This window comes from Oncorhynchus tshawytscha, linkage group LG20 (genome assembly GCF_018296145.1).
Source record: "Oncorhynchus tshawytscha isolate Ot180627B linkage group LG20, Otsh_v2.0, whole genome shotgun sequence".
Taxonomy (NCBI): Eukaryota; Metazoa; Chordata; class Actinopteri; order Salmoniformes; family Salmonidae; genus Oncorhynchus; species Oncorhynchus tshawytscha.
This window is the reverse complement of record NC_056448.1, coordinates 32,127,502-32,271,680: the sequence shown is the minus strand read 5'-3', so window position 1 is coordinate 32,271,680 and position 144,179 is coordinate 32,127,502. Positions and strand designations below refer to the sequence as shown.

The 144,179-nt window shown below is 41.6% G+C and overlaps 4 protein-coding genes across 8 annotated transcripts in view; 1 reads left to right on the top strand and 3 right to left on the bottom strand.

Moving 5' to 3' along the window:
* Nucleotides 1–42,395: 42,395 nt before the first annotated feature.
* Nucleotides 42,396–49,311, top strand: LOC112220215 (prostaglandin E2 receptor EP4 subtype). Its single transcript, XM_024381937.2, has 2 exons — nt 42,396–43,619; nt 46,737–49,311. The coding sequence occupies exons 1-2, from the start codon at nt 42,837–42,839 to the stop codon at nt 47,367–47,369; spliced, it is 1,416 nt and encodes a 471-aa protein (XP_024237705.1). The 5' UTR covers nt 42,396–42,836; the 3' UTR covers nt 47,370–49,311.
* A 1,056-nt stretch (nt 49,312–50,367) lies between these two features.
* LOC112220216 (tetratricopeptide repeat protein 33) lies at nt 50,368–104,289 on the bottom strand. 4 transcript variants are annotated; one of them, XM_024381938.2, is made up of 5 exons: nt 104,186–104,289; nt 103,527–103,745; nt 59,472–59,553; nt 56,626–56,757; nt 50,368–52,610 (listed from the first exon to the last, which is right to left on the bottom strand). In XM_024381938.2, exons 2-5 carry the CDS (start codon nt 103,742–103,744, stop codon nt 52,236–52,238), a joined length of 807 nt encoding a protein of 268 aa, XP_024237706.1. In that variant the 5' UTR covers nt 103,745; nt 104,186–104,289; the 3' UTR covers nt 50,368–52,235. The 4 variants fall into 4 exon arrangements, with proteins under 4 accessions (XP_024237706.1, XP_024237708.1, XP_024237709.1 ...); XM_024381940.2 differs by lacking the exon at nt 104,186–104,289 and adding an exon at nt 103,827–104,148; XM_024381941.2 differs by lacking the exon at nt 104,186–104,289 and adding an exon at nt 103,843–104,148.
* Nucleotides 104,290–106,220: 1,931 nt separating this feature from the next.
* Nucleotides 106,221–124,247, bottom strand: LOC112220217 (5'-AMP-activated protein kinase catalytic subunit alpha-1). Its single transcript, XM_024381943.2, has 9 exons — nt 123,942–124,247; nt 120,966–121,107; nt 115,793–115,886; nt 113,790–113,934; nt 113,468–113,555; nt 112,215–112,439; nt 111,306–111,825; nt 108,814–108,940; nt 106,221–108,563 (listed from the first exon to the last, which is right to left on the bottom strand). The coding sequence occupies exons 1-9, from the start codon at nt 124,036–124,038 to the stop codon at nt 108,235–108,237; spliced, it is 1,767 nt and encodes a 588-aa protein (XP_024237711.1). The 5' UTR covers nt 124,039–124,247; the 3' UTR covers nt 106,221–108,234.
* Nucleotides 124,248–132,893: 8,646 nt separating this feature from the next.
* LOC112220218 (allograft inflammatory factor 1-like) overlaps nt 132,894–144,179 on the bottom strand; it is a 33,119-nt gene continuing 21,833 nt past the window's right edge. Inside the window, exons 5-6 of one of the 2 annotated variants that reach the window (XM_024381944.2) lie at nt 144,093–144,179; nt 132,894–133,503 (exon numbers count right to left, since the gene is read on the bottom strand). The exon at nt 144,093–144,179 is cut by the window's right edge and continues 76 nt beyond it. In XM_024381944.2, coding sequence (XP_024237712.1) covers nt 133,416–133,503; nt 144,093–144,179 — 175 coding nt within the window. In that variant the 3' untranslated portion in view covers nt 132,894–133,415. The remainder of the gene's footprint in view (nt 133,504–144,092) is intronic. The other variant, XM_024381945.2, reaches the window with a different exon arrangement.

The following is a 144,179-nucleotide window of genomic DNA, read 5'->3' as shown; positions in this document are numbered from 1 at the left end:
ATGAAAACATCACTATGTGTCTGATAAATGTATATGCCCCAGTGGTGACAGTTGAGAGGGTATGTTTTTTAGAGACATTAAGATAGAAATCACCAAGAACCTCATATAGCCTCAAGGACGTTTTTAAAACGCCTTATTGTAACAAATGAACTGTGTGATATTTGGCGGAGTCAACATGGAGGAACAAGGCAGTACACCTGGGCGCATGTGAGAGAGAACATCATCTCTATGGCCAGGTTAGATAGGTTTTATGTTTTTGAGCATCAATCTCAGGTCTGTAAATCAAGTGTGATAACTCCAGTGGGATTTTCTGATCATTGTTTAATAACAGAGGTGGTGTTCATTAACGATGTAAAACCCAAAGCGCATACTAGCATTTTAATATAACTTTATTGAGTGATGCTCACTTCAGGAACTGTTTCAGTTTTTTTTTGGGAGAGGTGGAGGTCTCAAAAGGCCAGTTTTGTATCCCTTCAACAATGGTGGGATATAGGGAAAATCCAGATTCAACAATTTTGTAATCAATACACGAGGAATGTCACCAAGGATATCACCAGATCAATGAAAGCCCTAGAGATTGAAATAGTGGAACTCATGACGTTGGTTGAGACCACAGGAGATCGAGGCCACACTCAGGCCCTCAAGAGGAGAAAAGCTGCATTGGCAGACCTGCTGGGTATCAGAGCACAGGGGGCACTGGTGAGAAGTAAGTTTCAGGGACTATCTGAAATGGATGCCTCATCCAAATTTTTCTTTGGTTTAGAGAAAAAGAATGGACAAAGAAAAATTATTCATTGTCTCAAATCAGCTGTTGGACAAGAGCTCACTAGCCCTAGTGAAATTAGAAAGAGGGCAGTAGAGTTCTATGCTGAGCTCTACAAGTGTGAGTACAAAGAGGACAAAACAGTGACACAGCAGTTCTTTGATGGGCTCCGAAAGGTGGCTGCAGACGCTCAGGTTGAGCTTGAGCAACCATTGTCTTTGCAGGATTTATACACTGCATTAAAAGGCATGGAAAATGGAAGGGCACCAGGCATTGATGGGCTTCCCGTTGACTTTTTTAAGTCTTTTTGTGCTATGTTGGGAGAGGATTGGTTAGAAGTAGCTAATGATAGTTTAACCGGAGGGTTACTACCAATAAGCTGCAGAAGGGCTGTCCTCACCCTACTGCCCAAAAAGGGTGACCCGAGGGAGGTGAAGAACTGGAGGCCGGTGGCTTTATTGTGCACTGATTATAAGATATTGTCAAAGGCTTTGTCCAACAGGCTCAGGGAGGTGATGGGGGAAATCATACATACGGATCAGTCCTACTGTGTTCCTGGCAGGCAGATAGGGGATAACATTTCTCTGATTCGTGATTTTTTGGACGTCTCTAGGGCTATTGGGTTGGATGCTGGTCTAATTTCAATTGATCAGGAAAAGGCATTTGACCGAGTTGAACATCAATATTTATGGCACACGTTTGAGGCGTTTGGGTTCAGCTCTGGTTTTATTGCCATGATAAAGGTGATATATGGTGACATTAAAAGTGTATTGAAAGTTAACGGTGGTTTGAGTGCTCCTTTTAAAGTGTGTAGAGGTATTAGGCAGGGATGTTCTATGTCAGTTCTATGTCAGGGATGTTATATGCCATTGCTATAGAGCCACTACTAAATAGCATTAGAAGTCGCATTGCAGGGGTGTGCCTTTCAGAAGATATTCCTCCTATTCGTCTCTCAGCCTATGCTGATGATGTAGTTGTGCTAGTGAAAAATCAAGCAGAGGTGGATAGCTTGAGTCTAATGGTTGATCATTTTAGGGGAATATCCTCTGCAAAGGTAAATTGGGAAAAGAATTGTGCTTTACAGATTGGAGAATGGTCTCGAGGGATCATGGCTTTGCCAGGGGGGCTAGAATGGTGTAAGGGATCTTGGAGTGTACCTAGGAGATGATGGGACTATGGAAAAAAATTGGAGTGGGGTGGTTGAAATGGTGGAAGGGAGGATGAGGAGATGGCGTTGGTTATTATCTCGTATGTCATATAGGGGGTGCACTATTATAGTTAACAATGTGATTGCCTCTGCACTGTGGCATCGGTTGTCAGTTTTAGAACCACCATCTGGCCTTCTGGCTAAGATACAGGCAATTATTGTGGATTTCTTTTGGGATAAATATCACTGGGTTCCACAAAGTGTTTTGTATTTGTCAAAGGAGGAGGGGGGACAAGGTCTTGTACATCTTGCTAGTAGGGCTGCTGTTTTCCGGTTTCAGTTTATTCAAAGGTTGCTTTATGGACCGGAAAATGTGGTGTGGAGAGGGGTGGCAGGTCTTATATTACAGCGGGTTGGAGGATTAGGTTTAAAGAAGGCTTTATTTCTGGTTGATAGTAGCCAGATTTCTAGGGAGGGAATACCTCCGTTTTACAGAGGCCTTCTCAGAGCGTGGAGCATAATGAAGGTGTCCAGAAGAACTTCAGCGGAGACAGTGCATTGGCTGTTGGAGGAACCTCTGGTGTATGGAGCAAGACTGGATTGTACAACTGCAGCTGTTCCACATTTCTCCAAGATTCTGGTGAAGGCTGAAAATCATCACCTTAAGACAGTTAATGGCCATGGCTGGGCCCGCCTTAATGGATGGAAGACGGGTGGCAGAACATTTGGGGATGAGGTCGGAAAGGATTGTCAGACAAATGCTGGGGAGCTGTAGGAAGGCTCTGTCAGTGGAAGAATGGGGTATGCTTAGTAGCCACAAGAAGAAGGTGCAAGATGAAGACGTCTCATTTCCAAAACTAGGGATTACACCAAATATCCCAGAGTCAGAAAGAAAGGCGTTATTGCTGGATTTGAGAGGGTTGGAGGAGGTGGGTTTGGATGAGGTGAATGAGAAGGACTTGTATAGGGGGTGTGTCAAGGTGTTGAATAAAGATAAATTGAAAAATAGAAAAGACACTCCATGGAGGGTAAAATTGGGCATTGATGACAAGGTAAAGCCAGCATGGAGAGCACTGTACAAGCCACCGTTACAAAAGGGTACTGGTGATATGCAATGGAGGGTTTTACATGGCATCATTGCAGTTAATGCTTTTGTATCTGTTATTAACTCAGATGTTAGAGATGGATGTCCTTTTTGTAATATAAGAGAAACCATTTTTCACTGTTTTATGGAGTGTGAGAGGATAAAACCTCTATTGGAAAAGCTGGAATCTTTGTTTAAAGCTGTAGGGGAGTTTTTCAATAACACTGTGTTTATTTTGGGGTTTCAATATAGTAAACAACAGAAAAGAAAATGTCAAATGTTACATTTTATTTTGGGACAAGCTAAGATGTCAATTTTTCTGAGTAGGAAACATAAGATAGAAACGGGATATGGGCAGGATGTAAGATGTGTTTTTAAAGGATTAGTGAAAGCAAGAATAAAAGTAGATTTTGAGTTCTTTTCAGCTGTAAAAGATCTATTATTTGAGGAGAAGTGGGCCTACGAAGGAGCGCTTTGTTTTGTAGAGGAGGGGAAATTATTTTTTGCTGATGAAATAAGTTGAATGTATATGTTATGTATTTATTTTTGTTTAGGAATTACATTTGTTGTTTCATTTCTGAAAAGGCAGTGTGTCATTATTTATGTTAACACTTGAGTAAAAAATAAAGGTTTTATAAAAACTCAAACTCTCTCTCTGTCTCCCTCTCTCTCTCTCTCTCTCGCGCTCTCTCTCTGTCCATGTGTACTCTCTCTCTATGTCTTTCTCTCTCTCCCTCTCTCTCTCACACACACACACACACACACACACCATGAATACCTGAGTGTGAAGTGTTACCCCACCTCAATGTGAGATTATTACTTCATAATGCGGAGGACACCCTCTGATGGTGATGTCTCGCCTGGGTTTGCCCCAGGGCGGAATGTGTTCCTCTCAGAGTAACAGTGACTCAATGTACAAGTCAACTCAACCAAATTGGTGTATGAGTCATTAGGGAAAGAAATTGAAGCAATACACCGCTACAACACTGTACTGTGTGTTTAAATGTTGGACCTGATGTGTTATGACAGGGGGATGGGGGTAAACAGAGATATACAGAGTATGTGTATAACATATGGAACTGATATCGGAACAGGAGAAAACAGTACATGTCAGTGGCAAAGAGACAGAATTACATGGAACCCAAAATAGTTCTACTTGGAACCAAAAGGGTCCTTCAAAGGGTTCTCCTATGGGGACAGCTGAATAACCCTTTTAGGTTCTAGATTGCACCTTTTTTTATAAGAGTGTACAAGAGTGTGGAGAAATACTAATTGTGTTTGGCCCCATATGAGAGTTTAGTTTGCTATTACAGTTTTTTATAATCACTTTGGCACTAATTTCGGAACCTTGATGTCATTTTACAAAACTCTAACAATGTTTCCAATTGCTTGGATACAATACACATAAAGCTAAGATCATTTGTTCGTTGAACTAACATCACCTGTTCAAAATGACATAACTTAACATCAAAGTATTACCATTTCAAAATGCAATTCACACATTACATCTGAAATGACTGTCTATTCATTTCATTACAATGATCTAACTATCAATTGATACAACTGCTCAAAATGATAAGTAAGTGTTGCATTACCCTTAATGCATAGTTTTATGGAAACTGCCGAAAAATATTCCATGTTAAGATCATGAAGGTTTTACGATAACGAGATCCATTGACATCAATTACCGTGGAACATGAACCAATTGAAAAACATTATCTATGGATGTAATATTTCATCATCATTCTTTATCAGACACTGTTCCTTTGGTCCCATGTACCACTTTTCCAGACCATGTTTTCAGATTTGACATTACTGTACTCTCACCGGCCACTTTATTAGGTACACCTATCTAGTACTGGGTAGGACCCCCTTTTGCCTCCACAACAGACTGAATTATTCACGGTGTTGTACGTTAAGAGATGCCCTTCTGCACACTACTGTTTTAAACCGCTGTTTTTGAACATTTGTGGCCTTTCTGTTAGCTTGAATGAGTCTGGACATTCTCCTCTGAACTCTTTCATTTACAAGGTGTTTTTGCCCACAGAACTGCCGCTCACTGAATGTGTTTTGTTTATCGCACCATTCTCTGTAAACTCTAGAGACTGTAGTGCATAAAAATCCCAGGAAGGCAGCTGTTTCTGAGATGCTGGAATCACCATGTGTGGCATCAACAATCATACCAGGGTCAAAGTTGCTTAGATTACACACCTTGCCCGTTCTATTGTTAGGTCGAACAACAACTGAAACTAAACAACTCTCTACTCTATATACTCTATATATTGAGTTGCAGGCAGCCACATGATTCACTGTTCGAATGTAACCTTCCTTGATGGGCTAAGTCAGGTCTGTAGAGCTGATGTCATGACCTATGTCATTGTGTGGGATAATGTCAGGTTCACCATGCTCAAATGGTGCAAGCATGGTTTCAGGCCCAACCACAATTTACTACCCTGTACTTACCCCCGTACTCTCCTTTCTTAAAACCCGATTGAGGAATATTTCTCCACATGGAGGTGGAAGGTATATGATAGGCGCCCTCACGAACAAGCCACCCTTCTCCAGGCCATGGATGACGCATGCAATGACATCACAGCAGACCAGTGTCAGGGCTGGATTCGCCATGCCCGACGATTCTTCCCAAGATGTTTGGCTAATGAAAACATCCATTGTGATGTGGATGAGAACCTGTGGCCAAATCCACAAGACAGGGTTGAGGGAAATATAGAAGTACAGTATTTTTTATATTTTTTTATAGCTGATTATTTTTGCTTTGATTCAAAGAAACCTATGAGTGATTTTATTGTATTTCATCAATACATTTCAGATTTTGTTCAATGATTCCACCTTATCTGTAGTATTCTCTTTACTAGTGTCACGACATCCACCAATGGCGGCTCCTCTCCCTGTTCGGGTGGCGCTCGGCGGTCGTCGTCGCCGGTCTACTAGCTGCCACCGATCCCTTTTCTTTTTCGTTTGGTTTTGTCTGTCTTGTGTTCACCTGTGTTTCGTTTAGCTAATCAGTGGGGTATTTAATCTCGCCCTACCCGCTAGGTTTTGTGTGGGATTGTTTGTGTTACTGTATTTGGTTTGGGTTGCGTTTTTTTACTGTTAAGCAGGTTTATTTTCGGGACTGTGTTTACTGCAGGTTAGTTTAGTAGAGGAGTGTGTTTCCTCTGTTTTCGACCAGACTACGTTCCTGTTTTCTTGTGGCTGCTTTTGTCGTCCTGTACCTGTTGTGTTGGTGGACGAGTAATAAAACGCCCTTCTTGGAATTCTTGCTCTCCTGCGCCTGACTCCACAGCCACCTCTCCTAGGGAGATTCTGACAACGTGTCCTTTTACAGTGAACTATTTACGTGTAGTACCATAATTAAACATGTATCACATATTTTGTACTACAATATTTAATGATTGTACGAACAACTACACAGTGAAACTATTGGTATCTTGTGTGTGGGTGATCTAAATGAATGTTCCTATGGTATTTCATGATTAATGAGTTATTTGAACCAATGATTCTGCAAGTGCAAGGTTTCTTTAAAGATATGAATGCACAATGCTATGTTTTGAACATTGGACAGCCTGTGTTACAAGTGATGACCGTTTTGAGTTTTGCGTCTAGAGTTTTGAAGAATGACCACAAGGTTCTGAAATTAGTGCCAAAGGGGTTGTAAAGAACTGTAATAGATGTAACCTATCTCCATTGTGGTTTGGCAATAGCTACATTTGTTTTACAACCAAGCACTCTGGAAAATGAAAATGTTGTTAAAGGTATGATAAACTATCAGGGTCTCAAACCTGGCCATTTATGTGAATGAGCTACTGAAAAAGCTACCACGTAGCAAGATAAAGAACCAGGATTTGTTGCGCAATTTTTTTTATCTGGTGGTGTTACAATGCAATTTGCTAGCCAATAAGTTCTGCTGTAATATTACAAGGAGCTGGGAGTCTCATCTTAAAAGACACCAACGTTAAATGTATCATCTAATCTGGAGGGGTGCACCTCTCCTGTTGGCTGCTGGATGATAAACACATGCCACGAATGCAAATCCAGTTCATATGAAATCCAGTTCATATGAATACATGCTGCTAAATATCAGAACACAATATCTGATAAGGGTCAACTTCAAACGTAATGCTAAAAATGTAATTTATGTAATACATCCACATGAGGAAGATTCTGCATTGCTTAAATTGTGATGGTATTAACTGTCACTTTTTATAACAATAATACTAGATGGTTGTTAAACTGTGTCAATCTCAATTTCCTGTTGAACAATTTGCTCTATGGTCAATATACATCCAACTAGATCTCACAACAAAGAGAATTGTCACGCATCTGGTGCGATAACAGTGTGATACATACAACCCAAATGGTTGCGATGATAGTTAGCTAATATATTTGTTGTTTTTACTAAGTACCTGACTCATCGATGTATATGTTTATCGTCCATTCAGAAGTAAATAGTTTCCACAGCACACACTTGTTAATAAACAAGGATATTATGACAACAGGAACACAGAGGAACAATGGCCTCTGTCACTGGGTGGTCCTTGCCAGTGTTTATTTACAACACGTCAATAGAAGATCAGAGACCAGAAAGAAATACTTTTTGCCAAGGGAAACTGTCACGTTCAACCTCCTACAGGCCTGAGGATTGTGGATCAGTACTCTAACCTTAGACTCCAACATTCCTACATTCTGATTCCAACATTCTGACAGCGAACCCTGCTACTGTGAGCTTGATTCGAGCACCACTGAGTTACAGACAGAGTTGCGTGTACCCCCACAATGCCACCTCCCCAAAACATACAGACAGCGTGGGAGTGCTAGAGAAAGGAAAGAATAGAGAGCGAGATAAAGAGAGAGATACGCTGAGCTGAGGCAGCTACTGTCCTCCTCACATTCACCTTGATTACCCCTGACCTATAACCTCTGACCTCTAACACATGAATCAGACCAGGGTCTGCATTCCCTCACACAGCATGTGTGTGTGTATGTGTTTGTCCGTGTGTGTTTGTCAGTGTGTGTGTGTGTGTTTGCCCGTGTGTGTGTGTGTTTGTCCGTGTGTGTTTGTCCGTGTGTGTGTGTTTGTCCGTGTGTGTGTGTGTGTGTGTGTTTGTCCGTGTGTGTGTGTGTGTTTGTGCAGACACACGCACAGATAGAGTTCTAACAGGGGCTTTTTTCACTTTGAGCTCTCCAAAGGTCTGTGCATGGCCCTGTGTGTGTGTTTCTCTGTGTGTGTGTGTGTGTGTGTGTGTGTGTGTGTGTGTGTGTGTGTGTGTGTGTGTGTGTGTGTGTGTGTGTGTGTGTGTGTGTGTGTGTGTGTGTGTGTGTGTGTGTGTGTGTGTGTGTGCGTGCGTGCGTGCGTGCGTGTGTGTGTTGGCATGTTTAAGTGATTAGGTGGGTGAAAATAAAATAACATTGTTCCTGCATTGATGTCAGGTACTTCCTAGACCTAAAACACATAAGCTTTACGATCATACTATTCTGGTAAGGTTAGATAATATACTGTACGTGCAAAGCTTTACTGAAGGGGAACTAAGGCCTACACTCTCAGACTGGTCAAGTAGAGATGTAGGGATGTTTTTCAGGGGATCAACCAAGCTGCTTTGGATATGAGATTTATAAGGAGGAATCATCTTTTACTGAACATAACTCTATGGTTCCATCTTATTCAGGAATAACATCCATTTCTTTCATGTTATTAGTGATTGCATTATCAACTGAATACAGCATACAGAATCTTGTACAAGAGCACCAGAAGAGCATAAATGAAAAATAATCAACTTACTGTGAGTGATTGTTGAGATTGTTGAAGCCATTCCAATTCTCTCTCACTCTTGGAGATGGACCATGAAAGACCATGGCTCTGTAGCCAGGGCTGGACACACATAGATGCCTAGCTAGCGGTAATACACAACGCGCTAAGCAGCAGCTATGACAGCACCACAATATCCCATTTGTTTTGATTAATGAAACGCTTGTTTTCTTTAGCCTCACTTTCATTGATTTTAACGAAGATGGGTGGCATTCTTCTTGACCTCTGACCTTTGACCCTGGCTTTACAGTGACCCAATAGAGCGGTTAGCTTTCCTGTCAGCTTAGAGTTCACCCTGGACCAGAGCCACTTTGGTCTGACACAGGAAACTGGCAGTGCATGTGGCTCTAGTCAAACAGGAAGTGCTTTGTTTCTCTCTGCAAATATTTCATCACTCTGCAGCAGGTCCTAATAGCCCCTTGTATAGCTAAAACGCTCACACACTCATTCAGCAGGCCAGGGGATTATGCATCTCCTTGCATGATGTAACATAACCAAACAAACAAAAGCCTGCATGGTTGAATGTTCATTAGATGTCATTAGAAACAGTAATCTAATGGGATAAAAAATCTGAAGGAATAATGTTTCATAACTTCACTGTTCTTCACAGTGGGCTGTTTTTGGATCTGTTACAGTCATTTCATTGATAATGAGTACCAGGATTATAGGGACAGAGAATCGCTACTGGCCCTTTAAGGTTCCCGACTGCAGTTCCAATGGCGTGTGGTATATCAACACAGAGGGCTGCTTGAGCAATGTTTCTTTTTGCTCCAAATTAAATGATTTCTGTTTGGCTTTTCTTGCAAAGCCCAGTAAAAGTCTGACAGATGTGAGCAGAAAGATTTTTCTCTTGGCCTTCTCTCTTTGTGTCTGTCTGTCTGTCTGTCTGTCTGTCTGTCTGTCTGTCTGTCTGTCTGTCTGTCTGTCTGTCTGTCTGTCTGTCTGTCTGTCTGTCTGTCTGTCTGTCTGTCTGTCTGTTTCTCTCTCTCTGTATCGTTTATCACCAGAGAGTGGTCTGTGTTTCTATTGCTATTCATGACAAACCAATAAAGTTTTACGCTATTCCAATTCTAGTTTCCCTACTTTTAGTAGGAGGTGAAAGATGAATATTGTGTTTTGCAAGGATGTGGATCGTAGCATTACCCGAAGGGACAGGAAGCTCACCTGTTTCCACAGGAAATGAGGTCAGTGTATGATGGAGGAAGTGGGGCAGAACATACCCCTTCTGTCCAGAGCAAACACAGCGTCAAAGATCAAACAAAGAGAAGAGACAGACATTCTCTCCGACACACAAGCATACGCATGCACACACATGCACATAACTGCACACTCTCACTCACACACACCCTTTTCCCAGTGAATCCAGTCATAGTCCACATGTGCAATAGATAATTAGCAACATTTGTTTCATGTTTTTCTGTTTATATTTAGGGTTGTCTTTGAGTAAGAAATCCTCTGAGTTGATGTGGTGTATTTGAAGGGCCAGTTCTAGCATTTTGGGGGCGCTAAGCAAGGTTTGGTTGCAGATTTAAAGCAGGTTTTCTGCATTTCTACATATTTTGCCAGTAGGTGGAGAATTTTTTTTGCTATTATATAACAAATGTCATGCAATTTTACAAATTTTGCCATGTGGAAGAGACATTTTTAATTAGTTAATTTCCTGCAATTCTACCCATTTTGCTATTGGTCGGAGAGAAAATGTGGCAATTTTATGACACATTTCATTAAATTCTACTAATTTTGCCATGGGGCAGATCATATTTTGTCGTTTTAAAGCACATTTCCTGTAATTCCACACAGTTTTCCATGACTTATGCCATGTTAATGTTATCTGAGTGAGAATGACTAACAAAATCAGTTGGGGCCCCACTGGAGGTCAGGGCCCCTGGGCACGTCGGTATTTGACTATGATTACTACACATTTAGATAACTGGCTACACTAACTTACCAATCAAAAAATTGTTAGCTGACATGGCTAATTGAGTGACTGACAAAATAAGAGAAAAACTGCCGATACACATCCACATTTTGAACTTGTACCTTGTGTATTCTACTATTCTAACTCTCAACAGTAAGTTTGGACCCCAACTTAGTTTTTGGTCGGGAACCCCTTTAGCGGCCGGGGACCCTAAGCGACCGCTTATGTTGCTTATGCCTGGAGTCGGCCCTGTGTATATTTCATAGATAATTGCTACCTCATGATTATTAAAAGGCAATTTCTTGGATGAGTTACACTGGAAATATTTCAAATTGCATTCTGAGCCTTCTGCTGTATGTAAATCGATCGTGACGAGTATATGTAATCTGTTTAATCTATAGTGGAATGGCTTTTTAATGGTTTTCAGTTAATCTAATTGAATTGTACGTTACAAAAAGGCTGATACATTTTTTATTTTACCTTTATTTAACTAAGCAAGTCAGTTAAGACAAAAATCTTATTTTCAATTGACGGCCTAGGAACGGTGGGTTAACTGCCTTGTTTAGGGGTAGAACGACAGATTTCTACCTTGTCAGCTCGGGGATTCGATCTTTCAATCTTTCAGTTAGTAGTCCAACGCTCTAACCACTAGGCTACCATGAAATGCAATGACAGCCATAGGGCTGGCTAGCCTGTAGTAATATGATTATAGGAGAACAACATTACTGATCAGCAAGATGCAGACATGGGTCTAAATTCATTATAAATGCACCTACTCTCTAAATATGATATTCCTTATAGAGCAGAAGCATTCTACATAGAATCAATTATTAATCATCTTTATTCATTATTAATAATAATAATAATGATTGTTTAATAAAAACATATATGATATAGGACTGCTTCTTAATTTAGTTCCTGTTTCCTGGTAGGCTACAATGTTTGGTGCTGTTTAATGTTTGTATTATGTTGAACAGTTCTCTGTTATATTCTTGTTACTTACAATCTAAAGCCTATACTGAAAATCTGTCACAATACAGTGGCTTGCGAAAGTATTCACACCCCTTGGCATTTTTCCTATTTTGTTGCCTTACAACCTGGAATTAAAATAGATTTTTGGGGGTTTGTATCATTAGATTTACACAACATGCCTACCACTTTGAAGATGCAATTTTTTTTATTGTGAAGCCCCCCCAGAACACTTGAGCTTGCATAACTAGTCACCCTACAAAGTCAATGCTTTGTAGAGCCACCTTTTGCAGAAATTACAGCTGCAAGTCTCTTGGGGTATGTCTCTATAGGCTTGGCACATCTAGCCACTGAGATTTTTGACCATTCTTCAAGGCATAACTGCTCCAGTTCCTTCAAGTTGGATGGGTTCCACTGCTGTACAGTAATCTTTCAGGAATACCACAGATTCTCAATTGGATTGAGGTCTGGGATTTGACTAGGCCATTCCAAGACATTTAAATGTTTCCCATTAAACAACTCGAGAGTTGCTTTAGCAGTATGCTTAGGGTCATTGTCCTGCTGGAAGGTGAACCTCCGTCCCAGTCTCAAATCTCAGGAAGACTGAAAAAGGTTTCCCTCAATAATTTCCCTGTATTTAGCGGCATCCATCATTCCATCAATTCTGGCCAGTTTCCCAGTCCCTGCCGATGAAACACATCCCCACAGCATGATGCTGCCACCACCATGCTTCACTGTTCTCGGGGTGATGAGAGGTGTTAGGTTTGCGCCAGACGTAGCGTTTTCCTTGATGGCCAAAAAGCTCAATTTTAGCCTAATCTGACCAGAGTACCTTCTTCCATATGTTTGGGGAGTCTCCCACATGTCTTTTGGCGAACACCAAACGTGTTTGCATATTGTTTTCTTTAAGCAATGGCTTTTTCCTGGCCACTCTTCCGTAAAGCCCAGCTCTGTGGAGTGTATGGCTTAAAGTGGTCCTATGAAGTTAGTTTGTTGTTTTCATCTTTATCTCCAAAAAGCTAGAGCCGGCCCTAGAAATTGGTTCCACCGAACACTGATGATTGATCAGTACAGCTGAGACATACTGTACAGTACACAACTCTCCTCTTTCTACACAGCCACACATCCTCTGCTCTTCCTCTTACGTAATAGATCAAATCAGATAGAAACAGATAAAAAGAGATACAAACATAGATCTATTGAGCCAAGGGCCGGGATTCAATCTATAGCACTTTGTCGATAGCGCCATTTAAAGGTAATTTCCGATTGAGCCAAATTATGCAGCATTTACCATAAATGTGGTCTCCGCAAACGCAGGCACATTGCCTTTTAAAAGATGCATTGTCGACAAAGTGCACTGTCATTGAATCCCATCTGAGGTATTTTTTCATTATGCTATTAGACACTTTGGAAAAGCGATGTTTTACCACATACAAGATCCCCAGCTTTCATTTATATTTTTGCTGGATAATGAATGTGTGTACCAGATGAGTGCCTGAAGCAATCAGAAAGAGAGGCAAAAAGAAAGATAAAATTGCAACTATTATTTTTGACACTTGGCATCCCGTTTATTTGAACAATGTTTTAACAGTGTCCTTGTAGGTAGCTGTTTGTTCTTTTGTTTTGATTTATTCGAGTGTTGAATGGCCGTGGGTGGAAATGACAGCCAAAATGGAAGCATCAGAGAAGACGAAAGACAGGTGACTGAAAGAAGAACGAGAGAGAGAGAGAGAGAGGGGGGGAGAGAGAGAGAGAGAGATGGGGGAGAGAGAGATGGGGGAGCGAGATATGAACAGAGAGAGAAGTAGAAGAAGTTGTTACCAGAAGAAGAAGATTAAGAAAGACAGAGCGCGAGAGAGAGATGAGAGAGAGAGCAAGAGAGAGAAAGAGGAGAAGAAGAAGAAGATTAAGAAGAGGGAGAGAAAGAGGGAGAGAGCGATATGTGGGCGAGATGGAGATAGAGAGAGATGGGGAGAGATGGAGATAGAGAGAGTTGGAGGAGGTGTTTTGGATGTTCTGTGCCAAGTTTGTGGTACAGAAAGATAGTTAGTTCATTTTTTATTTCAATTTTTATCTCCTTTTCTTTCTACAGATTGATAACAGGATACATAGATATGGTCCATTGAATGCACAGGGAGGTGATAGCTTCAGTTCAGTGCAGGTAGTTTAAACACACATGAACGCAAGCACAAACACTCATACACACACTGTATAGCAAAGAAAACACTCAAATTCTGTATTGTGAAACACATATCTATTAAACCAGTCTGATGTTTAATAGCTCTACAATTGTGGCCAAAAGTTTTGAGAATGACACAAATATTAATTTTCACAAAGTTTGCTGCTTAAGTGACTTCAGATATTTTTGTCAGATGTTACTATGGAATACTGAAGTATAATTACAAGCATTTCATAAATGTCAAAGGCTTTTATTGACAATTACATGAAGTTGAGGCAAAGAGTCAATATTTGCAGTGTTGACCCTTCTTTTTCAAGACCTCTGCAATCTGCCCTGGCATGCAGTCAATTAACTTCTGGGCCACATCCTGACTGATGGCAGCCCATTCTTGCATAATCAATGCTTGGAGTTTGTCAGCATTTGTGGGTGTTTGTTTGTCCACCCGCCTCTGGAGGATTGACCAAAAGTTCTCAATGGGATTAAGGTCTGGGGAGTTTCCTGGCCACGGACCCAAAATATCGATGTTTTGTTCCCCGAACCACTTAGTTATCACTTTTGCCTTATGGCAAGGTGCTCCATCATGCTGGAAAAGGCTTTGTTTTTCACCAAACTGTTCCTGATTGGTTGGGAGCAGTTGCTCTCGGAGGATGTGTTGGTACCATTCTTTATTCATGGCTGTGTTCTTAGGCAAAATTGTGAATGAGCCCACTCCCTTGGCTGAGAAGCAACTTCACACATGAATGGTCTCAGGATGCTTTACTGTTGGCATGACACAGGACTGATGGTAGCGCTCACCTTGCCTTCTCAGGACAAGCTTTTTTCCGGATGCCCCAAACAATTGGTAAGGGGATTCGTCAGAGAAAATGACTTTACCCCAGTCCTCAGCAGTCCAATCCCTGTACTTTTTGCAGAATATCAGTCTGTCCCTGATGTTTTTCCTGGAGAGAAGTGGCTTCTTTGCTGCCCTTCTAGACACCAGGCCATGCTCCAAAAGTCTTTGCCTCACTGTGCGTGCAGATGCACTCACACCTGCCTGCTACCATTCCTGAGCAAGCTCTGTACTGGTGGTGCCACGATCCGGCAGCTGAATCAACTTTAGGAGACGGTCCTGGAGCTTGATGAACTTTCTTGGGCACTCTGAAGCCTTCTTCACAACAATTGAACCGCTCTCCTTGAAGTTCTTGATGATCCGATAAATGGTTGATTTAGGTGCAATCTGACTGGCAGCAATATCCTTGTCTGTGAAGCCCTTTTTGTGCAAAGCAATTATGATTATGACGTTTCCTTGCAGGTAACCATGGATGACAGAGGAAGAACAATGATTCCAAGCACCACCCTCCTTTTGAAGCTTCCAGTCTGTTATTCGAACTCAATCAGCATGACAGAGTGACCTCCGGCCTTGTCCTCGTCAACACTCACACCTGTGTTAACGAGATAATCACTGACATGATGTCAGCTGGTCCTTTTGTGGCAGGGCTGAAATGCAGTGGAAATGTTTTTTGGGGATTCAGTCCATTTGCATGGCAAAGAGGGACTTTGCAATTAATTGCAATTCGTCTGATCACTCTTCATAACATTCTGGAGTATATGCAAATTGCCATCATACAAACTGAGGCAGCAGACTTTGTTAAAATTAATATTTGTATCCTTCTCAAACCTTTTGGCTATGACTGTACATGTTTGACTTTGATTAATTGTGCCATGTGGTAGCAGAGAGAACAGTCTATGACTTGGGTGACTGGAGTCTTTGACATGATTTGGGGTCTTCCTCTGACACCGCCTGGTATAGAGGTCACGATTGGAAGGAAGCTTGGCCCTAGTGATGTACTGGGTAGAACGCACTACCCTCTGTAGCGCCTTGCGGTTCAATTGTTGTGAAGAAGGCTTCAGGATGCAGAACAGTTGCCATACCAGGATGTGATGCAACCGGCCAAGATGCTCTCGATGGTGCAGCTGTAGAACTTTTTGAGTATCTGGGGACCCCTGACAAATCTTTTCAGTCTCCTGAGGGGGAAAAGGCATTGTCGTGCCGTCTTCACAACTGTCTTGGACCATGATAGTATGTTAGCGATGTGGACACCAAGGAACTTGAAACTCTCGACCCGCTCCACTACAGCCCTGTCGATGTGAATTGGGGCGTGTTCGGCCCTCTTATTCCTGTAGTCCACGATCAGCTCCTTTGTCTTGATCAAGTTGTGTGAGAGGTTGTTGTCCTGCCACCACACTGCCAGGTCTCTGACCTTCTCCCTATAGGATGGCTCCTCGTTGTCGGTGATCAGGCCTACCACCGTTGTGTCGTCTGCAAACTTAATGATGGTGTTGGATTTGTGCTTGGCCATGCAATCGTGGGTGAACAGGGAGTACAGGAGGGGTCTGAGCACGCACCACTGAGGGGCTCCAGTGTTGAGGATCAGCGTGGCAGACGTGTTGTTGCCTATCCTTACCACATGGGGGCGGCCCGTCAGGAATTCCAGGATCCAGTTGCAGAGGGGGGTGTTTAGTCCCAGGGTCCTTAGCTTTGTGATGAGCTTTGTGGGCGCTATGGTGTTTTCCCGCTGAAAGAATGCAATTGATGCTTTGGTAGATTTAGACTGTGTCTTGTGTATCAGGTTTTCTGAATCCCTGACAATCAAGGGAACTGTACATATATTTACTGAGTAATGCTGTTCTCTTTTACACTGTCAGCATGCAAAGTAAAATCCCAACCTGATGTCCCAAAAGGTTTCAACAACCAAATGTAAATATGAACCTGTTGTCAGCCAGAGTCAGTACTGAAACAGAGCAAATAGTTGGGCTCATACATACAGTAATTGTAGTCACTGAGCCATGTAGCTAGAACAGCCTGGAGAAGGGCCAACAAGGCATGGTTTAGATTGGTGATGAACCTTACAATGTACACACATGCACCGTGTAGACCACACACGCATGCACTCACACCCCCGCACACACACACTCTCGCTCTCTCACTGAAGGAAGGCAGAGGGATGTAAAACTCATAATGTGTTCTCTGAGCTGCCGGAGGGGAATACTTTAACATTGTTGAGACTTGTTCCTCTAAAGCTTATGTTAAAACCGCACATCAAAGCATAAAGATGATTATGAGCATCATTTCAGCCATAAATGTCTCTGCCTCTTTATGACTGTTCCCAAAGGGTTGTCCTAGATTAAACTTCATGTCCTAAACAATATGGCACCTCAAATGAAAGAGCTCTCATGCACATACACCCACACACATGAGCATGCATGCACATACACCCACACACATGAGCATGCATGCACATACACCCACACACATGAGCATGCATGCACATACACCCACACACATGAGCATGCATGCACATACACCCACACACATGAGCATGCATGCACATACACCCACACACATGAGCATGCATGCACATACACCCACACACATGAGCATGCATGCACATACACCCACACACATGAGCATGCATGCACATACACCCACACACATGAGCATGCATGCACAGAAACATGTGAGAAGACAAAGAAAGAGGAAAGACAACTGCAGTCTAACCTTTCTGTAACTTGTGTAATATTGAGTTATCTCAATTGCTATAGAATCTCAAGCACTCGTCCATTCCAAACGTGTAGTGACTCCTATAGGGAGCCTGATGAACATGTGTACAAACAGTAAACGCCTCTTCGGCCTCTTCTGACTCAGAAACAGGAAATGTCGTCTTCTCTTGGACGAGCGAAAGGGTCGAATGCCTGAGGCGTCCGAGAAATGCCTGTGCATCTTATCTCTGAAACATACACACATGTACGCACAGGCACACACTCACACACACACACACACACACACACATACACAAGCACACACACACAAGCATGAACACACTCACACACACACGTATACAGTCACACACGTGCGCATTGTTTTTCCCTCATTTCCCCACAAAAATTGATTAGATAAATGATGCCTGTCCTAGTTTTTAAAGCACATGCTGTTGGGGAGATTCCACAGTACTCACAGTTTACACACAGTATATTAGGCAATTCCTAGGCTATTTACACAGATTCGTAAAGCATTACGTGACGTTCCATACCTTACTGTCTGAGGTCTGAAGATAATTGTTTGATTGATCGTTTCACATGTTTGATGTTTAAAATTTGCGCGATTATGATTTTCTGTCCAAATTCAAACATGTTTCTGTTTCTGTAACTTCTATATCAGAGCTGTAACTAGGGTGTTGGTAATCAATAGTGTCTGACTTACTAAACAATGCAAGGTCTCTGAGAGATCTATCACTGTTCTTTTATAACATGTCGTAACAAGCTATATAGCTTGGGTCTCAGCGGTAATAACATCCATATGTCAGGTCATTCGACTAAAATAGAACAGCTTTTTTTGTGCCTTTTTAGATGTTACATGACTTGACCGAAGAGCATGGTACCCTCAGATAGAGCTTTCAAAATAGCAATCGCTGCAGTTCACATGTACTTTTTTGTTGATATTGATGTTAGAATGTTTATCTTTTTCTCAGTGATCCCATTGCTGATATGAATCTTATGGAATTTTTATAGGGTCTGAAAGCGGAATCACCTCCCACCCCAGTGTTCCCGGAACACTGACACAGTTCTAGAACTCCATCTGGACATGACCTCAAGAGGAATCACTCCCAGATCAGACAACATGGGAAATATTTGTCTGTGGGAGTCTGTGGGTAGACACAAAAACACACGCATGCACACACACACACACACAAACACGCACAAGCATGCATGCACGTATACGCACACACGCACATGCACGCACATGCACACACACACACACACACACACACACACACACACACACACACACACACACACACACACACACACACATACACACACACACACACACACACACACACAGGCCTGCTGTGGTCACACTCCCTGGTGTGCTCAGAGACCCCTAGACACCTGTTCCAGAGGTTGTAATGACAGTTGTCCCCTTAGGGAACAGAGAAGGAAGTGGCTCTGGCCCAGGGACCAGTCTGTTCTCTTTAAACTGAAACATTTTGCCTGGTTTCCGATTCTCCTCCTCTCCAAAGTGTACACTCTTTCACCACCCAAGGATTTAGAGAAATTGGATTGGTGTACTCTATGCTCGATACTCAGTCTAGACCTCTATAGCTCAATTGGTAGAGCATGGTGCTTGCAACACCAGGAGAGTAGGTTTGATTCCAGGGACCACCCATTTGCAAAACATGCATGCACACATGACTGTAAGTTGCTTTGTTTAAAAATGTCTGCTTAATGGGATATATTATTAGAACAATCAAATGCTTTTTAAATACATGAGCGGAATGAAAGAGAGCGCACTTTGGGGAGAATGAGGGAGGGTCTGAATTGGCCTTCTGTGCCTCATCATCCTTTCAACCTTCAATTGTGTTTACTTATCATTGAGAAGAAACCTGAATATACACATCCTCTGTCGTCACTTCATTGAAAAAGTTCACCATTATCGGTAAATACTCAACTATAAAATCTCAACGGTTGGTAGCGGAAATTCCTCGATACGAATCAGAGAGCTTAGCTCAAATGATGATTTGCACATGTTGAATTTGCACAATCACCAGACGAGATGGTGAGATGGCGCTGCAGTGTATAGCAGTTACCCGTTATTTTGTGTGTTTTTTTACAGTGTTTTGTACATAATGTCTCCGCCATAATTTCCTATGATATACATCTTGCTGGTTTTTCCATGCATCATCAAGCCTGGACTGCAGCCTTGGGTAGGAGAGGTGTGTCTCTTTGTTAACAACAGCTGGTCAGTGACCTCTAATGTTAAGAAATTATCAAGTTTTGCTCGCCTAATATTTACCAAGAGAGTATTCATCTATATTTTTCATAGCTGTCAATTTACCATCACAATCCGATGCTGGCACTAAGACCGCACTTAACGAGATGTATAAGGCCATAAGCAAACAAGAAAATGCACATCCAGAGGCGGCGCTTCTTGTGGCCGGTGATTTTAATGCTGGGAAACTGAAATCCATTTTACCTCAGTTTTTACCAGCATGTCACCTGTGCCACTATAAGTAACAAAACTCTAGGGCACCTTCACTCCACATACAGAGACGCATACAAAACTCTAGGGCACCTTCACTCCACATACAGAGACGCATACAAAACTCTAGGGCACCTTCACTCCACACACAGAGACGCATACAAAACTCTAGGGCAGCTTCACTCCACACACAGAGACGCATACAAAACTCTAGGGCACCTTCACTCCACACACGGAGATGCATACAAAACTCTAGGGCACCTTCACTCCACACACAGAGACGCATACAAAACTCTAGGGCACCTTCACTCCACACACAGAGATGCATACAAAACTCTAGGGCAGCTTCACTCCACACACAGAGACGCATACAAAACTCTAGGGCACCTTCACTCCACACACAGAGATGCATACAAAACTCTAGGGCAGCTTCACTCCACACACAGAGACGCATACAAAACTCTAGGGCACCTTCACTCCACACACGGAGATGCATACAAAACTCTAGGGCAGCTTCACTCCACACACGGAGATGCATACAAAACTCTAGGGCAGCTTCACTCCACACACAGAGACGCATACAAAACTCTAGGGCAGCTTCACTCCACACACGGAGATGCATACAAAACTCTAGGGCACCTTCACTCCACACACAGAGACGCATACAAAACTCTAGGGCAGCTTCACTCCACACACGGAGATGCATACAAAACTCTAGGGCAGCTTCACTCCACACACGGAGATGCATACAAAACTCTAGGGCACCTTCACTCCACACACAGAGACGCATACAAAACTCTAGGGCAGCTTCACTCCACACACGGAGATGCATACAAAACTCTAGGGCAGCTTCACTCCACACACGGAGATGCATACAAAACTCTAGGGCACCTTCACTCCACACACAGAGACGCATACAAAACTCTAGGGCACCTTCACTCCACACACGGAGATGCATACAAAACTCTAGGGCACCTTCACCCACACGGAGATGCATACAAAACTCTAGGGCACCTTCACTCCACACACGGAGATGCATACAAAACTCTAGGGCACCTTCACTCCACACACGGAGATGCATACAAAACTCTAGGGCACCTTCACTCCACACACGGAGATGCATACAAAACTCTAGGGCAGCTTCACTCCACACACAGAGACGCATACAAAACTCTAGGGCAGCTTCACTCCACACACGGAGATGCATACAAAACTCTAGGGCAGCTTCACTCCACACACGGAGATGCATACAAAACTCTAGGGCACCTTCACTCCACACACAGAGATGCATACAAAACTCTAGGGCAGCTTCACTCCACACACGGAGATGCATACAAAACTCTAGGGCAGCTTCACTCCACACACGGAGATGCATACAAAACTCTAGGTCTCCTTCACTCCACCAGTGACGAGCTCAATACGGAACTGGTCCGATAAAGCGGATACTAAGCTACAGGACTGTTTTGCTAGCACAGACTGGAATATGTTCCGGGATTCATCCGATGGCATTGAGGAGTTGACCACATCAGTCACCGGCTTCATTAATAAGTGCATTGACGACGTCGTCCCCATACTGATAGTACGTACATATCCCAACTAGGAGCCATGGATTACAAGCAACATCCACATTGAGCTAAAGGCTATAGCCATGGGCAGATTGTCCATTTGGCTATTCTGGCAAATGCCAGAAGGACCATCTTTTATTGGGGTGAGCTGGTCAAAATAGACAAAAAAAGTTATTTTTCATCATTGTTTTAAAATAAATCAAAAACTAACATGGACAGCTTTTACTTAATCTCTGTTGTCATAATAATCTATATTGAGTTTTTGGCTGATCAATGGGCAACGGCAGGCCCCCTTACCAAGAGGCGCCGGCCCAGTTTTCTGAGCTGAGGTGGCGCAAATTCACATTCGAAGTCAAACGCGCACCATCGAAGAGAGTGAGAACCTCTCTGACTCTCTGTCAGTCACTCAGTCAGAACGGAAGATCATGAATTTTTTTTTAAATAAGGTGGTGCCCGAAAAAGTTAGTGAGACCAAAAAAAAAGGGCACAAAAAAATTATTGGGGGTGTGATATTTATGTATCTGTAATTTCTCAGTTATCATTAGTCATGATTCATTCAGAACTATGCGTAATCATGGTAGCATCTACATTAATGTAGAGGTGTGTAGAAATATATTTACAAAAAGTGACTCCAAAATGACGTTACAGTTGAAGTCGGAAGTTTACATACACCTCAGCCAAATACATTTAAACTCAGTTTAACACAATTTCTGACATTTAATCTTAGTAAAAATTCCCTGTTTTAGGTCAGTTAGGATCACCACTTTATTTTAAGAATGTGAAATGTCAGAGTAATAGTAGAGAGAATAATTTATTTCAGCCTTTATTTCTTTCATCACATTCCAAGTGGGTCAGAAGTTTACATACATTCGATTAGTATTTGGTAGCATTGCCTTTAAATTGTTTAACTTGGTTCAAACGTTTCGGGTAGTCCTCCACAAGCTTGCCACAATAAGTTGGGTGAATTTTGGCCCATTCCTCCTGACAGAGCTGGTGTAACTGAGTCAGGTTTGTAGGCCTCCTTGCTCGCACACACTTTTTCAGTTCTGACCGCACATTTTCTATAGGATTGAGGTCAGGGCTTTGTGATGGCCTCTCCAATACCTTGACTTTGTTGTCCTTAAGCCATTTTGCCACAACTTTGGAAGTATGCTTGGGGTCATTGTCCATTTGGAAGACCCATTTGCGACCAAGCTTTAACATCCTGACTGATGTCTTGAGATGTTGCTTCAATATATCCACATAATCACGAAAAAACAACACCCACCCGTAGCATGTGCTCGAGCAGGAAAATCTCACTGGTCATCCCCAAAGTAAACACCTACTTTGGCCACCTTCCCTTCAAGTTCTCTGCTGCCAATGACTGGAACGAATTGCAAAAATCACTGAAGCTGGAGACTTATATTTCCCTCACTAAGTTTAAAACATCAGCTATCTGAGCAGCTAACCGATTGCTGCAGCTGTACATAGCCCATCTGTAAATAGCCCACCCAATCTACCTACCTTATTTACTTTTCTGCTCTTTTGAACACCAGTATTTCTACTTGCACATCACCATCTGCTCATCTATCACTCCAGTGTTAATTTGCTAAATTGTTATTACTTCACTACTATGGCCTATTTATTGCTTTACCTCCTCACGCCATTTGCACACACTGTATATAGACTTTCTTTTTTTCTATTGTGTTATTGACTGTATGCTTGTTTATTCCACGTGTAACTCTGTGTTGTTGTATGTGTCGCACTGCTTTTCTTTATCTTGGCAAGGTCGCAGTTGTACATGAGAACTTGTTCTCAACTGGTTTACCTGATTAAATAAAGGTGAAATAAAATAATAACAATAATCATTTTTTCTCCTCATGATGCTATCTATTTTGTGAAGTACACCAGTCCCTCCTGCAGCAAAGCACCCCCACAACATGATGCTGCCACCCCCGTGCTTAACGGTTGGGATGATGTTCTTCGGCTTGCAAGCCTCCCCCTTTTTCCTCCAAACATAATGATGGTCATTATGGCCAAACAGTTCTATTTTTGTTTCATCAGACCAGAGGACATTTCTCCAAAAAGTACGATCTTTGTCCCCCAGGTGCAGTTGCAAACCATAGTCTGGCTTTTTTTATGGCGGTTTTGGAGCAGTGGCTTCTTCCTTGCTGAGCAGCCTTTCAGGTTATGTCAATATAGGACTCGTTTTACTGTGGATATAGAAACTTTTGTGCCTGTTTCCTCCAGCATCTTTACAAGGTCCTTCGCTGTTGTTCTGGGATTGATTTGCACCTTTCACACCAAAGTACATTAATCTCTAGGAAACAGAACGCATCACCTTCCTGAGCGGTATGATGGCTGCGTGGTCCCATGTTGTTTATACTAGCATACTATTGTTTGTACAGATGAACGTGGTACCTTCAGGCATTTGGAAATTGCTCCCAAGGATGAACCAGACTTGTGGAGGTCTACAATTATTTTTCTGAGGTCTTAGCTGATTTCTTTGATTTTCCCATGATGTCAAGCAAAGAGGCACTGAGTTTGAAGGTAGTCCTTGAAATACATCCACAGGTACATCGCCAATTGACTCAAATTATGTCAATTAGCCTATCAGAAGCTTCTAAAGCCATGACAACATCTTCTGGAATTTTCCAAGCTGTTTAAAGGCACAGTCAACTTAGTGTATGTAAACTTCTGACCCACTGGAATTGTGATACAGTGAATTATAAGTGAAATAATCTTTCTGTAAACAATTGTTGGAAAAATGACTTGTGTCATGCACAAAGTATATGTCCTAACCGACTTGCCAAAACTATAGTTTGTTGAACAAGAAATGTGTGGAGTGGTTGAAAAACGAGTTTTAATGACTCCAACCTAATTGTATGTAAACTTTCGACTTCAACTGTATGTTATTTACTATTCATGTCTATTTGGCACAAAATAATCTGAAAGAAAACCAAAACAAACTTAAAAGGCATCAAACAAGTTTGTATAGTCACAAGCTTGATGTAATCATTGCATGCTATGAATATGGGACCAAATACAAGAGAATTTGTAACAATACCTTTGGTCCCCTAAAATCGGAGGACTAAAATACAAAAAGTGCTGTTATTTCTAAACGGTTTACCTGATATGGATGAAAATACCCTCAAATTATAGAGGACTCTGCACTTTAACCTCATAGTCATTGTTTCAATTCAAATCCAAAGTGTCACTGTACCATTACTTTTGGAGATCATTGTATTCCTGCTACCGTTCCTACTTCTTTTAAAGATATGTTTCTATTACATGGCTGTATCTTTTTTTTATATACAGTACCAGTCCAAGTTTTGGACACACCTACTCATTCCAAGACTTTTCTTTACTATTTTCTACATTGTAGAATAATAATGAAGACAAAACCTATGAACTAAAAAAAACTATGACTTAAACTATGAAATAACACATATGGAATCATGTAGTAACCCAAAAAGTGTTAACAAATTCTTCAAAATAGCCACCCTTTGCACACGCTTGGCATTGTCTCAAGCAGCTTGATGAGGTAGTTACCTGTAATGCACTTCAATTAACAGGTGCCTTGTTAAAAGTTCATTTGTGGAATTTCTTTCCTTCTTAATGCATTTGATCCAATCAGTTTTGTCGTGACAAGGTAGGGTTGGTATACAAAAGATAGTCCTATTTGGCAAAAGACCAAGTCCATATTATGGAAGGACAGATCAAATAAGCAAAGACATGAAGGTCAGTCGATGTAGAACGTTACAAGAACTTTGAAAGTTTCTTCAAGTGCAGTCGCACAAACCATCAAGCGCAATGATGAAATTTCCTCTCATGAGGACTGCCACAGGAAAGGAAGACCCAGAGTTACCTCTGCTGCAGAGGATAAGTTCATTAGAGTTAACTGCACTTCGGATTGCACCACAAATAAGTGCTTCACAGAGTTCCAGTAACAGACATCTCAACATCAACTGTTCAGAGGAGACTGTGTGAATCAGGCCTTCATGGTTGCCTTGCTGCAAAGAAAATACTACTAAAGGACACCAATAAGAAGAAGAGACTTGCTTGGGCCAAGAAACAAGAGCAATGGACATTACACCGGTAAAAATCTGTCCTTTGGTCTGATGAGTCCAAATTCGCCGGGAAGAACTATTGGATCTAAGAGCGACGTCAACTTACCAACATTACGACCAGGAATACAACTTTCCCGAAGCGGATCCTTTGTTTGGACCACCACCACATTGGATCTAATCCCAGAGACCGACCCAAAACAACGTCGCCGAAGAAGAGGTAGACAGAGTGGCCTCCTTGTCAGACTTCGAAGGCGTGCACACCATCCACCGCTTTCGAGTATATTACTCGTCAATGTCCAGTCTCTAGACAACAAGGCGGACAAAATTAGGGTAAGGGTTACCTTCCAGAGAGACATCAGAGATTGTCTCACGGTTTCACGGAAACATGGCTCTCTCGGGATATGTTGTCAGAGTCGGTACAGCCACCGGGTTTCTTCATGCGTTGCGCTGACAGAAATAAACATCTCTCTGTGAAGAATAAGGGCGGGGGTGTATGCTTCATGATTAACGACTCGCGGAAGCTAGAGTAGCCGTGGTCCAGTGTATTGCCAGTGCGAGTGCTGCAATAGATATGTTGATAGAATTTAGGTGGCCTTGTTCTCACATTTGCTTGGCTAAAATCCCCAGCTACAATAAATGCAGCCTCAGGATATTTGGTTTCCGGGTTTACATAGAGCCCAGTGATGTTCCTTGAGGGCCGTCGTGGAATCTGCTTGAGGGGGGAGATAATATGGTTGGAATTTGATTGTAAGAAATTCTAAGTCAGGTGAACAGAAGGACTTGAGTTCCTGTATGTTGTTATGAATACACCATGAGTCTGCCTGAGCAGAGATGAGATGGTGACTTTTAGGATTTAAAAATGATTAAGTCATAAAATAAAAGCTAAGTAATATACACAACTGAAATATTGTTTTTTTCTATAGTAATTTCCTATTTTTCTATTGATGTCTACCCAATGTAGGCCTGACAAAGACAATGGAATATTTTTACACGACTGTGGTAGGCCTGATCACAGATGACGATGAGACAGTTTATAGGGAGAAAGTCAGTGGCCTGGCAGTGTGGTGACAGGACAACAACCTCTCCTTCAACATCAGCAAGACAATGTAGCTGATCGTGGACTACAGGAAACAGAGGGCCGATCATGCCCCCATTCACATCGACAGGGCTTTAGTGGAGCGGGTCGAGAGCTTCAAGTTCCTCGCTGTTCACATCACTAAGGATCTATCATGGTCCACACACACAATCGTGAAGAAGGTGTGACAAAGCCTTTCCCCGCCAGGAGACTGAAATAATTTATCATGGGCCCTCAGATCCTCAAAAAGTTCTACAGCTGCACCATTGAGTGCATCTTGACTGGCTGCATCATCACTTGGTATGGCAACTGCTTGGCTTCTGACCGCAAGGCGCTACAGAGTGTAGTGTGAATTGCCCAGTCCATCACTTGGACCGAGCTCCCTGCCAATCAGGACTACAATACCAGGCGGTGTCAGGGGAAGGCCCTAAAATGTTTCTAAGACTCCAGCTACCCGAGGAATAGACTGTTCTCGCTGCTACCACACGACAAGCAGTACCGATGCAGTCTGTACTGCATCGGTACCAGAAGTATGGAAGCAACAGGACTCTAAACAGCTTCTACCCCCAAGCCATGAGACTGCTAAATAGTTAACCAAATAGCTGTCTGCATTGACCCTTTTTGCACTAACTCTTTTTACTCATCACATACGCAGCTGTTACTGTTTTATTATCTATCCTGTTAACAGTCACTTTACCCCTACCTATATGTACATATCTACCTCAATTACCTTGTACCCTGCACATGGACTTGGTACTGGTACCCTGTGTATATAGCCAAGTTATCCTTACACACTGTGTATTTATTCCTTGCGTTATTATTTTTCTCTCTGTATTGTTGAGAAGGGAATGTCAGTAAGCATTTCACTGTTAGTCTACACCTGTTGTTTACGAAGCATGTGACACATAACACTTGATTTGAATTCCAAACAATTCAAGTGTTGAATTGATGGAAGAAATGGGTGACAAGACACTTTTTACAAATGTGTTTTCACAAAATAAAAAGGAATGATCACTACTTCATCAGAGTAGTTATTACTATAAATTAAGAAGAGAGAATCAACTTACATCAATAATCAAAAGTCTTTCAAGGACTTTACTTTCCCCTTTCCCCCTGAAAGGTGATTAACAGGAACTTAAGAATGAAAATTGCTTCAAAATGTGTTATTAATGTTATAGAATTTTGTCCTATTCAGGCTTACCCACTATTTTATCCTATTCAGGCTTACCCACTATTTTATCCTATTCAGGCTTACCCACTATTTTGTCTTATTCAGACTATTTTATCCTATTCAGGCTTACCCACTATTTGATCCTATTCAGGCTTACCCACTATTTTGTCCTATTCAGACTATTTTATCCTATTCAGGCTTACCCACTATTTTGTCCTATTCAGACTATTTTATCCTATTCAGGCTTACCCACTATTTTATCCTATTCAGGCTTACCCACTATTTTATCCTATTCAGGCTTACCCACTATTTTGTCCTATTCAGACTATTTTATCCTATTCAGGCTTACCCACTATTTTGTCCTAGTCAGACTATTTTGTCCTATTCAGACTATTTTATCCTATTCAGACTATTTTATCCTATTCAGGCTTACCCACTATTTTATCCTATTCAGGCTTACCCACTATTTTATCCTATTCAGGCTTACCCACTATTTTATCCTATTCAGGCGTATCTGACATCGCACTCTCACATTTGTTACAGTTTCATCAACTTGCTGTGAACACTGAGCTGTGTTTTATGGATTCATTAATTTCAGTGATTGGAGGAATGCAGAAATTTAAAAGTAAATAGTGTACAAATCTGTTCTTCTCTGACTACTCCCTTCCATCTTTGAAGAGACTGAGAACAAGAGGGTCTTTATGGTTTTACATCCACTTCAAAGACTTGGCAGGGAAGATAGCCCCACTCAAACTGTCACAATAAAACATGCACACTCACAAACCTTAAACACATCCAAACAAAAACAGAAATACACACTTATACAGCTAAAAACCACATAGAGATTCATTCACACACAATACGCAAAAACATACACATCAACGTACCCACAGGCATGCACACACACATGCACAAGCATGCACACGCACACATACACACACACGCACACACACACACACTCACACACACAAACACAAGCCTGTACACATTTACAGACGCACACATACACAAATGGAAAATTGAGTATAGACAGGCATTTTTTAACTTTGTGTTAGTGGCCCTTGTGGTTCCCCTAATACAAGTAATCTATCTACCAGGGAAGGGACAAATCTGAACAGTCTGAGGACAGTCATTACAGGAAAGGTGTGTGTCCTTCAACAACCAATAAGATTCTATCTGGAGGCAGGTCAGACCAGCTCAGAGAAACTGAGGTCAGCGCCTTTGTCACATGACCTGGGTGACACCAACGGGACCAACCGGTGTGGAGAACCGAGAGGGGGATTACTGTGGAAAGCTCCCTGGGGATTTAAACAATTTCTCAGACTTTCCCAGGCTCGGATTGGGGCGTTCTGAAGCATTTTCTTATTTTATAGTCTAACAGCATTTCTTCACTAATTCAATCTTCCATGTTCGATCACTCAAGTCACGTTTGTCTTGGATCTGCATAATGTGTGCCCTGGAAACCTAATCAGGGGAACTTCATACATGTCACATGTCACATTCCATTCCATGGTTTTTATGTTGTGCTGTGATGATATAGGTATTGTAACACAACTCTTTCACTTCTAACAACTATATACAAATTGAAAACACCAATAAATAGAATATCACTTTTAAACCATGAGGAAATGTTGGACATAACAGCTCCCAAATGCTTTGGATCGCTCCCTAACTAAATGGACACAGTTCAAACTAACTCACAGCATGTTTAAGAACTCTTGTGACATCCTTAAAACATCCCTAATTATTGGATTATCTTCTAATTCTGCATCAGGGAATACACAAACATCCTTTGAGCGGAAGAATGCTGCAACAGTCAAGTAGGATGCCATGCTTTGTGAGTGATTGGGAGTGTGGTTGGGTTGGTTCTACACCACTGTGTTGTGATGACTCATGTGGCCTTAGCTTGGACCATTCCATCCCTCTCAAGCTGGTAAGATTCTTTAAAACCCATTTCAAAGTTTAATGGAGAGTTAGTGTCTGCTAGTCATCAGGAATAGAATAGCCCCCAAAGTATTTCAACTGTAACTGTAGATTACGATACATTATGGTTGATTTTTATATCGAAAGCTTCTGTCACTGATGAGAATATTATAATAAGACCTTGGCTATACACGAGTTTGATGAGTAAGAAGCCTCTAATTACATTGGCTGGTCATTCATAAATTAGTAATTGCCATTTTACTGTAGCTTGTTCATAAATAGTAACACTGAGAAGATGTTGTGTTGTAATGGATGTACACTATTTGACATTATAATATACCATTTAGCAGACACTTTTCTTCAAAGTGACTTAGGCATGCAATTTTCTTTATGTATGGGTGGTCCCGGGAATTGAACCTACTATTTATTTATTATTTGTTATTTAACCTTTATTTAACTAGGCAAGTCAGAGAGGAGAGGTTAAGAACAAATTCTTATTTACAATGACGGCCTAGGAACGGCCTAGTGGGTTAACAGTCTTGTTCTGGGGCCGAATGACAGATTTTATCCTTGTCAAGCTCAGGGATTCGATCGGTTACTGGCCCAACACTCTAACCACTAGGCTACCTGCCGCCCCACTATGTTGGTGTTGCAAGTGCCATGCTCTACCAACTGAGCTACAGAGGACCACCATCAATCACTTAGCTAACACTTGACACTGTTCATTGATTTCATCTCTAGCCATTAACTTCAGTGACAGGATGTCTTACATGAGAAAAAGAGGAAGAGGACAGGTCACTGAGCGTGTTGGAGAGGAAGTTGTTATAATGTACTGCATTTTCCTTCACATATTGTAATAATTCTCATTACTTACTCATTGCCTTCTCTGCGTGTGATAGTTTTGGTTACATCTCTATCTATGCCAATTTACCTTCACATCCACCCTAAAATACCAATAATCTTAAATAAATAAACTTGCCCGAATAGGATATTAGTATGTTTGTTTTATTTGTTCCTTACCAACGCACTGTCAACATCCTGACCAAGGCTGAAACAAACATCTAAATATTGTCCCTCTTGCAGCTGTTTTTTGTTAAAAACAAAATGGAACTTTATTTGATTCAAACAGAGTGTACCATACTTGCACAGTGACTAACATCCTTTCAGCATAAAGTTCACACAGTGTTTTAGGCCTACAGATTGAAACGGAGAGTGAAGACAATGAAACAGATGATTATTTCCAATAACCTGGTTCCCATTAGATATCAGCTATATGTTATATTGAGGAAAACAACGTTCCATTAAATTCAAACGCACCACAGAGAATTGCGTTTTACAAATCACACCCTTGTTTCCACTCAGAAAGACAGATGTTTTTGTAAGAGAGAAGGTGCTTTGTCAGTAGGTGTCACGGTCGTCATATGGAGGAGACCAAGGCCCAGCGTGATAAACGTACATACTTCTTTAATAAAGAAAGAACACTGAACAAACTATACAAAACAACAAAACGAACCGTGAAGCTAATATGGCTAGTGCAGACAGGCAACTAAACATAGAATAAGAACCCACAAACTACCCAAGGAATATGGCTACCTAAATATGGTCCCCAATCAGAGACAACGATAAACAGCTGCCTCTGATTGAGAACCAATCTAGGCAACCATAAACATATAAACACCTAGACTTACAAAAACCCCTAGACATACGAAAACCCCTAGACAATACAAAACTAAACAAACCACCCTCGTCACACCCTGACCTAACCAAAAATAATAAAGGTCAGGGCGTGACAGTAGGCCTATAACTATGGTGTTCTTCTGTTTGCAGTAAAACACCATGCAAAGCATCAAACACCTGTTATGTGTATAAATAAACAAAGAAATACAGTACACATTCAGTAGTGACATACAGGAAATCATGTAGAAACAGTGTCATACAGTACAGGAAAGGTTTCAACACTCTATAAAAGTATTTGTGCTTTATGTGGTAAAACCCAGCTTATGGGTAGCATCCCAACTAACACCCTATTCACTATGGGCCCTGGTGAAAAGTAATATAAAGGGAATAGGGTGGCATTTGGGACACAAGTCGAGATGTTTACCACCCCAGTGAACTTCCCGTTGACACTGAGTGCTGCTGCGGTTCGCTCTTTGACATTATAGATATATAGCATCCAGAAACACACGTCTATATTTTGTATTTTATCACAGTATGATATAGCTTCTATTTTGACAGACGCTATGCTAATTGTGCTTAAAATAAAAAGTTGCTAATAAAAAATGGCAGTTAGATTTTCAGACAAATAGTGCTTCAGACGGGGATGTCCCATCTATCTATTGTATATCTACAATTGAGACTGAGACTGAACCAGAGTGCTGCTGGAAACTGTGTAGCCCCTGTCTTCAGTTTCAACCACACAGGTTTCGATTCCGTTTCGGGAAGTACATTCAGTGGTTCATCTAGAACATTTTTTCAGGTTTTTCAATAGTGTAATACATTAAATGGCTTGTTTTATTCACCTCAACTACGTAGTCATATGTCAATCAAAAAAAATCTTATTTACAATGACGTTACAATGATGTTTTACCACAGATACCAAAACTGGACATATTTGTCGATGATAATGGTTGCTTACCATTCACACTGTAAATAGGTTTATGTATGCTCTTTGAGACAACACAAATAATTAACTGAACTGTGACTAATTCCTCGAAACTTAAAGATGATATTTAGCATTATGTTCATTGTTTGATTCATTGCCTACCAATGGACAGATGATCTTAGTGCTAGTGCACTTTAAATTCTTTTGGGAAACTCTCATATGACACTTTTACATCAGATGACATATCCTGTCAAGTCAGATGAGGTAGGGTCAGATTGACTAATAATTGGGTGCAAAGTTTGCACTTGTTTTTTCCAGAAGAAATTAAACAGATTACTAAAGGCTCACAAAAAAGGATAAGAGGAGGATTATGTAAGGTAAGGTTTGAATGAAAACAGTGTAATGTTCAAGGTTTATTTTTGGTTATTTTATCCCCACTGGGAAACAACTATGCAATCTTTGAAACTTAAATCTGGCCCTCAATGTGTGTTCAACAGTCACTAGTTAAATATACAGACTCAGGTCTTATGATTTTGTTTTTCTTGCTTTGTCATGATATTGAGAAATTTGCACTCAACATTCCCCACTAATCCTTAGAAAAACCATTCCATTGTTGCCACACATAGAGTAAACACAATGTTTTGTGAAACATATCTAGACTGTGCTCTTTCCGTAATCTTTATACAGCATCCTATACCACAATATGAGCTTGAACATCATACCAAGTATACATTTTATGAACAGTTGTCTTAGATGTTCCTCAATGATCAAAATCTACAGTGCTGAACTAAGGTTGACATTGTGACTCAGAAAAGGCAAACGACAACCATTATAATGAAACCTCTATACACTAACCCTTGGATGGAAATGGTTTGAATATGGGAATTTATAAATAATTTCTAATGGCACCCTTACTCATTGCTCATAATAGTGAATCATGTAAGAGGTATCTAATGTTGCTGAATAGGCATGCTGTGTAGAATGAGGAAAAGAGCTGCTATCTGTACGGTACATTTACTATGTAGCTAAAGAGACGATGGTGCTGCAGGACAGTTAAGGTTAATGCCACTCACAATAATAACTCTAATGGGAATTCTACACCTATTGTGTGTGTGTGTGGATCCCAAGTTCAGTCCACTAATTCAAATCAAATCAAATTGTATTGGTCACATACACATTAACAGATGTTATTGCGGGTGTAGCTAAATGCTTGTGCTTCTAGCTCCGACAGTGCAGTAATATCTAACAAATTGCACAACATATACCCAATACACATAAATCTATGTTGGAATGAAATAAGACTATATACATATAGATGAGCGAACGGACTCAGAATGGAACGGACTAAGATACAGTAGAATAGTATAGAAAACAGTATATCCATATGAGATGAGAAATGCAAGATATGTAAACATTAAGTGGCTAAGATACAGAAGAATAGTATAGAATACAGCATATACATATGAGATTTGTAATGCAAGATATGTAAACATTATTAAATGAATGAGATTCCGTAGAATAGTATAGAAAAAATATATACATATGAGATGAGTAATGCCAGATACGTAAACATTATTAAGTGATTAAGATACCGTAGAATGGCATAGAATACAGTATATACAGTGGGGCAAAAAAGTATTTAGTCAGCCACCAATTGTGCAAGTTCTCCCACTTAAAAAGATGCGACAGACCAAATGAGAAAATGAAATCCAGAAAATCACATTGTAGGATTTTAATGAATTTATTTGCAAATTATGGTGGAAAATATGTATTCGGTCATTAACAAAAGTTTATCTCAATACTTTGTTATATACCCTTTGTTGGCAATGACAGAGGTCAAACGTTTTCTGTAAGTCTTCACAAGGTTTTCACACACTGTTGCTGGTATTTTGGCCCATTCCTCCATGCAGATCTCCTCTAGAGCAGTGATGTTTTGGGGCTGTTGCTGGCTAACATAGACTTTCAACTCCCTCCAAAGATTTTCTATGGGGTTGAGATCTGGAGACTGGCTAGGCCACTCCTTCGCTGCCCAGGCGGTGTGTTTGGGATCATTGTCATGCTGAAAGACCCAGCCACGTTTCATCTTCAATGACCTCGCTGATGGAAGGAGGTTTTCACTCAAAATCTCACGATACATGGCCCCATTCATTCTTTCCTTTACACGGATCAGTCGTCCTGGTCCCTTTGCAGAAAAACAGCCCCAAAGCATGATGTTTCCACCACCATGCTTCACAGTAGGTATGGTGTGCTTTGGATGCAACTCAGCATTCTTTGTCCTCCAAACACGACGAGTTGAGTTTTTACCAAAAAGTTATATTTTGGTTTCATCTGACCATATGACATTCTCCCAATCTTCTTCTGGATCATCCAAATGCTCTCTAGCAAACTTAAGACGTGCCTGGACATGTACTGGCTTAATATGGCAAGGCGTACCCCGAGGGGAACCCCCCCCATTCAGCTGAAAAGGTGGCGCAGGGAATTTAAAAATATTCTTTAGAAATATTTAACATTCACACATTAACAAGTACAATTCCTCAAATGAAAGATAAACAATTTGTTCATCTACCCATCATGTCCGATTTTTTAAATGTTTTACAGTGAAAACACAACATATATTTATGTTAGACCACCACCAAATCAAAGGATAAACGCAGCCATTTTTTCCCAGCCAAAGATTCACAAAAGCAGGATTAGAGATAAAAATGAATCACTAACCTTTTGAAAATCTTAATCAGATGACACTCATATGACATGTTACACAATACATTTATGTTTGTTCGATTTATATCCACAAATCTCGGTTTACATTGACGCCATGTTCAGAAATGCCTCCAAAATATCCGGAGGAATTATAGAAAGCTACGCCAGATAACAGAAATACTCATCATAAACGTTGACTAAAGATACATGTTCTACATATAATTAAAGATACACTGGTTCTTAATGCAACCGCTGTGTCAGAATTTTTTTAAACGTTACGGAAAAAGCCTACCATGCAATAATCTGAGACAGCGCTCAGACGTAAAATTATTTCTCCGCCATGTTGGAGTCACCAGAAATAAGAAATTACATCATAAATATTCCCTTACCTTTGATGATCTTTCATCAGAATGCAGTGCAAGGAGTCCTAGTTCCACAATAAATCTTTGTTTTGTTCCATAATGTCCAATACTAGTGTCCAATTAGCTGCATTTGCTACCACTTTCAGCTCACGTGCCCAAAAGCTGAAGCTGGTCCAGGACAACTCGCACGAAATCTTCAAAAAGATATATTCCAGGTCGAATAAACTGGTCAAACTAAGTAGAGAATCAATCTTCAGGATGTTATTATCATATATATCCAATAACATTCCAACCGGATCATACGTTTTCAGCTGCAGCCAAACGGAACGACGGTGGCACCCACAGAAAAATGCGCCACAGGAAAATGGCATTCTGTCGGGACAGTGACTATTTCCCCTCCCATTCGGTCAAAGTTCACACCAAAAGCTGCATTCCACGTTCTACTGAATGCAGCTTCCATCTAGTGGAAGGCGTAGGAAGTGCTACCAGATCCATATCTTGTTGGGAAAGGAAGAGGCGATGACGTCAAAGTTGACCCACATTCAGAATTTCACTTCTTGTTTGGAAGATTGCCTGCCCTATGGGTTCTGTTATACTCACAGACATAATTAAAACAGTTTTAGAAACTTCAGAGTGTTTTCTATCCAATAGTAATAATAATATGCATATATTAGCAATCTAGGACAGAGTAGGATGCAGTTCACTATGGGCACGCAATTCATCCAAAGTGAAAATACTGCCCCCTATCCTCAACAAGTTTTAAGCAGGGGGACACGTCTGGCACTGCAGGATTTGAGTCCCTGGCGGCGTAGTGTGTTACTGATGGTAGGCTTTGTTACTTTGGTCCCAGCTTTCTGCAGGTCATTCACTTGGTCCCCCTGTGTGGTTCTGGGATTTTTGCTCACGTTCTTGTGATCATTTTGACCCCACGGGGTGAGATCTTGCGTGGAGCCCCAGATCGAGGGAGAATATCAGTGGTCTTGTATGTCTTCCATTTACTAATATTTGCTCCCACAGTTGATTTCTTCAAACCAAGCTGCTTACCTATTGCAGATTCAGTCTTCCCAGCCTGGTGCAGGTCTACACATTTGTTTCTGGTGTCCTTTGACAGCTCTTTGGTCTTGGCCATAGTAGAGTTTGGAGTGTGACTGTTTGAGGTTGTGGACAGGTCTTTTATACTGATAAAAAGTTCAAACAGGTGCCATTAATACAGGTAACGAGTGGTGGACAGAGGAGCCTCTTAAAGAAGAAGTTACAGGTCTGTGAGAGCCAGAAATCTTGCTTGTTTGTAGGTGACCAAATACTTATTTTCCACCATAATTTGCAAATAAATTCATTAAAAATCCTACAATGTGATTTTCTGGATTTCTTTTCTCATTTTGTCTGTCATAGTTGAAGTGTACCTATGATGAAAATTACAGGCCTCTCTCATCTTTTTAAGTGGGAGAACTTGCACAATTGGTGTCTGACAATTTTTTTTTGCCCCACTGTATCTAGGAAAACCAAAGTTCTAAAGGCTAGACAATATAGTGTATTAGAGGTCCTACAAGAGGTTTTGTAGTGATTGGCTATGTAAAGAATATTTGAGGTCTGTGGTGTGTAATGAGGAGCAACCAGACGCTGCGCTTGACACATTTATGAAATTGTTTAATCCAGTTACTAATAAACATGCACCCGTTAAGAAAATGACTGTAAAAACTGTTGAATCCCCATGGATTGATAAGGAATTGAAAAATGTTGAAGTTGAGAGGGATGAGGAAAAAAGGAATGGCAAATAAGTTTGACTGCACAACCAATTGGCAAATTGAGAAACCATGTGACTAAACAGAACAAAAAGAAGAAGAAACTATACATATGAAACAAAGATAAATGATAAAAAGAATGATAGTAAAAACCTTTGGAGCACCTTAAATAGCATTTTGGGCAAAAAGGTCAACTCAGCTGCATCATTCATTGAATCAGATAGCTCATTCATCACAAAACCCACGGATATTGCGAACTACTTTTAAAACCTGTTGCGACTCTAGGGGCAGTATTTTCATTTTTGGAAAAAAAACTTTCCTGTTTTAAATGGGATATTTTGTCGGGACAAGATGCTAGAATATGCATATAATTGACAGTTTTGGATAGAAAACACTCTAACGTTTCCAAAACTGTAAAGATATTGTCTGTGAGTATAACAGAACTGATGTGGCAGGCGAAAGCCTAAGAAAAATCCAATCCGGAAGTGCCCCATATTTTGAAAGCGCTGTGTTCCAATGAGTCCCTATTGAGCTGTGAATGTGCCATCAACCAGCTTACGCTTTCTACCTATTCCCCAAGGTGTCTACAAAATTGTGACATAGTTTTACGCACTAATGTTGAAGAATACTCGTAGGGGGCTACATTGCGCAAGTGGTCACATGATGCTCCCGGAGAAAATCTCCGTAAAGTACAGAGGTAGCCATTATTCCAATCGCTTCTACTGAGAAACCAATTGTCCCGGTTGATATATTATCAAATAGATATTTGAAAAACACCTTGAGGATTGATTCTAAACAACGTTTGTCATGTTTCTGTCGATATTATGGAGCTAATTTGGAATCTTTTTTGGCGTTGTGACCGCAATTTCCGGTCGATTTCTCAGCCAAACGTGAAGAACAAACGGAGCTATTTCGCCTACAAAAATAATATTTTGGGAAAAAATGAACTTTGGCTATCTACCTGGGAGTCCCGTGAGTGAAAACATCCGAAGTTCATCAAAGGTAAATGACTTAATTTGATTGCTTTTCTGATTTTCGTGACAAGGTTGCCTGCTGCTAGCAGGGCATAATGCTATGCTAGGCTATCGATAAACTTACACAAATGCTTGTCTAGCTTGGGCTGTAAAGCATATTTTGAAAATCTGAGATGACAGGGTGATTAACAAAAGGCTAAGCTGTGTTCCAATATATTTCACTCGTGATTTTCATGAATAGGAAGATTTTCTAGGAAGATTTATGTCCGTTGCGTTATGCTAATTAGTGTCAGATGATGACAACGGTCCCATTCACGGGATGGGGTGTCACTAGAGGTTAATGATTTTTTTAAATTGACAAGATTAGCAAACTTAGGCATGACATGCCAGCAACAAACACCGAACCTACACATAGAAGTATAACTGACCAAATTATGAAAGACAAGCATTGTAATTTTGAATTCCGTAGTGAGTGTGGAAGAGGTGAAAAAAGTATTGTTGTCTATCAACAATGACAAGCCACCTGGTTCTGACAACTTGGATGGGAAATACTGAGGATGATAGCGGACGATATTGCCACTTCTTTTTGCCATCTCTTCAATCTAAGTTTAAAAAAAGTGTGTGCCCTCAGGTCTGGAGGGAAGCAAAAGTCTCTACCCAAGAATAGTAAAGCACCCTTTTCTTGCTCAAATAGCCAACCAATCAGCCTGTTACCAACCCTTAGTAAACTTTTGAAAAAAAAATGTTAAGGGAATTTTTATCAATAATGACTAATTATGTATACATTTCAATCAGGACTGACTAATCAGAATACTATTATGTTACTGTATATGTACTAATCAGATTACTATTATGTTACTGTATATGTATGAATTTTCTTTCTTAATCCTAGTACTGAATATAATGTGTGTAAATATAATCAAGAATTATAACAATGACTGTCTGTTCCTTGGTAGAAATGAATGAACTATATCTTCAGACCGGCTAGAATGCTTATCTACACAGGAAGACCTTGACTCAGTCATAAATTATATTAAATTGGTAGGGAGACGATGTGGGAAGGCTTGAGATACTGCCTTTGTACCAGGGTGGGAGAAGAGACGGGACAGTTTGAAAACTAATGACGTCATTTTCAGTTTATAACCTGTGGTAAACTGTATCGTGTTCAGTACCCTCGTGAATAAAATCTGCTGTTTGACTTTAAGACTGGGCTCTGTCCATTACTATAAAATAAGGGTCTTACAAATCCTTATGAATTGACAGAGTGTTTAATTTTAATTGGGTGTTAAAACATAGAGTTATTTAATTCCTGTAACAACCAGATACAATGCTATTTTACAGGAAATACATTAACAACAGACGTTCAACATGCTCTGCACTTACACAAATGAATGTTGATTGGCAGAGAGAAAATGATAATAAAAAGATTGTGGGAGTGGTTTTGTTAGACTTTTGATTATCATTTTTTTTATCATTATCTTTTGATCATTGCATGCTGCTGGAAAATAGTATAGCTTTACACTGCCTGCTATGTTGTGGATTGAGAGTCTAACATAACACAGAGGGTGTTTCTTAATGGTAGCCTCTCCAACATAATCCAGGTAGAATCAGGCATTCCCCAGGGCAGCTGTCTAGGCCCCTTTCTTTTTAAAATCTTTACTAATGACCTGCCACTGGTTCTGAGTAAAGCCTGTGTGTCTATGTATGCTGATGACTTAACACTATACACGTCAGCTATTACAGCGAGTGAAATAAATGCAACACTGGTTCTCCCAGGTTCAAACCCAGGCTGTGTCACAACCGGTCGTGACCTGGAGACCCATAGGGTGGAGCACAATTGGGCTAGCGTTGTCCGGGTTAGGGGAGGATTTGGCCAGGGGACTTTACTTGGCTCATCGCACTCTAGAACTTCCTTGTGGCAGGCCGGGCGCCTGCAGCCTGACTTCGGTTGTCAGTTGAACAGTGTTTCCTCCAACACATTGGTGCAGGCGGGTGTTGCGGTCTGGCGGGTCATGTTTTGGGAGGACGCATGACTTGACCTTCGCCTCTCCCGAGCCCATTGGAGAGTTGCAGCAATGAGACAAACTCGCAATTGGATATCACAAAATTGGGGAGAAAATGAGGGTAAAAATTACATTTAAAAATAACTGCAACACTTAACAAAGAGCTGCAGTCCGTTTCAGAATGGTTAGCAAGAAATAAGTTAGTCCTAAATATTTCGAAAACTAAAAGCATTGTGTTTGGGACAAATTATTCACTAAACCCTAAACCTCAACTAAATCTTGTAATAAATAATGTGGAAATAGAGCAAGTTGAGGAGTTTGGAGTAACCCTGGATTGTAAAACTGTTATGGTCAAAACATAACGATGCAACAGTAGCTAAGATGGGTAGAACTCTGTCCATAATAATGTGTTACTCTGCCTTCTTAACAACAATATCAACAAGGCAGGTCCTACAGGCCCTAGTTTTGTCGCACCTGGACTACGGCCCAGTCATGTGGACAGGTGCCACAAAGAGGGACGGCTGGCCCTTAAATGTACACATAGAGCTAACATTATATGCATGTCGATCTCTCATGGCTCAAAGTAGAGAAGTATGGACATGTTGAATGCACTAAGCTGTCTGTTTAAACTACTAGCACACAGCTCGGACTCCTATGCACACCCCCCAAGACATGTCACCAGAGGTCTCTTCACAGTCTCTAAGTCCAGAACAGAGTATGGGAGGCGCACAGTACTACATAGAGCCATGGCTACATGGAACTCTATTCCACATCAAGTAACTCACGCAGGCAATAAATCAGATTTTTTTTTAATGATAAAAATACGCCTTATGGAACAGGGAGGACTGTGAAGAGTCACACACACAGGTACAAGCACACACATACAAACACACATAACATACAAACTATACACATGTACACCTGCATTTTGTGTAGTAGTAGAGTAGTGGCTGGAGGGCACACACTTAATGTATTATGAAATCTGTTGTGAAATCTATTTTAATGTTTAAAAATGTTATTATAATGTGTATTACTGACTTACTTTTTTTGCTGCACCCCAGGAAGAGTTCCTGCTGCTTTGGCAGCAGCTAATGGCGATCCATAATAAATCAAAATACAAATATTCCCTCTGCTTTTGGACACTTGTACAAATGGCGGAGGCGCTCGTGAACGCGCAAATGGAGGGGCGAAGCGAAGGGGGTGATTTGGGATTAAGCTCCTCTCTCCCTCTCCCCCTTCACTCCCCTTTAACCTGTCAGACAGAAACGTCTTAACAAAATCAACAGAGCAAGTATCTGAACGTTTACAGGATTATAGAATTCCCGTTACAGTCTGTGTTGCAAATAATTAGCCGGATAAAAAATTGTGTACATTTGAAGCAGATTTCCGGGTGTTCTGCTCTCTGGTGCTGATAGAGCAGGTGATGAGTGCAACGGATGTGAAACGCTAGCTTAGTTAGCGGTGGTGCGCTAATTTGCTCTGCAAGGGCCGCGGCTTTTGTGGAGCGATGGGTAACGATGCTTCGTGGGTGACTGTTGTTGATGTGTGCATACCCTGGTTCGCGCCCGGGAATGGGCGAGGGGACGGTCTAAAGTTATACTGTTACATGAGCAGGTGATAGAACGGAGCGGTTACAGGTTATACACACACTATTACCCGCACCTTTAACCATCCATCATAAAAACTGAGGTTCCTCGGGCCGTGATGGACGATCGAAATCATGAACCTCAATTAAACACCGTGTTTTTCGTCATGGGACAATTATGGCGCATTAACTCTTCCACTCTTGTTTTCAGACATAACTTTCAACATTAAGTACCAAGTCAGAGTCAGTTCATCACCTTATAGTTGATGTTATATATTAAAAATAATAGCTAATAAACAGGTAGATGTGTAACCAGATAGTGAAGACTAAGATCCCATTGGAGGACTTTTGGTTTTATCTGACCCGCTTTATGCATTCACATTCTTACTCCTTTTACAGTTCAGGAGTGGCATGTCAAGGGTAATTTAAAACACTTTTAGTTTTTTACTCTATAGCCTACCTCTAAAACTCACATGGAAACTGCAAACGTTGCAGGCATTTATAACATGATTTATTATAGGTGTGCGCAATGCAAATAAGAGGAACGAGAACAATTTTATAAAACTGCTCCATTGTATAAGACTGGGCTCCTGTGTAATGTCAGAAAATAACCCCTAAATGAAATAGTGCTAACAGTTAGTCATTATGCCTATTTTAAGTCACCTGTAGACGGGGAAAAATACGCATGGTGTGGTTTCCTGGTTTCAAATACATTTCTGACGTCGAGACTTCTGCTGCATTGCATAGGGTGCTAGGCTACACCACAGTGTTAAGCTTCTAATTCAAACGCACAGCGAGGGCAGCGAAGACGAAGGAGGAGTTGAACACAAGCTCCGAGCAAAAACTTCCCTTGTCAATGTCTATGTGGGCCTCGCGGTGTGCAGGACGTCTGGGACAGAAACACTTCGGATTGTAAAAATAAACTAAAGTTTATGACTAACTAAAGAGAGGAGCATGTACATTCAAACACGGAGACATTCGTTTGAGCTGTTATTCAAGTGTGTAACGGTTAGTTAAAATAATGGAAATTGGGGAAGTATGGTTTTGCGTGTTATTGAACGACTTGGAGAGCGCGCACCTACGGAAAGGGTAACGACATGAAAACGGATTGGGAGAGGAGGACACTGGTGAAGAAGTGACTATTTAATTCCACAAAGAAATTGTGAGAGAATTGTGACAGGTATGAATAACGGCACGATAAAAGATGGGCCCCGAGAGCCTACTATTCCGGTGATTATGTTTATTTTAGGAGTGGTGGGGAATGTAATCGCCATCGTGGTGCTCCGAAAGTCTCGGAAAGAACAGAAGGAGACCACCTTCTACACGCTGGTGTGCGGGCTTGCAGTGACCGACCTTTTGGGCACGCTGCTGGCCAGCCCCGTCACCATCGCCACCCGTGTGCAAGGGAAGTGGCCGGGAGGAGAGTCACTGTGTCAGTACTCCGGCTTCATCCTTCTCTTCTTCTTTCTGGTCGGCCTCAGCATTATCTGTGCCATGTCCATAGAGAGATACTTGGCCATAAATCATGCATATTTCTACAACCATTACGTGGACCAAAGACTTGCTGCGTTGACGCTTGCGGGAATCTACATCTCCAACGTGCTGTTCTGCGCGCTGCCTGCCATGGGACTCGGTAAGGTGAAAAAGCAGTTCCCAGAGACCTGGTGCTTCATCGACTGGCGGACTAACGACTCCACGCACGCCGCCTTCTCCTATATGTATGCCGGGGTGAGCTCTTTCCTCATCCTCACCACGGTCATATGCAACGTGCTGGTGTGCGGAGCGCTGATTATGATGCACAAGCGGTTCATCCGCAGGACATCGCTGGGTACGGAACAGGGAGGTCGCATAGCTGTCCTCAGGCGCAGACGGAGCTTCCAACGCATGGCCGGCGCAGAGATCCAGATGGTCATTCTGCTCATCGCTACCTCTGTGGTGGTTCTCATCTGCTCCATACCTTTAGTGGTAAGTGATTTGACGCCTTGTAGAATAACTATTGCAATATTTTGATTGATTTGAAGTTGCGCAAACATTTTGGTCTCACTTTTGTATCTCTCGTTGTGTGTGCGAACTGTGCAGGAATGGATAACCTGGTACCGTGCAATTAAAAGACACGACAGTAGTTTGGGTTGTCTAATAAATGCAAACGTTAATGCAAAGCACAGTGCGTTCTGGTTTGTGTGACGTCATTATTTGTTGTAACACCTTTACGCATCAGCATACGCGTTGATAATTGGAGGGAATATGCCCAAAATGAGATCCTAAATGCCCTCCCAATCGAATAAAGGAATTGAATAGGCTTAATTATTGTGTTATTAAAGTGTTATTGCTGTTATTGTTCAGCCGGTTGTCTGCTGAGGTGTTGTTAGGCCTATTCAGAATATTAACTCTGTCAATTTCTGGCACACTTGCGTTTTAAATATTTCCTTACTTTGAGAAAAATAAGAACAAATAAATATAATTTATCTATTCATCTACCTTCTCCATTTCAATTTTAGTCATTTAGCAGACACTCTTATCCAGAGTGACTTACAGTTAGTGCATTCGGATAGCTAGGTGAGACAACCACATATCACAATAGTACATTTTCTCTCAATAAAGAAGTTATCCGCAAAGTCAGCGCTTTTTTTTTTTAGATTGGCAGGGACTCTGCCTCGGGGGGAAGCTCATTCCACCATTAGATGTTTTGTTGTTGTTGCTTTTCTCTTTAGAAGCCAGTCACCAAAAAGATAAGGACTGACTATAAGAAAGAGAAGCCCTTGGGTTAATAAGATCTAATATTAGAGAATATATAACAGGTAGGCTATGCAAATACTTCAGCCCGCTATGGGCTGATTTAGCACAAATATAGGAAAGACGGGCTAATACATGCTTTTTGTGCGTGTACGTGAGTGAGTGCAACCGCGTGTGCGTACGTGCATAACCACACCTCTAACCACCTTGAGAAATGCAAATGGACCTAAGAAGTATACAGTTGCACCACCTAGGCGTAAGCCCTTCTATGTGGGAAGTGCGTAAGGTAGTGGTGATATTCCACATTTTAACTAGGGACCCCATTTTTGGGGGGCCAGAATTTCTGGGGACACCATTTTTTTTCTCTAGAATTTCTAGCGAACCCACCCAAAATGAAATGACACAACCCACTGGGCATATGGTTGAATCAACATGGTTTCCACAAATGACGTTGAACCAATGTGGAATAGACCTTGAATTGATGTCTGTGAAAAGTGGGAACCTTAAAATTGGTTAAATGACATTCAATTCATAACATTTGAATAGCTCTTATCAAAATTAAGACAACCAATAAATACATTTGCTAAATAAAATGTTCTTTTTTTTCCAATTACCATTCTTAAAAACGTTTGTATATTGTCCCATACAATCATCTGTTCTCTTAATTCTTGGTTCCAAAAAAATGTGGCAGTGCAGTTCCCCGACTTTGAATACCACTGTAGGGTGTTAAATTGGGACTATTTTCATCATGATAGAAAATAGTAGTAGATAGAGATTTAGTAAAAACAAAAATCTGATGTATTTATCCAGATGAGTCCCCATGTTGGTCTCAAAGCTGCGCGATCGCACTGTCCTAATGAAAATGGTGCTAAAATGATCATCTAGTTGACCACACACACCTATATTGCTTTACATTTATTATAATGGTTGGATGACTTGCAACAGGTGTAAATTGTGATCACAAAGTCAGACGTAGCTACGACCAACCTTAAGATAGAAAAATACCAACAAGCTTTCGACATCAATCTTAAACGATATCCCTGATTGTCACGTCCAACTGGTTCAACTGGCCCCAGATGTCATCAGTGGATTATTCTGTCTGTGTATACTTGTTATACAGGGAAACAGATATGGAGTTTATTAGTTAAAAGCTCTCCCATGGAGACAAGATCAACTGGACATACGGATATTTCCACTGAGCTCAAACATTTCCACTGAGCTCGGTCCTCTGTACAGAGTCCTATAAGCCATCCTGTTCCCATGCACTGCATGGTAGTTACAAGAGGATACTGTAAGGACAGTGACTAGAGACAGTACATCCTGCAAGCTCAAAAACACTCCACAGAGAAAATGAACAAATTAACAGCAAGGCACTGAAAATGATCAATGATATATAGTGTTCTATAAACAGTCTCCATGCCACATTTGAGAGTTAGTTACATGTAAAGATATACCCACTGGAGACAGTACATTTCATCCGGCAAGCTTCAAAAACACTGAAAAGATGAACTGAGGGCTTAAGGTCTGAAGAAGAACCTTTAGTCTATAATGAGATATTGAGTTCTAAATGTCGTCCCCATGCTTTGACTGAGAGCTAAGGACAGAGTCACTAGACAGTTCATCCTGCAAGCTTCAAAAACATGAACTGAAAGGCAGACATTTATATTTGAAGAAGACTGCTGTTCTATAATCAGTGTACCAGAGTTCTCTCTCCCACTGTATTTTCCAGGAACAACCCCCAGGGAGTCACCCATATAATCTTATCTTATCATATAGTCATAACTAACCATGTGCCTGACAGTTATTTCACTTCACTTACTTTGACGTTGTCTGAGATAGGTTGTTGATTGGACCTTGGTGATAGCCAATAGCCAGAGACATTCATATGATTGATGATTAACCTGGGGGTTGGGTTGTGTTTTCATTAGCTCTCTGCCCAGGCTTCTGTGCCACTGTCTGCCGGGCAGATACTAGTGCTGCTAGCTACAGTACGCTCTACTGCCCATGCCATGCTCATCTTATGACAACACGCACAACGCCATAGTCAAATAGCTTTGCTTTCATAGCAACCCTGATAGTTTGTCATGTATTTATGTAGGTTTTTCTTGCGCAACAATAATTATAACAAATAACTGCTATGTAGGTTTAGGCTAATGATATTCACGTGTGCAGATATAAGCAGGTTGGAAAGCTACTTCAATAGGATTCAATTAGGATAGTACAACAGGATTCAATATGGGAATCCTATTGAACACACCTATTGAAGCTTTAAAGGTACACATCCTCAAAAATACACTGAATAACCAATAACCCTCCAACCCTGTCCCTATCCCTTCTTTCCTCCCTCAGCTGCGGGTGTTTGTGAACCAGCTGTCTATGGTTGCGTTCGATGCCCATTCAACTCCCCTGGAGAAGAACCCAGATCTCCACGCCATCCGCATTGCCTCCATCAACCCTATCCTGGATCCCTGGATCTACATCCTGCTGAGGAAGACTGTCCTGCTGAAGCTGGTGGAGAAGATCAAGTGTCTGTTCTGCCGTATGGGCTGCCGGGGGCGGGGCTCAGGGGTCAGGGGTCAATTTCGCTGCGGAGGTGAAGGTCATCCGAATTCGTCCATCGTATCCCGGGATTCGCCGTCGCTTGTGTCCCGCGAGCTGAGGGAGGTCATCAGTACTTCACAGACGTTTCTTTATTTGCCGGAGGGGACCGGGGGGGGATCTAGAGGGACAGGGACAGAGGTAGAGGGAAGACCCAGCCCCCCGGCTGTGGAGTGCTCCCTGCTACAGGACCAACAGACACCAGGGGGAAAGGGGATGCAAAATGATTCCAAAAAGGGCACTTTAGGCCCCAGTATATCAATGAGGACAGATGGGACAGTTGATCCTTCACCTCTGAACAGGGTGCCATCGGTCAGAAAAGACAAGACTCTACATGTGACGTTTACAGACGAGACACTGAACTTACAGGAGAAATGCATCTGACGGACACAAACACAAACTTAGCTAGAGTGGCGGATAACACAGAAAAGTCACAGAGGGGAAAAAGGACATCTAACAGCCTTAAAGGTTGGGACTTCTGAAGGGTTAAACTCATAAGGAAAATGTTTCCCTGTGTCATGTTTGTACTATTATAAAAACAACCACATGAAGCAAATAAGCTCCTAGCTGAAGCATGATGTCCTGTTTAGGGTTCGGTCAAAATATCACATGGTGCCAATGTGGATTGTATGAGATTGGATCTATTTACATAGATCATATATTGGATCTATTATATATGTCACATTCTTATTACAAGAATACCAATATAATATACATATACCAGCACACACATCAGTAATGAACATAAAATGTAATTTCACCTTTATAAAGACAATAAGGAGATTTCATTGAACTTTTCAAAAACTCAAACCCACTGAAAGGCACTAAATGCTGCCATGCTATCATAGTGCTATCTGAGATCCTTGGGACGTCCCCACCCCCTAAACCCTAACTAAACCAGAACATTTACCCAATCATGACCGTAACATTTTAAACATTGTAAACAACAAAAGGGTAGGGACATCCCAACAATCCCAGATAGCGAGGACCACTACTTACCACTGGCCTCCACCAATACAATTGTTGTGATACACTGTATAATCCTGAGGCTACAATGTGAATTGTGTCCCATAACATCAATTTATTTCAGAAAGAAAAAATACATGTTTCTTCTCTGTGAGAAGGTCTAGCTAGTTTGTATCCATGTCAAATTGCTACAAAATGGATTGAAATTGTATGTTATATTTCAACATTTGCAAACAATTGTATCATATTGGTTGACTTGGCAGTTTCAAAACAATGCCTGAAGTATAAAAATACAGCAAAACTATTGAGCATATAATCCCATGCAAAAGACTCAAAACAACAAAAACAAACAAAAGACCCATTTCAGTCCATAAGATCCATTCTAGTCCATAAGATCCATTCTAGTCCATAAGATCCATTCTAGCCCATAAATCCTTAGAGACAGATCATAGTCCCCATGCTTTGACCAACTGATCCTGTGATGAAGAGGGTGTGTCCCCTGACCCCGCCTCCACAGTTACCTCCCTAGAATTCCCCTCAGCGTCGACAACCACGACTGTCCTCTTCAGTTCCTCATAGCGTCTCTGTCTCTCGGCTACGGCAGCGCAGGCCACCACCTCGTTTGACTCAAAGTTGTTGTCCTGCTGGAGCTCTGGAGGGTTCAGGACATCCCGTTGGGCCTCCTCCTCCCGCTGGGTCTGGTTCTGGGCCGTCAGTCTCTGCTGCAGCAGCTGCCGCGCCCACACCAGGTCCTCCGACCGGAGGGGGCGCTCTGACGGACACAGGTGGACCGCTACCTGGAAGGACCTCACCGCCTGTTGACAAGACGAAGACCTTTGTGCTATTTTCCTTTCTGTTAACATCTTTTTATTGATTTAAGATTAACACAAATGACTGGTAATGAAGGACAATAATTGTTGTGGGGAAGATGAAGTATAAAAATCCAGCAAGACTATTGAGCATATAATTCCATGCATTTCACTCTGTTACTTGTACTGAGCTTGTACAGATAGGATTCATTTGACCTGTATTGTCGCAGCAAAATAATCCTGCAGCAACAGGACTTGGACGTTTAGTCCATAATGTTGCCTAATCGATGGTTAGTTGGTCAAAATGAGGCTACATGAAAAGTGGAATATTATTAATATAACCATGTGTTAGTGTGCGTGTTCAGTGAATTGACGTAAATCACAAAGATTCTATTTCCTGCGGTGCAAAAGAGTGATCAAATTAAGATCCTACAGCTTGTATGGTTGAAATAACAAAGGGGATTTACATTGCTATTGTCTTTTGTTCAAATGACACTTTATAGGTGCATGGCATTACTTTCCCCCAATTAAATGATATCAGTGAACTGAAATGTGCTTTTGGATGCATTGCTTTTAATGTGGCTAAAGAAAAGAGATACAGTATGTTTCTAAGTTTAAAATATTAATTTAAGGATTTCAAAGTTTAAAATGAACCAGCTCACACAAGTCTATCTGTTCAGACACCGAGCAACATTACGATATTGCACTCCTATGATTGCACCCCCTCACGACAAATTTGACTGACATCTCATTACTACTAGGCTAACCAAACATTGCATCAAGCTACTATATGGCCATGAGAAGTACGCTAGATTGAAACTCTGGCTGCCCCTCGACACCTCCATGTTTCAAGTCCTGTCCACACTCCTTCTGAAGTAGAGAAACTCCCTCAGGGAAGGATGGTGAAGGAGGGTCATATTGGACTGTGCAAAATACAATCAACCCGAACCAGCCTTTTACTGATGACCTAAACTCACAACAACTTTGACTGACATTATTATCAATAAGCAGTATTTGCATAAGCAGAGCTCGATGAGGAAGGTCGTAAGCAGGCCACAGGAAAACACATGCAGCCAACCTGACCCAGTCTTTACGACTGACCTGGTAACCTGACTACCTGATCAAAGCCTCTAAACAAATAAGTTATCAATCAGTCCAGCCCACTGATGGCACTAAAAATAAACATAAATACTGATTACAAGATTATTCTGACAGTGGCTACAGATCATTGATTAATAGCAGTCACCATCCTTCATCCTAATGTGGTTCATCAGGTCAGTCGTAAAGACTGGTTTAGGTTGGCTGCATATGCTTTGCTGCATTTTATTCAGAAGGAAGCAGCATTTTCAGATGTTTTACAGTTAATATGCCTCTAATCAATAATAAAGAAATGTAATTTCTCAACTACAGCACCTTTATGACAAAACATGTGAGGGTTGCAAATTATTTACACTTTAAATGATGTATAACATAGGCTTTTGTACTGTACATCCACTAGTTAATATTTGTAGCATAGCAAGTTTTGTTCAATCTTTTCCATGACTTATGCTGGGGGAGTGAATACAAGTGAAAATATAGCAAATAAAAGGCCAATTCAATTTGCAATGTTACTTGTAACCAATTGATTTATTTTCAATTGACACATTACAGGTAAAACGGATCCATTTTCTCATTATTTACAGAACAAAGTATTACTACATCAGCTGGGTCAGTTATAGAAACATCAATAAAACTCACATTATACATGAGCATTCTCCTGGTCTAAACAGTTGTTCCCTCTCCCACTATTTGTTTACAGCTCCTATCGTCCCCCACATTACCAGTGAATGAACTCAGTCGTATAAAATTAATTATTGTTACAAACACATTCAGGCCCCATTTTGAGACGCTACCACAATCTTATGCTCCAGACTTGTTTTTGAGAATTTTTGTGCCAGGTGTTTAAATGATTTGAATGGCTTTGGCAACATCACCAGATGTTTGCACTGTAAACACAACACGTACCCTCAGTGTGGTTGACTTGTTGAGAGAACCAGGTCTGCTTTTACCCATAGTTGCTGCTTTTTTGCCTACTTCCATCGTAGTGATGATGACCAAAACACATATCCTACCAAATACCAGTTACAATGATATAGGCACCGTTTGTAGTTCTTTACCAATATTACCAATTAATTGTCTAATGATTTCTATTGACAAAATGTTCCTGACGTGTAAGGCCCTATTTAAATCCTAAAGCATCCCCGGACGTTCATGTTCTACAACGAGGCCAGTTCCCTCTGTCAGAAAACTCCTTTTAACACTGTACTACTAGGAAATATATTTGAGAGATACCGATGACGAAATGGTCTTAATATGATTTTAATAAAGACGAGGAGGATACATGAATCCTCTCAAAAACCTGTCTCCTCTTTCACAGCGCCTCTCTTTAATATTGCCAATAATAAACCCCTAAATCTGATAGCCTGTTTTAGTCATACAAAACCCCTTGAGTGTCCCATGAAAACAATCTTGCTATTAGAAGATGCCATTCAAATTCAATGATTCTTCAAGCTTCTAGGCTTTTCAGCATGGCCAGTCCAGGCTGACTGCACAGAGCTTTCAGCGCTATCCAGCTGTTAGATTTCAGGGCCAAGGTGGATATATTGTTTTAGCAGCTCACCTGTCCCCTATGGAGGGTCATATGACACACAAATCCTAACACTCAGCTGGAATTCTGGGAATACTCATGCAATATTATTTCTCTGTGGGGTTTATTTCTCTGAGTTACCGTGGAGACAGAGTTTCCCAACCGATAAGACCAGTCCGTTAGTCATTATGAAATAGCACTTCCAACTGCAACTTTATGTTGCATGAAACTGCAATTTGAAAACTTTTTTAATAACAGCTTGACTGATAGAATCAAGTGACAGGAGTTTTCCAGGGAGATATTTTCCGGTCAAGACGTTCCGAATGTTCTCATAGACATTTCAAAAGAATAAGGGGCAGTTTCCTGGACACAGAGTAAGCCTGGTCCTGAATGGAAAAGCAAGCTCAATAGAGAGTCTCCAGTGAAAAGCTTTTTAGTCCAGGACTAGGTTAAATCTGTGTCTGGGGAAATGAATGTGTCTATGAAATGGGACTGACAGACATATTCCAAAACACAACAGGATCCTCTTTTCAGGAGGAGGATTAATCAACATGAATGACAATTGACCTCGAGTGCCAAATGATGATGATAATTATTTTTGGCTACGCTCAAATTCAGTCTTTTAAAATGGCAGTAATATGAGAGCATTGATAAATAGTGAAAACATAACACACTAAAACAAACATCTATTTGATTAAATGTACCTCTATCAACCACAGTCTTTTGTAGACTAAAGCAGAAAACCATAATGACATGCATAAGACTAAAGACTCAAAACAACAAAAACAAACAAAAAGACCCATTTCAGTCCATAAGATCCATTCTAGCCCATAAGTCCTTAGAGACCGATCATAGTCCCCGTGCTTTGACCAACTGATCCTGTGATGAAGAGGGTATGTCCCCTGACCCCGCCTCCTCCACAGGTACCTCCCTAGAATTCCCCTCAGCATCGACAACCACGACTGTCCTCTTCAGTTCCTCATAGCGTCTCTGTCTCTCGGCTACGGCAGCGCAGGCCACCACCACCTCGTCTGACTCAAAGTCGTAGTCCTGCTGGAGCTCTGGAGGGTTCAGGACATCCCGTTGGGCCTCCTCCTCCCGCTGGGTCTGGTTCTGGGCCGTCCGTCTCTGCTGCAGCAGCTGCCGTGCCCACGCCAGGTCATCCGACCAGAGGGGGCGCTCTGACGGACACAGGTGGACCGCTACCTGGAAGGACCTCACCGCCTGTTGACAAGACGAAGACCTTTGTGCTATTTTCCTTTCTGTTAACATCTTTTTATTGATTTAAGATTAACACAAATGACTGGTATTAAGGACAAATATTTATTGGGGAAGATTTGAAAGGAAAGGTGTATAGATGTTGTGTAGTTCTGTCCTTGAGCTGTTCTTGCATATTGGTGTTCTGTACAATGGCATGTTTTATGTTGAACCCAGGAAGAGGAGCTGCTGCTTTCACAACAGCCTAGTGGGGATCCTAATAAAATACCAAAGCATTGACGTGATATGACCATTGGAGAAGCTTGATGAGTAAAAACAACTGTAGTGTTATGGTTGTCTCCAGGGGTCCTGTTTCTATGTACATTGCTAGTGTATGGTAATCAGACCCTTTCAATGGGAATGGGGTGCAATTGTCTTGAAATAGGAATCATGGAAATGAACAAAGTTAAGGGAAGGTCTCTAATGTACATTTATGTTTTCAAACGGGGTGGTTTGTGCTTTTTTATACTATTATCCGGAAAACATTCAGGGCTTTGTTTTGAAATCAGACACAAATTTATTCAATTCAGTTGATTTAGATCTGCTCTGAGACTAAAAGGAGTAGTGGGTGTTGTTGGTCACAATATGCCTGCTGAGAAGAACCAGGAAACAACTCCAATGCTACAGAGAAAGTCATGTTGACGGTTCGTTCATATTACAATCAAAGATCACTCTACTAGACGGTCTACAGTAATCATGTCAAAAATGTTGTACATCTAAAAGCCAAAGGATGTCAAAGAATCTATAGCACTCTCTTTTCAGTCCCACCATCTGTAAAGCGTGAACAGTTAAAGTCGTAATAGATACGTTTCCTAGGATCCCTATGTTCCGGAAGAAATACGTTCAAAAGGATCCGTATGCAGGTCTGCCGTTTCTGCATAATAATTCCTCTAATTTGATGTGAGGAAGCGTGAGACTAGCAACAATGTGAAGCCGTAGCTCTTGTCTCTCTTCAGAATGTCAGCTACAACAAAACCTCATTCCTGTCACATTAGTTTAATTTATAGAGAGATTCACCGCATCATTACTACAGCCTCCATCCATCATTCACCTGACCAGTCATAAGTACATAGATTTACACATAATTGTCTAACTCTGGAGGAGGGCAAATCATACTTCACATTCTAATGGGCTAATAAATCAAACCATTTCCCTGCCGGTGGAATTATGAATTTAATCTTTAATCTCACACTAAGTACTTTTCATGATAATTGTTGAGTTCGCAAATTACATCTGATTGTGACCGAAATCAGTTGAATACCATTAGAAGCTTCCAGCTATCTCTGTCAGAGCTTAAATTAATAACAAAGTATCTCAGACAGACCAAACTCAAATGACTCAAGCTTTTGTTAGGTGATTCATTCTAAGATGGGGCTGATGCAGGTTCAGTAATGACCAAGAATAACCTCATCCCCCTCATTCTAACCAAAAGGCACTGATCAGCATCAGTGTTTACACATCAGTAGATTAATAAGATACAACTTTATTTATCCCCTTGGGAAATAAGATTGTTAGATAATAAATCTCATAATCTGATAATTGCTCTTATCCCTTTACCCTGCCCGCAACCTTGGGTCGAGCAATAGCCAGCTCCTCCACGTCCGCCCGGACCATGTGCCGCTCCATGGGGGATTGGGCTCCACCCCCCCCTCTGGGACACACACCCGGACCAAGCTCTGCTCCATGGGGGGGATTGAGGCTCGCTCCACCCCCCTCTGGGACGCACGCCCGGACCAAGCTCCGCTCCATGGGGGGGATTGGGCTCCACCCCCTCTGGGACGCACGCCCGGACCACCTGAAGGCACCACAGACTCTGGGCTCCTTTAAAATTGGCCTAAAAAACATCCTCTTTGGGAAGGCCTTCTGTTAGTTAGTTATTGCTGTGTTCCTTGTTGGCCTTGTAGCGTCAGCAGTGTTCTTTGTGTCAATGGGCCGGTCTAGTTGAGTCCTTATTTGTTTATGTCTCTTGTTATTAATTATTTTAACTCACTAACTGTAGCGCTTCAACATTATTTTTCAACGAAAAGCACATTACACATTCAATATATTATTATTTATTACTTATACTATGGGTAGTGCCAGGATCTTTTTCTAGCTACCAGGGAAAACTCCAGGCCCTGATTATTTAGTTGTACACTCCTTATCCCATGGGTGGTGAAGATGCATCCTCTTGCCCGCTCTCAATCGCCATCTCTCCTGCACACTCTTTCTCCTGGTCTCTCCCTCTCCTGCTTTCTCTCTACCTCCTCTTATTCTTCTCAGGGTCCAAATGAGAACACGATATGATTGACAGAATGGTGAAGAGATTTTACTAGCCACCATTACAGGACTCGGCAATCACACCTGGACTATTATGGCCTGTATCTCTATGTTAAAAAGATGGGACTTAGACAACTTTCTGTCTCTCTAATCTCCTCAAATAGCAGTCTTAAGGAGACCTCAGCTCTTATTAGGCCAACATTCCTGAAATGGACTGGTTTGGTGTGCCCAACTGGAACAAGTATGCAAACAAAACTACTATAAAGGCTAAGTCAAGCGAAACTGTCAAGAAAAAAAAAGGTTTTGACAAATGAACTCTGGCAAGTCAAGACTCATAGGATAAATGGTTTGTATTCACACAGTTCTTTCAAAAGCACAGATCTTTCAAAGATGGAATTAGGTCTTCTGTGCTCCTTCTTTCTCTCATTTCAACAACGATCCCCCAACCAAATGACAAAACCGCCCCTTAGATCTGATAGCCTACTTTTGTCATACACTACATATAAAAATGTGATGTTTTATTACAATAGCACATATTCCATTCAGAGTCAATCAGGGCACTAGGTAAATACAGAGAAAGAAAGATACATAGGAGGAAGTACAGAGAGAGGGAGAAACAGAACAAGAGAAAACAGGAGATTGAAAATAGTGAGAAATGGACAGAGAGAACAGTGAACAAGAAAAAAACAAGTGACCAAGAGAGAAATGGACAGAGAGAGAGAGAGAAATGGACAGAGAGAGAGAGAGAGAGAGAGAGAGAAATGGACAGAGAGAGAGAGAGAGAGAGAGAGAGAGAGAGAGAGAGAGAGAGAGAGAGAGAGAGACATGTGTATGTGAAGCCAGAGATCACTGCGCCCGTCTTTGTGCAAACAGGGCGCTACTCAAACATGTCGATGCACACAACGTCCTGAAACGAGACTGAACAAGGCCCTCTAAAAATAGACTGGCATTTTCTCCTCTCCATTATATATGTAAACGTGTATATATTTGGCGGGCTGTAGCTCAGGTAACTTTCAACACTTCCCATTGTTGTTTTGGGTAAACTTCTGACAGTTAAGTTGCCCTGGGACATTAGAGATGTAGAGATGTACACACAGGGCCATTAGCCATAGGGGTTCTCAGTTCAGCTAGGTGTTTTTTCTCTCCTGTCTAAGAGGCAGAGCAGCAGTCCAACTGTGATCCAGCCAGGTTTCATACAGGTTCAGGCGTGCACTGTGGGACACCTTAAGTGATCTTCCATGCCCCAGGCACTTGGGTGTGCTTTAAAAGAAGAGCAACTTTATCCCAGCGAGACAGGGAAAAGTTAAAAATAAGAGCTCAGGGTAATGACTGACATTTTAGTGTCTGTGGGGATGACAGACAAGCTAGGGCCCCTTCCCTACAGTCTCACCTCCATACAGTAACATGTGAGACACGTACGACTCTGCCACCTGCTAACCCTGTAGTGATGTCAGAGGGAGAAGTGCATTATGCACTACAATCTTAGTTTTTCTGTTCATGGATCACAAGTTAGGTTACCTGCTTTTCACACTAGAGAGCCAAACCTCGCAGAGCCAATCCTAGCAGAGCCAACCAAGCTGTACCAAGTTGGCCTGATTACACATCCTCCAAAGTTGCTGGAACTGTGCTCAACAGGACCATGTGAAAAGAAAATATCCGAGACAGCACAGTTTGTTTATGGTTAGCACGACAGTGTGAAAAATGTGTAGGTGGTAAAACTGACCAGGTCCACCTCACCCAGACTGAGCTGGGCACGGCCTAGTGTCTGCCAGCCCTCCCACCACAGGGGGCGGAGCTTCACAGCCATCTCTGCTGCCTGCACTGCTGGGAACACCTCCTGCAGAATGGTCAGCACCTGCAGAGGACAAGGGTCAGAGAGCAAGGGTCAAACAGACTCTGCTGTCATATTTTGCACCATCACGGAAGTAAACTGTATGTGTGTCGTCTCTGGGATTAGGGGAAAAGTCACATTTGCATCCTGAATAAAAATATAATAAAGGACCATTCTATTCAACTTTAGCAACAGATAAATAAACAGATATGGTGACACAGGCAACACAGAGTAACTCACAAAATGGTGAGGATGGTTAACGTCACTTATAAGCTAGTCGCACTCCTCCACCATCCCAGCATCAGTGACAGAGATAACTGAGGCCTGTTTGTCAATTCAGCAGTCAGTAGGAAATTAGATCACAGCACCTGGCACCAGAGGACTGATCACTATGCATGTGAAGCCAGTCATCCTCTGACGGATATTCCTTAGTGGCGTGCCTGTGGAAAATGTGCTGGTCGTGACGTTATAGTGCAGTCTTATTGTCTACGTTATGTATTATAATTAGCAATGCCAGACAAACTAGGGGCAGGATCCTGGTAAATAACCTGCTATTACATTACAATGAGGATAGAGTACTGGAAGGTTCAAGGCCATGATACACAGGGACCTTTAGTGATATGCTGCTAATCATTGGTCTCTGGACTGCAGACCACAGGAGCTACCGCTGTACTGAGGTAGAGAGGACGGAATGAGCATACTGAGACACTGCTTTTGTTTAACCAAGAGAGAAAGGTGACTCAAGAAGTGATTGTTTAAGACATGAGAATAATAAATGTGGTTTATCAGAGATGATATGTTGAAATGTGTGGGGAAATAACAAACCGTGTTCTAGTCTTTGAACCCCCCCCCCCGCTCTCATATTCTGTTTTTGACTGTTATTCTAGGGTAAACATTATATTCAACGGACAATAAGTTAGTCCTCAACATTCATGCCTCATGCAGCTTTACAGAAAGACATCAGTGATGACTGAGCTGCAATGGGATCTCACGCCAATCAAAACGTTCAAAGGAGAAAGTGACGAACACAGAAGGCCTAGGCATTCAAAGGAGAGTGTGATGGACAGACACAAAGAGGCCAGTGCATGTCATAGAGAGGCTAATTGAGTTAAAGGGAGGAAGGTGATAAGAGACTCCTGGAGCTCGTCGTGCAGCATGTGGAGAACGCCCAACTGACAGAGACTGGACTAATGGGGACAGATAGTTTTATTGCACCGGTCAGACAGTGTTAAAACTGTGTAATGAAACACATCAGAATATAGTTAATGAGGGAGGGAAATGTCTCCCCTGCTACAGAACATAGAGTTCTGCGTGTTTGTGACCCCTTTTTATGTGTCCCTTCTAAAACATGACCAATGAAGTTACTTAGCAGCCTGAAATACAGAACTTGGCTAAATGAGGACACGTAATTCAATTCTTCTCAGATTTCATATCATGGTTGATAATGTCAGCCATTAAAAGTGGGGAGGGAAAATGCTGCTTGGAAAGGTTAAGGCTATATATAAGGAGAAAGTTAATTGTGGTACAGATACCATTGGAGAAGTGTGGGGACATGTGGTGTGACTATAGATCACAGTCAGGGATAGCCAACTGCTGTGCTCTATGATCCCCCGCCCCAATCACATCTCTGTTGGCTAGCTAGCCTAATCTCATTGACACCGGAGTGTCAGGGGAGGGAGGGAAGAAGGAAGATAGGGAGAAAGACCCAGCCAAATCATGAGAAAACAAAAAGATAATTACCTGACACATTGGAAAGAATTAACCCAAAAACTGAGCAAACTGGAATGCTGTTTAACCCTAAACAGAGAGTACACAGTGGCAGAATACCTGGCCACTGTGACTGACACAAGGAAAGCTTTGACTAATGTACAGACTCAGTGAGCATGGCCTTGCTATTGAGAGAGGCCTGCCTTCTCAAGAGAAGACAGGCTATGTGCACACTGCCCACAAAATGAGATGGTTCCCACACTGATAGTCCCAGTGGAGCCCAGGTTGGATGGTTTCCACATTGGCAACACCATGCCGACCAAACCATTGTCCTCTGCTCTCACTTTAAAGCATACCAATGTGGCAGCCGGGAGAGGGTTAGGTGAGAACTGAGAACATCCTGATGACATGGGATCATGAACACGTCAACATGCACACTGCACACACAGTGAGACACACACAATCTTTGACCATCTAGAACAAACCATGTCTATCCTCTACTTACTATCCTTGTATGAAGAGATTCACTTTGAAATCTTTGAAAGACACACTATATTTGTACTGTACCAGCACAGAGAACAAGAAAGAGAAAAAAGGGATCATACAAAACAAAATGTTCTGTGTGTAGCAGACACTGTATCTGGCCGTATCTGGCCCCATCTGGCTGTACCTGGCCCCAACTGGCTGTACCTGGCCGTACCCAGTCCCAAGTGGCCGTACCCGGTCCCAAGTGGCCGTACCCGGTCCCAAGTGGCCGTACCCGGTCCCAAGTGGCCGTACCCGGTCCCAAGTGGCCGTACCCGGTCCCAAGTGGACGTACCTGGCCCTAACATGCTGGCTGTGGTCTGAGGACTGGAGAGTTGGAGAGCAGGAAGGAAAGCAGGTTAAGTGTCTGAGACCTGCAGTACTGTAATGTACGTCATGTAATGTACTTCATCTCGTACAGTAGAGGCTTAGAAGGGGCAAGAGGAGGAGGGAGAGCAGCAGGAGGAGGAGGATAAGTGGCTGAGAGCTGTAGTATTGTAATGTACCTGGGACTTCATCTCATACAGTAGAGGGTTGTCTGGAGTCAGCTGGATGGCTTCATCCCACCTCTTAATGGCCTCCCAGTGTCTGAGGAGAACACACATAAAACGGCCTTCCATTATCACCGTCAGGGTTACAAACTGTACTCACACACAAACATGTTGCATACAAGCAATCTGGGAAAATCTCAACTACTGTACTGTGGCTATACTAGGCTTACAGAAGACGAGGGAGTACAGGAAAGAGAACATTACAAAGACCACATAAAGCATAGAATCACTGTTTAGCTTAGTGGTGTTGATCTCTCTACGTGCCTCACCTGTTTGATGCCCCACCAGTGTGAGCAGACGGAGCTACATGGAGCCGTGACAAACAGCAGAACATCAGACTCACTGTTGATTTAAAGTTTTCATAAGAATTATTGTTAAGCGCCTCTGGTTAAGAGTTAAATTACGCAAGGACATAGTCTGACGTCTGTCTGGGAGGCTGAATGACCCACTACTGACAGACGGATGGACAGACAGACGAGGATCAGCCAACAGACTGATGCTGTAACACGACACCAACGCCCACAGATAGCCTTCGGTTTTATTAACCTTCATTGTGGAATGCAAACACACGCACACACTGTATGAACAGCTTATGGTTGATAGAAAATCCAATAAAGTTATGGAATCAGACACTGCCTGTGTGGTTGTCCCTCATCTGGGAATATTACATGTATTATTGAAGGGATTGTTAGCTTATTAAATACCATATGATATCAGTGGTAATCTATGGATCAATATGAGTTACTTCAGCTATATTTATTGTCTGCTGTAGTGTCCATGTGGCTATCAAGTGGGATCCCGAGTGACACAGCGGTCTAAGTCACTACATCTCAGTGCTTGAGGCGTCACTCACTACAGACACCCTGGTTCATATCCATGATGTAGCACAACTGGCCGTGATTGAGAGTCCCATAGGTCGGCGCACAATTGTCCCAGCGTCGTCCGGTTTCGGCCGGTGTAGGCAGTTATTTTTCTTAACTGACTTGCCTAGTTAAATAAAGGTTAAATCAAAAAATACATTCAAATCAACCTGTCTTCTTCGTCACCCGTCAGGTGGGGTGGCAGGTAGCCTAGTGGTTAGAGCATTGGACTAGTAACCAGCAGGTAGCCTCGTGGTTAGAGCATTGGACTAGTAACCAGCAGGTAGCCTAGTGGTTAGAGCATTGGACTAGTAACCAGTAGGTAGCCTCGTGGTTAGAGCATTGGACTAGTAACCAGCAGGTAGCCTAGTGGTTAGAGCATTGGACTAGTAACCAGCAGGTAGCCTCGTGGTTAGAGCATTGGACTAGTAACCAGCAGGTAGCCTAGTGGTTAGAGCATTGGACTAGTAACCAGCAGGTAGCCTCGTGGTTAGAGCATTGGACTAGTAACCAGCAGGTAGCCTAGTGGTTAGAGCATTGGACTAGTAACCAGCAGGTAGCCTCAGTGGTTAGAGCATTGGACTAGTAACCAGCAGGTAGCCTAGTGGTTAGAGCATTGGACTAGTAACCAGCAGGTAGCCTCGTGGTTAGAGCATTGGACTAGTAACAGCAGGTAGCCAGTGGTTAGAGCATTGGACTAGTAACCAGCAGGTAGCCTAGTGGTTAGAGCATTGGACTAGTAACCAGCAGGTAGCCTCGTGGTTAGAGCATTGGACTAGTAACCAGCAGGTAGCCTAGTGGTTAGAGCATTGGACTAGTAACCAGCAGGTAGCCTAGTGGTTAGAGCATTGGACTAGTAACCAGCAGGTAGCCTAGTGGTTAGAGCGTTGGACTAGTAACCAGCAGGTAGCCTCATGGTTAGAGCATTGGACTAGTAACCAGCAGGTAGCCTAGTGGTTAGAGCATTGGACTAGTAACCAGCAGGTAGCCTCGTGGTTAGAGCGTTGGACTAGTAACCGAAAGGTAGCCTAGTGGTTAGAGCATTGGACTAGTAACCAGCAGGTAGCCTAGTGGTTAGAGCATTGGACTAGTAACCAGCAGGTAGCCTCGTGGTTAGAGCGTTGGACTAGTAACCAGCAGGTAGCCTCGTGGTTAGAGCATTGGACTAGTAACCGAAAGGTTGCAAGATCGAATCCCCGAGCTGACATGGTAAAAATCTGTCGTTCTGCCCCTGAATAAGGCAGTTAACTCACTGTTCCTAGGCCGTCGTTGAAAATACAAATTTGTTCTTAACCGACTTGCCTGGTTAAATAAAGATTTTAAAAAATGAACTAGGACTCTGAAAGGAAATGGTTCTAGCAATCGAGATGACTACCATCGGCTGTTTTTCCAAAGTGATTCAAGTTTTTCCACTGTGATTGATACATTTTTCGGGGTTATCTTTTGAACCTGCTTAGAAACACTGGATGTGCCTCTGTATCCAAGCCAGCAGCACATGTCCCAAGTCCCTTCTCTATTCTAGCCACAGAAAACATACCCAGAGGTAGTGTAGTGTACAGGACTGAAATAAGCCTATGACCCCCCTCCCCTCCACAGCAGGTCCAATGGATGTATTTATATCCTGCCTGTTTGGCCCTGTCCGGGGGAATCATCAGATGGGGCCAGTGTCTCCTGACCCCTCCTGTCTCAGCCTCCAGTGTTTGTGTCGGGGGGCTAGGGTCAGTCTGTTATATCTGGAGTACTTCTCCTGTCTTATCCGGTGTCCTGTGAGAATTTAAGTATGCTCTCTCTAATTCTCTCTTTCTTTCTCTCTCTCGGAGGACCTGAGCCCTAGGACCATGCCTCAGGACTACCTGGCATGATGACTCCTTGCTATCCCCAGTCCACCTGGCCGTGCTGCTGCTCCAGTTTCAACTGTTCTGCCTGCGACTATGGAACCATGACCTGTTCACCGGAAGTGCTACCTGTCCCAGACCTGCTGTTTTCAACTCTCTAGAGACAGCAGGAGCGGTAGAGATACTCTTAATGATCGGCTATGAAAAGCCAACTGACATTTACTCCTGAGGTGCTGACTTGCTGCACCCTTGACAACTACTGTGATTATTATTATTTGACCATGCTGGTAATTTATGAACATTTGAACATCTTGGCCATGTTCTGTTATATAATCTCCACCCGGCACAGCCAGAAGAGGACTGGCCACCCCTCATTGCCTGGTTCCTCTCTAGGTTTCTTCCTAGGTTTTGGCCTTTCTAGGTTGTTTTTCCTAGCCACCGTGCTTCTACACCTGCATTGCTTGCTGTTTGGGGTTTTAGGCTGGGTTTCTGTACAGCACTTTGAGATATCAGCTGATGTAAGAAGGGCTTTATAAATACATTTGATTTGGATTTGATGTACACACAGACTGCACAGTCTACCGGGCCTCAGTGGCCTAGGCCTTCCTGAGGAGTGAGGACATCTGTCTGTCTGGACATCTGTACGTCTCTGTGTCCCATCTGAGTAGCAGGAGCAATGTGGTTGCTTACCAGCTTTACTCAAGCATTCTGCAAAAACATAATTATAATTGCCAATTCAAACTTTGCATCTATTACAGTTTGGTAATTGGTATTGGAGTGTATAATAGAAAAGTCAACCTTATGGTTGGGCGGCAGGGTAGCCTAGTGGTTAGAGCGTTGGACTAGTAACCGAAAGGTTGCAAGTTCAAATCCCTGAGCTGACAAGGTACAAATCTGTCGTTCTGCCCCTGAACAGGCAGTTAACCCACTGTTCCTAGGCCGTCATTGAAAATAAGAATTTGTTCTTAACAACTTGCCTAGTTAAATAAAGGTAAAAAAATAAAAATGGTCTCCGAGTTTGTTTGCTGCAGACAAGGTACACACCATAATGTTTTGTAAGGTCAAGCTCTCCCTGTCTCACCCTCTCCCTGTCTATGTTAATAATAATAATAATTTAATAATAATAATAATTTAGTTAACACTTAATTAATTTAGTTAACACTAATTTAGTTAATTTAGTTAACACTAGTGATGGGGTGGAGGGGGCAATAGATAGTGACATATCAATATTATATTTGAAGTATTTGATATTTGAAGTATATAGAAAACTATTATTTTTAAATAGTGAGTTAAAAGGGCTGAAAACATGTTATTTCCCTGACTGATCAAAATGTTTTCCCATGCTCTTGGTCTTCTCACTGCAGCAGACATATAGTGAGCAACATGTTTTCCCATGCTCTTGGTCTTCTCACTGCAGCAGACATATAGTGAGCAACATGTTTTCCCATGCTCTTGGTCTTCTCACTGCAGCAGACATATAGTGAGCAACATGTTTTCCCATGCTCTTGGTCTTCTCTCTGCAGCAGACATATAGTGAGCAACATGTTTTCCCATGTTCTTGGTCTTCTCTCTGCAGCAGACATATAGTGAGCAACATGTTTTCCCATGCTCTTGGTCTTCTCTCTGCAGCAGACATATAGTGAGCAACATGTTTTCCCATGCTCTTGGTCTTCTCTCTGCAGCAGACATATAGTGAGCAACATGTTTGGAATATCAAATTGCAATAAAATCACAGTATCGAATCGCAATACCTAAAAAACAGGGAGAATTGCAATACATATCGTATCTGCACCTAAGTATCGTGATAATATATTGTGAGGTCCCTGGCAATTTCCAGCCCTAGATAATACCATACAGACATATCCAAACAAAAGGATTACATCTAATACCTATAAGCATACCTCTGCCGTGAGTAACTCAGGTTATGGACTAAGATGTCAATCATGATGGGCTAAGATGTAATGATCAAATGGGATCAAACCACACCAACTAGCCTAGCCATATGTACTTCAGGAAGAACGCAATAAGCTGAACAACTAGGCCATTATGTGAAAATGTCATATTCGAATGATGATGTTAATACCTGCTGTGCTTATTATTGCAACACACAAACACGTACCCATGACGTCAGCGAAAAACAAATAGGGCGTTCTTTGTTAAAGTGTAAACTCAGAAGATGATGTACCTGAAAATGTTTTATATTATTGTTTACCCAAAGTCAGTGTGACTGAGTGAGTGATTTAGTCCGAAACAGCAAAAGAGGAAGTTAAGTTCATAGAATTTGTGTGCAGGATTTAAATCAGATCAATTTTCTTCTGGCTGACTCACCCAGATGGCCATACAATCGCACACGAGTGTGTAAACTGCAAAAGGCCTCCGCTCACAAACAAGTAGTTAGCTAATAACAGGGAGATGTCCAATTACATCAGGGGGATCTAACCCTCATTAATGAGAGGCTGACATCAGGGTCAATGTGTTTAGAGGTGGGGGAAAACCCTAAACCATATCCCTTCCCGGCCAGATTCAGGGTCCAGTTCATTAGGCACCAAACCAGAAATTGGACTGAAATGGAGAGGCCTACGTGGACTTACCGTTCCAATGAGTTCATCATTGTAAATAATAATTTGTTCTTAATTGACTTACCTGTATAAATAAAAGGTGGGGAAAAAATCTGTTGCGAAACATTTTAAAACTGATTCCCTGCAAATGGCCACCGGACTATTACATTGACCCCCCCCCCAATTTGTTTTGCACACTGCTGCTACTCTGTTTATTATCTATCACTTTATCACTTCCCCCTACCTACATTTACAAATGACCTCTAACCTGTACCCCCGCACACTGACTCAGTAACGGCACCCCCTGTATATAGCCTCGTTATTGTTATGTTATTGTGTTACTTTTTACTATTTTTTACTTCAGTTTATTTGGTAAATATTTTCTTAACTGTTCTTGAATTGCACTGTTGGTTAAGGGCTTGTAAGTAAGCATTTCACGGTAAGGTCTACCGTCAGCACGTGACAAATAAAGTTTGATTTGCATGCCCTAATGAATGGCACCGCCAAACCCCTGGCCAGCTCCACTGAACCAGAGAAATCAAGAGACATTGTTTCCTAAGCAGAATCCAGTTACTTCTGACTAACCATCTTTCTACACTTGGTCACCCCTGGCAACATGTGTCTGTTAAAGTAAGAGGAGCAATATCAACTAACGTCAGATATATGGGCATTCATTGGCTGAAAGGTAAATTGTTATATACAAAAGGTCACATACTGTACAAGCACGATGGCAAACATATTTCATATCTAGCCTAATATGTGTGATCATGTGAGTCGAATCTAATTCGAAACTCATTTTAAGCCTGATATTTTTTTAAATATTATGTCCAGCTCAAATAAAACTATATTTTTATATATATATATATTTTATATATATATATATCCTTTATTTAACTAGGCAAGTCAGTTAAGAACAAATTCTTATTTACAACGACGACGCTGGGCCAATTGTGCACCGCCTTATGGTACTCCCAATCACGGCCGGATTGTGATACAGCCTGGATTCGAACCAGGGACTGTAATGATGCCTCTTGCACTGAGAATCAACTGATTATTACATTTCAGTGACTAATGACTAACGAGTCAAATTGGATTGTCTTCATCATGTCATTGAAAACTCCTTAAAATGACAAAAATATATATATATATTTTTTATTATTATTTCACCTTTATTTAACCAGGTAGGCTAGTTGAGAACAAGTTCTCATTTACAACTGCGACCTGGCCAAGATAAAGCAAAGCAGTGTGACAAACAACAACAGAGTTACACATGGAATAAACAAACGTACAGTCAACAACACAGTCTATATACAGCGTGTGCAAAAGAAGTAAGATTGAGGTAAGGCAATAAATAGGCCGTAGTGGCAAAATAATTACAATTCCGCAAATAAACACTGGAGTGATAGATGTGCAAAAGATGAATGTGCAAGTAGAGATACTGGGGTGCAAAGGAGCAAAGACATGCAGTTCAAATGGCTGCATGACTACATTACAGGGTAATTCTGTATGCAGTCGGTCTACTTTATAACCACAATGTACACACGATGACAAAAAGCATTGAGGTTGAATATAGCTCAGCATCTGACTTAGCATTGAGTACACCAACTTCTGAATATCTTATTACAATTAAATGATGAAAAACAGTGTTGAGAGCTGCATTTGTTACTATCATCATCCCACTTAAGGACAACTATGGCGCAGAGAACAGAATGATACACTGACATAGCGGTCTAGTAATTACTATGTATATGCGTCCCAAATGGCACTCTATTCACTATATAGTACACTACATTTGACCAGAGCCCTATGGGCCCTCATTAGTAAAAAGGGTGCCATTTCAGACAGCCGTTGACTGTCAGCTCCCTCCAGCTAAACACTTATGCGGTTGAAGACAAAGAACGATTGATCATATTAATTTCTCTGGCATGGATAAAAAGCTTATGAATATCTGATGCTGAAAGTCTGATGAAAGATGAACTCGGGGGAAGAGAGGGAGGGAGGGAGAGATAGGGAGAGAGATAGAAAGAGAGCGAGAAAGAGGGAGAGAACGCGCAAGAAAGAGAGGATGGGTGGGTTGGAGAGTTTGGATATGACAGAGTAGCTGGGTCTTGGAAAGGACTGAATAGTAGATATGATGAGTCGTAGAAATATATACAGTATTTCTATTATCATAAAATAATATTACGGATTAGGCTCCAAACAAGCCTTGAAAAACTCAAACAAGAATGATGCTATGTGTGCATCTTGCTAGCCGTCACTCAAATGGCAAGGGGCTGAAGCTCATTGGCTTGAATTCGAATTGCTAGGGGGCTGGCCCACATGGGGGAAAACGGCACTGAACAGCTTCCAGTAAATAGTCGCTTCGAAACGAGGGATTATGTGGCTAATTGAGGTAAAACAGCAATTCTGATCATAGACTATGCATGTATGAACTACACATTCACAAATCCAGCCCAAAGCATGAGGTTAAAAAAAAAAAACTATTTGCCAAGGTTCCAGAGCACATCTCAAATCAAATCAAATCAAATTTTATTTGTCACATACACATGGTTAGCAGATGTTAATGCGAGTGTAGCGAAATGCTTGTGCTTCTAGTTCCGACAATGCAGTAATAACGAGCAAGTAATCTAACTAACAATTCCAAAAAAACTACTGTCATACACAGTGTAAGGGGATAAGAATATGTACATAAGGATATATGAATGAGTGATGGTACAGAGCAGCATAGGCAAGATACAGTAGATGATATCGAGTACAGTATATACATATGAGATAAGTATGTAAACCAAGTGGCATAGTTAAAGTGGCTAGTGATACATGTATTACATAAGTATGCAGTCGATGATATAGAGTACAGTATCAACGTATGCATATGAGATGAACAATGTAGGGTAAGTAACATTATATAAGGTAGCATTGTTTAAAGTGGCTAGTGATATATTTACATCATTTCCCATCGATTCCCATGATTAAAGTGGCTGGAGTAGAGTCAGTGTCATTGACAGTGTGTTGGCAGTAGCCACTCAATGTTAGTGGTGGCTGTTTAACAGTCTGATGGCCTTGAGATAGAAGCTGTTTTTCAGTCTCTCGGTCCTAGCTTTGATGCACCTGTACTGACCTCGCCTTCTGGATGGCAGCGGGGTGAACAGGCAGTGGCTCGGGTGGTTGATGTCCTTGATGATCTTTATGGCCTTCCTGTAGCATCGGGTGGTGTAGGTGTCCTGGAGGGCAGGTAGTTTGCCCCCGGTGATGCGTTGTGCAGACCTCACTACCCTCTGGAGAGCCTTACGGTTGAGGGCGGTGCAGTTGCCATACCAGGCGGTGATACAGCCCGCCAGGATGCTCTCGATTGTGCATCTGTAGAAGTTTGTGAGTGCTTTTGGTGACAAGCCGAATTTCTTCAGCCTCCTGAGGTTGAAGAGGCGCTGCTGCGCCTTCCTCACGATGCTGTCTGTGTGAGTGGACCAATTCAGTTTGTCTGTGATGTGTATGCCGAGGAACTTAAAACTTGCTACCCTCTCCACTACTGTTCCATCGATGTGGATGGGGGGTGTTCCCTCTGCTGTTTCCTGAAGTCCACAATCATCTCCTTAGTTTTGTTGACGTTGAGTGTGAGGTTATTTTCCTGACACCACACTCCGAGGGCCCTCACCTCCTCCCTGTAGGCCGTCTCGTCGTTGTTGGTAATCAAGCCTACCACTGTTGTGTCGTCCGCAAACTTGATGATTGAGTTGGAGGCGTGCATGGCCACGCAGTCGTGGGTGAACAGGGAGTACAGGAGAGGGCTCAGAACGCACCCTTGTGGGGCCCCAGTGTTGAGGATCAGCGGGGAGGAGATGTTGTTGCCTACCCTCACCACCTGGGGCGGCCCGTCAGGAAGTCCAGTACCCAGTTGCACAGGGCGGGGTCGAGACCCAGGGTCTCGAGCTTGATGACGAGCTTGGAGGGTACTATGGTGTTGAATGCCGAGCTGTAGTCGATGAACAGCATTCTCACATAGGTATTCCTCTTGTCCAGATGGGTTAGGGCAGTGTGCAGTGTGGTTGAGATTGCATCGTCTGTGGACCTATTTGGGCGGTAAGCAAATTGGAGTGGGTCAAGGGTGTCAGGTAGGGTGGAGGTGATATGGTCCTTGACTAGTCTCTCAAAGCACTTCATGATGACGGATGTGAGTGCTACGGGCGGTAGTCGTTTAGCTCAGTTACCTTAGCTTTCTTGGGAACAGGAACAATGGTGAACAATCTTTAACCCATTCACATCCTCTAACTATATTTTGTACAATATCAACATGTGCCATAGAACAAATTCTGTTTGCTGTAAATACATGAAATTTGGTGCAAAAATGTTAACACAAACCACATGGAAATTTTACAATTGTCATTGTGTATCATATTTCCAGTGTCAAGTTTGGGATTTTGAGAAAATGTGAAATAAATCATTCAAATCATTCATCATATATATTTTGAAATAAGCCAAATATATGATTCAAATCATTGTAATTTGTGAACTACAGCCGTTTCTGTACCGCACTTTATTTAGTCTCTGGACTCAACGGGTACATTTCAAGAATCAAGTCATGTTCAAATGATCAGATCAGGGTCCATATCCAAAGAGCATCTCAGAGAAGGTCATAGGAATCCTGTTAAAACCAGTTTTAACACACAAAAAACTCCCAGCTCAGAGTAGGTTTTACGACACTGCCCAGACGAACTCTGAGCCAGGAGTAAAATCAACTAAAATCAAATATGACTCAAAAATGTAATCTCAGCTGGTAATCACGACAGTTTGAGGTACTTCAAAGGAAAGATAGTGATGATACTCATCGCCATTGTTGCAAATGATGGGGAGTTAACAATCGCAATGAGGCATCGCCATCTGTGAATTATATACGTAACACGCTTCAGACAAACACGGTCAATGTGACTGTACATGAAAAATTGCAGTGGTAAATGTTTTGCAACAAAAACCGATCTACCTGAACAAAACGGGGAGAGACCTACCTGCATTTGTCCAATAGAAACTCTCGTTTGCTTTTTCCGTTTGGAGTAAACATTCTTTTGTTGCAAAATTACACCCTAGGCATCAAGTCACAGGCCGATAATTCTGCATACAATTTCGCATTCAAACGTTTGAAAGGCCTATCATTTTTATCGAACACAATCAAAGTTAACATAAGCCCTAGATGTCTTCAATTGCCCAATTTATAGGCATGCCCAATTTAGACATATTTTAACATGTTGCGGCGCTCCAAATTGATAACATGATTTAGGTAATTAAATAATCGAAATAAAAACTTTGTGGTTTTAACGACTATACCGCTTAGCTAAGAAAGACGTTAACAATCAAGTAAATAAACGTTGGTTAGTTTGTTAGCAAGTTCAATGTATGAGTAGCCAACTAACCATACGGTACATACTGCTGTAATGCTATGCAATAGGACAGCGTAGCTAACAAATTGTCAGCCAACATAACGCGTAAAGTAATTTATTATTTGAAAAGTTATAACTTTATTACATTGGCTCAACATTTTCTTAACATTTGTCATAATTAAAATAGTACTTTGAAATAAATAAAATAGTACCTTGAATTTGTATTCTGGTGTGACATTACAATTAATATTATAAAAAAAGGTTGAATGATCCTCAAATAGACAAAACAAATATTTATATTCATATTGTTTAGTTACTTCAGTCCTTAAATCAGTAATCAAATTCTGGAATTTCCAGAAACAAAAAACAAGCTTTTCTTGTGCTTTTCTTTTAGGCTATTTACAGAAAAAGTCGTCCTAGATGCTTTGCTAGCAATAGACAACAAGAAATCCCCAGGGGCCGACCAATTGGATCCTGGTCTGCTTAAGTGTGCAGCGCCCATCATTGTTAGTTCAAAACCCACATTTATTATTTAACTTTATCAGGAAATATTCCAAAAGTATGGAAATCATCTTGTGCTGCCACTTCATAAGGACGGGGACAGTAGAGATCTTCATCATCATCGCCCCATTTCAAGGCTTCCTTTTCTAGCGAAGATTCTCGAATCCTTGGTAAATGTATACATTTGCTCTTTATTTATCTGAGAAATATATTTTGAATGTAAACCAATCTGGGTTTAGGCCTGAGCATAGTACTATTACAGCAACAACTTTAGTTGTTAATGATCCTGTCAATGCTTTAGACACTCAAATTAAATGTGCGGCTTTGTTTGTGGACCTGTTGATCATGCTATTTTATTGAATAAATTGTCCTTGATAAACCTGAGCTCTGACACCTGCTCATGGTTTCACGATTATCTTAGTGACAGAACTCAAGCCATCATGATTGATGAGGTTAAGTCTGAATTTCTTGAAGTAGATAAAGTTGTACAACAGGGGATGATTTCAGGATCGGTTCTCTTCACTATTTATATAAACACTTGTGCTGCCATCCTGTTTGTTAGAAGGTAACAGATTATTTTATTACAATGGTTAAATTGGATTTTCATTGTGTTCAATGGTGTTATTTGCCCCCTAGTGGCGCTTTCTGGTACTTAGAAAGACGACGCAAACCTGAAGTACAGAATTTGTTTTGCACGCATAGAAGCAGCTACAAACAACGCTACGGTGCAGGTCTTTCAATGTAGTTATTTCTTGTCACGCTTCAGCCTTGGAAAAATATTTGTTTGTAAGTTCGATTCAAGCATTTAGCCTTGGGAGTTTTATTGAAGACTTAGTTGTTAGCTATCTGTCTAGTTTTGCATGGGAACGCAACTCGAGGGCAGAATAACACTATTGGTCAATCTGTTAAAAATGGTAAACTTAATTTATATGCAGATGATACTATAATGTATCCTATTGCCCTGACTGTTGTTCTGTGTCAAAATTACAGTAAGATGTAATACCTATACAGGAATCCCTTGCTGATTTTAAACGTGTGCTTAATACAGGCAAAACAAAATACATTTTTATTTTAAACTCTTGTAGTTCATCTGAAACATTCTTACATGTTCACTCATTAGATGATTCTCTAATACAACGTGTTCCTGCATATAAATACTTAGGCATTTGGATTTATGTGGATTTGACGTTTAGAAAACATAGAGATGAGCTGGTTAAGAAGCTAATATTTAAAGTTGTTGTTTTCTAGAGAAACAGATTGTGACTTTCTCTAAACAATGGGAAGCAGATTATTCAATTAACATTTTTATCTGTCCTTGAATACCGTGACATTATTTTTCAAAGTGCAGCTGCAACTACTCTTTGGATGCCATCTACCATTAGTGCCCTTCGTTTTGTTACAGGTGACAGTTTTAATATTCATCACTGCATCCTGTATCAAAAGGTTGGCTGGAATTTTAACATGTCCAAAGCAATTGCATGCGGAGCAGGAACCATGGATTCCCTACATTTTTCAATTATCAAGACACCTGCTGGTAACTCTTAACTGGTTAGGACATCTCATGAGGGGTCTTAAATATCTGTCGACTAGGTGGGACTCTTATGACTAAAGAGGCTTCATGCAAAGCTTTTATTTTTACCCTTAAGAGTAGGAGTAAAATGTCTATACTCTCACCACTTACAACCAATTTTCTACTCTGAGACACTTTGTGGATACGGGCCCAGATCTTAAAAATGTTTGGTATATATATATATATATATATATAAATAAAAGGAATACACACACACAAAGAGTATATATGCATTATAAGCAAATTATATGCATGTCAATGGAGACTGGAGAGCGAGTCATTTCACAGCCTTTTTCCCTTTTCTCATATTAAACATGTTCAGATCTGAATAACTGTTGGTATACACACTGAGTGTACAAAACATTAGGAAAACCTGCTCTTTCCATGACATAGACTGACCAGGTGAATCCTGGTGAAAACTATGATCCCTTATTGATGTAACTTGTTAAATCCACTTCAAATCAGTGTAGATCAAGAGAAGACAGGTTAAAATAAGGATTTTTAAGCCTTAAGACAATTTAGACATGGATTGTGTATGTGTGCTATTCAGAGGGTGAATGGGCAAGACAAAATATTTAAGTGCCTTTGAACGGGGTATGGTATTTGGGTGCCAGTCACACCCATTTGAGTGTGACATGAAACTAACGCTGCTGGGTTTTTCACACTCAACAGTTTCCTGTGTGTATCAAGTATGGTCCACCACCCAAAGGACATCCAGCCAACTTGACAACTGTGGGAAGCACTGGAGTCGACATCGGCCAGCATCCTTGTGTAACGCTTGACACCTTGTAGAGTCCATCCCCCGACGAATTGAGGCGTTCCTAATGTTTTGTACACTGTGTATTATTGCCTTGACTGACATATATAAAAACAATATCTAAAAATCCACACACATCCCTAGAGCACATGCAGTATAAGCTAATTCAATGGAGACTGAGTCATATTACAGTTTTTTCTCTGATCTTAAACATGTTAAGATATTGATCATTGTCTGGACCAATATATATATATATACATCTAAAGAAAACCACTCAAACTCACAATCACACACACTCCTAGAGTGTATTACGCAGTATAATCAATGGAGAGTGAGGCATGCTACAGAATTCTCCCTCTTTCTCTCCCTCTCACAAGCACACGTGTGACATACCACAGACATACAGTACAAACATGCAGGTGAGCATGGATATGTCATAGTAGGGTGGGGTATGCAAAATGGGTCATCTTTGACCCCTTCTACCATGGGCAAACATGCATGGAAGGTTTCGTTCAAATCAAAAAGGGATTAAATTAATCTAGAACCCACACTTACTGATAATATACAGCTGGCTGGGCTTTCTATGCATCAGACAGGACAGAACAGCTACACCTGGTAAGACGAGGGGTGGGGGTGTGTGTCTATTTGTCAATGACAGCTGGTGCGCGATGTCTAATATTAAAGAAGTCTCAAGGTATTGCTTGCTTGAGGTAGAGTACCTTATGATAAGCTGTGAACTACACTATCTACCAAGAGAATTTGTATCTATAGTTTTCATAGCTGTCTATTTAATACCTCAAACCGATGCAGGCACTAAGACCGCACTCAAAGAGCTGTACAAGGCCATAAGCAAACAAGAAAATGCTCATCCAGAAGTGGCGCTCCTAGTGGCCGGGGACTTTAATGCAGGCAAACTTAAATCCTTTTGACCTAATTTCTACCAGCATGTCACATGTGCAACCAGAAGGTAAACAACTCTAGACCACCATTACTCCACACACAGAGACACATACAAAGTTCTCCCTCAACCTCCATTTGGCAAATTTGACCATAGTTCTATCCTCCTGATTCCTGCCTGGGCTCCCGAGTGGTGCAGTGGTCTAAGGCACTGCATTTCAGAGCAAGAGGCATCACTACAGTTCCTGGTTCGGATCCAGGCTGTACCACATAAGGCCGTGATTGGGAGTCCCATAGGGTGTCCGGGTTCGGCTGTTATTGTAAATAAGAATTTGTTCTTAACTGACTTGCCTAGTTAAATAAAAGGTAACATTTAATACATATAAAATATATATATATATATATATACACACACACTGCTCAAAAAAAATAACATCCTAGATCTGAATGAAATATTCTTATTAAATACTTTTTTCTTTACATAGTTGAATGTGCTGACAACAAAATCACACAAAAATGATCAATGGAAATCAAATTTATCAACCCATGTAGGTCTGGATTTGGAGTCACACTCAAAATTAAAGTGGAAAACCACACTACAGGCTGATCCAACTTTGATGTAATGTCCTTAAAACAAGTCAAAATGAGGCTCAGTAGTGTGTGTGGCCTCCACGTGCCTGTATGACCTCCCTACAATGCCTGGGCATGCTCCTGATGAGGTGGCGGATGGTCTCCTGAGGGATCTCCTCCCAGACCTGGACCAAAGCATCCGCCAACTCCTGGACAGTCTGTGGTGCAACGTGGCGTTGGTGGATGGAGCGAGACATAATGTCCCAGATGTGCTCAATTGGATTCAGGTCTGGGGAATGGGCGGGCCAGTCCATAGCATCAATGCCTTCCTCTTGTAGGAACTGCTGACACACTCCAGCCACATGAGGTCTAGCATTGTCTTGCATTAGGAGGAACCCAGGGCCAACTGCACCAGCATATGGTCTCACAAGGGGTCTGAAGATCTCATCTCGGTACCTAATGGCAGTCAGGCTACCTCTGGCGAGCACATGGAGGGCTGTGCGGCCCCCCAAAGAAATGCCACCCCACACCATGACTGACCCACCGCCAAACCGGTCATGCTGGAGGATATTGCAGGCAGCAGAACGTTCTCCACGGCGTCTCCAGACTGTCACGTCTGTCACACGTGCTCAGTGTGAACCTGCTATCACCAGTGGCGAATTTGCCAATCTTGGTGTTCTCTGGCAAATGAAAAACATCCTGCACGGTGTTGGGCTGTAAGCACAACCCCCACCTGTGGACGTCGGGCCCTCATACCACCCTCATGGAGTCTGTTTCTGACCGTTTGAGCAGACACATGCACATTTGTGGCCTGCTGGAGGTCATTTTGCAGGGCTCTGGCAGTGCTCCTCCTTGCACAAAGGCGGAGGTAGCGGTTCTGCTACTGGGTTGTTGCCCTCCTACGGCCTCCTCCACATCTCCTGATGTACTGGCCTGTCTCCTGGTAGCGCCTCCATGCTCTGGACACTACGCTGACAGACACAGCAAACCTTCTTGCCACAGCTCGCATTGATGTGCCATCCTGGATGAGCTGCACTACCTGAGCCACTTGTGTGGGTTGTAGACTCCGTCTCATGCTACCACTAGAGTGAAAGCACCACCAGCATTCAAAACTGACCAAAACATCAGCCAGGAAGCATAAGAACTGAGAAGTGGTCTGTAGTCACCACCTGCAGAACCACTCCTTTATTGGGGGTGTCTTGCTAATTGCCTATAATTTCCACCTGTTGTCTATTCCATTTGCACAACAGCATGTGACATTTGTCAATCAGTGTTGCTTCCTAAGTGGACAGTTTGATTTCACAGAAGTGTGATTGACTTGGAGTTACATTGTGTTGTTTAAGTGTTCCCTTTATTTTTTTGAGCAGTATATATATATATATATATATGGGGGCTACAATCTTCCCAGCTCTGCAGATTTTGCTGTGAGCAGGCAGAGTCATTAGATCATTTATTTTGGTACTGTCCATATGTAGGTAGCTCGTGTTTGGTCACAGGTCCAGGAATGGCTGAAGAACTGCAACATTTGCCTAGAACTAACGCTGCAGACAGCAATAGTGGGTGATTTGAAAAGCCATAGTCAATCTATCAATAATATAATAATTTATTTTATTTACAATGGCAAATAGAAATCCAAAACGGACGGTGTTAAGAGATAGATGGGAGGGGTTGAATGGAGCTGAAGGGTGGGACTAATAACAAGATCACCAATGTAAAACATACGGGGTCTGTAAAACATATATAGGTTCAGAAATTTTGTGAAATAACACAGATAGTTACAAATAGAATGGACATCAGAAATAGAGGAAGGACTAAGAACAAACTAAATATAACTATTGTAACAGATTGTGTCTGTAAAATGTGTATAATATGTATAAACTGAAGGTAGAAGCCTAAGTGTTATTGTTTATTAGTTTACTCCAATTGGGGGAAGGGTGGTAGGGTTTCCAGGGAATAATAAAGGTATATTCTAAAAAAAAGTATGCATATCTATATAGGTAGGTAGGTGTGTGTGTGTGTGTAATATATATATATATATACATACATACATACATACATACAGTGCCTTGCGAAAGTATTCGGCCCCCTTGAACTTTGCGACCTTTTGCCACATTTCAGGCTTCAAACAAAGATATAAAACTGTATTTTTTGTGAAGAATCAACAAGTGGGACACAATCATGAAGTGGAATGACATTTATTGGATATTTCAAACTTTTTTAACAAATCAAAAACTGAAAAATTGGGCGTGCAAAATTATTCAGCCCCTTTACTTTCAGTGCAGCAAACTCTCTCCAGAAGTTCAGTGAGGATCTCTGAATGATCCAATGTTGACCTAAATGACTAATGATGATAAATACAATCCACCTGTGTGTAATCAAGTCTCCATATAAATGCACCTGCACTGTGATAGTCTCAGAGGTCCGTTAAAAGCGCAGAGAGCATCATGAAGAACAAGGAACACACCAGGCAGGTCCGAGATACTGTTGTGAAGAAGTTTAAAGCCGGATTTGGATGCAAAAATATTTCCCAAGCTACAGCCAAGAGGCCCATGATCACTCTGGATGAACTGCAGAGATCTACAGCTGAGGTGGGAGACTCTGTCCATAGGACAACAATCAGTCGTATATTGCACAAATCTGGCCTTTATGGAAGAGTGGCAAGAAGAAAGCCATTTCTTAAAGATATCCATAAAAAGTGTTGTTTAAAGTTTGCCACAAGCCACCTGGGAGACACACCAAACATGTGGAAGAAGGTGCTCTGGTCAGATGAAACCAAAATTGAACTTTTTGGCAACAATGCAAAACGTTATGTTTGGCGTAAAAGCAACACAGCTCATCACCCTGAATACACCATCCCCACTGTCAAACATGGTGGTGGCAGCATCATGGTTTGGGCCTGCTTTTCTTCAGCAGGGACAGGGAAGATGGTTAAAATTGATGGGAAGATGGATGGAGCCAAATACAGGACCATTCTGGAAGAAAACCTGATGGAGTCTGCAAAAGACCTGAGACTGGGATGGAGATTTGTCTTCCAACAAGACAATGATCCAAAACATAAAGCAAAATCTACAATGGAATGGTTCAAAAATAAACATATCCAGGTGTTAGAATGGCCAAGCCAAAGTCCAGACCTGAATCCAATCGAGAATCTGTGGAAAGAACTGAAAACTGCTGTTCACAAATGCTCTCCATCCAACCTCACTGAGCTCGAGCTGTTTTGCAAGGAGGAATGGGAAAAATTTCAGTCTCTCGATGTGCAAAACTGATAGACATACCCCAAGCGACTTACAGCTGTAATCGCAGCAAAAGGTGGCGCTACAAAGTATTAACTTAAGGGGGCTGAATAATTTTGCACGCCCAATTTTTCAGTTTTTGATATGTTAAAAAAGTTTGAAATATCCAATAAATGTCGTTCCACTTCATGATTGTGTCCCACTTGTTGTTGATTCTTCACAAAAAAATACAGTTTTATATCTTTATGTTTGAAGCCTGAAATGTGGCAAAAGGTCGCAAAGTTCAAGGGGGCCGAATACTTTCGCAAGGCACTGTATATATGTATGAATGTTTATGCATGCATATGTATGGGTATATACACGTGTATGTATATGGATATTAATCCCCCAAAATATATGGGGGATTGGAAATGATGCAGACAATTACATTGATGGAAGCAACAATCTTTCCACAATATTAAGCTGATCCACCCCTAAAAAAATTAAATAAAAAAACCTCTCACTCCACGTGAGCAAGACAAAGGAGCTGATCGTGGACTACAGGAGAAGGAGGGCCGAACACGCCCCCATGCACATCGACGGGGCTGGAGTGGAGCTGGTCAAGAGTTAAGTTCCTTGGTTTGCACATCACCAACAAACTATCAAGGTCCAAACATACCAAGAGAGTCGTGAAGAAGCCACAACACCTTTTCCCCCTCAGGAGACTGAAAAGATTTGGCATTGGTCCCCAGATCCTCAAAAAGTCCTACAGGTGCACCATCGAGAGCATCCTGACTGGTTGCATCACCGCCTGGTATGGCAACTGCTCGGCATTCAACCGTAAGGCACTGCAGAGAGTAGTGTGTACGTGTCAGTACATCACTGCGGCCAAGCTTCCTGCCATCCAGAACCTATATACTAGGCATGTCCGAGGAAGGCCCAAAACATTGTCAAAAGAGGTCTGCTCCCAAGCCATAAGACTGCTGAACAATTAATTAAATGTACACCCAGATTATTTACATTAAGCCCTTTGGTTTTTACACTGCTGCTACTCGCCGTTTATTATCTATGCATAGTCACTTTACCCCTTCTTACAAATTACCTTGACTAACCTCTACCCCTGCACATTGACTCGGTACCGGTACCCCCTGTAGATAGCCTCGTTATTATTATTTTGTGTTACTTTGGATTTAAATTTGTTTACTTTAGTTTATTTAGTAAATATTTTCTTAACTCTATTTCTTGAACTGCATTGTTGGTTAAGGCCTTGTGAGTAAGCATTTCACGGTAAGGTCTACACCTGCCGTATTCGGCGCATGTGACAAATAACATTTTATTTATTGCACAGCAAAAAAAGGCAAAACAAAATATTAGAGTTCCCACAAATTAAATATTCAATCACAGAAACCAGTTAGGACATAAACAAGATTAGCTTCAAACTCCTCTAGGCCTATTTGTAAATAAATTCAGAAAGAACAGTTGGGCTTTCCCACCAGGTGTTGCTTGTGTGTGTGTGAGCGAGCGTGTCGGTGTATGTCTGTGGTATGTCACATGTGTGCTTGTGAGAGAGGGAGAGAAAATGCTGTAGCATACCTCACTCTCTATTGACTTGCATTGGATTTGATTATACTGTACAACATAATCTTGGAGTGTGTGTGATTGTGAGCGGATTTCTTTAGATATTGTCTATATATACAGTACCAGTCAAAAGTTTGGACACACTCATTCCAGGGTTTTTCTTATTTTTTAAAAATATTTTCTACATTGTAGAATAATAGCGAATAGATCAAAACTATGAAATAACATATGGAATCATGCAGTAAACAAAGAAGTGCGAAACAAATTCAAATATATTTTAAATTTGAGATTATTATTATTATTTTTTTACTATTTTTTTTATTTATTTCACCAGGTAGGCCAGTCGAGAACAAGTTCTCACTTACAACTGCGATCTGGCCAAGATAAAGCAAAGCAGTGTGACAAAAAACAACAGTTACACATGGGAAAACAATCGTACAGTCAATAACACAATATAAATATCTGTATACAGTGTGTGCAAATGGAGTAAGGATGTAAGGCAATAAATTAGGCCAATAGTGGCAAAGTAACTACAATTTAGCAATTTACACTGGAGTGATATATGTGCAGATAGAAAAACTGGTGTGCAGAAGAGCAGAAAAAAAAAAAAAATATGGGGATGAGGAATGTAGTTGGTTGGTTGGGCTATTTACCGATGGGCTGTGTACAGCTGCAGCGATCAGTAAGCTGCTCTGACAGCCGACGCTTAAAGTTAGCGAGGGATCCCCAAAGCCAACACCTCTTTTGGCCGCCTTTCCTTCCAGTTGTCTGCTGCTAATGACTGGAACGTATTGCAAAAATCACTGATTTTATTTCTGACCAGTGAAATATACCTGCTGGAACGTGTGCTACAGCGAGTGTTGCTATGGTGACCAGTGAGCTGAGATAAGGCGGAGCGTTACCTAGAAGAGACTTGTAGATGACCTGGAACCAGTGGGTTTGGCGACGAGTATGAAGCGAGGACCATCCAACGAGTGCATACAGGTCGCAGTGGTGGGTAGTATATGGGGCTTTGGTGACAAAACGGATGGCACTGTGATAGACTGCATCCAATTTTGCTGAGATTCTTCAAAGTAGCCACCCTTTGCCTTTACAGCTTTGCACTCTCTTGGCATTCTCTCAACAAACTTCATTAGGTATTAACCTGGAATGCATTTCAATTAACAGGTGTGCCTTGTTAAAAGTTAATTTGTGGAATCTTTTCCCTTCTTAATGCATTTGTGACAAGGTAGGGTTGGTATACAGAATATGGTCTTTCACCAAATAGGGCTAAGTCCATATTATGGCAAGAACAGCTAATTTTAATTTTTTTAGAAACGACAGTCCATCGTCCCGTTAAGACATGAAGGTCAGTCAATATTGTCATAACCTGTTCGGGTCAGGTTACCGTGGACCACACTCCTACAAGAGACATCTTTCACACCCGCCAGAGGGGGAGAGATCGAGAGGTATGAGGTGGGGGGTTTTATGACACCTCCCGCCCATTGAACTTCTTAAAGACAGCAGACAAAATCCTTTGTCCTCTCAGTATGGAGGAATGGAATGGATGCTGGGCCTATGTAGAACCTACCTTAAAACAGTAACATGCAATAAATGGACTTTGTGACAATATGTTTCCTCAGCCAAAATGGTAGTAATGACCATAGATGGAATATGAAAATGAATGTCGTTTTTGTTATGTTATTAAAAGTTAAATGGCGACATTACAACAAAAACATTGTAACTTGAAGAGTTTCAAAATATGCACCTGCTGTTTGCATACTGTACGTTGTGTGGAAAATGTCCAGATCAAAAGAGAATGTTTTCGTAAAGGTGAAGTTAGTTGTCTAAAATGGATCTGAGTAAAATCCAGACCTTGCCTCTTAACTAGTTACACCCAGAGAACTTTCCCTAAAGGCCGAAACGGCCATTTCTGACCTGAGGTTATAAAACATGCGAGTTAAGAATTAACATTATGACTAGGGACCCGAGCTGCAGCCAAGGTTCAATTAGTCGTAACCCCAAAACGCAACACAAGGTTGAAGACGACAAAGGAACCTTTTAACAATCTATGCTACGGATGAGTAGCTGTGTCTAAGAGGGTGAATTCAAGCAGGACCACCCAGATATTCTCTCCAAGGAATCGTGTGTCAAATCTGCTTTCATTCCCACGCTGGAACCACCTATATGGCTGATTAGCCGTCCTCTTTCAGAACAAGGGCGAGGAAACAGACCACTAAGAGAAAGGACACTGACACCATGTGGGCAATCAGAGAGTTACACCCGGTAACAACAGAAGAGTCGCCATCAGAGTAGAAGTCGAAACTCGCTCCACGCGGAGACACCCCATCGGAGACCTTCAACACGTAATTACATCATTATATTCTGACCCATAAGACCGGCAGTTCGGGGCAAGGTTAGGGTTAAAATAAGCATAGTTTACAAATGTACCCAGGTGTGCTTTTCTCTTGTGCACTCTCTCTTTTGAAATTCCCATTTTGTGTAACACATTTTGTGTTGGCCCGCTAGGGACCCATTTCAGTGCACTAAGTTCTAATCAATTGCCTGGACTATGTGTATCTTATATTATCATTTTACCTTGTAAGTAAATAAATAATCAACTCAATTGGTATGGTACGGATTTATTTAGTGAGACTCGGGTTTGTGCAGATTCTAGGATTATGCGACGTTCAGAATGAGACTGTAGAGGAAATTAATTAATTAGCGACTGTTGTAAAATCGATATTCTGATATTCGTTGAATTAATTTGGGAAATAGAAACTCAATAAAACCAAACTTTCCTATTGTGCCCCAGATTACTGAGTTAATAATTACCTGATTCATCTAATCATGTAATTATAAACAGTTAATCAGTCGATGAACAGCAGTCGTCACAATCAACACAACGTCACGACAATATGGAACAGTTCAAAAACTTTCAAAGTTTCTTCAAATGCAGTCGCAAAAACCATCAACAGTTATGATGAAAATGGCTCTCATGAGGACCGCCACAGGAAAGGAAGACGCAGAGTTACCTCTGCTGTGGGAGAATAAGTTCATTAGAATTTCCAGCCTCAGAAATTGCAGCCCAAATAAATGCTTCAAAGAGTTCAAGTAACAGACATTTCAACATCAACTGTTCAAGCAGACTGCATGAATCAGGCCTTCATGGTCGAAATGCTGCAAAGAAACCACTACTAAAGGACACTAATAAGATGAAGAGACTTGCTTGGGCCAAGAAACATGAGCAATGGACATTAGACCAGTGGAAATCAGTCCATTGGTCTGATGAGGCCAAATTAGAGATGTTTGGTTCCAACCGCTGTGTCTTTGTGAGATGCAGAGTAGGTGAACGGATGATCTCCGCATATTTAAAAAATATATATATTTCACCTTTATTTAACCAGGTAGGCTAGTTGAGAACAAGTTCTCATTTGCAACAGCAACCTGGCCAAGATAAAGTAAAGCAGTTTGACACATACAATGACACAGAGTTACACATGGAATAAACAAACATACAATCAATAATACAGTAGAAAAATCTATATACAGCATGTGCAAATGAGGTAGGATAAGAGAGGTAAGGTAATAAATAGGCCATGGTGGCGAAGTAATTACAATATAGAAATTAAACACTGGAATGGTAGGATGTGCAGAAGATGAATGTGCAAGTAGAGATACTGGGGTGCAAAGGAGCAAGATAAATAAATAAATACAATATGGGGATGAGGTAGATTGGATGGGCTATTTACAGATGAGCTATGTACAGGTGCAGTGATCTGTGAGCTGCTCTGACAGCTGGTGCTTAAAACTAGTGACGGTGGTAAGAGTCTCCAGCTTCAGAGATGTTTGCAGTTTGTTCCAGTCATTCGCAGCAGAGAACTGGAAGGAGAGGTGGCCAAAGGAAGAATTGGCTTTGGGGCTGACCAGTGAGATATACCTGCTGGAGCGCGTGCTACGGGTGGGTGCTGCTATGGGGACCAGTGAGCTGAGATAAGGCGGGGCTTTACCTAGCAGAGACTTGTAGATGACCTGGAGCCAGTGGGTTTGGCGACGAGTATGAAGCGAGGGCCATCCAACGAGAACATACAGGTCGCATCGGTGGGTAGTATATGGGGCTTTGGTGACAAAACGGATGGCACTGTGATAGACTGAATCGAATTTGTTGAGTAGTGTTGAGACTATTTTGTAAATGACATCGCGAAGTTGAGGATCGGTAGGATGGTCAGTTTTACGAGGGTATGTTTGGCAGCTTGAGTGAAGGATGTTTTGTTGTGAAATATGAAGCCGATTCTAGATTTAATTTTGGATAGGAGTGGTTTAATGAGAGTCTGGAAGGAGAGTTTACAGTCTAACCAAATGACATTGTAGGATGCAATGTGGTTTTACAATGTGATTTGTATATAGATAATTTTTTTCTACTATGTTATTGACTTGTTTATTGTTTACTCTGTGTGTAACTCTGTTGCTGTCTGTTCACACTGCTATGCTTTATCTTGGCCAGGTCGCAGTTGCAAATGAGAACTTGTTCTCAACTAGCCTACCTGGTTAAATAAAGGTGAAATAAAAAATAAATAAAAAAAAGACACCTGTCCACACACTCAATCAAACAGACTCCAACCTCTCCACAATGGCCAAGACCAGAGAGCTGTGTAAGGACATCAGATATAAAATTGTAGACCTCCACAAGGCTGGGATGGGCTACAGGACAATAGGCAAGCAGCTTGGTGAGAAGGCAACAACTGTTGGCGCAATTATTAGAAAATGGAAGAAGTTCAAGATGACGGTCAACCACCCTCGGTCTGGGGCTCCATGCAAAATCTCACCTCGTGGGGCATCAATGATCATGAGGAAGGTGAGGGATCAGCCCAGAACTATACGGCAGGACCTGGTCAATGACCTGAAGAGAGCTGGGACCACAGTCTCAAAGAAAAACATTAGTAACACACTACGCCATCATGGATTAAAATCCTTGCAGCGCACGCAAGGTCCCCCTGCTCAAGCCAGCGCATGTCCAGGCCCGTCTGAAGTGTGCCAATGACCATCTGGATGATCCACAGGAGGAATGGGAGAAGGACATGTGGTCTGATGAGACAAAAATAGAGCTTTTTGGTCTAAACTCCACTTGCCGTGTTTGGAGGAAGAAGAAGGATGGGTACAACCCCAAGAACACCATCCCAACCGTGAAGCACGGAGGTGGAAACATCATTCTTTGGGGATGCTTTTCTGCAAAGGGGACAGGATGACTGCACCTTATTGAGGGGAGGATGGATGGGGCCATGTATCGCGAGATCTTGGCCTACAACCTCCTTCCCTCAGTAAGAGCATTGAAGATGGGTCGTGGCTGGGTCTTCCGGGATGACAACGACCCGAAACACACAGCCAGGGCAACTAAGGAGTGGCTCCGTAAGAAGCATCTCAAGGTCCTGGAGTGGCCTAGCCAGTCTCCAGACCTGAACCCAATAGAACATATTTGGAGGGAGCTGAAAGTTCGTACTGCCCAGCGATAGCCCCGAAACCTGAAGGATCTGGAGAAGGTCTGTATGGAGGAATGGGACAAAATCCCTGCTGCAGTGTGTGCAAACCTGGTCAAGAACTACAGGAAATGTATGATCTCTGTAATTGCAAATAAAAGGTTTCTGTACCAAATATTAAGTTATGCTTTTCTGATGTATCAAATACTTATGTCATGCAATAAAATGCAAATTAATTACTTAACGATCATACAATGTGATTTTCTGGATTTTTTTTAGATTCCGTCTCTCACAGTTGAAGTGTACCTATGATAAAAATTACAGACCTCTACATGCTTTGTAAGTAGGAAAACCTGCAAAATCGGTAGTGTATCAAATACTTGTTCTACCCAATGTATATATTTTTTTGTAAAGCCTTTATTACAGCAAAGAATGCAATTTCCCGAAATAGAACGGTTTTGTCCTATTTATTGTTTATGCTAATTATTCAATGATGGCTTTGATATTTAAATTTAAAATAAAAACTTGATTGCATTTCACATCATGAATGTCCTGTATGCTGTGCGATGACATGAACGAATGAATGATTTATACAGTAGCCTATATATTGACATATAGGCCTAAGTAAGTTACGGTATTAACACTAAACAGCATGCGCTCTTAGGCCTACAGCTCAATGGTGGTTATTCAAGGCTGCTATACTAAACCTACTAATGATAATGACATTACTAATTACTATAATGATGATCACAATAATAACAATTAGAAGATCAAGGAAAAAGGAGGGTTATTATTATAAATATATTTTTCAAAGTGTAAAGTTTATTACATCATAGAAAAGATTAAAACTGCCCAATAGTTAAATTGTTGTGTACGGCTTGGTGCTCACGGAATCAGTAGTTTATCAAACAAACACTCAAACAGGCAACAGAAGCAGGATCTGTGTTATTTCTGTAGTTATATATGGATGATTTCTAAAGCCAGGAACATTTAACAGTTAGGCCATTGATTATAGAGCAAATTAAGTTGGGGTTTCCGCTCTCCTCACATTTTTTTTGACAATTATGGCAAGGTCTGTTTTCTCGTCTCACAACCCTACCTAACCCAACACCAATATGCTTGTTAACTTTGTTATTATACTCATAGCAACATTTATTTGATTTAACAAGGCAAGTGGTTTAAGAACAAATTCTAATTTACAATGGCGGCCTACCCCATGCAGAACCTAACACGGACGACGCGGGGTCAATTGTGTGCTGCCCTAGGAGACTCCCAATCACGGCCGGTATTGATACGGCCTGGAATCAAACCAGGGTCTGTAGTGACGGCACTGCATCTCAGTGCTAGAGGCAATTCAACAGCGCACTGATGTGTTTCAAAACCACGGACAGCTACCCTTATCCAACGCGAGAGAAAGCGCATGTTATCATTGTAGGCTATAGCCTTAAAATAATTTCAATAATAAAAGGCCTAAATAATTCATTTTTCGTTCCTTCTTAGGCTCCCTGTCTATTTAGATTGTTTATATGCTTTTTAATATGACATGTTGCCTATTTGAAATGATGAGCGTGCCTTCTCATGCTTATTAAAATACTAAATCACATGTAATAAAAATCTAAATTATTGTCACCTTTTTTCAGCATCTAGCACTCTCCTCTTGCAATGATAACGACACAGCCTTTTTCTAAAATGTTTTACGAGTTGGAGATCTTAGACCATTTTACCACCAGTAAAATCTTTGAAATTGTTGCACGTTGTGTTTATATATTTTTGTTCGGTATATATTCAAGCATCAATGTGTACATATAATTAATTCCGTTTTTGGACTGAATTGTATGTAGCAACTGGAGATGGCCCCTTTAACAAGGGTGACCAAGACCAGTGGAAGCAAAATAGCTCTAGAACATCAAAAGATCCACCATCATATGGATCTATGAGGTACTTTCTGCATGTGTTTCTGTTTTTTGACGCAAACCCCACTACCGGTGTGTGTGGCCAAAGAGATCCATCTTCATGTAATCTGACCACAAAAATCAACATTTTGCAATAGCCATCTCAGTCTCCAGACTTTCACCTCATTGAAAACCTGTGGTTTGAATTGAGGAGGGCAGTCCATAAGTGCAGAGTAAGGATATCAAGGATCTGGAAAGATTATGTATGGAGGAATGTGCTAACATTCTTCCCAATGTGTTCTCCAATCTCATAAAACATTGAGAAAAAGGCTCCGTTGTATTAACCTCGCAATGGGAGGGTGATGGAGTATTGAAAACATGGGTGCCCCCATCTTTTTGATTGATACTGAGCAAATAACATAATTGTCCTTTTATGTATATATACATTTTATTACATACAATACAACACAGTATTTGTATTATTTATTTTATATAGTATTGTTTGCTCATCTTAATAAAGAGTGCCTATAATTTGACCAAAAAACACTTAAGATCTGACTACTTGAACATGTATTCACATGACTTGATCCTTGAAATGTGTAAAAAAAACAAAAAAACAGTAACCCCTTGTGTTGAGACTAAATACAGTACAATATCAAAAACTCACATTGTAGACGAACGCTTTGGCTGATTTAAAACATGTCTTCAAATTGGACCATCAGTAAGGTCAGAGAACAAATACACAAAATGAAATTATACATTTCCGTTATTGACATGAATGGTTTAAATGTCTTTCTCCAAGGGGGTCAGAAAAGACATCATTGCTGCTATTGACAGACTGTTAAGTGTCCCTGGACATGTAAACCTAGGTAGGATAAAAATCCCACTCAAACATTTGGTAGCCTACTGTATGGTTACCCCATTTATTTGGAGAATGATAAAAAAAGGTTAATGGAGCAAATATGAAAAACATGTTATTGACATCAAAGGCGTATGATTTAGGATGCCACTGGGACACATTCAATATGAGTTATACAGTGCATTCGTAAAGTATTCAGACCCCTCGACTTTTCCCACATTTTGTTACGTTACAGCCTTATTCAAAAATCGATTAAAAAAAAAATATCCTCATCAATCTACACACAATACTGCATAATGGTATTGTCTTTCTGGAAGGTTCTCCCATCTCAACAGAGGAACTCTAGAGCTCTGTCAGAGCGACCATCAGGTTCTTGGTTACCTACCTGACCAAGGCTGGGTGTCCAGCTCTAGGAAGAGTCTTTACCACAGGTGGACTCCAAGTTGTAGAAACATCAAGGATGATCAATGGATACAGAATGCACCTATGCTCAATTTCGAGTGGGTCTGAATACTTATGTAAATAAAAGGTACACGTTTTTTTTTTGATACATTTGCAAACATTTCTAAAAAACGCTTTTTGCTTCGTAATTATGGGGTATTGTGTGTAGCTTGCAGAATTTTTTGGGATCCATTTTAGAATAAGGCTGTAATGTAACAATGTGGGAAAAGTGAAGGGTTCTGAATACTTTCCAAAGGCGCTGTATATTCATTTCTGCCAACTTTTCCATTATAAAGTAGTTGAGAGCTTTCCCAGTAGAATGGCTCCCTCTTCTGGACATATTTGGAAACGCAGCACTTTGGTTGGTCCTCAAAAAGGCCACGCTCGGGTGCGGTTTCAACATGGCTACGTAAAGACGTGTACAGAGGCCTCTCCACAAAGGGATGATACTTTTAATGTTTTAACTATCAAAACAAGAACACATTTTCCACACCTACTGACTCTAGCCACATTCGTATGGCATTACTGGATTGGTCTGGAACCGGGAAAACGATACAAAACGGTAAACAAGAAGACAACAAAGACCAGCAACAAGATGGCGGATGCTAAAGTTATGGACATGCTAGTTACCATCTGCCCAGAAATGGCTACACTACGCTCTGATTTCATGACCGAATCTTGCTCCTCTGTGTCAAATCTAGGAGTTGAAATTATGACTCAAGTCCAGTCAACTATGGCAACACTACAAAAAACTATCGCGACACAAACCCCCAAAATAAAGGATATGGAAATGTCGCTGACCGGCTTACTGAATTGGAGAACAAAAATAAGAGCTTACCTCCGAGAACGTTAAGCTAAAGGTTAGTCTAGATGAACAGGTAAACCGTTCCCGGAGAAAGAACATACGTGTGGTCGGAATCGCAGAAGGGATGGAAGGGCGCAATCCTACTGAGTTCATGGCCTCTTTCCTGCAAGACGTCTTCGGGGGAGAGATGTCTGACAGGCCCCCAGTCACCGACAGAGGGCCGCACTCTAGCAGCAAAACCACAGCCTGGTCGCCCTCCCAGAGCAATGCTGGTCTGCCTACATTACTTCCAGACCAAAGAGAAAATTCTTTGGACATCCCGCGAAAGAGGACAACTGAACTACAATTGCAAGTGGATTACTCGGCAGACCTGGCAAGACGTAGAGCTGAGTCAGATTTGGCCTGATACAACCGGCTAAACTGAGGTTTACTTTCTAGAGGGCTAGCCACACATTTGACGACCCCCAGTCTGTGCTCACTTTCTACCGGGACAATATCCACTCTACAGCAGCACAGAACCCAGATAGGTGAAGGTTGCTAGTTATGTTATTAGGGTGTATACATTGTCAGTGTATGGACATGAACAAGAGTAACTTTAATTTGCCCTAGCTGGGAAGTCAATGCACCACATACAGATGGCTGATCAAGCACATGATTAGTTGGTGCCTAGAAAGACACTACTCACTTTGGGTTGGAATGAAATCAATAGCATGTCATCCAAGAGCATTAGCTTCCTTACCATTTATTAATAGCTTTGAAAAGATCCAGGCCTTCATTTTACAGTCTTATAATACACTCTTAGTTTGGAAAGATGCAAGGAGGTACTTGCAGATTCCAGACCATCTCTCACTCCGGTCACCGATTGCCCTTAATCCAGATTTCCCCCCACAAATAAGGAGTATTGGACTTCTGGATTGGAAGACGAAGGGTATTGCTGACCTTAACGCCTTTATTTACTCAGGACATTCTTAAATCATTCCAACATATAAAAACTGAGTTTGACACCCCAAACAAAGATTTGTTTAAGTACCTACAACTTAGACATTTCATAGAGGGTCAGAAGAAAGTCGATAAACTACGTTTTCAAATGACTGAAGTTGAAAAAAAAAAATCCTACTGTTCGGATAGAATATATGTCGGAGATTAAACCTATTTCATTGAACATAAGTGCCTCATCCTATTGTGTTTTCCAATGTTTTCCAATGCATCACATTTATGTCTTAAATGTGAACAGGATACTGGCACCTTCAAGAGAGAATCCTACTTACATAAGATGGTGCCGACAGAGATGGTCGCCTCACTTTGAGTTCTTAGGAGACTAAACTTTTTTTATTTTTTTAAATGTATTATTTCTTACATTGTTTCCCCAGTAAATCTTAAGTCATATTACATACAGCTGGGAAGAACTATTGGATATACGAGCAATGTCAACTTACCAACATTACGACCAGGAATACGACTTTCCAGAAGCAGATCCTCTGTTCGGACCACCACCCAGGACAATGGATCTAATTTCAGAAGCCGACCCAAAACAACGGCTCTGCAGAAGGGGCAGACAGAGCGGCCTCCTGGTCAGGCTCCGTAGACGTGCACATTGCCCACCGCTCCTGAGTACACTACTTGCCAATGTCTAGTCTCTTGACAACAAGGTAGACGAAATTCGAGCAAGGGTTGCCTTCCAGAGAGACATCAGAGATTGTAACATTCTCTGTTTCACGGAAACATGGCTCTCTCGGGATATGTTGTTTGAATCGGTTCAGCCAGTGGGCCTCTCCATGCATAGCGCCGACAGAAATAAACACCTCTCTGTGAAGAGGAAGGGTGGGGGTGTATGCTCCATGATTAACGACTCATGGTGTAATCCATGACAACATACAGGAACTCAAGTCCTTCTGCTGACCCGATCTAGAATTCCTTACAATCAAATACCGGCCATTTTATGTATCAAAATAATTATTGTCAGTTATAGTCACAGCTGTGTACATTCCCCCTCAAGCGGACACCAAGACGGCCCTCAAGGAACGTCACTGGACTTTGTAAACTGGAAACCATATATCCTGAGGCTGCATCAAAGCAAATTTGAGAACAAGGCTACCTAAACCCTATCAGCATATTGATTGCACTACACGCAGGAGGTAATACACTCAATCTCTGCTAATCTAACTTTTGCGATGCATACAAAGCCCTCCCCCGCCCTCCCTTCGGCAAATCCGACCATGACGCAATCGTGCTCCTACCGTCTTATTGGCAGAATCTCAAACAGGATATACCAGTGACAAGAACGATTCAACGCTGGTCTGACCAATCGGAAGCCACGCTTCAAGATTGTTTTGATCACGCGGATTGGAATATGTTCCGGTCAGCCTCAGAAAACAACATCGACTTATACGCTGACTCAGTGAGCGAGTTTATAAAGAAGTGCATTGGAGATGTTGTACCCACCGTGACTATTAAAACCTACCCTAACCAGAAACCGTGGATGGATGGCGACATTCGCGCAAAAAACTGAAAGCACAAACCACCGTATTTAACCATGGGAAGAGGTCTGGACACAGACGTCACACTTCCAGACAAACTAAACACCAACTAAAACGCTGTGTGAAACTGGGTCCTGGACTTTGACAGGCCACCCCCAGGTGGTGAAGGTAGGACACAACATCTCCACTTCGCTGACCTTCAACACTGGGGCCACACAAGGGTGCGTGCTCAGCCCCCTCCTGTATTCCCTGTTCACCCACCCACCTCCAACTCAATCATCAAGTTTGCAGATGACACAAGAGTAGTGGGCTTGATTACCAACAACGACGAGACAGCCTATAGGGAGGAGGGAACTCGGGGTGTGGTGTCAGGAAAACAACCTCTCCCTCAACATCAACAAAACAAAAGGAGATGATCATGGACTTCCGGAAACAGCAGAGGGAGCACCCCTTATCCACATCGAAGGGACAGCATTGGAGAAGGTGGAATGTTTTAAGTTCCTCAGCGTACACATCACGGACAAACTGAAATGGACCACCCACAGAGACAGTGTGGCGAAGAAGGCGCAACAGTGCCTCGTCATTCTCAGGAGGCTGAAGAAATTTGGTTTGTCACCCAAAACCCTGACAAACTTTTACAGATGCAAAATCGAAAGCATCCAGCCTGGTATGGCAAATGCACCGCCCTCAACCGCAAGGCTCTCCAGAGGGTGGTGTAGTCTGCACAACGCATCACCAGAGGCAAACTAACTGCCCTCAATGAAACATACAGCACCTGATGTCACAGGAAGGCTAAAAAGATCATCAAGGACAACAACCACCCAAGCCACTGCCTGTTACACCACTACCACCCAGAAGGTGAGGTGCAGGTGCATCAAAGCTGGGACAGAGAGACTGAAAAACAGCTTCTATCTCAAGGCCATCAGACTGCTAAAAAAGCAATCACTACCTCAGAGAAGCTGCTGCCTACATTGAGACCCAATCACTAGCCACTTTAATAAATTGCTCACTAGTCACTTTAAACAATGCCACTTCAATAATGTTTACATATCTTACATTACTCATATCACATGTATGATATGATGGCAATTTGCATATACTCCAGAATGTTATGAAGAGTGATCAGACGAATTGCAATTAATTGCAAAGTCCCTCTTTGCCATGTAAATTAATCCCCCAAAAACCTTTCCACTGCATTTCAGCCCTGCCACAAAAGGACCAGCTGACATCATTTCAGTGATTCTCTCGTTAACACAGGTGTGAGTGTTGATGAGGACAAGGCCGGAGGTCACTCTGTCATGCTGATTGAGTTCGAATAACAGACTGGAAGCTTCAAAAGGAGGGTGGTGCTTGGAATCATTGTTCTTCCTCTGTCAACATGGTTACCTGCAAGGAAACAGGTGCCATCGTCATTGCTTTGCACAAAAAGGGCTTCACAGGCAAGGATATTGCTGCCAGTAAGATTGCACCTAAATCAACTATTTATCGGATCATCAATAACTTCAAGGAGAGCGGTTCAATTGTTGTGAAGAATGCTTCAGGGCGCCCAAGAAAGTCCAGCAAGCGCCAGGACCATCTCCTAAAGTTGATTCAGCTGCGGGATCGGGGCACCACCAGTAATGAGCTTGCTCAGGCATGGCAGCAGGCAAGTGCATATGCAAACACAGTGAGGTGAAGACTTTTGGAGGATGGCCTGGTGTCAAGAAGGGCAGCAAAGAAGCCACTTCTCTCCAGGAAAAACATCAGGGACAGACTGATATTCTGCAAAAGGTACAGGGATTGGACTGCTGAGGACTGGGATAAAGTTATTTTCTCTGATGAATCCCCTTTCCGATTGTTGGGGCATCCGGAAAAAAGCTTGTCCGGAGAAGACAAGGTGAGCGCTACCATCAGTCCTGTGTCATGCCAACAGTAAAGCATCCTGAGACCATTCATGTGTGGGGTTGCTTCTCAGTCAAGGGAGTGGGCTCACTCACAATTTTGCCTAAGAACGCAGCCATGATTAAAGAATGGTACCAATACATCCTCCGAGAGCAACTTCTCCCAACCATTCAGGAACAGTTTGGTGACGAACAATGCCTTTTCCAGCACCTTGCCATAATGGTAAAGTGATAACGAAGTGGCTCGGCGAACAAAACATCAATATTTTGGGTCCATGGTCAGCAATCTCCCCAGACCTTAATCCCATTGAGAATTTGTGGTCAATTCTCAAGAGGTGGGTGGACAAACAAAACCCACAAATTCTGACAAGCATGGATTATGCAAGAATGGGCTGCCATCAGTCAGGATGAGCCCAGAAGTTAATTGACAGCATACCCACGCGGATTGCAGAGGTCTTGAAAAAGAAGGGTCAACACTGCAAGTATTGACTCTTTGCATCAACTTCATGTAATTGTCAATAAAAGCCTTTGACACTTATGAAATGCTGGTAATTATACTTCAGTATTCCATAGTAACATCTGACAAAAATATCTAAATACACTGAACAGCAAACTTTGTGGAAATTAATATTTGTGTCATTCTCAAAACTTTTGGCCACGACTGCATATACTGTATTTTATACCATCTATTGCACCTTGCCTATGCCACTCGGCCATTGCTCATCTATATACTTAAATGTACATATTCTCATTCACCCCTTTAGATTTGTGTGTATTAGGTAGTTGTTGGGGAATTGTTAGATTACTTGTTAAATATTACGGCACTGTCGGAACTAGAAGCACAAGTGTAACAAGTAACAATAGCTTTAGGCTACTGTATGCTATAGGCTATTGTATGCTTAAGCTTAAACTCTATTGGACCAGTTAGGTAAATGAAAACCACACAACTGAATAATTTAGGAAAATAATGCAGGCTTGTATTTTGTAAATAAAAATACTTACAAAAAATGAATCACCTTGAGTAAATATTTGATATGTGATATTTGTACAATGAGCTCAATATGAATGAAATACATCAATAGCAAAATAGACTTAGATATCGGCCATATATCCTGCCTATAGTTTACTAGGGTGCACCAAACTCGATCTTAATCTGAGGGTCTCTCAGATTTCAATGTTCAAAGTTCAATAGCAATACAATAAACATGAATCCACAGAAAAACAACAATTCACAAATACTGACTTATAAACCACTATAAATTAGAATCAAATGTGAGTGACTGCCTATCAAACACTGTAAGGTGTTTAAGTGTAGCATGTGCTTATAACAATCCCACTGCAAAGTATGATGCAATGATGTCTTGCAAGATATCCTACCACACCGTAGTATGGTAGTGCAAATTCAGTGTTATTTCAGGAAAATAAATCTTGCATGCAAACCTTCCTATCAATGTCCTGGGTTCGGGTGGCTCACCATCCTTGGTGGAACTGAATCCATAATAAAAAACCTAACCAAATCCTGGCGTCAATCTTTCCCTCAATCCCTTCACAGCACGTTCATATAGATAAGTGAGTGTTAATATCCAGTTCTCTTTTTAGTTCAGTTTTATACTACTTCAACGATTTGAAACAAAGTTTTGCTTTCATGGAATGGCGGTAGCTCTTTTTCAGCACATTGGCGCCGACTGGTGTATAACGTGAGGTTAGGAGAGGGACTAAGAGAATATTGAGTTTTGATTGGCTCAAAATAAGCTGCTCATCATGCAGATTCTGACAGCTGATATGTAATAGCTGTGAACTTAAACATATCAATATAGTATAATATGATTGTTACTGGAATCTCACTAGTAATGATAAGTATTCAACATTAGTGGACCTGTGTTACACCAGCATTTCACTAAACTCGCATTAACATCTGCTTACCATGTGTATGTGACCAATACAATTATTTGATTTGATTCATGCATGTTTTTTGGTATTGTAGCAGAATCCAGTCTTATTGGAATGATATTCATTTACACATCTAGAAGATCTTGAGTAGACAATTAGCTTTTTCACCAAATGTATATTTGTTCTACTTTGATTGAAACATTGTGTCAGATCTTGACTCTGAACATCTGTTTGATACCCTTGTTTTCTTAGCCAAAAAATGCATATTGTTATTATGTTCCAAACCTGAAGTACCATCTGCGAGAATGTGGCTTTCTCAAGCTACTGATATCCTACCTCTAGAGAAACATACCTTTGATTTACACCAGAAGTTTGACACATTTTGGAAAAGCTGGTCTCCATTGTGGTCCTATGTAGAAAACCTCCCATAAATACCCCATGTTATAATTGTGAAGTTCGCATATTGTTTTTATGACTGCCTTTTTGTATAATGTTTTGCTCTATCCTTATTCATTTGATTGTACTTGGTCTGTGTGGTGCACTTTGTTTGGTTGTCTGTGTAACCCCTGTTAAAAGAAAATAACATTCTAATAGAAGGATAATAAAAAAAGGCCACGCTCATGAGGCCAGAATTGATTACTTCCAGAAGCTGCTGCTCGCTGACATTTCAGGGAACAGGGACAGGAGCATTGATGAGGATCACAGTAAATTTCCTGGATTGGTCTCAGGTTTAGATGTTTGCGCAGATCCAGTCTAACTAAATGAGAGATCCATCCATGGCAGAGAGCTCTTCCTTTATAGAGCCATTCTTCACAGGCCCTGGCACCAGTCTGCTGGGAGCCTCGACCGCTGGCACCAGTCTGCTGGGAACATCGACCACTAGCACCAGTCTGCTGAGAGTCTAGACCCCTGTCTGCGTCACTCACAGGCTCTGGCACCAGTCTGCTGGGAGCCCGAATCCCTGCCTGCGTCACTTACAGGCACTCCTGCAGCGGTTCCAAAATGGTAGATGCAAAATGGGTCCCAGCCAAAGGGAATGTCAGAGCAGTCAGAGTGACTGTGTGTGTGTGTCTGGCCAGCATGTTGATGGAGGATTACTCTGCAGCATCTGGGCTTGAGCTTGTCAAACAATCTGATTAGTGAATGTCCGATCTCATGGAACATTGCCTTGACATGGACACACACTTGCGATGAACATATTGGTCAATTTTGCTGCTGACTAACCGACCTCATTAACCGGTCAACAAACGGTAAAAAGAATGCCCAAACAGTCAAATACATGACCACCAGAAAATACTATGCATGCATACAAGTAACGGACATATCTCATTAAGAGCTTAAAGGGTAGGAAGCATAAACTTAACCAAATGTAACATATGGATTTACAATAGAACACGCATCAAAACTCCCAATGCAAAGTTACCTCACTTTTGTGTTATTCCAGTTATTCCATAAAACTATTCAGAAATCCAAAGAATGCCAAAAAACATTTGCAGGGTGTTACGTAATATGGAGGGCCCGTCAAACCAGCCTATTTCCTATAAAGTAAACGTCAGCAGTAATAACTTGAAATGAAAGACTTCAAATTTAACCAAATCGTTTGAACTTATGACTACTGGTCTCAATAACATTTTCTGCCAACTTACAAGACAATTACTTTATAAATACAATTTTACAAATCAGCTTGCAAGGTTGCTAGCCAACCAGCCTGCTAATGTTAGCTCTACAAGCCTGCTAACCTTACGTATGCACAGCGAGATTCAGCCAGTTACTATCAACATGTCACGTTCTGACCTTTATTTCCTTTGTTTTGTATTCATTATTTAGTATGGTCAGGGCGTGAGTTGGGTGGGCAGTCTGTTTGATTTTCTATGATTTGGGGATTTCTATGTTTCGGCCTAGTATGGTTCTCAATCAGAGGCAGGTGTCATTAGTTGTCTCTGATTGAGAATCATACTTAGGTAGCCTGGGTTTCACTGTTTGTTTGTGGGTGAAAGTCTGTTGATTTCGGTTTTGATTATTTTAAACATTAAATGCACTCTACATTATGTGGGTTGGATGCTGTAACAACACAGAATACATTTTTTAATTAAAGTCCCCATGATGGTAGTTACTGCCCATTATGCTTATCACTTATTATTAACATTACTTTAATACAATATTTCAGTTGTCTATTTTAAATTTGTTTTATTTGATGACTTTATTATTTAATTCCAAGTCATCATCTCATCTCTATAGAGCTGCTGCTTATACTGTCTGACAAAATCACTATTTTAATAGGCCTTGTTCTTCAAAGTAAATAAGGCATACTTTTATGACTGCTGAATACCAACTGTCTCTGAATCACTGAATCATGTATTTTCTGGTAAAAATACCTTGTTGACAGAGCATTCTTCTGGTCTCTTATGTAGCAGGCATAAAAGAAACACATACCGGACTCGTAACTGTGCAGTGGATTATGCTCATTGTTGTTAATTATCACCTTTTCTGCACTAAACTATGTAGAACATTGGCCTGCTGGAAACGACAACTCCCTAGTACATTGCACAGTTCAAGCTGGATCTGATTTATATCTAGAGAAACTGCAGTAAAATGTGTGCATTAAGCCCGAAGAATTATTATTATTTGTTTTAATAATTGAATTCAAATAACTGAACAAAATGGAACTGAAATAATTGAACCAATGTCGGTCAATTAGTTGTTTAAAAAACGATTCATCCCTCAGCACTAGAGCAGGCACGCTTTCCTGTAGGCTTAGATTGAAAAGATGGCAAATAGGAGTGGAAATATCTTCAGCTATAATCCTCAGTAATTTTCCATCCAAGTTGTCAGACCCAGGTGGCTTGTCATTTTTTATTAAAAAAAATAGTCTATCATCTCTTCCACACTCACTTTACGGAATAAAACATTACAATGCTTGTCTTTCATAACTTTGTCAGTTATGCATGGATATGTAGTTTCAGAATTTGTTGTGGGCATGTCATGCATGAATTTGCTAATCTTGCCAATTAAAAAAATCATTAAAGTAGTTAGCAACGTTAGCCAGCTGGAACTAGCTAGATAGCACCAATTTGCCATATGAAGTCGAGACATAGTGCATTGTCGGTAGTTCCAAAGATATCCGGAAATAAGTTAATAAATATGTAAAAACACTAAAACATAACTGTGTTTGTGGTTAAAGATAACCAGATCGTGACTACAACTAAGTTACTGAGTCTTTGACCATACAGTGTTGTTTGGTAGTAAAAAAATAAATAATAATTTTTCCTACCTTTTAATGAAAGCATGCAACAATAGCAAGCCTTTCGTCTTACAGTCAAAGCATTATAACCTATTATTGAACATGCAACTCCAGTAATGAAGCAGCTACTTAAACATCATTTCCAAACATTAGTCAAAAATCCATGTGGGAAAACACAGTTCTAATGAGACTACCTATTGCGAGCGGTTCCATATACAGTGGGGCAAAAAAGTATTTAGTCAGCCACCAATTGTGCAAGTTCTCCCACTTAAAAAGATGAGACGCCTGTAATTATCATCATAGGTACACTTCAACTATGACAGAAAAAAATAGAATTAAAAAAAATCCAGAAAATCACATTGTAGGATTTTTAATGAATTTATTTGCAAATTATGGTGGAAAATAAGTATTTGGTCACCTACAAACAAGCAAGATTTCTGGCTCTCACAGACCTGTAACTTCTTCTTTAAAAGACTCCTCTGTCCTCCACTCGTTACCTGTATTAATGGCAACTGTTTGAACTTGTTATCAGTATAAAAGACACCTGTCCACAACCTCAAACAGTCACACTCCAAACTCCACTATGGCCAAGACCAAAGAGCTGTCAAAGGACACCAGAAACAAAATTGTAGACCTGCACCAGGCTGGGAAGACTGAATCTGCAATAGGTAAGCAGCTTGATTTGAAGAAATCAACTGTGGGAGCAATTATTAGGAAATGGAAGACATACAAGACCACTGATAATCTCCCTCGATCTGGGGCTCCACGCAAGATCTCACCCGTGGGGTCAAAATGATCACAAGAACGGTGAGCAAAAATCCCAGAATCACACGGGGGGACCAAGTGAATGACCTGCAGAGAGCTGGGACCAAAGTAACAAAGCCTACCGTCAGTAACACACTACGCTGCCAGGGACTCAAATCCTGCAGTGCCAGACGTGTCCCCCTGCTTAAGCCAGTACAGGCCCGTGTAAAGTTTGCCAGAGAGCATTTGGATGATCCAGTAGAAGATTGGGAGAACGTCATATGGTCAGATGAAACCAAAATATAACTTTCTGTTAACTCAACTCGTCGTGTTTGGAGGACAAAGAATACTGAGTTGCATCCAAAGAACACCATACCTACTGTGAAGCATGGGGGTGGAAACATCATGCTTTGGGGCTGTTTTTCTGCAAAGGGACCAGGACGACTGATCCATGTAAAGGAAAGAATGAATGGGGCCATGTATCATGAGATTTTGAGTGAAAACACCCTTCCATCAGCAAGGGCATTGAAGATGAAACGTGGCTGGGTCTTTCAGCATGACAATGATCCCAAACACACCGCCCGGGCAACGAAGGAGTGGCTTGGTAAGAAGCATTTCAAGGTCCTGGAGTGGCCTAGCCAGTCTCCAGATCTCAACCCCATAGAAAATCTTTGGAGGGAATTGAAAGTCCGTGTTGCCCAGCAACAGCCCCAAAACATCACTGCTCTAGAGTAGATCTGCATGTAGGAATGGGCCAAAATACCAGCAACAGTGTGTGAAAACCTTGTGAAGACTTACAGAAAATATTTGACCTCTGTCATTGCCAACAAAGGGTATATAACAAAGTATTGAGATACACTTTTGTTATTGACCAAATACTTATTTTCCACCATAATTTGCAAATAAATTCATTAAAAATCCTACAATGTGATTTTCTGGATTTTTTTTGTAATTTTGTCTGTCATAGTTGAAGTGTACCTATGATGAAAATTACAGGCCTCTCATCTTTTTAAGTGGGAGAACTTGCACAATTGGTGGCTGACTAAATACTTTTTTGCCCCACTATATATGACAGAGATAAAAAATCTCCTTTAGAAACTTAGAAAGAAAGTGAATCTAATAGCATCTAGGATGGGTTGTTAATATGACTAGGATTGTGACTTTGGCTTCTGGGCAAAAAAAGAAAGTTGATATGAAAATCAATATAATAGGAGAGAAATGCTGGTCTTTATAAAATAATTGCCTCCAAGTTTCTAAGGATGGATTTTGGCTACTCTGAAGCAACTTAAGACATGCCTCATTATTTGAAGTAATGTAAAATGTTTAGGTTTCAAACAATTGTACTGCCTCAAGCTCACATTGCAAAGTGGTGTGTGATGAGCTGAAGCCTGCCTACCATTGCCTACAGCCTATGCACTCGTATGACAAAAATATGATCTCTATATAAATAGGTGCAATGAACAGTTTTAACACATGATTGGATTTAGAATGGTTATTTATTGAGCAATGACTGGGCTTATAAAAATGACATGTTTTGAGGAGCTGCTCACTATGACAGCCTAGTTTGAAGAGCAGAATAGCCTATGTATGCTGTGCGTGTGTGATAAATATATTGAACAAAAATATAAACGCAACATGTAAAGTGTTAGTCCCATGTTTCATGAACTGAAATAAAAGATCAGACATTTTCCATACGCACAAAAAGCTTATTTCTCTCAAAATCTGTGCACAAATTTGTTTACATCCTTGTTAGTGAGCATTTCTCCTTTGCCAAGATAATCCATCCATCCGACAGGTGGCATATCAAAAAGCTGATTAAACAACATGATCATTACACAGGTGCACCTTGTGCTGGGAACAATAAAAGGCAACTCTAAAATGGGCAGTTGTCACACAACACAATGCCACATATGTCTCAAGTTTTGAGGGAGCGTGCAAATGGCATGCTGACTGCAGGAATGTCCACCAGAGCGGTTGCCAGAGAATTTAATGTTCATTTCTCTACCATAAGCCTCTTCCAACATAATTTTAGAGAATTTGGCAGGATGTCCAACTGGCCTCACAATCGCACACCACATGTAACCACGTCAGCCTAGCACCTCCACATGCTGCTTCTTCACCTGCGGGATCGTCTGACAGCTGATGAAACTGTGGGTTTGTAGAACCAAAGAATTTCTGCACAAATGGTCAGAAACGGTCTCCGGGAAGTTCATCTGTGTGCTCATTGTCCTCACAAGGGACTTGGCCTGACGGCAGTTCGGCGTCGTGACCGACTTCAGTGGGCAAATGCTCACCTTTGATGGCTACTGGCACGCTGGAGAAGTGTTCAGATTCACCCGGATAAATCCAGGTTTCAACTGTACTGGGCAGATAGTGTGTATGCCGTCATGTGGGCGAGTGATTTGCTGATGTCATCGTTGTAAACAGAGTGCCCCATGGTATTGGTGGGATTATGGTATGGGCAGGAATAAGCTACGGACAACGAATACAATTGCATTTTATCGATGGCAATATGAATGCACAGAGATACAGTGATGAGATCCTGAGGCCCATGTCATGCCATTCATCCGCCGCCATCACCTAATTTTTCAGCATGACAATGCACAGCCCCATGTCGCAAGGATCAGTACACAATTCCTAGAAGCTGAAAAGGTCCCAGTTCTTCCATGGCCTGCATACTCAGCAGACATATATGTCACCTATTGAGCATGTATGGGATGCTCTGGATCAACATGTATGACAGTGTGTTTCAGTTCCAGCCCATACCCAGCAACTTCCCATTGAAGAGTGGGACACAATTCCATAGGCCACAACCAACAGCCTGATCAACGGAGATGTGTCACGCTGCATGAGCCAAATGGTGGTCACACCAGATACCGACTGATTTTCTGATCCACAAGTGCAAGATACAGGATGACCAGCGAAAATACACACGCCAATTTAATTCCACTACAATATGCAAATTAACCTATATACTGATAAGCATGACCGGTCAAATGTGACTTGTTTCAGGAAACTAGGCGCATGTCACGCGTCACTACTTCACGGGCGAGGCATTTGAATGTAAACATGCAGAAATGCCTTCTGGAACATGTGAACTTTCATGTGCCTTAATAACAAACTTGTATGCCATCTGTACATATGAATACAATTTTAAAATTATGAGCAGTTGGTTTAGCCAAAGAAAAAAGAGGAACCTTCCCGCTAGCCATGATTGGCTGAGATAATGGATGGAGAGATGAGAGATGAGTTCGGATTGGTCTGCCACGTAGCACGCTTCTGTCTATAACATGAGCTGCTCAGTATTTGTAGGTAATTCTTTCTAACGCAGCTTAAAAAGAAAAGATATCACAAAGAACTGCACAAGTGTTGCTCTCCACTTTCTGGAGGTCAGTTTTGAAATCAGTGGAATGCCCGGTGAAAGCAGAGTATGAGAGCTAAGGAGATAATTCTGGCATTGTACAAAACACCTGTCTCTTCAAACTAGGCCAACGAGAGTGTCCAAGTTCTGAAATTCTCAGGTAGAATGCCCTGCTTTTATTTCATTACACTCACAGCCGTAAGTTATTTTCTGTAATTAGCTCGCCATTAACTTGTAAATAACGATCTTGTTGTGAGTTTATTTCCTGGAATAATAAACACAAATTAGCTTAAGTTATTTGAACTGACTAGCCCGCTAACTTAACGTTAGCTAGCTGGCTAACTAACAAGCTAGAAACGAACCAAAACCTTGCTTAGAAAGTTGCCTGGTTTGCTAGATTGACATATGCTCCAGAGCGATGCAGCGGTCTAAGGCACTGCATCTCTGTGCAAGACGAGTCACTACAGTCCCTGGTTCGAATCCAGGCTGTATAACATCCGACGGTGATTTGGAGTCGGCGCACAATTGGCCCAGCGTTGTCCGGGTTTGGCCGTCATTGTAAATAAGAATATTTTCTTAACTGACTTGCCTAGTTAAAAAAAATTGTTAAACACTAAATTCATTTTTAAAATGGATGGGTTTATTGGTGTTACTATTTTTGACCACCAGGCTGCTGATGTTTTGCAGCCTGTAGTTTTTCTGTTATTACTTTATCATAACGATACTCAGACGAGAATAGAATGTTCATGATGTCACTGGGACAACTGTCTATTGACATGTATAGTCTTTAGTCTTGAAGTCTTTGGTTGTTTGGCACACATGTGAATCCATAAAGAAATGGGTGGGGCTCAGGCTTAAGAGGGTGTGAATGAAAAGCAGAATTACTTTCCCATTAATCATCAGCTGTAGTGTATGATATACCATTTTCTAGCTCTAAGTCTCTACTTTTATCCAATGTAAAAAAATAAAAATAATAATTCAAATTTTGCTACATAAGACCGATTTGATCCGGTTGGTCACAAATGTATTTTCAGTAGCTAACCGATTAATATCCCTCACACACACACAGTTTTTGTCCATCCCTTTCTGTGTCCTATGATGTCCCTCTCTAGGTTTAGTTGCAGTTAGGTTGAGATGCAGTCCATGGCTTCCATTAAAATACATGTCCACAAAATGTGCCATTATACCTATCTTGAGTTGGTACTCTTGCCAAAAATGAAACAAGACCATCAGGACCATGGACAAAGCCGTCACCCTCACCTGCCCTCTTGTGCCAGCACGGTCCCCTCCTCCTTCAGCCTGTTTCCCTTCGCAGCGCAGTCCTCCAGGAGGGCTTCACGGCGCCGCTTGATAGCATGTAGCCAGTCCACCTCGTCCACTCCATCCTCCTCTGGCTTCTCCGCCGCGGCTTCAAACTGCTGCACCGCTGCCTTGCTCACCCGCTCGCCCACTTTCCTCTTCCAGCCGAACGAAGCCATCCTGTATATAAATGACAGTAAATTAGCTGTAGGCTTGTGAAAACCTCAGCATGCAAATAGCTCGCTACTTCTGCTAACATACACTTGAGACTTGTAACCTGAAGTTTGGGATGACAGTCAGGTTTCTTGACGTTGAATTAGGTAGCTAGCAAGCATGTACGTTGAAAGGGAAGGACTATACGGATACTCTTACGTGCAAACCAACTAGCCAAAACCATTAACCCTGACTTAAATAATTTGAACAAATCCTGAAAATAACGTTAAATATCGGTTTGCACGTCAGGAGTGTCATAGCTAGCATGCTAACGTTAGCTAGCTATACTCTGGCTAGCAAATAGGTACAAGCGCTAACGTTTGTTAAACATGGATAACTAACTAACTGTTGACCAAATGCATTTGATTTAACATGTGGCTGGATATATTTGGTTAAAACGCAATTACCTATGCTGCTGTGGCTATTGCTACGCGTTCAACTGTCTAATTAACCCGGAAGCTCTTGTGATTGTAAACACAAATGTAAAGGGACAGTACGGATATTTTGAAGTCACTTGTAAGGTGTATGATAGCAACAGCACAGCTATTTCGAAAAGTCTGGTCTAGATATGTTTTTGGCAATCTTCCTCAGCTCTGCTTCTCAAACATACACCTGCAGTTGTAGACATGGAATCACTGGCCACTTTTTAATAATGGAACACTAGGCACTTTGTTTACATACTGCTATACTCATCCCATATGTACAGTTGAAGTCGGACGTTTACATATACCTTAGCCAAATACATTTATACTCAGTTTTTCACATTTCCTGACATTTAATCCTAGTAAAAATTCCCTGTTTTAGGTCAGTTAGGATCACCACTATTTTAAGAATTAAATGTCAGAATAATAGTAGAGAGAATGATTTAGTTCAGCTTTTATTTATTTTATCACATTCCCAATTGGTCAGAAGTTTACATACACTCAATTAGTATTTGGTAGCATTGCCTTTAAATTGTTTAACTTGGGACAAACATTTTGGGTAGTCTTCCACAAGCTTGCCACAATAAGTTGGGTGAATTTTGGCCCATTCCTCCTGACAGAGGTGGTGTAACTGAGTCAGGTTTGTAGGCCTCCTTGCTCGCACACACTTTTTCAGTTCTGCCCACAAATGTTCTATGGGATTGAGGTCAGGGCTTTGTGATGGCCACTCCAATACCTTGCCTTTGTTTTCCTAAAAGCCATTTTGCCACAACTTTGGAAGTATGCATGGGGTCATTGTCCATTTGCAAGACTAATTTGTGACCAAACTTTAACTGATGTCATGAGATGTTGCTTCAATATATCCATATAATTCTCCTCCCTCATTATGCCATCTATTTTGTGAAGTGCACCAGTCCCTCCTGCAGCAAAGCACCCCTACAACATGATGCTGTCACCCCCGTGCCGGCTTGCAAGCCTCCCCCTCCAAAAGTAACAATGGTCATTATGGCCAAACAGTTCTATTTGTTTCATCAGACCAGAGGATATTTCTGGAAGCATGCTGTTTTTCTGGGATTGATTTGCACTTTTCGCACCATAGTTCTTTCATCTCTAGGAGACAGAACGCATCACCTTCCTGAGCGGTATGACGGCTGTGTGGTCCCATAGTGTATATACTTGCATACTATTGTTTGTACAGATGAACTTGGTACCTTCAGACGTTTGGAAAAAACAAACATTCTGAGGTTGATTTCTTTTGATGTCAAGCAGAGGCACTGAGGTAGGCCTTGAAATACATCCACAGGTACACCTCCAATTGACTCAAATTATGTCAATTAGCCTATCAGAAGCTTCTAAAGCCATGACATCATTTTCTGGAATTTTCCAAGCTGTTTAAAGGCACAGTCAACTTAGTGTTTGTAAACTTCTGACCCACTGGAATTGTGATACAGTGAATTATAAGTGAAATAATCTGACTGTAAACAATTGTTGTAAATGACTTGTGTCATGCACAAAGTAGATGTCCTAACCGACTTGCCAAACCTATAGTTAGTTAACAAGAAATTTGTGGAGTGGTTGAAAAACGAGTTTTAATGACTCCAACCTAAGTGTATGTAAACTTCTGACTTCAACTGTATATACTGTATTCTGCTTTACTCATCTCATATGTATATACTGTTTTCTATTCTACTGTATTCTACTTTTAGTCAATGCCACTCCGACATTACTCGTCCTAATATTTATATAATACTTAATTCCATTCTTTTACTTTTAGATGTGTGTATTGTGAATTGTTAGATACTACATTGTTGGATCTATAAACACATTTCGCTACACCCGCAATAACTAGCTAAATGTGTATGTGACCAATACATTTTTTATTTATTTTTACATGCTTCCAGGTCTTTTGCTACTCTTTAAATCTGGAACAGTTTTATATTTGCAGCCATGCAACATAGTATTGTTAACTTTTTATTTTACACATTTTCCAATGCCAACAGAAACAAGGGAAGACATGAAAACCTGTGCAATTTTGCTGTTTATTAGGCAGGTGTGTGTACAAATGATTTAAACAGACTGTCCATTTGATACACGGTCATTGTAGTAGTAAGGTCCCTTTACACACCAAATAAAATTAAAACAAGATTTCTTAATTAAAGCAGTTAATACAATTACAATGAAAGATATTTCTCCTGCAAATAGTCAGCTCTTAACACTCCCACTCAAAAGGAGAAAAACTACTCACCAAATGTGCAACTTAGATCATAAGCCGTTAGAACATGGTTGAGAGAGAGACACAGGGCAATTGCACTTCCTCAGTAAGCCGTTAGAAGAGCATGGTCTCACACTAACTTATTTCAAACAACCCCACAATTCACCGTATGCATTATTTGGAATACAACTTGCAACGGTCTTTGAAAACTAAAAAAAAAGTTTGTTTTTAGTCCTACAAATGTTTTAATGATAATTTGGTCTACAAATTAGACCTTGCAGTCACAATCCAATCACGTCATTCAGACCAAAACCAGCCCCACATAAGAGGATAGAAGTAGATAGATGTTTTTATATTCACTGATATAAAACTGATCAACAGTACTGATAATGATAAGGCAGCCAACAGAACGATGCAATCGATGTGACAATAACTCTCATTCAATCTCAGTCTTGACACTCAAGATAAAATGTAAAAAATAAAACACATTCTCCAGGAGCACATTAAATAAATGTAAGGTTTGGGCAAATATGTAAACTTACATCCAAATGTATCTATTGTGGGCCAAGAAAAGTGAAATGATTGTTGTTGTGATTGTTTCCTTTATCAATTTATATTGTCCATGCACATGTACTTGCATCAAATAACCACTCAATGGTCCCAATTTCTCAATGTGTAACTCGATGAATAGGCATGTGTACAAACTGAATGTTGATCAAATCCTGCTAAAAGGCATGTCACTCAGTCAAGAGACATTCAGATGTATAAATGTATATAGCCCTCAACCTCAAAGATAAATTGGTAAAGTACTTTTGAATTAAGTATAGGATAGTGTACGTCTCATTTTGACTAACAGCAAAGAGCTCTTGGAGATAGTGAGGTGAGGAAAAACTGTGTATAGAATAACTGATTAAAAACGGTGAAATTGATTTTAAGAAAGCAGTAAAAGGAATAAAATGTCATCCAGCAATAGTCGTAATGCAAAAATTCAAGAAAGATTTTACTCCATAATCATTTCTCAATATAATCTACAATTCCCATTTAAAGCACTGATAAATATATCCAAATGTATTTATTATTTATATATAAAATGTAGAGGACAAACAGATCCAAACATTATTTTTTTTACAATAATGAGAAAACATGGACGTCTTAATTCAATTAACAAAAAACATTAAACAAAAATTTGGATTAAGTGCTAACTCCTTTCTTCCACCTGACGCGATCGAGTAAGAAATATACAGGGTCATTGCACTTCCTCAGTGAGTCAACGGGCATCGTTGGCACGACAACCCTTGTTATGGTCAGTGCAGCCTCCTTCCCCTCAGCCACCCTACCCCCCCTGTAGCTCTCTTTTCTGCACACAAGAACTTGGGGTTTTGTTTTCTCTACTGGAAAAAGGACAGAAAAGCCCACTGAGTACAGTAAAGCAAATTCAGTGTATCATTCAGTCTTAGCCTATATATGTAAGGGTGGAATGTGATCTAAAAGGAGGAAGAAATCATCATCTGCCAACTAAAATGATCGTGAAAATGTAAAACCATCTCTAAAATAGTATTCTGTCATCATGAATATAATAAAGTGGCTTGGTCATTGTCATTCAACGTTCTCTAAACCCCGCCCGCACCTCTGCTCTGACAACCCCCCCCCCGTGAGTCAGGGTAGGTGCAAACCAAATCTGCATCATCAGTGCCATGGAACAACCCTAGCCAGCTCAACCGCCCGAGGTGGGGATGAATTGAGCCATGAATCGGTTGTATGCTTATTGCTTATAAGGACACTCGGAGAGAAAAAAAGGCTAATGTTTTGACTTGATTGTGAGCTATCGTGCAAGTAGCTTGATGAGATTGGCGCACATCTCAAAAAACTCAATGGTGTGGCTGCCGGGCCGCGGGTAGACTGTCGTCGGAGCGAGGTCACCTCCTGTTGAGTCAACAGAGGAGGTGAGCGAGGAGGCCAGGGAGCTCTCCGAGGCCTTGGTGGGGGTGGGAGGGATGGAGGTGGCAGGGGTCAGGGTAGCGTCGTCCTTAGCCTCCTCCGTTTGGGACCCCCCCTCTTCAGCAGTGTCGTTCTTAAGGGCCGTGCGGTAGTTTCCCACTGACCCAGACCGGTGAGGAGTGGCAGTCCCAGATTTAGCCTCCAACATGTCATCTACAGAGAGAAGGGAAGAGAACGTTAAAACACACAGGTGGTTACAACCAAACACCCAAAAGCCACTAGACAGACCTGTGACATGTCTAAGGTGATCAAAAAATATGAACGATTTTGAAGTCTGGCGAGTCGATTTGCATTCCACTCAGGCTCATATTTTATAGGCAATTTTCTGTGATGGCATAGTCAGCAGTGTAGAAAACCACTTCCAAGTTCTAAACATGTTCTCATTAAATCCAGATTGACGTACTGTCTATGCTACGGAAGTCCAGGAGGTAGGTCCTGCTGTCCACCTGGTAGAGCTGAAGGCTCATCTTGGTCTGCATGCCCGTCACTGGGTTCTTCCTCTTTACACGCAGGTAGTACGGATTCACCACCTGGGGAAGAGAATATGGAGATTAGTGATGCATTCAACTGGATGTCAGAAGCTGGGTATAACATGTTTTTGATATAACATACAGCACAGAACATTACATTTTTTAAATATGGCTCCTGTAGCTGCTTCAGTGGTGATCTGTATTTAAGTGACTTCAGTGACCGTTTCAAACATGTTGCCTCTTGTCATCAAAATGATAACTTTTGTATAACAGCAAAAATGATTACGAAGTGTGTAGCTGCTGTGAAAGGGCTAGCTAGTTAGCGGTGTGCACTAGTATGTTTCAAATCGGTTATTAGAAGTTGTTTTTTCCCTTGCTCTGCAAGGTCCATGGCTTTTGGGGTGCGACAGGTAACGATGAACATTGTCCATTTGTTCAGAGGGTCCCAGGTTGGGGCAATGAGAGGGACGGAAGCAACAATGTTACAAGAGCACTATGACCATATCAGAACTTTTAGAGTCTAGACAGAACAGTGGTTAACTTTGTGGGACTGTATATGAAGCTCAGTATGTTTTATTACTGTGTACCCAAACACATAAAACCATAAATAGCTGCTTTCGATCTATCAGGGCAAGAGAAGGATAAACAGGAAACTGAGCATTTCCTTCATAAATTGCTCTCATTTTTCCTCAAGATACACTTTTAAATTGAGTCAGTCAGCTGATAGTGTAAAAGTTGTGCCATACTAAAATAGAACCCAAGAAGGAAATAGCCGCATTCCATTCCAGGTCAGGTAGAACTTAAACCTGACAAAACCAGTAATGCACACCAAGCAGAAAAATACTAATAACGGCAAGTACTTTAACAAAAAAACATAAAAAGGAAATCAGTCAATTGAAATCAGTTCATTAGGTCCCAATCTATGATTTCACATGACTGGGTATACAGATATTCATCTGTTGGTCACAGATACCGTTACAAAAAAGGTAGGGGTGTGGATCAGAAAACCAGTCAGCCAGTATCTGGTGTGACCCCCATTTGCCTCAAGCAGCGCGACATCTCCTTTGCATACAGTTGATCAGGCTATTGATTGTGGCCTATGGAATGCTGTCCCATTCCTCTTCAATGGCTGTTAGAAAGTTGCTGGATAATGGCGGGAACTGGAACATGCCGTTGTACACGAACGGAGCATCCCAATGCTCAATGGGTGACAGGTCGGGTGAGTATGCAGGCCATGGAAGAACTGGGACATTTTCAGCTTCTAGGAATTTTTTACAGATCCTTGTGACATGGGGTCTTGCATTATCATGCTGAAACATGAGGTGATGGTGGAGGATAAATTGCATAACAATGGGCTCAGGATCTCGTCACGGTAGCGCTGTGAATTAAAATTGCTATTGATGAAATGCAATTTTATTCATCGTCTGTAGCTTATGCCTGCCCAAACCATGACCAACGCACATTGACATCAGCAAACCACTCGCCCACACGACTCCATAAACGCTGTCTGCTATCTGTCTGGTACAGCTAAAACCAGGATTGGCACACTTGTCCAGCGTGCCAGTGGTCATCAAAAGGTGAGCATTTGCCCACTGAAGTCAGTTACGACGTCAAACTGCAGTCAGGTGAAGACACTGGTGAGGATGAATGCACGCAGATGAGCTTTCCTGAGACAGTTTCTGACTGTGCAGAAATTCTTCAGTTGTGCAAATCCACAGTTTCATCAGCTGTCCGGGTGGCTGGTCTCAGACGATCCTGCAGGTGAAGAAGCCAGATGTGGAGGTCCTGGGCTGGCGTGGTTACACATGGTCTGCGGTTGGGAGGCCAGTTGGACGTACTGCCAAATACTCTAAAACAATTTTGGATACAGCTTACGGTAGAGAAATTAACAAATTATCTTGTAACAGCTTTGGTGGACATTCCTGCAGTCAGCATGACATTGCACACTCCCTCAAAACTTGAGACATCTGTTACACTGTGTTGTGTGACAAATCTGCACATTTTAGAGTGGCCTTTTATTGTCCCCAGCACATGGTGCACCGGTTTAATGATAATTCTGTTTAATCAACTTCTTGATATGCCACACCTGTCAGCTGGATGGATTATGTTGGAAAAGGAGAAATGCTTACTAACAGGGATATAAACACATTTGTGCACAAAATTAGAGAAATACGTTTTTTGTGCGTATGGAACATTTGTGATCTTTTACTTCAGCTCATGAAACCAACATAACAGATTTCGTACATTTTTGTTCAATATACCTTATTTCCCCACTACCCCTTGACATGAGGAACCCTTGATGGTTTTCTGTGTACTTCTACCTGACGTCTTTACCAACTCCTTCAGACTCTCCCTTCCCTTTCTACTCTTCCTTCCCACCATCCTCATCCCCACTCTCTATGATTCTCCCTCCCCTTCCACTCACCTTCCACTCATAGTCCAGCTGCTTCATGGCCCGGCACACCTCAGACATAATATCATTTGGCCTGCTCTGGCTCCTGATCCCCAGGTGCCACTTAGCCCGCCTCACCCCCTGGTGCTTCGATTTCTGTGGGTTCAGCTCATCCAGCGTGTGCCTCGGCCTGGGAAGGGTCTCCACTGCCAGGAATGGCTGCATGCGCTCGGGGTGGGGCTTAAGGCCTGCGGCAGCCGCGGCAGAGGCGGTCAGGTGCTGGTCGTCCAAGAAGGAGTCTGGGGGACTGGAGGCCAGATAGAAGTCTTTGGCCTCGGACATGATACGGCGGTTGTCGATGATGAGGTGGTAGGCCACAGCCAGGGGGTCATGGTGGTTGCGGCTGTACAAGCAAGTCAGGATTTCTTCCTCAGTGCACTCAAACTTCTCACACACCTCCTTCAGGGCCTCGTCATCAATCATGTTGTTGCTGTAGGACGGGTCCTCTGGGAACAAGTACTTGGGGAGCTCCACTTTGAACCATTCATCCTCTCTGTGGTGAGGGGAGGGAAGATAGCGCATGGTTAAAGTCAGGGTCAAACTAGTCTTTTATCCCATAGGAAAAAAATGTTTTTCTTAACAGGGCAGCTAGATAATGTGTTGACCAGAAGGGGTTGGTTCACTTTGTTAGTGCTGGAACTAAAGCCTGCACAGAGAAGGCAGGAGCTTCCCCAGGACAGGAGTTTTCCACCCATGATAGGTAGTACAGCATGAAACCTCAGTTACAGTTTAATGTGGAGCAAGTTGAATTTGAGTTGATGTATTTTACCTTACATTATTCTACTGCAGAGTGTATTCAGGTGTTTAAATACACTTACTTATACACTTCATGTATTTGAATGGAATGCATTTAGGCGAAGTTGAACACTTGCCCCTTCTTACCGGATTTCTTTGATGGTGGCTCTCTTCATGGGATCCACCTGCAGCATGTGTTTGAGCAGGGCGGCGACAGAGGGGTTCAAGTACTGAGGAGTGAAGAAGATCCCGTCACAGATCTTCTTGAAGAGCGTTGGCACATGGTCGTCATCGAAGGGCAGCGTCCCACACAGCAGGGCATACAGGATCACCCCACTGCTCCAGATGTCCACCTCAGGACCTGCATATAACCTGGGAGGAAACAGGTCAATCAAACATTGATGAATCCCTTTAGATCAGGTACGGGCAACTTTGATGGGGGTGGGGAGCCACAAAAAAACTGAACTCATGAGGGGCCGCAGTGGATCTATGTACCAACACCACACCCCAACGGACTTGGGAGAGGCGAAGGTCGAGAGCCACGCATCCTCTGAAAGACGACCCTGCCAAGCAGCACTGCTTCTTGACACACTGCTCGCTTAACCTGGAAGCCAGCCGCACCCCCCCCAACCTGGACGACACTGGCCAATTGTGCACCGCCTCTTGGGTCTCCCAGTGACAGCCAGCCTGGTATCGAACCTGGGTCTGTAGTGAAGCCTCTAGCACCACGATGCTGCGCCATTCGGTGGCCCATGTTTGTAGTTTTTATATGATAAACTGATGATCAATGGGCCCCACCCCGGTCGGTAATTCGACCATGCTTACTACAAGTTTAGTTAGCTGGCCGCTAGTCTGATTTACCAATCTAAAAGATTTTAGCTGACATGGGCTAATTAAAATGACTGATGATGCACAACCAAATTTCTTTATTGCACCTTGTGTATTTTATTATTCTAACTCGACAGTAAGTTGAGACCCAGACAGTTCCTAAAAAAATAAATAAATCATTTTAAATTAAACGTTGTGTGTGAAATTGGTCCACGGGCCTACAAAACATGTGGCCCAGGGGATACAAGTTGCCCACCCCTGCTTTACATCAACAGTTGCCACAAAGTAGTTTAGAGTAACAGTCTAGACTCCAAAGAGCACGCAGAAGAATAGAGAACAAAGCTACCTGCATAAAACATGGACATGAACCAAGAGTCGTTTCGAATGGTGAATATTCAGTGAGACTTAAAGAATGGGAGGGTCTTTCACCAAAGCAAAACCGTGAAATTGATCAGTCCTTTTAACATGAACGGTGTTCCTTATTGAAATGTAACAGCGGTCTTTGTATACATTAGCACATTCCCCATCATGTCTACCATAGTTTTAGTGTGAAAAGGAGAGGACAAGACTACCTTCCAGAGATGACTTCAGGGGCAGCGTAGTTCGGAGAACCGCAACTTGTCCTCAGAAACTCTCCATCGGACATCATGTTTGACAAACCTACAGAAAACACCAGACAACCTCACATAATTATGTGTTTGTGTCCAAAGGTAGAGCACTATATAGGAAATGGGGTGTCATTTCAGACCCTTTCCAGTAACTATGGCAGATGTGTAACCAAGCCAACCCAGTACAGTTAGATGTGGCTCGATTTTGAAGTGTAAATCAGGTATAGGTGTAGAAAGCTGCTGCTTAGTTCGTGTGGGATTAGGGTTGAGGGTGGCAGTGACTTACCAAAGTCAGCGATCTTGGCGTTCATCTGTGCGTCCAGCAGGACGTTCTCAGGCTTCAGGTCTCGGTGCACCACCATGTGTCTGTGGCAGTAGTCTACTGCGGAGATGATCTGCTGGAACAGACGACGGCTCTCCTTCTCATCCAACTGGAGACACACACACACACGAAACGCAGACACACAGAACACACGAGGTGAGATATGTCCATTCAGTGTCTATATCAGTATTGTAAGTAACCACTCTGGATATTTGGCCAGCAACTTTGCTTGAATGATTTAGTAGTCCTCAAAAACCGCTTAGAAAGAATGCAGTGTAGAGATAAAGTTGTGATATATGTTTGTATACAGAAGGATAGGGGTAGTCCATACAAGAGGCAGGTTATAACATGACCATTATACTAGCCTGACAATAGATAGGTAATTAGCTAAGCCATTAATATTCAGGTGAGCAAAAAAAGACTACCCACAATCCAAAACAACAGTTAATTGTAACAGATAGGTTTAACTTATTATGGCGTTGGGGCAGTATTGAGTAGCTTGGATGAATAAGGTGCCCAGAGTAAACTGCCTGCTACTCAGGCCCAGAAGCTAAGATATCTACTAATAATATATTTGGACAGAAAACATTGAAGTTTCTAAAACTGTTTGAATGATGTCTGTGAGTATAACATAACTCATATGGCAGGCAAAAAACTGGAAAAAAATCCAACCAGGAAGTGGGAAATCTGGGGTTTGTAGGTTTTCAAGTCTTTGCCTATCCACAGTGTAAAATTGGGTCCGATTGCACTTCCTAAGGCTTCCACTAGATGTCAACAGTCTTTAGAACCTGTTTCAGGCTTCTACTGTGAAGGGAGAGAGAATAAGAGCAGTTTGAGTCAAGTGTCTGGCAGAAAGCCATGAGCTCAGTCTCACGCGCACCGTGAGAGTTAGCTGCGTTCCCTTTCCTTTCTAAAGACAAAGGAATTGTCCGGTTGGAATATTATTGAAGATTAATGATAACTTCCTAAAGATTGATTCTATACATCGTTTGACATGTTTCTACGAACTGTAATGGAACTGTCATCTGAACTAAGTGTCTGCGCCTGAATTTGGATTTGTGAACTAAACGTGCCAACAAAAAGGAGGTATTTGGACATAAATGGACTTTATCAAAAAAAACTAACATTTATTGTGGAACTGGGATTCCTGGGAGTGCATTCTGATGAAGAGCAAAGGTAAGTGAATATTTATAATGCTATTTCTGACTTCTGTTGACTCCACAACATGGCGGGTATCTGTATGGCTTGTTTTGGTCTCTGAGCGCTGTACTCAGATTATTGCATGGTGTGCTTTTTCCATAAAGCTTTTTTGAAATCTGACACAGCGGTTGCATTAAGAAGAAGTATATCTTGAATTCCATGTATAACACTTGTATTTTCATCAACATGTATGATGAGTATTTCTGTAAATTGATGTGGCTCTTTGCAAAATCACCGGATGTTTTGGAAGCAAAACATTACTGAACATAACGCGCCAATGTAAACAGATTTTTGGATATAAATATCAACTTTATCGAACAAAACATACATGTATTGTGTAACATGAAGTCCTATGAGTGTCATCTGATGAAAATCAGCAAAGGTAAGTGATTAATTTTATCATCTCTGTTTCTGCTTTTTGTGACCCCTCTCTTTGGCTGGAAAAATGGCTGTTTTTCTGTGACTAAGTGCTGACCTAGCATAATCATATGGTGTGCTTTTGCTGTAAAGCCTTTTTGAAATCGGACACTGGTGGGATTAACAAGTTTATCTTTAAAATTATATATAATACTTGTATGTTTGAGGAATTTTAATTACGAGATTTCTGTTTAAATTTGGCGCCCTGCACTTTCAGCTGTAAGAAGTTTAATGAGGCTTAATGTAGAATAACCCCTAATGTCTGTTTTGTTGTTGAACTAAAAACGGGTCCATAATTGTCACAAAGCCTGCATACATGAGTGCGTTTTCCTTGGGGGAGGGGGGCTTACCTTTCCATTTTTGCAGATGTAGTCAAAGAGCTCTCCTCCAGACACATACTCCATCACCATAAAGATGTCTGTTGGGGTGCTGATCACCTGGTACCTACAGCCCCACAGGAAAAACAGTCACACACACAAAATAGGCTTGTCATGATTGTACCAAGAGATTTCCCTGACCAATAGGCCCATCTGATCAGGATTTATTTTAAAATAATAATAATTTACTCTGGGCCCTACTCAAACACCAGACAAAAACAGTTAAGGATCGCCTAACTTTGACAAATCTATTTTTTAAACAGCTATATTTCAGCTTTACCACAGCAATAAAATGGAAGAAAATTGCAATATAACATCTGAGAATAAGAGGCAGGTGTTTAAGGACAGATTAATCCTCTCAAAAGCCAATAAATGATTCTTAACCTAGAGGCAGTAAAACTTCTTTGTGGGCCATTGGATTCAATGACTAGATGGTGTGAGGGAGACTGGCCACATGCCATGGAACACTTCAACATGTTAAACATAGGCCTACTTCACTAGAGCAAACCGCTACATTTCTTCACTCATGTGCCACATATTGGTAACAACGTTATCAACACAAGTGTTGTATAAAACTTGACTCCAGGTGGTGACCTTTTAAAGTGGAAAAATTCTGGTCTAGTCACAAGGGAGCAGGCCCCCAGAAATGCCCCAACTAGGCCTACACAATGAGCTCACTGCCAGGTCATGAAGACAACTCATGTAAGGGGATTTTTCATTTAGTGAATAGTAATAAGACTAGTTATACATAATTAAAAAAACTGCCAGAAACATAGGGGAAAGCTGACCCTTCATAACCAATGAGATAAATCATGGAAACACTGCATTTAATCAAGATGCTTTTTGAAGAGGTAGGGAGAGTAGCATAGATGCAGAGATCAAGAGAAAGTGTGACTTACTCTATAAAACCCACCACTTAAGTCACAACACAATGCCACACGTCTCAAATTGAAGGAGCGTGCAATTGACATGCTGACTGCAGAAATTCCACCAGAGCAGTTGCCAGAGAATGTAATGTTCAGGGATGCAAACTGGTGAGGACCCAAAAAAGGTGACACTTTTTTTGCACTAAAATGCAGATTTTGACAGATTAAACAAAGAATATGATCTATATGAATCAGACTCTGTGTAAAATAAGTGGTTAATGTGAACCTAAATCACAGCTAAAAATGTAAAGAAAGAAATCAAATGTTTTTTGTTGCCTAGACTTACTGCAAATGACACAAGAAAAAAATACTCTAATATTGCAGTTTGCCATGACAGCCTTTATAATAGAACGCTTGTGACCACACACACGTCGAAATATTGCACTTGGGGAGAAAACATCTTAAAGTTGAAATAGAATGAAACAAACAGGCATTATATTTTTGCTCTATTATAGTGGCCACTATAGCAGACATTGATCAAGAGCACAAGGCTACATGTGTGCAAAAATAACGTTCATCGAGTAAAAAATGATATAATCCCCCTCACACGTGTTACTGTCAAGTTCAACACAAAGGTTATACAGAGTGGGGCAAAAAAGTATTTAGTCAGCCACCAATTGTGCAAGTTCTCCCACTTAAAAAGATGATCATAGGTACACTTCAACTATGACAGACAAAATGACAAACAAAATCCAGAAAATCACATTGTAGGATTTTTAATGAATTTATTTGCAAATTATGGTGGAAAATAAGTATTTGGTCAATAACAAAAGTGTATCTCAATACTTTGTTATATACCCTTTGTTGGCAATGACAGAGGTCAAATATTTTCTGTAAGTCTTCACAAGGTTTTCACACACTGTTGCTGGTATTTTGGCCCATTCCTACATGCAGATCTACTCTAGAGCAGTGATGTTTTGGGGCTGTTGGGCAACACGGACTTTCAACTCCCCCAAAGATTTTCTATGGGGTTGAGATCTGGAGACTGGCTAGGCCACTCCAGGACCTTGAAATGCTTCTTACCAAGCCACTCCTTCGTTGCCCGGGCGGTGTGTTTGGGATCATTGTCATGCTGAAAGACCCAGCCACGTTTCATCTTCAATGCCCTTGCTGATGGAAGGGTGTTTTCACTCAAAATCTCATGATACATGGCCCCATTCATTCTTTCCTTTACATGGATCAGTCGTCCTGGTCCCTTTGCAGAAAAACAGCCCCAAAGCATGATGTTTCCACCCCCATGCTTCACAGTAGGTATGGTGTTCTTTGGATGCAACTCAGTATTCTTTGTCCTCCAAACACGACGAGTTGAGTTAACAGAAAGTTATATTTTGGTTTCATCTGACCATATGACGTTCTCCCAATCTTCTACTGGATCATCCAAATGCTCTCTGGCAAACTTTACACGGGCCTGTACTGGCTTAAGCAGGGTGACACGTCTGGCACTGCAGGATTTGAGTCCCTGGCAGCGTAGTGTGTTACTGACGGTAGGCTTTGTTACTTTGGTCCCAGCTCTCTGCAGGTCATTCACTTGGTCCCCCGTGTGATTCTGGGATTTTTGCTCACCGTTCTTGTGATCATTTTGACCCCACGGGTGAGATCTTGCGTGGAGCCCCAGATCGAGGGAGATTATCAGTGGTCTTGTATGTCTTCCATTTCCTAATAATTGCTCCCACAGTTGATTTCTTCAAATCAAGCTGCTTACCTATTGCAGATTCAGTCTTCCCAGCCTGGTGCAGGTCTACAATTTTGTTTCTGGTGTCCTTTGACAGCTCTTTCGTCTTGGCCATAGTGGAGTTTGGAGTGTGACTGTTTGAGGTTGTGGACAGGTGTCTTTTATACTGATAACAAGTTTAAACAGGTGCCATTAATACAGGTAACGAGTGGAGGACAGAGGAGTCTTTTAAAGAAGAAGTTACAGGTTTGTGAGAGCCAGAAATCTTGCTTGTTTGTAGGTGACCAAATACTTATTTTCCACCATAATTTGCAGATCAATTATTTCAGGGTTCATAACAAATCGGTATTTGGCCTTTTTGGACGATTACATTGCAATCCATGAGGAAACTGCGTGGCAGGCTGAACACCTATTACACGAGTCCAGTGTCAAAAGGACCTTTTAAGTAAGGTTTTAGGCAAATTGCTAGCTAGCATTAAACTCATAAAAAAAGTATTCATAATCGCTAGTTAACTACACATGGTTGATGATATTACTAGGTTAACTAGCTTGTCCTGCATTGCATATAATCAATGCTGTGCCTGTTAATTAATCATCGAATCACAGCCTACTTCAACTTTGCCAAACAGGTGATGATTTAGCAAAAGCACATTTGTGAAAAAAGCACATTCGTTGCACAAATGTACCTTACCATACACATCAAATGCCTTTTTTAAAATCAATACACAGAAGTATATATATATTTTTAAACCTGCATATTTAGTTAAAATAAATGCATGTTAGCAGGCAATATTAACAAGGGAAATTGTGTAAGCAGAGTCAGGGTATATGCAACAGTTTGGGCCACCTGGCTCGTTGCGAACTGTGTATTTCAATGAAAGAATAAACGTTTTGTTTTCGAAATGATAGTTTCAGGATTTGACCATATTAATGACCAAAGGCTTGTATTTCTGTGTGTTTATTATAATTAAGTCTATGATTTGATATAACAGTCTGACTGAGTGGTGTTAGGCAGCAGCAGGCTCGTAAGCATTCATTCAAAGAGCACTTTACTGTGTTTGCGAGCAGCTCTTAGCAATGCTTGAATCACAGCGCTGTTTATGACTTCAAGCCTATCAACTCCCGAGATTAGGTTGGCAATACCAAAGTACCTATTAGAACATCCAATAGTCAAAGGTATATGAAATACAAATGGTTTTGAGAGAAATAGTCAACGCTTCATAATTCCTACAGTAACTACAACCTAAAACTTCTTAAGCTTTATTTTGATGTATGACACTTGTATTTTCATGAATGTTAAATATTTCTATTTCTGTCATTTGAATTTCGCGCTCTGCAATTTCACTGGATGTTGTCGAGGTGGGTCGCTTGCGGAATGCCTGCGCCAGAAAGGTTAATGCGTTTCAGCTAATCAGTTGTGAAAAGGCAGGGTTAGTAAACAGAATTACAGCCCTATTGGTAAAAGACCCAGTCCATATTATGGCCAGAACAGCTGAAACAAGCAAAGAGAAACGACAATCCATGATGCTTTATACCTTCTATAATATTTCCCTTAATGTTATTTTCCTACCTACTGCTTTATTGTTGCTTCATTCCTTCCTCGCTTTCAACAGTTAAATAAGTTTAGTTGTCCTCATCATTCTAATGACATCCTTGAATAATATAGGACTAGAATTAGATGCAGAAGGCTTTCGCTTCTCTTCACGAACATTGAATGGTTATTGGTCTGAATAAACAACTGCCATAGCCTACTGCCATCACCCGTTCACGCTTTCAAAACTACCCGTGAGTTCTATTGGCTGCTGGATTTAACATTAATCAAGAAAGACTATACCTATACTATAGGTATAACAAATTCAAAATAATGTCCAACAAGCTATTCTAGTCTAGCTTTTCCTGCAGGGCCTTCCAAGAGCTAGATACCGGCTACAAGTTAGAAGCGTATTATGCATAACCCATCATTATTGGCTAAATATAAGGATAATGCTGCATTGAATTTATGACCTGAAAGAGGTAGGCTAGGACATCTATATAATCAATCTAAAACATATGATCTATTTTGTATGCAATTTGAATGGAGTTAATGAGAGAGAGCGAGAAAGAGAGAGCTCACGCGTGTACCGATTTAAAGAAACAATATGAGGCCGTTTTAAAACCCTAGCTGCAAAAAAAACTACAAAATAAAAACAAAAAAACGGTGACCCCGAAAGCCAGATATAGATGGGTAAATTAGACGCACATGCTGTCTTTATATTACTGTATTATAGGATGTTGCAGTAAATGTTGGCCTACCTGTCACAAAAAAAGTTGACACCCTGAGCGTTGATTCATCATGCAGAGGCCATAGAGAAGCATATAACTTTAAAAAGCTCCATTTCACAAATATAATTTAATATAGTTCCATTTCATGCCATGCTGTTACTATAAATAATTTATTATAATTTACCAGTTTCGCACAGTTAGTTATCCAGGGAAAAGGGAGTGGTTTTGGGCAACAAATCCTGGTAACTGGGTTCCCACATTTCAACCCTATGTATTCTAGACTTACAGCTTGATGATGTGTGGATGCCTGAAGAGCTTGAGGTTCTGGATCTCTCTACGGATCTTCCCCACCACATCCAAACTGCGGATCTTCTGTCTGTTCAGGATCTTCACAGCCACCTGGTGTTTGGTCAGCTCGTGCTGCCCCACTATAGAGGGGGGGAGCAGGTAAGAGAGAGAGAGAGGGCATGGGAGAGAGAGAAAGAGGGGGGGGCATGGGAGAGAGGGAGAGAAGGGCATGGGAGAGAGAGAGAGAAAGTCTTCTCATGCTTTGTTGATTTCAAAAAAGCCTTCGGCTCAATTTGGCATGAGGGTCTGCTATACAAATTGATGGAAAGTGGTGTTGGGGGTAAAACATACGACATTATAAAATCCATGTACACAAACAAGTGTGCGGTTAAAATTGGCAAAAAACACATTTCTTCACACAGGGTCGTGGGGTGAGACAGGGATGCAGCTTAAGCCCCACCCTCTTCAACATATATATCAACGAATTGGCGCGGGCACTAGAAAAGTCTGCAGCACCCGGCCTCACCCTACTAGAATCCGAAGTCAAATGTCTACTGTTTGCTGATGATCTGGTGCTTCTGTCACCAAGCAAGGAGGGCCTACAGCAGCACCTAGATCTTCTGCACAGAATCTGTCAGACCTGGGCCCTGACAGTAAATCTCAGTAAGACCAAAATAATGGTGTTCCAAAAAAGGTCCAGTCGCCAGGACCACAAATACAAATTCCATCTAGACACGATTGCCCAAGAACACACAAAAAACTATACATACCTCGGCCTAAACATCAGCGCCACAGGTAACTTCCACAAAGCTGTGAACGATCTGAGAGACAAGGCAAGAAGGGCATTCTATGCCATCAAAAGGAACATAAATTTCAACATACCAATTAGGATTTGGCTACAAATAATTGAATCAGTCATAGAGCCCATTGCCCTTTACGGTTGTGAGGTCTGGGGTCCACTCACCAACCAAGACTTCACAAAATGGGAGAAACACCAAATTGAAACTCTGCATGCAGAATTCTGCAAAAATATCCTCTGTGTACAACGTAGAACCCCAAATAATGCATGCAGAGCAGAATTAGACCAATACACACTTATTATCAAAATCCAGAAAAGAGCTGTTAAATTCTACAACCACCTAAAAGGAAGCGATTCCCAAACCTTGCATAACAAAGCAATCACCTACAGAGAGATGAACCTGGAGAAGAGTCCCCTAAGCAAGCTGGTTCTGAGGCTCTGTTCACAAACACAAACACACCCCACAGAGCCCCAGGTCAGCAGCACAATTAGACCCAACCAAATCATGAGAAAACAAAAAGATAATTACTTGACACATTGGAATGAATTAACAAAAAACAGAGCAAACTAGAATGCTATTTGGCCCTAAACAGAGAGTAGTACACAGTGGCAGAATACCTGTCCACTGTGACTGACCCAAACTTAAGGAAAGCTTTGACTATGTACAGACTTAGTGAGCATAGCCTTGCTATTGAGAAAGGCCGCCGTAGACAGACCTGGCTCTCAAGAGAAGACAGGCTATGTGCACACTGCCCATAAAATGAGGTGGAAACTGAGCTGCACTTTCTAACCTCCTGTCCAACGTATGACCATATCAGAGACATCAGAGACATACATATTTCCCACAGATTACACAGATCCACAAAGAATTCGAAAACAAATCCAATTTTGATAAACTCCCATATCTACTGGGTGAAATTCCAGTGTGCCATCACAGCAGCAAGATTTGTGACCTGTTGCCACAAGAAAAGGGCAACCAGTGAAGAACAAACATCATTGTAAATACAACCCATATTTATGCTTATTTATTTTCCCTTGTGTACTTTAACATTGTACATTGTTACAACACTGTGTGTGTGTAATATATATATATATATATATATATATATAGATATGACATTTTTAATGTCTTTATTGTTTTGAAACTTCTTTGTGTAATGTTTACAGTTAATTTTTATTGTTTATTTAACTTTTGTATATTATCTACCTCACTTGCTTTGGCAATGTTAACATGTTTCCCATGCCAATAAAGCCCCTTGAATTGAGAGAGAGGAAGCGTTAGGAAATACTGTAATAAGATTGTTTTTATGTCTGGTTTCTTATCAGCCCCAAACTGCTACACAATGACACATGCAACGCAACACTGTGGTAACAGCAGAATGACACTTGCAATGCAACTACTGTGGTTAACAGCAGAAGGAAACGTCTTATAGGCCTGTGTTTATATCAGTTTACGGATGTAAATGACTGTGTAGCCTACACAATGGTTCAATGCCAAATGTAAGCAAATATAGGCCGACCTAAAAACTGGTCAGAAGAACAAGTGAAAATGTATTAGACAGGACTAAACTGAGGGAAATGAGAATGAGTGAGGGAAGGGGGCGTGTACAAATAGCTGCTATTGATTAAACTGTTATGCTGGTGATGCATTAACCAGCAGGTAGTCACCTAGAATATAACCACGTAGTAAATATATGTCCTCATTAATAATTCAGCCAGGTCCAATATAGTTACGTTTGTATGGCTTCCATCAAAGACACTTCCATGAATTTTGAGCCTGGGGGGGGGTCACGACTAACGTTAGCTGGTCAGTTTGATTTGATTGAACTAGTTAGCTGAAGCAGGCTTCCTGACTGAGAAACCACTAATTTAACTTAGCATAGGTTAGCAATTTGAGCGCAGACTATGCTAGTTGGCCAACTATCAAGTAAACTTGGTTGTTTAAGTTCTGTCACTCGACCACATAACTAGCTGGCTAGCAAGCTTACTAGTTAGAACATGACAAAGCACTATCTTTTGATAGATTAAAATGTACACCGGCTAGCTAACTCAGCCAGGCTCTAAAGTCAAACAGCTAACCTTAGCCTAGCTCGCTAAGTTTAGCGGCCAACAAGTGCGAGAAATCCCATCGTCTCGCAGGTATCTGGTCGAAACTTGAAAAGTCAAGACCCTTACCTTTAACTTTCCCGAACGTCCCCACCCCAAGTGTGTCTCCGAGAATATAGTGTCCAATTTTTACTCTGCCTTCATGTTTCTGTTTATCCGTCGCCATCTTTCCCGCAGTGACCAAGCCTTGATGCTGTTCTGTGTTTATGCTGCTGTGAGCAGAAGCGAGCAAGCAACTGCGACTGGATCGACACTAGATACCACAGCCACAAAGGGATAAACCCCGCCTATTTCTACAATGTATCTTCTAAATATCTGATTTAAAACCTAAACTTAACCTTAACCACACTACTATGCCAAACCCTAACTTGAAATTAAGACCAAAAAGCACATTTCTGTTTTCATTCCTTTTTGCGATATAGCTAAATTGACTTTGTGACTGCGGTAACTAGACAACTCTGCGATTGCGAAGGGTCGTGGAAAAAAAAAACTCTTCCGTGTCATCATTGGGACGAGTTGAAGTGGATTTTCAAAATAAAAGTCTAGACAAATTGCTGTCAAACTGTGTGTATTTGCAGTGGTGTAAAGTTCTTACAGTGCATTCAGAAAGTATTCAGACTCCTTGACTTTCTCCACATTTTGTTTTGTTACAGCCTTATTCTAAAATTGAAATTGTTTTTCATGAATCTACACACAATACCCAATAATGACAAAGCAAAAACAGGTTTTTACAAATTTTTGCAAATGTATAGAAAATAAAAAACTGAAATATGCCCGTAGGGATGGTGCCAGGTTTCCTCCAAAAGTGACGCTTGGCATTCAGGCCAAAGAGTTCAATCTTGGTTTCATCAGACCAGAGAATATTGTTTCTCATGGTCAGAGTAATTTAGGTGCCTTTTTAGCAAACTCCAAGAGGGCTGTCATGTGCCTTTTACAGAAAGGAGTGGCTTCCATCGGGCCACTCTACGATAAAGGCCTGATTGGCGGAGTGCTGCAGAGATGGTTGTCCTTTTGGAAGGTTCTCCCATCTCCACAGAGGAAATCTGTCCGAGTAACCATCGGGTTCTTGGTCATCTCCCTGACCAAGGCCCTTCTCCCTTGATTGCTCAGTTTGGCCTGGCGGCCAGCTCTAGGAAGAGTCTTTGTGGTACCAAACTTCTTCCATTTAAGAATGATGGAGGCCACTGTGTTCTTGGGGACTTTCAATGCTGCAGAATTGTTTTGATACCCTTCCCCAGATCTGTTTCCAGGATGTACCTGAGCTGAATTTCCAGTCTCATAGCAATGGGTCTGAATACTTATGTAAATAAGCTCTGTTTTTGATTTGTAATAAATTTGCAAAAATACAAACCTGTTTTCGCATTTTCATTATGGGGTATTGTGTGTAGTTTGATGAGTAAAACAAATAATTGAATACATTTTAGAATTAAGGCTGTAACGTAACAAAATGTGGAAAAGGGAAGGGGTCTGAAAACTTTCCAAATGCACTGTAAGTAAAAATACTTTAAAGTACTACTTAAGTCGTTTTATGGGGTATCTATCATTTACTATTTATATTTTTCACAACTTTTACTTATACTTCACTACATTCCTAAAGAAAATATTTTACTTTTTAATTCATACATTTCCCTGATACCCAAAGTATTCCTTACACTTTAAAATGTTTAGCAGGAGAGGAAATTGCCAAATTCACACACTTATCAAGAGAACATCCCTGGTCATCCCAAATGCCTCTGATCCTTTTCTATTGAGGTATCTTGACCTTAAATCATGTATGACAATTGGGTATTTTCCCCCACCACTGTGTATGTACATGGGTGTGTGTGCATAAACAAGTAATCTGGGCTAAAGGGCCCTGGCCCCTGCAATGTAGACTATTGTACAAATGTTGTTGAATAAAACCTTAAAACATATTACCCCTTTTATCATCTAAGTGATGATCACTGATCAATAATCAGTCTGACCAATGACTGTATATGGTATGAGTCCGACTCATGCACATGTCTACTTTGCAGCCACAAGATGACAGTCAAACTCAAACAGTGAGTTGATTAGAAACGTGAAACAGCATTTGTTCAACCATTGCTGTGTGTCTCCAGTAGATGTCAGTGTATTTCCAGGGAGGAGAGGGAGGCCTGAGAGTGGAACTATTTAGCATAGAATAAAGGTCACAGCCAGGCACAGATAAGCCTCAGGCAGGACTACTAATAGTGATTGCTTCATGCATAATTTCCTTTCCAAACAGGGACTTCATCCCAAATGACACTCTATTCCCTACATAGTGCACTACTTTTGACCAGAACCCTTAGGGAGTAGGGTGCCACCCGGTGGTGTCACATTATAAATAGCTGAATGATGGATGGATGGATAAAGATAAAATGCGAGAGCAAAGGAGTGTGCAACAGTGAGAAATTAAAGCCAGAAATGTATGATTGACAGGCTTTTCACTGTACGGAGGAGGAAAGGAAGACCTTTAATCCCTTGCTCTCTCAATCATGCCTAATAATGTTGTGCTTTGAAGCTCAGTAGGACTGACCCTGGATTAGAGAGAGACAGAGAGAGAAAAGAAAGGAAAAAGAAAGGAGAGAGAGAGGTTGATGAGGAAGGAATGGTGAAAGCCTAGATTGATCATAGAAAGAAAGCAAGACAAGAGAAAGAGGGGTTTTGAGGGAGGGGTGTTCTTGAAAGCCTGGAACGATAGAAATAATGAATAGAAAGAGAGCAAAGATAGAGGTTGAGGATGAGGGAGGGGGGGGGGTTGTTGGGAGCCCTGGATATTGCATTTCCACCACACAGCAGGGTACCTGCCACAGGGAATCAGACCAGACCAGGCTGCAACCAGACAGACAGACAGCATTGATGTTTTAAAGTGTCTGAAGTGTTTCTCTAGTCGGTCTAGACAGTCAGTCGGGGAAAACCTGTGATGAAACACTGCTTTAGACGGACGCAAGCTCTGAGAAAATTGCAGCAGTAGCAATAGACAGACTTACAGATGTGTACTGTTTATCAGGATACTATCACACAGGCCTATAGGATGCAGCTATAAGATGTAGCTGTTGGAGATGTGCCTTTTGGAGTATAGATACAGATACTACTTTATTGACTTTCCCAATTTAATATCAGACAGGGAACAGTGACAAAGCAAAGCACTTAACAAGAGCACCAGGGCTAAATGCAGCCTATGGCGTAGTAGAGCACCAGGGCTAAAGGTAGCCTATGGCGTAGTAGAGCACCAGGGCTAAAGGCAGCCTATGGAGTAGTAGAGCACCAGGGCTAAAGGCAGCCTATGGCGTAGTAGAGCACCAGGGCTAAAGGCAGCCTATGGCGTAGTAGAGCACCAGGGCTAAAGGCAGCCTATGGCGTAGTAGAGCACCAGGGCTAAAGGCAGCCTATGGCGTAGTAGAGCACCAGGGCTAAAGGCAGCCTATGGCGTAGTGGAGCAGCAGTGGCAGGTGTTTACATGGAGCACTGATTATTATTTTAATTACACAAGTGCTTACGGTGCTTTTCGTCCCATCAGATTCCCTCGTTAGTGTGCTGGGCTTGTTAGTGTATTCCCTCTGTATCCAAATTGCTCCGAAAGATTAACATAATTCCCCAGAAGCAAGCAGTATGGCTTCTGGGTGCCGTGTGTTTACAAACCAGTGAACAGTAGAAGTCAATAGCCATGCATTTGTGAACATATGTGGAAAGTGAGATCCCCGTGTCGAGATGAGATGTGCTTGTTCATTTGACTAAGTGGCTGCACTACTAGGCCTACTATAATGACAACTTTTAGCTGTTTTTGTGTGTTTTCAGAAATACATGTGTGTGGAACCGCTTGACTCGGGAAGAAAGAAGTGCAGGAGCTATCTTTTTCCATGTCGGTCCATTAGACTTTGTTCACCGAAATTCACAAATGACATTACGCTATAGGAGCCCCACAAGGGTGCGTGCTCAGCCCCCTCCTGTACTCCCTGTTCACCCATGACGACACAACAGTTATAGGCATGATTAGCAACAATGACGAGACAGCCTATAGGGAGGAGGTGAGGGCCCTGGATGTGTGGTGCCAGGAAAATAACCTCTCACTCAATGTCAACAAAACAAAGGAGCTGATCGTGGACTTAAGGAAACAGTAGACGAGACCGCAGTCGAGAAGGTGGAAAGCTTCAAGTTCCTCTGTGTACACATCACTGACAATCTGAAAGGGTCCACCCACACAGACAGTGTAGTAAAGAAGGCGCAATGCGCCTCTTCAACCTCAGGAGAATGAAAACATTTGGCTTGGCACCTAAAACCCTCAAACTTTTACAGATGCACAATTGAGAGCATCCTGACGGGCTCTATCACAGCCTGGTATGGCAACTGCACCTCCCGTAACCGCAGGGCTCTCCAGAGGGTGGTGCAGTCTGCCGAACGCATCCCCGGGGGCAAACTACCTGCCCTCCAGGACACCTACAGCACCTGATGTCACAGGAAGGACAAATAGATAATCAAGAACAACAACCACCCATCACGTTAGTCTCATTCCAAACATCGTAAATTGTTGGTTATCTGCACAAACCGAGTCTTCACTATGAGTCATCCATACATCAATTGTCTTAAATCATTTATTTATTACTAAGTAATTCACAGAAATGCATAAACAAACAAGGTAAATGTGGTTTCAAGAAATGATAGGGGAATGTGCCCCAGTGGGCTAAACCGGTATGGCGGCTTGTTAGACAAAAGGGGAAGTGGGGGTCGACTAAGATGTCACTACAGTGATAATTATAACAATTGAAATGCTAATCCCTTGCACATGAACGCTCACTCATTCGGGAACAATTGCAATCAATATATACATTTACGCTCAGTGTGTCGTCTTGATCGCTGGTGAAAAGTTTGTTTCTTTTGTAGAATTGTCCGTCTCTCTCCCTCTCTGGTGGTTATAGTGGATAGTTCAGCGACATTCAGTCATTTCGTTATAGAGTGGATGTTTCGGCGGTTGTCGTTCTTCCCGTTCAATGATAACAAATTCCTAGCTGCAGACTAGTAATTAATATCAAAGACTTGTTCTTATTCTGTCGGTATCGATAGTCTAAGAGTTTAACCACATGGTACGGTTAAAAGATTCAGCAACGGTCTGCAACCTTTTGTCCTCCCTTGATTGAGAGAATCATGGTCTGCAACCTTTAGCCATCTCATAATTGAGGTAAGCTTGGTCTGCTGATCGAAAACCCGAGTTGGGGTTTTATTCGGAAGGGCCGAAAAAGGGCTGTCCCAGGAGGCCTGACCCTAACTGGGCTCAGGGGCGGTCCTCTGATTTAGTTCAAATCAAAAGGGAATTGTATTTTTATTCATTAAACAGTCCAAAATCATATTACACAATTATACAAATGGTATCATACTCACTCATTCATCTTATACAACAATTAGATGTAAACCTCATATCGGAGGCTATTATATAAACAGAATTATTGTAATGTGGCCACACCGTCTCCCATGAGCTTCCCCAAGTTGTGACAAACAGACCAGTTCGTAGCTGGATTCTTCACCGATCTTTTATACTTTCTCCGGGAACATGAAATTTGTTCGTACCTCAAGTTCTGTGAGGTGGAAGGATTTCCTTTGTCCTCTATGAAAATGTACTCTCTCTATACTGTGTCCATGAGGAGATCCTCAGGAATTTACGACATCTCTGACCACAGCAACTTAGTTGAAGGAGGAAAGGGGGAGGCAGGGAGACGGGGATGGGGCTTGCTATACCCAGAGGCCAACGTCATGACACTGTCTATTCCTCAAAGTTACAGCATCAAACCTCTATACCCTTCAATCTAAAAACAGTACAGGAAAAACTGGTAAGCTGGTTTCAGTGTTTGATGGGAATATTTCCTACAATAGTGGAATTATTCATACAACAAACTACACAAGAACAAATATGCCAGTGTAACAAATAACTTTAATTGCTTTGGTTTTGGCAAAAATATAAGAAAAAAAGTGCATCATATTGGTGGTCATAAGAAAAGAACATTAAAAAGACCACCACACAACACACTGGGAATAAAAGTACATAACTGACATATTCAAAAACATGTAAAGCTTACACATTAAACTACTCTTACTATTATATTCCATGTTAAGCGTGAGAAAAAAAAATAAGAATAGAAGAGCAACAGTGAGGCACAGAAACTGGAGACTTTATGGGACAAACAAATGAACCCAAACTGATAGGGGGAATGACGAAGAACAGAATGAGATGAAAGACGAGAAAATAAGATTATAGTAAAACATGGCAAGACGGGGATAACACAATTTGAAATGGGACAGGTTCATAACATTTTACAGACGAGATAGAAATGACAAGAGTACCACTATGAAGACTAGGATAATCAAACGGGGACATTTGGGAAACTGGAATGATTGAACTGCATATCTAACATCACTTCATAGATGTACTGTATATGTATTCAGAGATCCAGTCATTCAAAGCAGTACCTGAGACAGCGTAGACCTAGGGGAACATTACCAAAAAAGGAACACCTAACCCTAACATACACATGAATAAACACCTTCAAAACTATTTTCCCAAATACAGCTCAGGAGGGAGAATAGAGCGTAACTAACTTCCTTTACTCTTCTCTCAACATTACTTTAGGCACTTGGAAAGAATGTGTTTTCATCATCATTTATACTAACATGCTGAGAATCTTCAGTGTGTGCCTGTGCCTTAAACCAAATCTTCCATAAATCCAGGTGAAGTGCTACTGAACTTGACTCCACCGACCCCATCCATCCTGCTCCTTTAGGTTGAGGAAGCCAGTGTCAATCTACAACACCGGATCTAGTCATACTCTGACTCTTAAACTATCGCCCCACCGACCCCATCCTAATCCCAACTACAGTAACCCACCTCTAGAAAGAATGGGGTAGGGCCATAATCTGTCACCCCTGACATATAGTGAGACAATGACCAAGCAGAGTCTGCAGCATGGCAACAACCCATCATGTGGGATGATCTTGACAACTGTATATAAAAGGTTTTCCAAAAACAGTGCTCTTTTTATTCCTTGTGCTTCATAACCAGCATGGTACTTTCACACGATTAAAAATATCAAATCTAAAAGAGGAACTAGATCATTTGGTGGGGGGAGTAAAATGAGGGAGAGGTAAAATAATATCTGAATGACTTGGGTTAGTTTCCCTAATAACTGTTCCAAGCAATTTTCCCTTACAAACCCTCTAAACACAACCAGTAAAAAAATAGGTGTGTAAACTTATTGCCGGTCACAGTGAAAAAAGTAACGCTTCCTATTCCTTTATTTAATTCTTTTGCAAAAGTTGTGTAAATGGTGTTTACCCTACACTGCATCACTGACTACAACTATACCGAATTGATTACATCTGTAAAACAATCAATACTATATTGAAATCATGATAAAACAGGACCACTGATAAATTCACTAGTATCCAGACACGCAGACCGCTTCATAACGGATGAGTTGTTGACACAATCTTTGCATCAACACATTACACTTGCACATCCAGTGGGGCAAAAAAGTATTTAGTCAGCCACCAATTGTGCAAGTTCTCCCACTTAAAAATATGAGAGAGGCCTGTAATTTTCATCATAGGTACACTTCAACTATGACAGACAAAATGAGAAAAAAAAATCCAGATAATCACATTGTAGGATTTTTAATGAATTTATTTGCAAATTATGGTGGAAAGTAAGTATTTGGTTACCTACAAACAAGCAAGATTTCTGGCTCTCAAAGACCTCTAACTTCTTCTTTAAGAAGCTCCTCTGTTCTCCACTCGTTACCTGTATTAATGGCACCTGTTTGAACTTATTATTAGTATAAAAGACACCTGTCCACAACCTCAAACAGTCACACTCCAAACTCCACTATGGCCAAGACCAAAGAGCTGTCAAAGGACACCAGAAACAAAATTGTAGACTTGCACCAGGCTGGGAAGACTGAATCTGCCATAGGTAAACAGCTTGGTTTGAAGAAATCAACTGTGGGAGCAATTATTAGGAAATGGAAGACATACAAGACTCCTGATAATCTCCCTCGATCTGGGGCTCCACGCAAGATCTCACCCCGTGGGGTCAAAATGATCACAAGAACGGTGAGCAAAAATCCCAGAACCACACGGGGGGACGTAGTGAATGACCTGCAGAGAGCTGGGACCAAAGTAACAAAGCCTACCATCAGTAACACACTACGCCGCCAGGGACTCAAATCCTGCAGTGCCAGACGTGTCCCCCTGCTTAAGCCAGTACATGTCCAGGCCCATCTGAAGTTTGCTAGCGAGCATTTGGATGATCCTGAAGAAGATTGGGAGAATGTCATATAGTCAGATGAAACCAAAATATAACTTTTTGGTAAAAACTCAACTCGTCGTGTTTGGAGGACAAAGAATGCTGAGTTGCATCCAAAGAACACCATACCTACTGTGAAGCATGGAGGTGGAAACATTATGCTTTGGGGCTGTTTTTCTGCAAAGGGACCAGGACCACTGATCCATGTAAAGGAAAGAATGAATGGGGCCATGTATTGTGAGATTTTGAGTGAAAACCTCCTATCAGCAAGGGCATTGAAGATTAAACGTGGCTGGGTCTTTCAGCATGACAATGATCCCAAACACACCGCCCGGGCAATGAAGGAGTGGCTTCGTAAGAAGCATTTCAAGGTCCTGGAGTGGCCTAGCCAGTCTCCAGATCTCAACCCAATAGAAAATCTTGGAGGGAGTTGAAAGTCCGTGTTGCCCAGCAACAGCCCCAAAACATCACTGCTCTAAAGGAGATCTGCATGGAGGAATGGGCCAAAATACCAGCAACAGTGTGTGAAAACCTTGTGAAGACTTACAGAAAACGTTTGACCTCTGTCATTGCCAACAAAGGGTATATAACAAAGTATTGAGATAAACTTTTGTTATTGACCAAATACTTATTTTCCACCATAATGTGCAAATAAATTCATTAAAAATCCTACAAATGTGATTTTCTGGATTTTTTTTTCTCATTTTGTCTGTCATAGTTGAAGTGTACCTACGATGAAAATTACAGGCCTCTCATCTTTTTAAGTGGGAGAACTTGCACAATTGGTGGCTGACTAAATACTTTTTTGCCCCACTGTACATACTGAGGATATCACAAAATTGTCACCTCTGTTAGTTTGATCCCAGCAAACAACACATTGCTCATATTCACAAAACGACTCAAATTACACGGTTATCGCCAAGGGGTTTTGAGTGCTCACACTAATTAAAAATACTTATTTTCTCATCATCAATAAAGATATATACATGTATGTACTGGTCTTAAAAAAGCTTATCTGCCTCGTCTTCACAGCAAATATATATATATATATATATATATATATTTTTTTTCCTCCTCTTTTATCTCCCCACATGTTTTGAACAGAGGAGAAGAACCCCCCACCCCTTCTGGGACGTGTGCACATCCTGAGGTGGGGAGTTAATAAGGCTATGTACACGTCCCTGGCTGAGGGCAGGGGCCTTGGTAGGGTCCTAGAATGGTGATATAGTCTAGAGGCTCAGGATGTCCTGGGTCTATGGCAGGCTGGCTATGTCCCGTTTGGGTGGAGGACCATCAGGCTTACAGATGGCCCCGTTAGCCTTGTCCTCGAAAATCATCACCCTGCAGAAAAAAAAGAGAGTGAGAGTGAGAGTGAGAGAGTGAGAGAGAGGTCAGTGGCAGACTGCAAAACAAACTCAGTCACCCAGAGCTAAGGGTAGGTGCTTTTCTAAAAGTACATTGCACAACATTGTCAATGGGGGTGTCCAGCTGTAGAACAGAGAGTAGAGGGTGTTTTTAAGCAGCACTCACACAAGCATGAAACAGACATTCCCAGACAAACACACTAAGCACTTTTAGATCCATGTTTACAGTTAGCTTGAAGGGTTACTGGAAATGTGGCGTTGGGAAAGTGTGTATGTGTGTGCGCACGAGTGAGTGAGAGAAAGAGAGAGAGCAAATGAACATATGCCTGTGTATGCATATAGGCTATAGCAGGATTTGGGCCATGCACCGAGGGATGGGGTTTGGGGAACATGGTTGGCAACCCTGCCTAGACTGCCTCTATTCACTTCACGGTGCATGGGAGCTGAGAGCGGGGCAGGATTTAAGATGGTTGCCTTGCAGTGTCCACTCAGTGTCCCACACTAACGAAGACAGTGGCCATGGCCGAATACCCATACTAGTGGCATATGTTTTATAGTATGTGAAATGTATAAATTTGTCCTCCAAATAGGTAATCTAATGCACGATTGCGTTGACTCCCGCCATTCGTTCATTTTGGTACAGCGCTTCAATTTATCTGATTATCAGCTGTTGTCAAACACCTGAGTCGGAAAAGATGAGTGGTAGCTCAAACGCAGAAATTAGTATTCAGTTTAAGTATGTTGTACACTGGTATGGGTATTTGGACACCCCCAGTCACTAACGACACAGTCCCTAACGAGCGGCCAGGTCAGAGAAGGCGATCAGAACAGGACACCCTGCTGAGTTTAACAAGGGGCTTATGTCACCAACCTGACACACTGATCTAAATAGAGTAGAGAGAGGGAAGAGGCACAAAACAGAAATAATAGGGGAATATGAGAGGCAGGAGTCCAAATCCAAAAAAAGATTGAGACCATGAAAGGCCTTGAGAGAATGAAGGAGGGAGCCAGGGAGGAAGGGAGAGAGCAAGGGAGAGATGCACACAGAAAACGAGAGAGAGAGAGAGCTGACAGGTTCTATTCAGGGCGAGCAGGCATCTTTACATTCCTTTTTTGGTTAACCTCAGCAAAGCTCCTATAAGCTCATAATGTGCGCTGATCCCTATGGAGACCAAACCGCTGCCACGGCAACCTGAATGCTGGTTCACGGCTCCCTGGCAACCCACAGCCCATTCATTCTCTATGTTACCCAGGGTTTCAGTGGATGGCTCAATCAGCTACCTCCAGCTATATCTGCCTGACGGTGGCTACTGGATCAGTGTGTTTGAGGGGATTGCTCATCTTAAATTATGTAATGAGTAGTGATTTGGGATGTGAGATTTGTATTGTAGATAAGTCATTCTGCAAAGCCTTGCTCAGGCCGACCCTCTCACGAACACCCATTATGCCTCTAAATTCCCTTCTGACAAAGCAGCCTCAGTTGTCAGGCACAGCCACACTGGTTCCACTAATATAGCCGGGATTATCGAATTGGCTGGCTGGGCTCCATGAGGAAAGAGGGATTCCTCATCTCACTGTGTGGTGGTTCACACGATAACCCTGGAAAGCCTATCACACTGACCTGAACTAAGATTCACTCTGAGGACAACACAGAACCATACACTGTTACCGATCAACTACTTACTCCATGATCAACCTCTATAGATCTAACCTTTTATCCATAATAACTAGGATAACTACACAATGCTATGGTAATAATCACTAGTTAACTGATATGGACAAATACCTCACTATCAATATTCTTCAGATAATTCCTTGATCTTCAAGTTAGAAGTAAACAGAATAGATACACCATTGTCCTCTGTTGCTGTGAAGAGGAATGTTTCACCAGTCTTGTCTGCATCTTCCTCTATCAATGAGTATGCTTACATGAGCAGTAAATTCGATATTAAACTGATTATGGCAATAGGCAGATTATGCAAGTCTCGTAAACACCTTACTCTGCTTATCTTAATTGGTGTGTAGTTAAAAATCAAAGTAAGCATACGTCAATTAAAACACCTGGTTTTCTGAGCAATTATTAGGACACGTGTGTACCTTAAACAGCGTTTCCAGCAGTGTATTTGATCTGCGCATGTGTCAGCACCAGCCCAGCGAGCCTCCCTCTTTAGCGCCAGTGAAGTGTGTTTGGAAAAACTGAAAATATGCATCTTATAGTTTTCACATAAATGTTATAAGTCCGAACTCCGAATTAAATAGTATTCGCAAAAATACCATGGTCACGGTGGTAGAACGTTCATTCTAATTGGTGATTTTCTGCATTTATCAAAAGTCCCATCAGTAGCTTGATTTCAGATGTGTCCATGTAAACAGGATTATTAAGGAAATCATTCTTCTTGCAAAGCATGACACTTTTTACATGCCAAGTGATGCAGTGTTCCATCGCTGTGCCACTAGAGATCCTGGTTCGATTCCAGGCTCTGTCGCAGCCGGCCGCGACCGGGAGACCCATGGGGCAGTGCACAATTGGCCCAGCGTCATCCGGGTTAGGGGAGGGTTTGGCCGGACAGGGATTTCACCGCTTGTGCTATTTCTCACCTGGGTGTCGAAATACACTTGGAATGTAAACCAAAATGTGAGAAACATTTATGTTAATGTCTGTGTAACTAACTACAGGATATAAATAATATGCTGTGTGTCTGTGTCCGTACGTGTGCGGCCAAATGTGTGGTTAGTTTACTCTGGCACTCAAACGGCCAACCCAAGAAACAATAGGACTGGACTTGGAAAATAGGCCTGGGGGAAAAAACAAACAATCTGTGAATAACAGTTTACTAACCATATAATAACTCCTGTTTTCTGCCCGCAAATCCCTCACTCACTCTCTCAGCTTTCTGATCTCTCTCTCAGTCCCAGGAGAAACTACATAATATAATAAAACAAGAGATGTTGTAGATCGCTATGGCTAACTTGGACAATATACAATCAGATGCATGCATTAAAGGCTGGAGCGGGAGAAAGGTTTTTGAGAAGGGTGGGGTGCTTTTCTCAAATCACTCGGAGAATAGAGTCAGCAACATTTGTCTTTTTTCTCTCTTAGGGCAGTGAATGAGGCCCTATCTAATTCACTCTTAATGGAGAGGAAGGCGGACAACTGCACATCGCATGAGAGAGAGCGAGATTCAAGGTCAACATCTGTTTAGTACCCTTGAATAAGGCAATAGTATGGAATTCAGTGACTTCCCCGCTATATAATAAACACTCAAACATGTCTAATATATCAGTCAGAATAAATAGGCCAACTTATTAGGCTATAACTTTCTGAACCGTCCTCGCCCCTCCCTTCCGGCAAGATGTTCATCAGGAGGTGAACATGGATAATTACACCATCTAGTTCAATTAGGACAGGGTCATCACTCCTACTGCGGAAGGATGGAAGAGAGCACTAGCGCGAGACAAACAAAGAGTGTACGGATCAGTGAAGAACAGTTTTCTTTCCTTCTGATGACTAGTGCATTTTAGATTATTTTAGAGATTTGCCTGGTTAAGAGTCTGCCTGGCCAGCTTACTCCAGTTAGAGCTGACACGCAATAGCAAACACACACTGACCATCCCAATATGGCATAGCAGTCAGACGTCCTTTGTCTTGTCGTGTCCTGTGTGTGTGTGTGTGTGTGTGTGTGTGTGTGTGTGTGTGTGTGTGTGTGTGTGTGTACATATATATTTACATCTTTTATATATTTTCTTTTCCAAAAACTCAACTTCAAAACTCTCCTGCAACCCGCCTCACCAATAAATAAAAAAGTATTATTTACCTAAAATCTGAAATCCACAATAGAAGCTAGCCTGAAGCTAACCAGAAGCTAACCAGAAGCAAGCCAGTATACTGGCTAACGTTAGTATTTAGCTAACCACGGTTGATGGTCAACAGCGATCCTTTAGCTCGAAAAGCTATCGGCAGTTTTGTACAACGCGACTCAGACCAGAATATACCGAACCTATTTTTCTCTCCATCTCCCCGGATTTCAACCGAAAGCTCTGAACATTTACACCTGGATCTCCCAGCTAGCTAGCTGCTGTCCGTGTGACTATTGGCTTACGTCGGTCGGGGGGAAAATTCAATTATTCTTGAGCTAGCCAGCTGAATAGTTCCATCAACCACTCCTGGGCTACAATCACCTATCCGGACCTGTTTTACTGCCGATGCGGAGCACCACAGGGCCTTCACGACTGTACTACCGACGTTACCTGCACGAGGGAGTTATCCAACTGGCTCCTCCGTCGCGACGTTACCTGAACGGCCATCTGCGGCCCGCTAATCATTAGCTGTCTTATCTGCTGCTATCTGAATAGGTCTCTCTGACAATTTTTCTTGGGTCACTATAACTATATCTATTTTGCCAATTGGATTGATCCCCTCTACCACACGGAACCCCACTAATCTACTAACGGAAACGCACGAAGTGGCTAAAAACAGAACACCGTCCAACACTAGCTTGCTACCGATGGCCCGGCTAGCTGCCTGAATCGCCGTTACCCCAACCAACCTCACTACTAACTGGACCCTTATGATCACTCTCCTTAATGTCAATATGCCTTGTCCATTGCTGTTCTGGTTAGTGTTTATTGGCTTATTTCACTGTCGAGCCTCTAGCCCTGCTCATTATACCTTATCCAACCTTTCAGTTCCACCACCCACACATACGATGACATCACCAGGTTTCAATGATGTTTCTAGAGACAATATCTCTCTCATCATCACTCAATACCTAGGTTTACCTCCACTGTATTCACATCCTACCATACCTTTGTCTGTACATTATACCTGGAAGCTATTTTATCGCCCCCAAAAACCTCCTTTTACTCTCTGTTCCGGATGTTCTAAACGACCAATTCTCATAGCTTTTAGCTGTACCCTTATCCTACTCTGTTCCTCTGGTGATAAAGAGGTGAATCCAGGCCCTGCAGTGCCTAGCTCCACTCCTATTCCCAAGGCGCTCTCTTTTTATGACTTCTGTAACCGTAATAGCCTTGGTTTCATGCATGTTAACATTAGAAGCCTCGTCCCTAAGCTTGTTTTATTCACTGCTTTAGCACAATCTGCCAACCCGGATGTTCTAGCCGTGTCTGAATCCTGGCTTAGGAAGACCAACAAAAATTCTGAAATCGGCCAAAGGTGGCAGTGTTGCAATCTACTGCAGAGTTCTGTCCTACTATCCAGGTCTGTACCCAAACAATTTGAACTCTCATAGATATCATCCTAACCAACTTGCCCTCTAAATACACCTCTGCTGTTTTCAACCAAGATCTCAGCGATCACTGCCACATTGCCTGCATCCGTAATGGATCAGCGGTCAAACAACCTCCACTCATCACTGTCAAACGCTCCCTGAAACACTTCAGCGAGCCGGCCTTTCTAATCGACCTGGCCCGGGTATCCTGGAAGGATATTGACCTCATCCCGTCAGTAGAAGATGCCTGGTTATTTTTTTTAATTGCCTTCCTCACCATCTTAAATAAGCATGACCCATTCAAGAAATTTAGAACCAGGAACAGGTATAGCCCCTGGTTCTCTCCAGACCTGACTGCCCTTAACCAACACAAAAACATCCTATGGCATTCTGCATTAGCATCGAACAGCCCCCGTGATATGCAACTTTTCAGGGAAGCTAGAAACCAATAACACAGGCAGTTAGAAATGCCAATGCTAGCTTTTTCAAGCAGAAATTTGCTTCCTGCAACACAAACTCAAAAGTTCTGGGACACTGTAAAGTCCATGGAGAATAAGAACACCTCCTCCCAGCTGCCCACTGCACTGAGGATAGGAAACACTGTCACTACCGATAAATCACTATAATTGAGAATTTCAATAAGCATTTTTCTACGGCTGGCCATGCTTTCCACCTGGCTACCCCTACCCGGTCAACAGCACTGCACCCCCCACAGCAACTCGCCCAAGCCTTCCCCATTTCTCCTTCTCCCAAATCCAGTCAGCTGATGTTCTGAAAGAGCTGCAAAATCTGGACCCCTACAAATGTATTTATTTGTATTTATTTCACCTTTATTTAACCAGGTAGGCTAGTTGAGAACAAGTTCTCATTTGCAACTGCGACCTGGCCAAGATAAAGCGTAGCAATTCGACACATACAGAGTTACACAAGGAATAAACAAAACACAGTCAATAATACAGTAGAACAAAAGAAAACAAAAAGTCGATATACAGTGACTGCAAATGAGGTAAGTTAAGGAAATAATTACAATATAGCAATTAAACACTGGAACGGTAGATCGGCAGAAGATGAATGTGCAGGTAGAGATATTGGGGTGCAAAGGAGCAAAATAAATAAATAGATACCAGTATGGGGATGAGGTAGGTAGATAGATGGGCTGTTTACAGATGGGCTATGTACAGGTGCAGTGATCTGTAAGCTGCTCTGACAGCTGGTGCTTAAAGCTGTGAGGGAGATGTGAGTCTCCAGCTTCAGAGATTTTTGCAATTCGTTCCAGTCATGGGCAGCAGAGAACTGGAAGGAAAGACGACCAAAGGAGGAATTGGCTTTGGGGGTGACCAGTGAGATATACCTGCTGGAGCGCGTGCTACGAGTGGGTGCTGCTATGGTGATCAGTGAGCTGAGATAAGGCGGGGGCTTTACCTAGCAGAGACTTGTAGACCTGTAGCCAGTGGGTTTGGCGACGAGTATGAAGCGAGGGCCAACCAGAGCGTACAGGTCGCAATGGTGGGTAGTGTATGGGGATTTGGTGACAAAACGGAAAAGTAACTTTTACAGGGTCGATGTTTTGGAATGTAGTCAACATTGTTTGTTTCATGCTCCTCCCACCATGGCGATTTAACGCTGGTTCGGTACTCGAAGTTTTGTTAAGTTCTACACTTCTGTCAAAATGTGTCTCAAGTGATTGAGAAGATCAAGTCTGTCTATCAGAGCAGCCCCTTTATAACGCAAAGTGCCTGCTCTACTTCCTCATTCATTGCTAGAGCTGTCTGGACTGCATTGTTAGCTCCCCACTCATGCTGCACAGACGTTAACACACTTGAATAATGCAACACAGCATGCATGACTATTTGCAAAACAATATTCATACATTCTAGACCACATTTACAATGCAAGACGATAACAGTAGCTTCCAGCTTTGACTGTAGGCTACCAAAAACAAATCAACTTCTTCATCACCCCGTCCTCCACCTGTGGTAAATTCAATTGATTGGACATGATTTGGAAAGGCACACACCTGTCTATGGAAGAAGTTTGAAAGCCTCTTCCTAGAACTGGCCGCACAGCCACTGAGCAGTCGGGGAAGAAGGGTCATGGTCAGGGAGGTGACCAAGAACCCAATGGTCACTCTGACAGAGTTCCTCTGTGGAGATGGGAGAACCTTCTAGAAGAACAACCATCTCTGTAACACTCCACCAAATCAGGCCTTTATGGTAGAGTGGCCAGACAGTAGCCACTCCTAAGTAAAAGGCACATTACAGCCTGCTTGGAGTTTGCCAAAAGGCACCTAAAGACTCTCAGACCATGTGAAACAAGATTCTCTGGTCTGATGAAACCAAGATTCAACTCTTTGGCCTGAATGCCAAGCGGCACGTCTGGAGGAAAGTAGGCACCTCCTACCACCTGGCCAATACCATCCCTACGGTGAAGCATGGATGGCAGCATAATGCTGTGGGAATGTTTTTCCGCAGTAAGGACTGGGAGACTAGTCGAGGGAAAGATGAACGGAGCAAAGTACAGAGAGATCCTTAATGAAAACCTGCTCCAGAGCACTCAGGACCTCAGACTGGGGCGAAGGTTCACCTTCCAACAGGGCAACGACACTAAGCACACAGCCAAGACAATGCAGGGGTGGCTTCGGGACAAGTCTCTGAATGTCCTTGAGTGGCCCAGCCAGAGCCCGGACTTCAACCCGATCTAACATCTCTGGAGAGACCTGAAAATAGCTGGGCATCGAAGCTCCCCATCCAACCTAACAGTGCTTGAGAGGATCTGCAGAGAAGAATGGGAGAAACTCCCAAATACAGGTGTGCCAAGCTTGTAGCTTCATACCCAAGAAGGCTGTAATTCCTGCCAAAGCTCCTTCAACAAAGTACTGAGTAAAGGCTCTGAATAGTTATGTAAATGTAGGTGGTGGACGTGGCAGATGGCATGGCAATGAGTGCGGTTGGCTGTCGGCGCAGCTACATTTTAGGAGGCCCCCCATCTTGGCATTGTAGAGAAAGTTTTACATTTTAAAGCAATTTCCTACAATTCTACACATTTCTCCATGGAGCAGAGAGAAAATTTTGCAGTTTTAAAGCTAATTTCCTGCAATTCTACGTATTCTGTTATGGATAATGCTGTGTTCGTTTGCTCAAACATAACAAAATGAATTCTGCTAAATCCATTTTTTTTTTTTTTTAAATGTTAAATTCTCCCTGACTGTCTAGCTTTTATTTTGGTGATTGTTAGTTCTCTAAGATTATATTATAAAAAATATAGATCCATTCTCTTTTTTTACATACATATCTGTTTTAGTCATTTAAGTTTATACTTCATGTGTTTTTCCATCCCAAAAATGTAGAACACATGTTATCATAATATATTAATCGATTACAATGGCAGAAAAACCCTGACTTCTGCAAATGTTTTATTGTCCGAGTGAGGTAAATGCTGTAAATTATGAAGGCTCAATGTATTTTGAAAGACATTGAGGATTATAATAAATACCGTTTTGATGTCATACAAGGAAGCCAAAGACCCATGAGTCCAAATGTGCACTTCACATTTCCATATCCTAAAACTAAATGTAAGTGTCAACGTTTACGATAAATACGTTGAATGTACAGTTAGAAGATGACATGGCGTTATACCCTGAAAAGAAAAAGCCAATTTGTTGTATTGTGAAGAAAATTTGACACAGACCACACATCTGAATGCACTCATGACTCTATTCTATGTACACCAAAATGCCTTGTGAAAGCCTAACACTAAGATTGTATTCAATAATTTAGCTAGTCATGTTGGCAATAGAACAAGCTTTCAAATTATGCCCACCTGACCCAGATTGTGATATATAATGGCCCATTTTTGGATTGTGTAAACAGAAGTAATTGTGTAAAGGCAGACATGCAGGGCTGTGTTCCAAACAAAACTACATGTGCTTGCTCTAGTTCTTCAACAGCACAGCTAGGAAAGCAAAAAAAAGAAAGAAAAAGCCACGTATAGTTGAAAACTTTGAGTCAAACTTCCTGGTTAAATAAAATGTTAAATAAATAAATAAATAAATAAATAAATAGTGCACTGAAATGACTTAGGAACTGTGTACACTTTGGAGAGATGTGTCACTTGGAAACACCAGTTAGACCTCGCACTCAAACACGTGTAAGTTTGTCTTATGTTGCACCTACCCCACATTTCCAACAATCTTGTCATGTTACTGAATGCATTCAGATATTTTCAGATTACGTTGTCAGCAAATGTGTTGAAAAGTACAGTAAATGATAATGCACATAAAATCAACAGTGTAATGTTTGGATTCAGTCTTGTGTTAGGTGAACTGTTGTGTCCTCACCTTTAGTCAAATACTTTTTCCATAATATCCAAACTGTTCCCTTTAAATTCCTACCATGGTTATGCATATGCTTTTATTTCACATTTGAGTCATTTAGCAGACACTCTTATCCAGACCGACTTAGAGGAGCAATTAGGTTTAAGTGCCTTGCTCAAGGCATATTTATTCCGTAAGAAACATATCAATTTAGCCCTATCCATAAAAGCCAATTCACACGAGTCTAAGGAGCTAAAAGAGACAGAGCACACTTCTATGCAAAGGTTGTTGATCAGTACAGTAAACTGTTCTAGCAGCTGCCAATAAAATAAGTCCTAAATGGAAGGGATTGTTTGTAATCTGTTGACCAATGAAATCAGCTAAAACAAGCTCAATAACTCAATGCATGCACACACTCCTATTGAATAATACGCATTCACGTGTATTGTGAATAGACCTAGGCAACATTTTGATTTACCCAGTTTATCAATAGAGATTTACAGTTCAAATAAATGATTGCCATTGTCGTTTTTGTAGTTAGATTGGTAAAAAGTCAAATTGACTGATTTATTCATTAATGCATACACGGCTGTCTCTAAAAGCACATAATGTTTAAATGTAATGATATTGAACTCACGATGCCCAACGATTGAACAGAGCAGTAGCTGAGTTTCTCTCTTTGGATCGAGTGCCATTGTGTGACTTAGGCTAATATGCCTTCTTTTATTTGGTGGTATCGTTTTGGTATCGAGTATCGTGATGGTATCGAGTATTGTGATACTAAACATGGTTTCGGTATTGAGGTCAAAGTTCTGGTATCGTGACAACACACACGCCGAAATACAAAGAACATCAACCGAGACATATTGTAGGCAACAATGCATGTGGTCACTCACACACCCACACGGAAGAAAAACAGATGCCAACGAAACATGACGCAATACAAAGCACATATGTCGGCGACAGGTGCCGCACACACACCAACCCAATACACTACAACAGACACACACCACAAACACTCACAGTTTGAGAACGGCCGAGCGCTTGCCCAGCATCATCTTGACGAAGTCTCTGTAGTTGATGCTGTCGCTGATGCCTTCGGTCACCTCA

What these genes read in the sequence shown, in the direction of transcription:
- LOC112220215 (XM_024381937.2), top strand. Translation starts at nt 42,837, where the DNA reads ATGAATAACGGCACGATAAAAGATGGGCCCCGAGAGCCTACTATTCCG. An exon ending in TCTGCTCCATACCTTTAGTG is followed by an intron (nt 43,620 to 46,736) that starts GTAAGTGATTTG and finishes TTCCTCCCTCAG; the next exon opens with CTGCGGGTGTTTGTGAACCA.
- LOC112220216 (XM_024381938.2), bottom strand. Translation starts at nt 103,744, where the DNA reads ATGGCTTCGTTCGGCTGGAAGAGGAAAGTGGGCGAGCGGGTGAGCAAG. An exon ending in GTGCTGGCACAAGAGGGCAG is followed by an intron (nt 59,554 to 103,526) that starts GTGAGGGTGACG and finishes TGTTCTCCTCAG; the next exon opens with ACACTGGGAGGCCATTAAGA. An exon ending in GTCTGGGTGAGGTGGACCTG is followed by an intron (nt 52,611 to 56,625) that starts GTCAGTTTTACC and finishes TCTTGTCAACAG; the next exon opens with GCGGTGAGGTCCTTCCAGGT.
- LOC112220217 (XM_024381943.2), bottom strand. Translation starts at nt 124,038, where the DNA reads ATGGCGACGGATAAACAGAAACATGAAGGCAGAGTAAAAATTGGACAC. An exon ending in CCTGAAGTCATCTCTGGAAG is followed by an intron (nt 112,440 to 113,467) that starts GTAGTCTTGTCC and finishes GTTTCCTCCCAG; the next exon opens with GTTATATGCAGGTCCTGAGG. An exon ending in GCCACCATCAAAGAAATCCG is followed by an intron (nt 111,826 to 112,214) that starts GTAAGAAGGGGC and finishes CCCTCACCACAG; the next exon opens with AGAGGATGAATGGTTCAAAG.